This window comes from Talpa europaea, assembly GCF_964194135.1.
Source record: "Talpa europaea genome assembly, chromosome: 1".
In the NCBI taxonomy this organism is placed as follows: Eukaryota; Metazoa; Chordata; class Mammalia; order Eulipotyphla; family Talpidae; genus Talpa; species Talpa europaea.
This window is the reverse complement of record NC_140073.1, coordinates 22,873,284-23,017,462: the sequence shown is the minus strand read 5'-3', so window position 1 is coordinate 23,017,462 and position 144,179 is coordinate 22,873,284. Positions and strand designations below refer to the sequence as shown.

The following is a 144,179-nucleotide window of genomic DNA, read 5'->3' as shown; positions in this document are numbered from 1 at the left end:
CTGTGATGGAAATGTTCTTTGTCTGCATGCTCCGATGTGGCAGCTGATGGAGGAAAAGAATAGAAAGACTGGAAAGAAGGTGACCCAAGACCAAAACCTGACACACATAAGGAGGTGGGGGTTGAGGGGAATAACATGACCATTAACCCACCTACAGAGTTCGTGACCCTCAAGCACCAGCGCCTTATCACAAGGCATGAGACCCAAGCAGGCTCAGACTGCTCTGGGGAGTGGAGTAGAGGCCTGAGGGTAAAGATAATGGAGATTGGGCCCATCCTGGAATCTCTGGTGCCTTCCAGGTTTTGCCTAGTTAAACCAAATCAGCAACAAACAGGCCACTCCAGGGAGGAGTGACCCCTCCCAAAGAGAAGAGGACTATATATCAGTGCAGTCTCACAAACAACAGGTGGTTGCTTTGACTGAGGACGTAAATTTTTGTTGTGATATTGTGATTGATAAGAAATTGATATTTCTTATTGTGCAGGTGACCAAAATATATACCTCATGTGGTCTTCATCCACAGCTTCTGGCATCCAGCTGCCAAAAGGCATGGAATTTCCTCAGTGTTAAGAATGATAAAGGTGGAAATGCAAATGGCCAAAAGACATATGAAAAAATGTTCAACATCACTTGTAATCAGGGAAATGCAAATCAAAACTACCATGAGATACCATCTTACACCAGCGAGAATGGCACATATTAAAAAAACTAGCAACAACAAATGTTGGCGAGGTTGTGGAGAAAAAGGAACTCTCCTGAACTGCTGGTGGGAGTGCAAACTGGTCCAACCACTATGGAGAGCTGTGTGGAGATTTCTGGACCTACTAAACATAGAGCTTCCATATGATCCAGCAATTCCACTCCTAGGTATTTACCCAAAGGACACAGAAACATCAATTCCAAAGAACACCTGCACCCCTATGTTTATAGCAGCACTATTTACAATAGCTAAGCTTTGGAAACAACACAAATGCCCAAAAATAGATGACTGGATCAAGAAGATGTGGTACATATATACCATGGAATATTACTCAGCATTCAAAAAAGATAAACACATGCAATTTACAGCAACATGGATGGAGCTGGAAGGGATCATGCTCAGCAAAATAAGCCAGAAAGAAAAAGAAAAATACCGGATGGTCTCACTCATAGCAGGAATCTAGAAAACTTAAATAAGGGACCAGGAAAATGAGTAACTATAAGAAAGTGAAAATCAAAATCAACAAAAAACTATGAACCAGAGACACTTTTGGGGGGGTGGGGGGCGGGAGGGGAGGGATTGGGGTCAGAATGGGGGGTTGCAATTGTATGGGGGAATATAAAAATAACATTTATTATTTAAAAAAATAAATAAATAAAATAAAATGTAAAAATTCAAAAAAAGAAGAATGATAAAGGTGTCCTTTGGTATGTGAATAAGGTGAATTTTGGAAGCACTTAAGGGTGGGGCCTGGTTCCCATGACAACCAACTAATTAGAATTCTAGTTGGAACTTCTAGTCCTAGAGGGCCTAGAGGTTAAATCAATCACCCATGATTTCATCAATCATGCCTATTAATGAAGCTTCCATAAATACCCAAAGGGAGGGACTTTAGGGAACTTCCAGGTTGGTGAACATGTGTAGGTTTGGGGAGATTGGGAGAGGGTGTGGAAGCCTTTGCCCCTATCACTTGCCCTAAGCCTCTCTTCCAACTGGCTTTTGTAATGATATCATTTGTAATGAATCAGAGATTAGGAAATAAATGGATTCCTGAGTTCCATCAGCTGCTCTAGCAAATTAACCAAAATGGAGGTGGAGGTAGTGGGAGCTTCTAATTCATAGTCAGTTGGTCAGAAGCACAGGGCTTGTGACTCAGAGTTGAAGAGAGAGGTTTTGGGACATGAGCCCTTAGAGCTGCAGAATCTGATGCTACTATAACAGGATGGTCCCCAGGAAAGGGGGAGGTTCCAGGTTCCTTGCCCCACCCAAGGGAGGGTGGAGCTGAGCAAAGAGAGAAAAAGGTGCAGAGGAGACTGAGGAAGGAAGGAAGCAGGATGGAGAGCCTGAAGGAGATCTGCAGGTGGTACATGGAGCCGAGAGACACATGAAGAAACTACACTTGCCTTTTGGTTGTGGACTGGTTGAAACAGCAGATGTGGGTGAGAGACCCTTGGAGAGGTAACAATGGCGGGTTTTGTCTTGATTTTGATTTTGCTCTTTTCCTTCCAGATTTGTCTGGTTGTTTCTGATCCTTTTCTGTGGGTCCCCATTGAAAAGTGCTTTAGACTTGTGACAGGCTTTGGGGACTTGCTCTGAGCCAATCCTGCTTGGATGGAGTTTTACCCACGAGGGGACGGGTAACTTTGGTTGCTTGATTTAGAAACTAGATTCTTTGCCTTTCCTGTATTGTTTCCTAATTGTTTCCATTAAAGTCTCATATGTTTTGTGTTGATGCGGTAGATGGCAGAACCTATGTAGAGCAGGCAGGTTTGCGGGGTCTGGGCTGCCCCTCTCCTTGCCCTGTAACACTACCAGTGTCAAAATAGAGCTGAATTGAGGTGAATTCTCAGACTCCTGTTAATATCCAAAAATTTCTTGTTGGTGTAGGGACCCTACACACACCCTCAGGTTGCCATTGGGCCTAGGAACCCCATTCATTCTTTTCTTTTAATATTAACTAACTGTAATTTTAATAACTGCTTGTGGCAGTTTATATATTAAATATAAACACATACCCACCTGATGGTTTTTCACTCCCTGGCTCGTCTTTTCCTTACCCATTTTGTCATTTGCTTATCCTAACCCCTAAAACTGAGACCCCAGACTTAGGAGAGATATCTAGACTTTTCAGGCCTGTTTTATTTACTTTCCTCTCACCTGACTCAAGCCTCCTCTCAAAGGCCTGAAATTGCTGTGTTAAATGATACTGTTCAGCCAGGTCCTTAAAGAAAGCACTTGGAAGACAATAGTACCCACCTGGCACAAGCCATTTGGGGGCAATTCTGCCTTCACTGGCTCAATCAGCTCAATGACTAGTGGAGTCCCCATGAGGATTCTGATGTTCTGGGAATCCAGTCACTGAAACGATTGGAAAATAATCTTACTGGAAAATGAGATCCAACTAGTTCAAACAGTGCATGGCTCATGCAGGATAAATCCACTCCAAACTCCTGTTCTTAAGTCTTTAATTCCTTCACTGGGGTGAGGAAATGATGGTCTACCTTGGTAGATAAAGCCACCCTCTGTTTTTATCAATAAAGTTTTATTGGAACACAGTCACCCAGTTCATTTACATATCTTCCGTGACTCCTCTGGCATTGCAACAGTAAAACTAATTAATTGCAACAGAGACAGTATGAACCACAAAGCTTAAAATTGTATTACACTGTCCCTTTACTGAAAAAGTTTGCCAATTCCTGCTCTATATAATCTCAACCTCATTTAATAAAACCACCATTGATTTCTGCTTTTAGTCAACCAACAAAACCAAGGAAAGCACTCCTGTCTGTCCTTGGGTGCACTTACTCTGGTAGCTCAGGGACAGCACCCAGAGCAACTATTTCATTCTGATCTATAATTGTGTCCTCCCCCTCCCGGATTAGCACACTCAGGCTCCATAAACCATGTTCAGGGTTATTCTTTGAAAACAGCTATAATATACCTGGTGCTTAGAGAGCCAGAAGGTGAAACACTGACTCTGTCATTGTCATTCTGTAAACTCTCCTGTTCTGTTCAATGAAGCCAACCTGGCCACAGTGTAGTTGGCAATAGGCATTACTTCTCTGTTGTGGGGAGAATATTTGCAATGTGGAGAAGCTGAAAGTCTTCTTTGTTTTGTTGTACTGTTTTAATGGGCAGCCACTGCACCCTGAGGTATGGCCTAATAGCTGGTGATGCGGGCAAGTTCTTTTGCTCATCTCAAGTTTGTTGTCTTCAACTGTCCAGTAGAATGGCAAGAAGGAAAGAGAGGGACTAAGTCTCATGAGGGTTTTGTGAAGCTCACATGTGATAATTCATGTCAGGTTCTTAGAGCGGAGCCAGGCTGGCACAGAGTAAATGATCAGGACTTGTTAGCTTTTTGCTCTTTACTAGACATGGAGGGGGCTTTAGTTTGGAATCCCTTTTTTCTTGCTCATCTTGAAAAGATTGCTGGATGCCTTGTCTTCTAAGCCAGGCACAGCAGAACCCACCTGGAAGAGAGATCCAGGGCTTAGCAGAAAGTCTTTTGAGTTCCTTGTATCCAAGTGGTGAGGAAGGCAAGAGGCACTTCATTGAGGTGCCCCCAACAACCTCTGCTGTGGACTTTTCCTTTTGGAGTAAAAATGAAGAAATAAAGATGTAAAACAGAAAGGAAGGAGAGAGAACAAAATAATGGGAGGGAAAAGGTAGAGGGAAAATGAGATTTTAATAAAAACTCAAAGCATAGGAAACATGATTTGTTAGCGCATGTTAGAAGAGGTCCTGGAACTATGTATAGGGATAGAAAAAACTGCTAAGCCAAAGTCATGTTGCAGATAACATCTCATAATATGCAAAGATATTTAAGACCTTTTTAAGTCTGAAAACCAAGATAAAAATAACAGGTATTGAATGAGACCTATAGTGGATATGAATTTATATAACAGCCCACTAGAAAAAAGACTGAAAGGAAAGTAATAACATATAAACAATGGTAACCTCTGGGTGACCATGTTGCGAGTGATGTTTGTGTTTTTTTCCACGTATATGAACTTTCTAGTTGTCTTCAAAAAAAGCTGAGTAACTGGCATAAGACAAAAGGAGGACTAAAAATAATTAGGACTCTACAGCCACTGGTGACAGTCAAACCATGAGTTTAGATGCTTTTCCTAAACCTCCAGCAGGTGGCGCAGTGGTGATGTCCGCTCTTGTGCAAGTTTCAAGCCAACTTGAAAAGACTCACAGATAATCTGGCTGTTTGCTGCTAGGTCCCAGGCCAGGCTGTCCCTGAGGCAGAGTGTTCCCTGGTCTGGAGGAAGAAAACCCCCAGACGTGGAGTTGCCTCCTCTCAGAACACTGGCACCAGGGTTTCCTTCTCCCCATACCAGGAGGAACTGTTTGAGAAATGTTTCTCTCCCTCCACTTACCTCAGCCATAAATTTGGCCTGGGGCAAAATGCAAATTAGCCTTTTGACGGGCACTTCTGGATGGGCTGAATTAGCAGCTCTTCCAGGCCTAATGATAAGGGAGGTTTTGAATTTAAAAGTGAAAAAATAAGCAGGAACTTTTCTTATCCACAGGTTTTCCTGTTGGGATTTTTCATCAACAGCAAATTGTGCACAGACAAGGCCATTTTGCTCTAAGGGGTAGAAGAGGGGAGGTCCCCCATCAGCCACAGCGGTGGGAGGGCAGGGACTCCAGCAGACTGGCTGACCAGCCTTCAGGGCGTGAATGGAACAGAGTCCCTCTGGATTTAGCAGATTCCAATAGAATGGACGACCACAGCCAAGGCATGGCCTTAGCCCATAGTGGAATCAGCTCCGCTTCCTCTTCTTGGCATTTTTTTAAGTCTTAAATTGTCTGCCTCCAAGAAAATAACTAACCCTGGGGTGCCAGTGCCTTTTTCCCTGATTGAGGGGAAATCTAGTGGACCCAAGAAGGGATGCAGAGGAGCCCTTGGCGTGGTTATTGACCAGCTGATGTAGAAGTATTTCAGTATTTTAATAATCTGCTTGGACATACTTACATACTGGCAGATTATCAACTCTAGGTCAAGCTATGGGGTTCAATTCCAATCCCACTTGAACATCCCTTTGTTCATTGGCCAAACTGGACAGACTGTGTATAAATATGTCTTCTTGGGCAAAAGGGATCAGTGAAGAATGTGTAAAGGGATTTAGGAGAATCTCTCTCCAGTTCTGAAAGTGCAACAGGGTGGTCCCCAGGAAAGGGGGAGGTTCCCTGCCCCACCCAAGGGAGGGTGGAGCTGAGCAGGAAGAGGAGAAGCTGCAGAAGAGACTGAGGAAGGAAGCAGGATGGAGCAAGGAGACCTGGAGGAGGTGCATGGAGCCTAGAGACACGTGAAGAAACTGCGCTTGTCTTTTGGTCGTGGACTAGGTGACACAGATGTGGGTGAGACCCGTGGGGAGGTGACCATGGCAGCTTTTATCTTGATGTTGATTTTGCTCTTTTCCTTCCGGGCTTGTCCAGTTGTTTGTGACCCTTTTCTGTGGGTCCCCACTGGAAGATGCTTTAGACTTGTAGCAGGCTTTGGGGCCTTGTTCTGGGCCAATCCCATTTGGATGGACTTTTACCCACGAGGGGACGGGTAACTCTGGATGCTTCATTTAGAAACTAGACTCTGCCTTACCTGTATTGTTTCCTAGTTTTATTAAAGTTCCTTCCCATTAAAGTCTCCTATGTTTTGTGTTGATGCGGCGGATGGCAGAACCCATGTAGAATAGACAGGTTTGCGGGGTTTGGGCTGCCCCTCTCCCTGTCCTATAACAGATTTGGCGTCCAACGTGATTTAGGACAGAGCCATCCGTGGTTAGTCAGCCCCATGGGGAAAATGGGCTTCCCTATGGCACTGGCTACCATGAGCACAAATGTGATTTTTGGTTTCTCTAGTGTGTTTGTTTCATATGTTGATTTGCTGTTGAAAAACTGTGTGTGAAGCTTTGTGACAATGGCAGCTTTTATCTTGATGTTGATTTTGCTCTTTTCCTTCTGGGCTTGTCTGATTGTTTCTGACCCTTTGCTGTGGGTCCCCACTGGAAGGTGCTTTAGACTTGTGGCAGGCTTTGGGGCCTTGTTCTGGGCCAATCCCATTTGGATGGACTTTTACCCACGAGGGGACGGGTAACTTTGGGTGCTTCATTTAGAAACTAGACTCTTTGCCTTACCTGTATTGTTTCCTAGTTTTATTAAAGTTCCTTCCCATTAAAGTCTCCTATGTTTTGTGTTGATGCGGCGGATGGCAGAACCCATTTAGAATAGGCAGGTTTGCGGGGTTTGGGCTGCCCCTCTCCCTGTCCTATAACAAAAGGACAACTTGATATCCACATGTCACAAAGTTGGTTCCTATTTTTCTGCAGCTGATGGAGGCAAAAATATGCAGGCACCCCACCTTCTAGATGCTTCCAGTGAAGGAGAGAGCACATTCTCCATGAGAACGAAAGGAGAGCTCGCTAATAGAAAGAGGACCTTTTGAGTAGGCTTGGTGAGACAGACGTGGCATGAGGAAATCCCCCGTGTGTTCTGAGCTCTTGGGGTGAGGATCATGCCCGCTTCTGTATACCCCCCAAAACAGGGTGCCGGTCAATACTTATGATGGCCAAGCATTAGTGTGGTATTCAAGCTTTGGGTGCATCTGTGGGCAGGGTTCTCAGAGGTGAGGGAGATGAGAGAAAGGAACAAAGTCATGGACTCAGCCTCCACGCGGTCCTATGTATGGGCTCCACAGAGAGAGGTTACAAAGAGAAACTGGAGGGGTGGTTTGCCCACATATGCTTTGAAAGTGGAACTGACAAGCATGGGACAGGGTGATGGATGAGATCACTCCATCACTACTGAGTGATGTGGGTATGGCTGGGTCCATTTGGCCTCAAAGCCAGCAGATTGGTGCTCCACCCTCTGGAAGGAGCAGTCACAGCAGTGGGAGACACCTATCCTGAGTTTTAGAAGAGAGAAGGGGTCTGAGGATACTTGGTCAACAGCACTTCCAAGACTTTGCCCTGAGTTTTCTCCAAAATGGTTGCAGAGGCTTTGAGGAGGGAACCAGAAGACCGAAGCAGTGGGGAGGCAAGCCAGAGAAACAGTCACTCAGTGCCCAGGACCCCAGCATCTGGAGAACATTCTGCAACTTACGGAGCACCCTCTTGACCCTCTATCTTCCCAACAGAGTTTATTAATCTTATGCTGCAGATAGGAAAGCAAAAAGGTAAGAGACTGATCCAAGATCAATCAGTGGTGTAGGACATATTGGGTTGTCCTACATTGTTTTTGATGCTTAATCACTACTCTTACTCAGAATGGGATGCAGGTGAAGTGTCCAGGGCACAAAATTTAGGGAGTTTGAGGCAGCTCCAGAGGTCACACCAGTGCACGGCTGGCTTAAATTTTGCCATGGCCACCTTTTTCGCCCCTTCCAGGAGAGGCCCCCCATTGCAGCAGTGGAGTTTTGGCAGGAAGCCCTGGGATTGCACACACATCTCTCTGGTCCCTGCTTGCCTGAGGAGCCAGACTTGGGGCTTCACCACGGGTTCCAGCCTCACTGAGAAGTCGCCTAGCATCTCAATCTGCTCTCGCAGCTTGGAGAGGGAGTGAGGAGTGTCGCCACCAGATATGCTGGGCACCACAAACAAACAACAAAAAAAGATTCATGTGTTCAATGGAGCTGAATTTTAATTGATACTTTCTCAAACAGTGGTTCTGAACCAAAATCCCTCAGCCCCCGAAGATGATGAAGGGGGTGCGGCTTAACGCCACAATTAGCAGACAACCCCACAACAAATACAGTAAACATTAATCATATTAAATATTGAACACAGACTTTGGTACGCTTGAAGAGCAATGGGTTTTTAAAATTTTATTTTACAGAAGACAAAGCAATGATTGTGGAGGAATTATTCCAATGTCAGCGCTGAAGGGAAATAATGTAACATTCTGGAATTTATATAAAAATTACAGCTTTGTTGTGTTTCACACTATATATAGTAATTTAATCATTTGCAGCTGATTAATTTCAGTGAAGGAAAATGTAGCATTATGCATCCCTAATGGAGTTCCAAGGTTTGAATTCTAATCGTGAGTTGGGCACAGTTTAAGTCTAAATTAGCAATTAGCTTGGGCAAGGGACATTTAGGTTAAAATGGAGTCATCTGTTGACATGCACTGAGTCAACAAGAGAGCAGCAATGAAGATCATCAGAAAATGCTCGCACAGAACACCCGTTGCTGGGTTAATAATTATAATTCCTCACATTAGCAGAGTGTGGTTGTACTTTAGAGACCATTTTCTTGTACATTTATCTCATTTGATTTCATCTTCCTCTCAGTCTGCAGAGTAGGTATTGGCACCTTTTACAGTAGGGAAACTGAGGCTCAGAGAAATGAAGGTCACACTGAGTAAGAACATAGGATGCTGGGACTTGAGCCCAATCGTTCCAACTTCAAAGCCAATCTTCTCTCTCTCTTAAGATATTTTCTCAGGAAATTTGCTCCAATCTGAGATTCTTCAGAGCGATGTGCAAATGCAGTAACAACACTAATAGTGAGCCTTGCGGAAACTTAGTCGTTCAGCATTGCTCTAAGGAATCTACAGGTATTAGTTCTGTTCATCCTCAAACACATAGAGGAAGTAGGTACCACTAATGTTCCTTTAACAGATGAGGCTTTGGGAGTTAGGTCACTTGTCCTGGAATGCAGCTGGGAGATCTCTCTCTTTACCATAAAACTTAGTTCCTCTCAAAGATCGTTGTTAAATGCCAAGCTAAGGTGTCTGGATTTTGTGCTCCATTTGGGATTTGGTTTGGTTGGTGGGGGCAGCACATGTAGGTAAACAGAAAAGAGAGTACAACGTGAATGAACCTCACATAGTATTACTGAACAAAAGGATGGTTGTATATAAAGGATGGTTGTATTCACATGACATTAGAAAGCAGACAAAACCAATTTTGGTATTAGAAGTCAGAATGGTGACTTCCCTTAGGGGGTGATGTCAGGAAGGTAATTGAGGAGAATTCTGGGGTGCTGGTGATCTGTTTCTTGATCTTAATGTTTGTCACAAAGGTGTATTTATTTGTGTGTGTGTGTGTGTGTGTAAGAGAGAGAGAGACATAGATGTTACTGTAATCCAGAAACACCTTCACAGATACACCCAGAATGATGTTTCACCAAATATCTGGCCACCCAATATTAACGTGGCAAAATATTACCAATTGATGAATCTAAGTGAAGAATGTATGAGCTCATTATAGTATTATTTTAATTCTTTTTTAGGTGGAAACTTTTCAAAAATAAAAGGTTAGAGGGAGAACATAAAATGGTTTTAAATTATTTTTTAAATGTTCCATGGCATGAGAAATGGCTGGCACATTATTTATTAGCAATGGTATCTACATTGAATACACACCATTCATATACATTTAAAAATATGTACACTGTTTGTTCATAGTTAGCTAACACAAAACAAAAACACGACTATTTTGCATTCATCGTGTTTCCAAACACAAGAAATGTTTGGTGCTCAAACATAGAAATAGCGATCTGTTCCTGTGTTGAGAGGAAAAACTGTTGTATTGGATAAAGTAAACTGTAACTTGGGATCCATAATATCATACCCATGGGACCTTAAATTCCCAAGGGTTATTGCAGTGGTAGGGGATCTGCACTAAGCTCACTGAATTTAAAACTTACCTATGGCATCACTGGCAACATTGACCAACACTAGAACCTTGTTTTTCTTTTGAAGCATCAACTCTTGTTGGCGTAGACAGTTCAGCTCCTTGTCAGATGTTTTCAGACCCAGGAATGGGCAGAAAATCCCAGAAGAGGGCAGACAAAAGAGAGAAGAGGAAGACGCTCTAATTGTTTGTGTCTAGCTCTGTCCCAAAATGGCACATTGGCCAGAAGTTGCTGCAAAAGATCCAATATAGAAATGGGTACAATAAGAAGAATAGTTTTTACTCTCAAAAGCCACCACTGCACCTTCCTCTTGAGCCTTTCACACCCAAGGCTTCAGGACACCCACCTTGCAGTCTCTTGGACCCTGGGTCTGGGGAATAGGCAGAAGCTGCCCGACTCTCAAATCTTTTTTTTTTTTTTAAGATTTATTTATTTATTTATACAAGCACCAGGTATAGTCAGAAGTGCAGGAGGGTGAGAGAATTCACCAGAACCAGAGCGGGGAGCGGAACAAGCAGAAGGACAGAAGTACACTGCTGAGGGGCGTGGCAGGAGAGGTCTGCGTGCCATGTGGGACCCTCGCCAGTGGCCGGGGATCGAACCAGTGCTGCAGAGGCTGCGGGCAGCTTCGCAGCCCAGCGCTCAACCGCTGTGCCACCGGGGAGGCCCCTACTCTCAAATCTTCAGTGTTCAGTGCAATAGCCAACCATCTGTGAGCTACTCTTTAGCATGCTGCTGACATGTAGTTGATAATAAATATTTTTTTAAAGATTTATTTATTTATGCATGTAGGAACTGGGTGGGGTACATGCCAGAAGTGCAAGGGGTGAGAAGATTACTAGAGACAGAGTGGGGAACAGAACACACAGATTGACAAATACACTACTGAAGGGAGCAGCAGGGGAGACAGGAGAGGTCTGCTGCACCATGTGCATTGCTCCCTGGCGGGCCCGGGATTGAACTCGTGCTGCAGAGGCTGCGGATATCTTCATAGTGCTGTGCTTAACCCCTTGCACCATCAGGAGGCCCCTCAATAAATATTAAGTGAAAAAGCAATGGAGAGCTTTCAGAAGAAGCTGAAGGAGTGATTTTCATGGAAGATTCTGTGCTTCTTGGAGGATTTTCCATTGACTTCTCAGAACCAGTCTGGAATCAGGAGGCCGCCATCTTAGATGAGTAGAGATGCGCCTCTGGCAAGCCTGTCAACACCCTCACCTCAAAGGGCTACAGACAACTGCCATCTGCAAGAGGTCAGGGGAAAGGGGACATACCAGGCTGTGCAGCAAATTGCAGGAGACAGACCAGTGTCTGTGTCGCGTCTGTGTGTAACAGCCCTTGAGGGTCCTTGGCTGACTCAGCATTTATAGGGCACTGAGACCCTGGCAGCAAAAGAGCAGCTAAGAGGAAGAGTCGATAAGAACAGGTAGTTACTATTGCCCTGAATCCAATTTTGTGCTTTAAAAAAATCTGCATTGAGAGCAAATTACCAGCTAGCTGCTGCACTAAGTACTTTAAATATGTACTTTAAATATGTCATTTTATTTAATTCTCACAAAACTAGATATCTCATTTTACAAATGAAGTGACTAAAGCTTAAAGAGATGACTTGATTAAACACAATGGTTAGATTCATGTGCCCACTTGACTGGGCTGCAGGGTGCCCAGGTATTTGGTTAAACATCATTCTGGGTGTGTCTGTGAAGGTATTTCTGGGTGAGGTTGACCTCAACCTCACTTGAGGTTGAACCGTAGCTTGAGTAAAGCAGACTGTTCTCCCCATGCAAGTGGCCTCCATTCTGTACACTGTAGGCCTGAACAGAAAGTGCTGAAAGGAACAGAATTTTCTTTCTCTATCTTTCATCTGGAACATTGTTCCTCTGTGCCTTTGGACTGACTCTGGAACTATGCTATCAGCTTTCTGGGTCTCCAACTTGTCAACTGCAGATCTTGAGATTGCAGCCTGTATGATTACATGAGCCAATTCCTTATTTTATGTGTGTGTGTGTGTGTGTGTATATACATATGCATATTTAACTTAGTATTCTCTCTCTCCCCCCCACTTTCTCCTCTCTCAGATAAGTAGGTAGGTAAATGGATGGAGAGAGAGAGAGAGAGAGAGATTCACACACATATGTACATGCATATATAGAGATACAACTATAGATATACAGGTAGATATAGATATATTTATTTCTGTATGCATGTGTATATATCTATCATCTATCTGAGTTCTTTGGTCACAAAGGTTTGAGGAGCTGGATGGATATATATTATAATCCCTTCTGGAGAATATTAGCAAGCAAGCATTAATGTGTTAGAGTCTCTGAGAAGTTCCACAGTAAAGAAACTACTTAACTCTATTACCTCAATTATTCTTTAATCACAGAATCCTTTTTTTTTTTAAGATTTATTTATGCATATAAGAACTGGGGTGCAGGCCAGAGGTGCAGGGGGTAAGAGGATTCACCAGAGACAGAGCAGGGAACAGAACAGGCAGACTGACGAAATACACTGCTGAGGGGAGCAGCGGGCAAGACAGGAGAGGTCTGCTGCACCATATGGGTTTCTCTCTGGCAGGCCGGGGATCGAACTCGAGCTGCAGAGGCTGCAGGTTGCTTCATAGTGCGGTGCTTAACCCCTTGCGCCACCAGGGAGGCCCAGAATCCTTTTTTAAGCACATATTTTAACAGTAAGCCAGTTTGGAAAATGTGGCTGAGTAACTATTTCTCTCCTAAGAGCCCCACACACATTTTAAGAGGACAGTTGTTCTCTCTGAAGCGCTGAAGTAAACTCCCATCATGATAGACCAGTTGGAATTTGCTTAGCAGATGTCTGCAGAAAGCTAGATATTAATTTCTACACAAAGGATATATTTCTGGCCTTGTTTTATTGTTTAGGATTCACAACTACCTTCTGGGAACTCGAGTCAGGCCCGTCATGCTGTTTGAGCTAACCATATTTGACGCAAACAGTTCCCATTCATGGTGACCCCACCCCATTTACCCCATCCACAGCCTCAGAGGCAATCTCATGCGTGTGTTTTAACATAAACTTCAAATCACATGCATACTAACACTACTTCATGAGCAAGAAATTACCACATCTGGTTCATTGACATTTACTTCTGGGAACCATTTCAATCAGATTAATCCGTTTATCTCAGTAATCTTCCACTCACTTCACAACATCACAACTCACCAATACATTTTCTATTGATGCTTCCAACTTTCCTTTTTGTAGACCAAGAGGCAAATTAATGATTACCTGGAGGGCCTCCCTGGTGGCACAAGGGATTAAGATGCAACCTGTGAAGCTATCCACAGCCACTGCAGCACGAGTTCCATCCCCAGCCAGGAAGCTACCCACATGGCGAGGCAGACCCTCCTGACTCACCTGCTGCTCCACTCAGCAGTGTATTCAGTCAATCAGCCTGTTCTGTCCCCCACTCTGTCTCTGGTGACTCCTCTCACCTCTACCCCTCTGGCCTGTACCCCAGTGCTTATATGTATAAATAAATAAATCTTTAAAAAATCATTACCTGGAGCTCTGAGAATGCAACCCTTATGTGAACCCTGGTGTGAGGGAGCTCAAATAACAGCCTCTACCCATCAGAGTTGGGAGGATTTGGAGATATTAATGCCAGTCTGTTATTGATAGGGGTGGCAGAGAAAGTGACTCCAGCATGCAAAGACAATAAGCTTTGTGTTAGTCAGAACAGGTAGGTTATATGCAGGAACACACAACCCAGGAAGCTTAGTGGCTGATAGAAACACACCTTTCGCTCCCACTGCAAGTCCACTGTGGCATGGAGGCTCCATTCCATGCCACCTGCACTTTGAGACCCCGCAGTTGGAATAAACTCAGTCTAGAAAATTGCCATTGTCGGGCCTCCCTGGTGGCACAAGGGGTTAAATCTCAGCACTCTGAAGCTACCAGCAGCTGCTGCAGCACAAGTTCAATCCCCTGCCAGGGAGCTAACTCATATGGCGCAGCAGACCTCTCCTGCCTCAGCTGCTGCTCCCCACACCAGTGTATTTCAGTAGATCTGCCTGTTCTGCTTCCCACTCTGTCTCTGGTGAATCGTTGACTACACATGAGCTCCATACCACAGCCCCCTTAGCACAGAACTCCAGAGCTAGACAGATGTATTCCCCTCAAACAGGCATCCGTGGAAAAGCCACAGGTTCCATCCTGCTTGGCAGAGCCTTTACTGCCATGGTTACCCTTCAGCAAAGAGCACATGCTCCTGCAGACAGCACAGCCTCCAGAGGACGGGCAGTTGGGCCCAACCCCCTTAACACTCATGAGCTGAGAGGACACTTGGCTCTCTTGCCTAAGTTACTTGATGTCCCAATAAGAACAATTCACTTATTAAAAATTGGTTACTGTTCCAAGCACATTATGTATGCAACCTATTTGGTTTTACAAGAACTATGTGAGGTGGGTACTATGAATGCCAGTGTCTTGGAGCTCAGAAAGCAGAGTCACAGAGAGGTTGAGTTACTTGGGTAAAGACACAGAGCTGGAGGTGGTAGAAGAGTTTGCGCCCCTGTCCTCTACCTCGAGTCCAGGCCCTTCACCGCTCACTAAAGAGCAGGCAGAAGACTGGGAGAAGCTGAGCTTTCTGAAATCAACCAGACCTGGATTCAGGTTCTCACATTATGTCTACCAGAGGCTTTATTTCAGACTAGTTACCTCACATTCTTAGGATTTAGTTCCTTCATCTGCAAAGTGGAGTTAAGGGAGATTGATATATAATGTGTCTGGCCCATGGTAAACATGTGGTAAATGTTAGGTATGAGTTCTCACTCCCAAAATCAGAATCCTTAAATCATTCTTTTTTTTTTTTTTTAAAGATTTATTTATTTTTATACAAGAGCTGGGGTATAGGCCAGAGGCATGGGAGGATGAGAGGATTCACCAGAGACAGAGCGGGGAGCAGAACAGACAGAGTGACTGAAATACACTGCTCAGGGAAGCAGCAGTCGAGTCAAGAGAGGTCTGCTGCACCATGTGGGACTCTCCCTGGCCGGCCAGGAATCGAACCTGCGCTGCGGAGGCTGCGGACAGCTTCACAGCGCTGCGCTCAACCTGCTGTGCCACCGGGGAGGCCCCCTTAAATCATTCTGACTGCACTCCATCTGTTCACTCTAGCTTCACTCATTGTGTGATTTACTAACACAGGCAAGGCAAGAAAAGAAAAAGTTCTGATAAAGGAAAGTTTCCAGGCTGGGCAGGCAGTGACAAGGCGCCAGACACCCCTGCTAGCACCCCTGTGCACTCATGGCTGGGAAGAAAGCATTTCCTTCGGTATTTATCATAGTCATGACATCCACATGGATCAGACATAGAATGGGGCGGGGCAGTGACAGAACTGCTAAAAAGGGAGAGAAGGTCAGCTGACCACAAACTCCAAGCCTGGGCAATTTCATGGGGCTCCAGGGCAAACGATCACGTGTACATTCCTGAGTGCAGGGCCCCAGTATAACTACTCCAATCCAAGCAGTATGGACTCCACAGTTAAAACCTCACTTTGCCACTGGGTGACCTGGAACAGGTTATTTAACCCTTCAAAGACTCAGTTACCTGAGCTGTAAACCACACTAAATGGTGTAGCCATACAAAGGGTCACTGCCCTCCCTCCAAAGCAGGATTCTTTATGGTCCTCTCAAGGAACAAAGGAGCAGGAGGGGTTTCTTGATCTCCCTCTCCACCCCTTTCGACAGAAAAGGACCTGAAATAGGAATCCTGTAGCTGAGCTCGAGTCAACCTGCAAAGAGGCTGGCCGTCCATGGAGTTCCCGTCAGTTCTTTAACATTTGTTGAACACATATTTATTGAACACCTACTATGTGCCAGGCACTGGTCAAAGCACAACGCCCAGTGAATTTTTTTTTATATGTCATACAGTACCACTGGCAGCTCCAAAAATGTTTTGCACAGATGAGAAAAAGTTGCCCTTTCTGGGCAGACACAACCCTGTTGGCACACAGCTTGGCAAGCAGGAAGCCCCTTTGTGCAAAGAAAAAGGTATCCCTTCATCCGAGTGGACACAGCTGGTGCTGGACCCAGGGCCTGGCAAGAAGAGTGAGGCTGGATTTCGGGCCTCGCGCCCCATCCAGGTGGCCCACCAGACACAGCCTCCCCAACACCAGGCATTTTTCTGAAAGATAACTGCGCTCTGTTCAAAGGGTTCTCATTTTTTCTCTCCTTTCAGACATAGGACAATGTCCTTTCTTTATGGAATGATGGTAATAGTAGATGGTAGTTGTTTGCTTTCTCTCTCTTGTGACATGTTCTTAGCAAAATTAAGTTGGCAGTTTTGTGTTACTTCTGTTTTGGACTTTTTCCTGGCCTGTAAAACTCAAAACTTTGGGACTCGCTGATGGTAGGGGTGGCATAGCAAGAGGCCAGGTGGTTGCAAGGAAACCCAAGGTGTGGCAAAGCTCAAGCAAAGGGAAAGCACCCAGACAGCACAGAGCTGGTGGGCACTATGTCAACACCGGCGTCCCCGAGCCGGAGCACTCTGCGATGACATTACATCTCAGAACTCCCGGGTTGCCATGGTTATCACCACATCTATGTAATTACCTAGGAAGACACTGTCTTTGTGACTTATGAGGTTCATGTCATGCAGATATTCAAAAAAGAAAGATTTTTATGTCTTAGAAATGTACACACTAGCCATAAATGCCATGGCTTACAGCAGCTGCACACACACCTGCACACACACCTGAAAACATTCGTGCTCACAGGGGAATCACTGTCTTCCACTTGCTGTGGCGACTCGGGGTGCCTCATGTGACGTCCATGCAGTGTAAAGAGGCCTGTCATGGCTCCAGAGAGAAATCAGGACTTTCTCACTCAGCCAAGATTTTTCTGTTGCTACAAACAGAAGTGTCTCAGTGCAAGGGGAGTTGTTGATTCATCTACTTGAGAAATGATTTTTGTGTCAGATATAGCTTGATCCAGGGGCTCAGTGACAGTATTGGGACCTGGCTTTCTTCCCACCCACAGGGCATTCTCCTCTCCCCTATGATTTTTGGGCACAGTGTCCCCCTGTGAAGGCCTTTCCACCTGATAAGTTGACTGTCAAAGTTGAACCCACCAGAAAAAAGGGAGCTCATCTTTCCAAAGTTCTGCACCTGGACCTCCTTCACCTGAATGAGTCCAGGAGCTCTCCTTGAACCTATCACATGCCTGAGCCTGGGGCAGGCTTCTGGGGCATCTCAGTTCTCTAGAATAAAGTCAGAGCCCAGGGAAGCACCCAAACAAGCTTGCATTCACTCCCCGAAGGAGTGGGTTCAAAGAAGATTATCCCCCAATAGACATCGCTTGCGCTACGGATTCTCCCTTTGCTTTAGCCCATCTCCTCCCTGATTTGTTCTCTCTCCCTCCTTCACCCACCACTCCTGCCCCTTCTACCTGCTGTATGGTCTCTGAGCTGATGGCCCCTGGGGACTTACTCCCCAGACCCCTTGCTGGCTGGCCCCAGATTGGAATAGACAGTGGGAGGTACAGGAAGGAGATATGCAGGAGGGAGGAAAAAGCGGAAGTATTTCTTCCCAGCTTCCTCCCTGCTCTGGTGCTCCTAGGACCGCACTCTCACTGGGCCACAGTGACACCATTTCCCCCTGGCCCCCTCAGCCTTTGAGGAAGTATTAGCTTCCTGCTGCACTGTTCTCCAGGTACCTCCATGCTCCTTGTTCATTCTCTTGATCCTGTCCATATAGGCATACAATGTCTCTTAAAGTCTTTACATTTAAACCAAGAATCAGCAAATTTGACCCATCATCCTACAACTCGCCCCGTCCAGTCTTTTTGTAAAGACAGTTTTGCTAGAACAGCCATTCCCATTACCTATCTTTTAAGTGTTATGACAAATTTGTGCAACAAAGGCCATATATAACCCCAAAGCCAAAAATATCTGCTCTTTCTCATAAAAGATTTACCAACTCCTAGGGAAACCATCTGTGATGGCTTTTGTTTACTGCATATCCCCTCATAAATTTTTTTTAAGGTTTATTTATTTATTTATACAAGCACTGGGTACACTCAGAAGCGCGGGAGGGTGAGAGAATTCACCAGAGCCAGAGTGGGGAGCAGAGCAGGCAGAAGGACCGAGGTACAATGCTGAGGGGAGCAGCGGGGGGCAGGAGAGGTCTGCGCCCCATGTGGGACCCTCGCCCAGTGGCTGGGGATCAAACCGGCGCTGCAGAGGCTGCGGGCAGTTTCGCAACCCAGTGCTCAACTGCTGCGCCACCGGGGAGGCCCTCCCCTCATAAATTTTAGGAAGAGAATGCTACTTTTACTATAGCGTTGGCATGTAAATGTTGGGAAGAAACTAATATCAAAGGCCAACTCTTTTGGCCCAAGGACCACACAAAAGAAAGTGATATAGAGGGATTTTTTCTATACAGAGATCCCCTCTGCCTCCCACTCGGTGGGTTGAGGGGTCTCCAAGCAGGAAATGCCCCCTGGCTGCCCCTCGTGCAGACAGCACACCTGAGTGCTCTGACTTCATCGAGGCATGCCAGTGAACAGGAAAATCAATATGTAAAGAACCAAGCACAAGTGCAGGATGAAAAAGATGAGCATTGCTAGGTTTAGAAAATAAAAATGTTCTAAACATATAAACAGTAAGCAAAGCGCTTTGATTTGTACTGTTTTCCAGTCCATAAAACCCTAATATCTGCCAACGTTTCATTAAGAGCTTCCATGCCACTGTGCATGCCTGCTGCGGCTGGAACAGATTGCTGCGAAAACGCTCCCCGAGCTGCAGACCCAATCTTTTGCAATGTTTTACATGGGTGCTAAATGGGGGAGAAGTCTGATCAATCATGAACAGAGCACTAGTTTAGGGGAAAAGTAAATGCTGGCGTTAAATGAACAATATCTATCATGCTGCAATGAGGCTCTTCCAGTCAATCAAAGAATTAAAAAAAAAAAAAGTAGCAAGGAACATTGATTGGAATGAAGGGGGGAAAAAAAAAGCAGCAGTGAACACATGCAACCAGATCCTTGGGTTTTCAAAAACAGGGAGGATTTGTGTTTTGAATAATGACTTCAGTGAAATAAATGTTCACGTTATGTTGGAAAATGGCTCATTTGGATTCCTCACATTTTACCATCTCCAAGCCAAATAATACTCATTTGTGAAATTTTTCACTAATATATCAAAGCCTCTTCATCTATTGTTCTCGTGCCTTCAGAGGTCCCATTGGAAGCTTTCCGAATGATCAGCCAGAAGCGAAGGCGGCTGAGCACTCTTGTCTCGGTGCTCTCCACTGTGAGGCAAGGAAGAGGAGAAAGCCCTGCGCAGGAAGGCGGCAGCGCTCAGTGGATCCTGGGAGTGAAATGAGAAACTTTGGACAAATTATGAAATCATTCTCTGAGCCTCAGTTTCTTTATCTGTAAAACAGAACCAATACTCCTCCCCGTCTCTTGTCACCCAGGTTCTTGTACATTCATCCACTCGTATTTGATGAATATTTCCCAAGCACCTTTTATGTGTCAGGAGAGCATGGGGTGAGGAGAAAGAGGCATCCCCTGCCGTCCTGAAGCTCACTTGTAGGAGAAAACAGCCAGAGATGACGTGCCGTGCTAAACTCCGGGGCAGGCAAAGAGACCATTTTTTTGAAAGCAGCCAGGGTCACCTGTGGGCCAGACTTTCCAGAAGGAAGGGAACTCTACATGGATCTGAAGAATAAGTCAAAGGGGAGAGGCAGAATGGAGGATTGGGTCACCCCAAAAAAGAAGAGAGGCAATGGGACGCTTTAGACCCTTTAGAGGTACAGAAAGTAATTTCGTATGACCACATCCAAAGCTTCAAGGTAGAGGAAGCAGGAGCCCTGGCAAGGTGGGGAGAGAGGGACCCCAAATGGGACTCAGGTACCAAGGACTTACTGGTTCTGCTGGGGAACTTAGGTTTTACCTTAAAGACACTGGGGAAGCCACTGCAGGAGAAGGTGGCCCTTTGGGGGAGAGGTGGCCTGATTCGGTGGCATAGTTTAGAAGGTCACCTTGCCTCCCCGAGAGCTGCCCAGTGGGAAAGAGGTGGGAGGAAGAGTGGAAGCAGGCAGACCTAATGCAGGGAGGGATGGCATCAGCTGAGGTGGCTGAAGGAAGTGGGGGGTGAGGGAGAATAAGCAGGTGCAAAAGGCACGGGATTAATAGGAAGACTTGATAGATTGGGGAGAAAAGGAGAAAAAGGTTCAAGAAAGAACTCCAGGTTTGGACGGACAAAAGGGCAGATGCTGGTTATGTTCACTGAGAGGGAGATGTCTTTTTTTTTTTTTTTTTTTTTAAGATTTATTTATTTGTGCATACAAGAACTGGGGTCCAGGCCAGAGGTATGGGGTTGGGGGCGGGGGGTGAGAGGATTCACCAGAGATAGAGCGGGGAACAGAACAGGCAGACTGAAATACACGGCTGAGGGGAGCAGCAGGTGAGAGAGGAGAGGTCTGCTGCGCCATGTGGGTTGCTCCCTGGCAGGCCCGGGATCGAACTCATGTAGCAGTGGCTGCAGACAGCGTCACAGTGCTGTGCTTAACCCTTTGTGCCACCAGGGAGGCCCTGAAAGGGAGATTTCTTGAAGATGGTACCTGACTCAACAAAGTACACAGTAGGTGCTCAGTAAGTGTTTGTTGGCTCAAAACAGAACCTTTATTCTAGCTTCATTCCCTCCCGCCCCCAACCTCCATTACGGAGCCCCCAACCACACTGCTCCCACCCACTCTCTCCACCTCATCCTGCACATGACTGCCTGGTAAATCTTCTTAAAACACCAATTTGTCTGTCAGATTTAAATGGCTCATTTAAATGGCTCAGGATTTCCCCAGGCACCACTCAAAGCCCCTCTGCTCAGCCTCCCTAATCCAGCTGCCCACACCAAGCCAGCTTTGCTTCTGCTCTGCTTCCAGAGTCTGTGCAGACAATGACCCCAGGTGCTCCCCTCCCAGTCACCCGCCCTTCCTTCATCCTGCCACTGTGAATTCAAATCAGGGAATCACAGTGGAGACGGAGAAAAAAAAGTGATTCTCTCTGACTCCTGTTACCTCTACTAATTCAGGGCAGGCCTAACTCTTTGACCTCCGGGCAACTCAAAGTGGCCAAGGAAGTCCTAAGAGAGGGAAAAACAAGAGGCAAGTTTATCTAGATTGTACATAATAGATTATAGGCAAATTGGCTGACAAGATATGCCTTAATATAAGCACATTCCAGAGTCTCAAAGTCCATTTGATTTTGAAACGTGTTTTTAGAAGCATGGGTGGATTATGATTGTCAGGGGGAAAAAGCAGTTTTCTTCCAGGCCTTAAACTATAAAAGCTGCTATTCCTGTTCTCTCTACAAATGAGTCCACTTTCATATGTCCTGCTGGGAAGTGAAGGCAATAGCTTTATGCCTGGGAATTACTAAAGATTAACTTGAAAGTGCTACCTCATACTCAGTGGGACCTAAGTTTAAATGAAAAGGAAAACAATTAGCCCAAATGTACCACCCTCCACAGGGTGGGTTGGTTGGTTGGCTGGTTGATTTTGAAAGCCCATTTTTATTTCCAGAATCAAGTTGCACAAACAACAAAACCTCCAGTTGAAAGAGCCTTAGGATGAGAAGCCCCCAAGGCAAGCACAGACTGGGCTCCTTTGAAGGTTATACATCTTTGTGTCCAATTCTCTTTCAGGACTCTGGAAAGGTGCCCATGAACAAACTGGGCCGTCAAATTGCAATCCCTCAAACCAAGACAATTACAGCGTCTCCTGACGCAATCCACCATAATTTCCCATTAGAAGGAGAAATGTCTCTCGCCCCGAGGAGACTTCATTTCCTTTCTAGCCACTCGATCAGTGTTCTCACACTGAGGTTCAGCACCACTTGTGCCTGTGTTAGAATCAAAGCTTCTCTGGTGGCTCAAGGGGTTAAGACACAGATAGCACTATGAAGCTATCTGTAGTACTGCAGCAGGAATTTGATCGCTGGCCAGGGAGGTGACCCACACGGCACAGCAGACCTTGCCTGTCGCTCCTCTTAGCAGTGCATTTCATGCAATCCGCCTGTTCTGCCCCCATTTTATCTCTGGTAAATCCTCTCAATCCCCCACCCCCCACCTCTGACTTGTACCTCAGTTCTTGTATGCATAAATAAATAAATCTTAAAAAAAACATTAATTGTATAAATGAAGTAGTTTCAGCTCAAAGGGAAGCTGAGGTATTCTTGACTTGGGGGGGTCACATAATCCATAATCCAAAATGGAAAACTTTTGAGAATGAAAGAGGACACTTAAAAATTAATCCAGGACATGTAAGCCAAGATATTTCCACACAAACCAAAATATATAGTCACCTTCTCTGTCTCTCAAAATTGCCCCAGAGTTTTTCCAATACACCTTAGGGCAATGAAAAGTGTTACAGGGCAGGGAGAGGGGCAGCCCAGACCCTGCAAACCTGCCTACTCTAAATGGGTTCTGCCATCCGCCACATCAACACAAAATGTATGAGACTTTAATGGGAAGGAACTTTAATACAACTAGGAAACAATACAGGAAAGGCAAAGAATCTAGTCTCTAAATCAAGCACCCAAAATTACCTGTCCCCTTGTGGGTAAAAGTCCACCCAAGCAGGATTGGCCCAGAGCAAGTCCCCAAAGGCTGCCACAAGTCAAAAGCATCTTCCAGTGGGGACCCACAGAAAAGGATAAGAAACAACCAGACAAGTCTGGAAGGAAAAGAGCAAAATCAAAATCAAGACAAAAACCACCATTGTCACCTCCCCACGGGTCTCTCACCCACATCTGTGTCACCCAGTCCACGACCAAAAGGCAAGCTCAGTTTCTTCATGTGTCTCTCGCCTCCATGTGCCTCCTCCAGGTCTCCTTCTGGCTCTCTACCCTGCTTCCCTCCCTCCTCGGTCTCCTCTGCAGCTTCTTCTCTCCCTGCTCAGCTCCACCCTCCTTTGGGTGGGGCAGGAAACCTGGAACATCAGAGTAAGCCAAGATATTTCCACACAAACCAAAATATATAGTCACCTTCTCTGTCACTAAAAATTGTCCCAGAGTTTTTCCAATATGCCTTAGGGCAATGAAAATGACACATTTCCAAAAGCCACATTGGAGTACCTCTCCTGAGACTTCCAGGTTAACTTTATTTTCTCTTGCTTATGTCTATTTTCTCTTGTTATGTCTAACCTTATTTTCTCTTCTTATGTCTATTTTCTCTTGTGTATGAAACTTTGGGGTGCATCATGTCACTTAAACATGTCCTCCTAGAGTATCCCCAGTTTGCATATTATTTCTAGAATCATGTTCATAAAGAAATATGCTCTTTCATTTACTGCTAATGGGAATGTACAACAGTTCATCTTTCCAGGGGAAAATGTGGTGGTTTCCTTCAGTCTTCAGAAAAGTATGTAACTTTCACCTAACAATGCTAACTCTTGGGATTTGTTCCACACAACACTCACAGATATTGGTGCCAGAATTTACTGTAGAAAAAAAAATGTCCCACATTCTCCACCTCTCCCTGTATCCACATTTGCCCCCAAAATTGTGCTCAGTCTCCATTCTGTGCACTTGGCCTCATGGCTTATGTTGGCCTACAACAGGATGTGAGCAAATATCACACCAGTAGAGACTTGCAAAAGTGCTTGCACATTTCTGCTTAGTCCGTGCTCCTCTGAATAGTTGTAAGAACATGCCCACACTAGCCTCTGGGAGCATAACTCACCTTGAATGAATGGACTTGCCCCCACTGGCCAACTGGAGTCTTCCTAGAAGAACCAGTAGTTAGCCAGTGCTAGACAAATGAGCACATTCAAATGCGGAGGACTGTTCAGCCAAGTGGCAGCTGGCAGCTGATTGCATAGGCATATGAGGGAGCTCAAGAGCAGCGAAGCTGAGCCCATAGCAGCTGAACAGCAAACCCAGAGCCCCGATCAGCTGCACCTTTGTAAACTTGTAAACTAAACAAATGTTTATTCTTCCACTTCTGAGAGTTTGGGGTTGCCAGCCATTGACAATGTTGTGTAGAATACTGGCCTGAAATGTTCACAATAGCCTGACAAATGGTAGAAGGGGAACAGGTTGCAAAGCGATGGATGGATATGACACTATTTTCATATAACATACATGTCTGCATTTGCATGATATACAAATCTTGTATGATATACAAGATACTGATATGGTTATCCCTGGGTGGTAAGTTTTGGGTGATTCTCATTTTGTGTTTACTCTATGGTTATTCTATAAGAATGTGTCATTGATGTAATATTTCAAAAGGAAGTTAAAAAGTCCTTACCATGGAGTACAACATTCTGTTAAACTGTCTTTTGGCTTATCAGTAACAACCCTGAATGATTTTCAAGAAGGTGGTCATCAGTAGTGTTCTGTCCATTCCCACCAGCAAACCCGAAAAGAGAAACCCCGTAGGGGGAGGTGGCTTCACAAGTCCCAGAGTTGAAAAGAACCCCATCTTTCCAGCCGACCATTAGAACCAAAGAATCCCCAGCCCAGAGAAAGCTTGAGGAAACTGGGAACAGAGTGGAGCACCCCCAATAACTTCTGGCTACAGGGTTTAGTTATAGCCCTTAGGCAAACAAATGAGAACTTTTTCTAACTTCCTGCAAGGGGGTATAAAATTTCATTCATTCAGACTAAGAAATGCAATACCCCAGGGCAGACCAAGGATACCTAATACTCATCCTTCCAAAGGCCTAAAGGACTTTTTTTTGTTTCCTTCTCTCTCCCTCCTTCTTTTCCTTCCTTTCCCTTTTCTCACTCCCCCATCCTTACTTGCTCTTTCCTTCCTTCCCTAACATTTGGCAGTTGGGCCTTTACTCAAAATAAATCCTGGTTTGGGCCTCCCTGGTGGCGCAGCGGTTGAGCGCTGAGTTGAGAAGATGCCCGCAGCCTCCGCGGCGGCGCTGGTTCGATCCCCTGCTGCATCCCAGCCACCAGAGGGTCCTGCATGGCGCGCAGACCTCTCCTGCCGCCCGCTGCTCCCCTCAGCAGTGTACTTCGTCAGTCTGCCTGTTCTGCTCCCCGCTCTGGCTCTGGTGAATTCTCTCACCCTCCTGCGCTTCTGACTGTGCCCAGTGCTTGTATAAATAAATAAAAATAAATCTTTAAAAAAAAATCCTGGTTCATAGCAACTGTGCTTATGCCACTGTACTCTTCTTGCCTCAATTCAGTAAATCCTATGTCCATTTTCCCCCCATCACTGTCGCTGCTGTTTCTAAAACCCTTCTGAAAGAGCTGGTGAAAATTACATATCAGGGTGATAGGTTCTACAGCAGTCAGATAGGACTACCCCACCTTGCTGTCCCTGAAACACTGGATTTCTCTTTTTCATTCCTCTTTATCTTCTTTTATTAGCACATGATTGAGGAGTACCCAGGAGCCCCAAAATGCTCAGGGGTATACCCTCTAAAAGAGATCCAGCCATCTGCTGCACAAAGGCAAAGGAAGCAGGGCCTCCCTGGTGGTGAAAGGGGTTAAGACACAGCTAATGAAGCTGTCTGCAGCCACTGCAGCACGAGTTCAATCCCCAGCCAGGGAGCTGCCCACACAGCACAGCAAACCTCTCCTGTCTCACCCACTTCTCCCCTCAGCAGTGTATTTAAGTCAGTCTGCCTGTTCTGTTCCCCACTCTGTCTCTGGTGAATCCTCTCATCCCTCACACCTCTGGCCTGTGCCCCAGATCTTGTATGCATAAATAAATAAATATTTTAAAAAATTTAAAAAATAAAAAAAGGCAAAGGAAGCAGACTCTTATCCTGAAAGGTCTTTAATAGAATTAGTGTGAATAGAGGGAGGAAGCAAACAAAGGATATTAGTTTCCCAATAAAATCCCCAAAATTACCCATCCCTAGTGGCAAATACTCAAAATGCTCAGCCAAACAGGTTTGTACTGCAGTGGTGCCACTGAGGCCCAAATGTTTGCCACAAACCTAAGGTACTGTAAGGCAAGGGACATAAGAAAGGAACTAGGCAGGTCCCAGAGAGCTGGGGCAGAAGGCAAAGTGAAAAAGCATAGTACAAATCAAGATAGTGGCTGCCATTGTCTCTGCCAAGGACAGCCCCCTCTGTGTCTCTCCTCCATGTGTCTCTTCCAAGTCTCTGGTGCAAGCTGAAATCAGAAAAGCAAGAGTACAGGCTCCCCTGCCTTCTATCTTATATAGACCAACCTGGTCACTCAGCTCCACCCAGTAGTTCCCTGGCTCGGGATTCTAGTTCACATACTGAGACTTGCTTTTTTTTTTTTTTTTTTAAGATTTATTTATTTATGCATACAAGAACTGGGGTGTAGGCTGGGGGTAGGGTGAGAAGATTCACCAGAGACAGAGTGGGGAGCAGCACAGGTGGATCCACTGAAATACACTGCTGAGGGGAGCAGCGGGCAAGACAGGAAAAGTCTGCTGCACCATGTGAGTTAGCTCCCTGGTGGGGGATTGAACTTATGTCACAGTGGCTGGAAATAGCCTGATAGTGCTCAGACTTTCCCCCAGCATCACCAGGGAAGCCCCACTCATTGAGACTTGTAACCCAAGGTGGCTGCATATAAGCGGGGGCAGAGAAATGGTGCCTCCCCTTCAGGGAGCTCTATATGTAACACTTTTCTTTTAACCTTTCAATCTTTTTCATGCCTGCAAACCTCTGCCCCCCCACACCCGCATACTCCACAGACACACTGACTCTTAACATGTGAGGTCCATCAGCTGTCCTTTCTTCTCCCCCTGCAGAGGTCTCCACACTCCCCTTGTTGCCTCTGTTACCACCAAGTCCATTCTCCCTTCAAAGTTCTCAATCTCAACGCATTTGGTTTCCCCAAGGTCATCAGTCATCAAGTCTTACTACAAGAAATCGTGTGGAGTCTATGAGACACTCCAGGTAATCCATGTATCTTCTGAAAGATGAATTTAATCCTTAAGTCAATTTTTCAAAGAGAGTTCCTTTCTTTCATCTAATTTTCTAAGGTTTCTATTGACCTAGAATTTTGCTTATCAGTTACCAGCACTTTCTTGGATTTCTAGGTCTTTCCCTTTCTGACTGGTATCCTTTTATTCATCTTCACAGAACCATGCACAATCATGAAACTTCATTAGCAGGTATATTGGTCTACTTGGGCTGCCATAACAAAATACCAGGATACATGGCTCAAACAACAGAACTTTGTTTTCTCAAAATCTGGAGGCTTGAAGTTCAAGATCAGAGTGCCCACTAGGTTGGTTTTTAGAGAGGGCTTTCTTCTTAGCTAACATATAGTCACCTTCTTCTTATATCCTTACATGATCTTTCCCTGATGCAAGCATGCATGTGTAGGGAGATCTTTTTATACATCCCATGGGATTAGACCCCTACCCTATGTTCTCATTTAACTTTAATTACCTCTTAAAAACCCTATCTCCAAATATAGTCAGTCTGGGGGGATATACCATCATGGACTCAGAGTTCTGGGGGACATGGTTCAGTCCATAGTATCAGGGATAAGAATAAACTGACTGTAGGTGTCTGTGTTGTAATCTGTTCCATTGGCAGTAGTCTCCTAACTCATCTTCCTACTTTTCCGTGCACCCTTCAGGCTGTAGTCAGCAAGTGCTTTCAAACACAATGTTGGGGGAAACTTCTTCACTTCTAATCTGTTTTTCTGCTATTTGGAGGAGCAGCTATTATGTAACACCCGTGGTATCTCCCTGTCTGCGACCCCCCCAACCCCCCAGAATACTGCTGCAGTAGCCCAGACCCTTCCTTTTGGGAATAAACTGCCCACTCAAAGCACACTTTCTCCTCTGATCCTGTGTGCCAAGTCTTATAGGAATTGCCCAGTGCTTTATTGTTTTAATAAGTCTCACATTTCCTTTTTATTATTCTGTAAGTTTCCCATCTCTCTGCCTACATTACCCAAAGTTCTTACGTCTACTTTTTCAACTAGAGCCTTTAACATATTAATCATAGTTATTTTAAACATACTATCTAATCATTTGTAACCTGTAGTAATCTCAATCTGGGTCTGATGTTTGCTTTGCCTCTTCTGGCTGTGTTTATTCTTGCCTCTTAGTGTATCTTGTTTTTTTTTTGTTGAAAGGCAGACATGATAAATTGGGTAACAGGAACTAAAGTAAAGAGACATTCAATAGGAACTAAAGTAAATAGAAGATAAAGTAAGTAAGTGAGGTTTTTACCTTAATCTGGCTAACAACTGGACTGTGTTTAATGTTTGCTATAACTGTAGGTGCCAATGGCTGCAAATTCCTCCAGTCTCTTTGTTTTTGTTTCCTCTGTTGGCTTTGGGCTTCCCTACAAACTCCTTCTTAAATAGAGACAGTATTTTTAAAACTTTTCATCTGGAATATACTGTTATTATACTGGAGGCCTGTTGATGGGGTGGTAAACAATGGAGCAAAGAAGAATTCTCTAGTATTATTGTCTTTTCATGGGTTCGCATTTCTCATTGCTACCTTTGCAAGTGTTTCTTTGCTCCTCTTTCTTAGCAGAGACAAGAAGGTTAGAGGGGAGTGGAGACAGAAAAATGCCTTCCCCAGGTGAGATAAGATTATGGAAAATCTTTTACATTCGAGACTAGTCCTTTGTTATAAAGAATCCTCTATGTATATTTCAAGATGGTTACTCTCCCCCTCCACAGGAAAGACACAAGGTGATTGTTTTCTCGGCACTTTACCATGAGTACCTGAAGCAGGTCCTGGAGGTAAAACCCACAACAGTCTAGACCATTGTCCCTAAGATTACAGCACCCAGGAGTCTCACTGTTGTAGTCTACATACCCCCTCCAGAAATTCATCAAAATTACTATCTTAATGCTCCTACCATGTGTTTGGTTCAACAGTGTAGGGTAAGGAAAAAATGTCAGGCTTTTCTGCCCTCCCGCCATTAGGACAGATGACGGAACCCTGCGGTCCTGAATGCATGCCTGTTGGCGGGCACCTGGAGTAGGGTGTGGGCATAGGTAGATGGGATTCACCTGGGCTCAGACTGGGTTTTTAAGGGCAGCGTCACGGGCATGCCAGCAGGAGCAGAGAGAGAAGCAGAGGATGTCGGAGAGCCAAGATAGAGTGAAGACTTGCTAGGGGCTGGGAGGCCTGCCAGCCTCCCGGCCCCCCCAGCACCCCTGCCTGCTGTGTCCCAGGTAAATCCCAATAAAAGCCTGAAAAGCCACTGAGGACTCTGACTCCTCCTTTACCCAGTCTGCTGGATCAGAAAACCTGCACCGTGTCCAGTCCTGCCCTTACAAACAGTGTCTGCTCTAATTGAGTTGATCTCAGCTGGGATTCTCTGCATTTACCTGTCTCTCCAGATTTCAGGTGGCAGTTTGCCCTGCAACCTCAGTTTTCTTGTGGGGTTAAAAAAAGTCACGATTTTCAGTTTGTTCAGCCTTTTCCTCATAAGGTCAGTAGGGACGACCTTCAAGCTCTCTACTTGATGGTGCTGAAAATGGAAGCCCAAAGACAGGTTAGTTTTTTGTTTATTGATGTACCATTATTTTACATCCTTGTTTGTTTTCTCACAATATAAGGTTTCTCCCCTCTGGTGTGATCACCGTAGTTTTCCCACCACCAAAGCACCCTTAGTCCTCCAACATAATCCTTTACCATAATCCATTTTGCACCCCTTCCTTCCCCTTCTCTTCCTGGATGCCTCAGCTCTGTGATAAGCCTTCAAGGGCTGGTTTTAAACTTAAGACAGGTTAGTATTTGATTGACCAAGGCTAGCCTTTTGAGTGGCTAATTTGGCTTTGACTATGAAATCTGGCAGGTGATAGCAATAAGCTCATTTGCTCCAATAACATAATTTATATTACTTAAATCCATTTAAATGCAGTGAGAATTATTTTGTGGCCCAGAGTATGGTCTATCTTGGGTTATTTTCTGGATTTGAATAATATATATTCTGCTGTTGTTGAGTGGAATTTTCCAAAATGTCAATCAAATCAAGCATGTTAGTCTGCTATATCTCGCTGATTTTCTGCCTATTTGTTTCATCAGTTATTGAGGGAGATTTTTTTTTAAATTTCTTTTTGCTTAATATGTTTCAGAACTCTGCTACTAGTGCTACTAGGCACATAAACATTTAGTATTGTTCTCTTGATTAATTTATCCCTGTGTGATTGTAATTTTGTAATCTTTATCCTTGGTGATAATCTTTGCTCTGAAATGTACATTGGTATATTTACCGTAACTTTTTTTTTTTTTTAAATTTTTTTTTTTTTTTATTTATAGAGGCATGTTTTATTTATTTATTTGTTTGTTTGTTTTTATATATGCACTGGGTACAGTCAGAAGCACGGGAGGGTGAGAGAATTCACCAGAGCCAGAGCGGGGAGCAGAGCAGGCAGAAGGACCGAAGTACACTGCTGAGGGGAGCAGCGGGTGGCAGGAGAGGTCTGCGCGCCATGTGGACCCTCCTACGGTGGCAGGGGAGCAGCCGGGGATCGAACCGGCGCCGCAGAGGCCGCGGGCAGCTTCGCAACCCAGCGCTCAACCGCTGCGCCACCGAGGAGGCCCCCGTAACTTTTTTTTTTTAAAGATTTATTTTTATTTATTTATACAAGCACTGGGTATAGTCAGAAGTGTGGGAGGGTGAGAGAATTCACCAGAGCCAGAGCGGGGAGCAGAGCAGGCAGAAGGACCGAAGTACACTGCTGAGGGGAGCAGCGGGCACAGCAGGAGAGGTCAGTGCGCCATGTGGGACCTTCCTCTGGTGGCCAGGGAGCAGCAGGGGATCGAACTGGTGCTGCAGGGGCTGCGGGCAGCTTCGCAACCCAGCGCTCAACCGCTGCGCCACCGGGGAGGCCCCTATTTACCGTAACTTTTTTGATTAGTTGTCAGCACGGAACATTTTTTCCATCCTCATACTTTTAGCCTATCAGTATCTTTATATATAAGGTACACTACCTGTAGGAAGCATATAGCTGACTATTGCTTTTTTCTTAACCCAATTTGACAATCTCTGCCTTTTAAAATGGGATGTTTGTAATAATTACTTTGAATATAATCATCAATATGATTAGGTTTGAATCTAATCTTGCTATTTGTTTCATATTTGTCCTGGACTCTCTCTTTGTTGTCTTTTATTGAATTGGATAGTTTATGTGATTTCATTCTATGACATTTGAAGCTCATTAGCTATAACTCTGCTTTAATATTTTTGTGTTGCTTTAAGGTTTATAGTGTACTTCTTTACAGTAACAATGGAAGTTAAACAGTCGTTAAAGATGACTGACAGGACCCAAAATGACAATGCTCATAAACATACAACAGGGGAAATGCAATCTACAACACATCAAAAACATGCAACATAAGCAAGGTTATTTCACAGCAATGAGTCTGGAAAGGTCGGAAGGATGTCCTATTGTCTCTCATTCTGTAAGGGCATTGCCAAATTCAGTGTATCTCTTGGATCATAAATACTATCATGTATAAAGTATACCCCAGAACCCAAGAACCCCAAAATAGTGACTTCCCTTGGTCCTATGGGCATATTCTTGCTTTATAACAGCACAGTCCTCCAGGAGTTCAATGAACAGTATGGATAAGTTGGTAAAAATTGTCCCCAGACTCCCTGGAGTTATGGTTTCAAGACAACACAATGAATGACTATGTTTCATGCCTGGACTCAGGGGTCAGGACTATGTAGAAACTTTAACAAAAGAACTCACACTAATTCCTTTCCTGTTGTAATTGGCCGTTAGTGCTTAATCTTTACTATATCACAATCTACCATAAAGCAACATAGCACCACTTCTTGTATAAGAACCTTAAAATGATGTATTTCCATTTCTTGCCTTGTCTTGATACAATTGTTCATATGCAGGCTATAAACTCTACAATACACTGTTACTAATTTATTTGGGCAATTATTTTTTTAAATAATTTTTAAATTTTAATTTTTTAAATAATTTAAAAAAATCTTACTTATTTATCCTTTCAGTTATCATTTCTTCTGCTTTTGAGTCAGACTTATGTGTGGTAACATTTCCTTCTCTCTTTTTTCTTTTTTTGGGGTTCTTTAGTTCTCCTTTACTGCTTTCTTTTGTATGAAGTGATTTTTTTTTTTTAAGATTTATTTATTCATGCATACAAGAACCCGGGTACAGGCCAGATGCGCAGGAGGGTGAGAAGATTCACCAGAGACGGGGGGGGGGGGGGACACAGAACGACAGACTGACTGAAACACATTGCTGAGGGGAGCAGCGGGTGAGACGGGAGAGGTCTGCTTCACCACGTGGGATTCTCACCCACCGGCTGGGATCGAACAGGCGCTGCAGAGGCTGTGGGCAGCCTAGCGCAGTCTAGCGCTCAACCGCCTGCACCACAGGGGAGGCCCAGTGATTGTTTTTTAGTACAATATTTTCATATTTTTAATGATTCTTTTCCCAGCATTTTTTAAAATTTATTTATTTATACAAGCACCGGGTACAGTCAGAAGTGTGGGAGGGTAAGAGAATTCACCAGAGCCAGAGCGGGGAGCAGAGCAGGCAGAAGGACAAAGTACGCTGCTGAGGGGAGCAGAGGGCAGCAGGAGAGGTCTGTGCACCACGTGGGACCCTCGCCTGGCAGCAGGGGATTGAACCGGCGCTGCAGAGGCTGAGGGCAGCTTCACAACCCAGCGCTCAACCGTTGCACCTCTGGGGAGGCCCCTCCCAGCATATTTTTTTAGCTATTTCCTTACTCTTTGCACCAGGACTTATGTTATACATCTCAACCCATCAGTATCTACTTTAAATATAAGAATTGTTTGTCTAGGAGTGGAAGTTTATTTAACTTCCACTTTTGAAAGATAGCGTTGTTGGATATTTATTCAATAAGTAAATTATTCCTTTTGGTTATTACACTTTCAACCTGCCACTTTCCATTTGGTTGTTTTCTATAATTTCTATCTCTTTACTGATAGTCTCTATTTTCTGGCTGACAACAAGCCGAGGCAATCACGGGACTCACAGTGTTTCTTTCCAATGTCCTTCACTGCCTGGTGTCCAGTGCCTTGAAAACTGTTGTTTCATATATTTTTGTCTGCTGTTTGTTTGTTTGTTTGATTCAAATGGGAGGGTAAATCTAGCCCCTCCCCTATCTTGTCCAAAAGCAGAAATCAGTAGCTATCATTATTCCATTAGTTTATTCAAAATACTTGCTGGGCATGTACTGTGATCCAGGCACTAGTTAGGTACTGGGTTTATAGTGATAAACCAAAAATATGGAGTTCCCAGTCTCATGGCAAATCTGTCCTATGGGAATCAACTTCTCCAAGAAGGCAAATGTGCTAGTTTCTGGACTTATGAACTTAGCATGGATCATATCATAAATTCAGAATGAGGAGAACCTGAGATATTAATACAAACACTATGAAAAGTATCATGCTTCAGTATAAAGATCTGGGCATGTTCAGGAAAAAGTAATGATTTCTCATTGTAAATATAAGGGAAAACTTCATGGGAAAGGTACTTCATGGGCCATAAATCTCAATTTTGGATGTTGGAGAAGTAGAAAGAGGTAAAATGAGGCACTTTTAAACACTTCACTTTAAAACACTGCTTTGAAAGCAGTTAAACATGACTTTTCCTGGAAGACACACTATTTGGCTTGTCCTTTTGCTAACAGAACAATATACTGGTGCTGCAGAGGATGTGAGCCTTTCAGCTCCAGGAAATGAATCTGCATTCATCTAAATCAATCCGTGGAAATTCCATTCCTGTTGCCTGTCATTGGCTCAAGCATAGGCATGTGACACGATTTGAACCAATGAGATATGAAGGGAAATACACTAAAAGCATTGCTCCTAATTTCTAATAAAGGGAGGAAGGTCAGGAAAAAAACAAAACACAAAACAATGGGAGTGCAAACTGGTCCAGCCACTATGGAGAGCTGTGTGGAGATTTCTGGACCTACTAAACATGGAGCTTCCATATGATCCAGCAATTCCACTCCTAGGTATTTACCCAAAGGACACAGAAACATCCATTCCAAAGAACACCTGCACCCCTATGTTTATAGCAGCACTGTTTACAATAGCTAAGCTTTGGAAACAACCCAAATGCCCAAAAATAGATGACTGGATCAAGAAGATGTGGTACATATACACCATGGAATATTACTCAGCATTCAAAAAAGATAAACACATGCAATTTGCAGCAACATGGATGGCGCTGGAAGGGATCATGCTCAGCGAAATAAGCCAGAAAGAAAAAGAAAAATACTGATGGTCTCACTCATAGCAGGAATCTAGAAAACTTAAATAAGGGACCAGGAAAATGAATAACTATAAGAAAGTGAAAATCAGAATCAACAAAAAACTATGAACCAGGGACACTTTTGGGGGGGTGGGGGGCGGGAGGGGAGGGATTGGGATCAGAATGGGGGGGTTGCAATTGTATGGGGAATATAAAAATAAAATTTATTATTTAAAAAAAACACAAAACAACAACAAAATAACAGAAAATCTTCTTCCTTGATGATGACATCAAGCCACTTGAGCTAACCAATCTGAAATGGATCTAATCTAAAATTTTGTAAGTTTTCTTACTGTTTTAGTAACTTCTGCTTGGATGTTTGTGGTAGTTATGTCACATCTAGCACATCAGTATACCCAACTGACCCACTCACCGACTTGAAACTTGCTTTCCTCTCCACTGGTTCCACCCTCTGTTATAAAAGTCACTCCTTTGCCTTATCAAGAATGGGGATTTTAAAAAGAGACAAAGCATGGAGATTAACCTGTGAGATGACAACATTCTTAGGCACAGAGGCCCAGGGGAGAAATAAAAAGCCATTTTAAAAGCAAAAGAAAACAACTGCACAATGAAATACCCTGACTAATATTACTACTGTTCCTAATCCTTTGGTTTAGAGGATTTGTTTCTCTCTCTCATAGGATGGTGGAGAAATGAAAAGATAAAGGAAGCGAGTATATGCCAGCCCAGCAGAAAAGATAGTTCTTCTGGATTCACACAAGAAAGCTAGAATTCTCTGATAATTCCCAATGGAGCCAACGTACCTCTGGAACAATCTAACTGTTAAAAACTGCCAGTGTGTGGCAGGAAGCCAATGACAATGCGCTGTCCCAAGAGCTGTGATCAATCCCAGGGGCTGAGGCCTGCCCAAATTGTGAACCAGCCAACTGTCTCCAATCTCCACCCCTTTCCCATTGCCTTCCTATTCCTCCTCCTCTTTTTCTAGTCTTAGAATATTCTGTCTCCCATTCCTTCTTCTCTCCCCTCGTTCAACAATTTATATCCTGCTTGCCTGATGAGCACAGAAGGTACTAAGCAACTTCCCTCAAGGCCTTTGCTTTTTAACAGGGAGCGATTACACGCCCTAAGTAATACTTCCCTGCCACTAGGAATTCAAGTTTAGACTGGCAGTGGGGACATGACTGGCATCAAGTGCAACACTTCCTGTGCCATGAAAAGTCAGCTTAGGTGATGAGGACTACAGACTGCACCCCTAGTCTCTGCCAACTGGTGGGGATATACAGGTCACAAGGATGTTACCTTAAATTCTCTCTGCCAGCTGACACAGGACTTGATCCTCTTCTCACATACCAACACCCACACTGTCTGGCTTGTGCTACTCACATTCAGTCTCAATTTAGATGTCCTTTTCTGAAGGAGGACTTCCCTGGTTGGCCCCTAAGTAGGGGCCCCTGGCCCATGATACTGAAGCTCCCTCCTAAGCACTGATCACACTGATAAGCAATCTGTGAATGCTCAGTAAGCCAGTATCTACCATAGCCCTGACAGATGGGCAGACGGATGGATGGTATGAATGAATGAATGAATATTTGTTCACATATACTGTAGCTCTGCAGAGATCATGACCATCTCATTCCCCACTGTACCTCAGCACCCAGTCCAACGTATGGCCAGGGTGATTTTACTAGACTGAACCCAGTCTTCATAAGATTTGCATACTTGCTTTTATAGTGCTGTCGAACACTCCTGATGTCCTTACTGCAAGGGCCAGAAGCACAGCCCTGTGACCTTATCTAGACTATCTAGGGTGGGGGAAACAGGGATAGCTAAAACAACAACAACAACAAAAAACCAAATAACCTTTGGGAGTACAATTGTGGGGGTTGGGCTCCTCTCAACCCCAGTCCAAGTTTTCTAGGAATTCTTGACCTGGGGCTCACAAATGGGGCTTCAGAAGATCCATTATACTTCTGGTACTTGAACCAAACATGCCAGTAACCGCACTTTTCTGGCAGAGGGTCTATGGGCTTCAATGAGCCTTAAAAGGTTGTGACATAAAAAAGAATCAGTTGCTCTGGCTCTGCACTGCCCAATTTGATAGCCAGTAGCCACACGTGGCGATTTAAATTTAAATGTTCGGAGCCTCAGTCACCTTATCTATGTCTTGTGCTCAGTAACCACTGCCTTTTGGGTAGCCCGGATAAAGGACATTTCCATTGTTGTAGAACATTGTAGAGCGTCTCTGTATTGGTAGCACTACTCTGGATCCAGTGCACAAAGATTTAATTGAATCCTGTAGCGCTTTTGAGTTGCCATCACTTGGAAGTGAAAACATATAGCTAAAACCCTGATTTCTTCTGGAAAAGAGGACCGTCAGCTTGGGGCCCTGGGTCCAAGTGCAGTTGCCTCCATGCCCCTCTGCTACATTTGAGTTTGCACCCTCGTTTCAGGGACTTCTACCTTGGCCTCCTTCTGTTAGGGAGAAATGATGTCCTGAGCTAATCCCATGCAGGCTTTGTGGACCCCACCCCCAGTCCAGACTAAAGCCATCGAGACATTGGGAAAGACAAATCCCATCACCACCAAAGGGAGGGTGGCTGGGACCTGAGGGTGGAGTTAAGCAGCCAGGTTGGATATAAAAACCAAACCGTGGGCCTTGGGGCCCTCGCTAGCGCTCGCCTCCCTGCTTCACGGCTCCTGGCTTGCAGCCAGCTCTCAGGGTGCCATTTTGGAATTCCTGATCGGGGGATCGGGTAGGACTCATTTAAAACTTTGTCTCCCACTTTTTACCCTGAGCTGTACATTTCCTCCTTTCCCCTTCCCTTGTAAATAAATCTTTTATTAACCTTTCGCGTGTGCCTGCAGTAGAGCACTGATAAGTCCTTTCAAGCGCGCGGGTGAGGACCCACAGTCAGGCACCCCGTTTTGTATCGGGGTTGCTCTACAACACTTCCAGTCTCTCCTGTTTGCAACCGTCCTCCAAGTTTGGGTGGGTGGGGTTGATCGCCTAGTGGAAGCCCCCACGTCTTGGGGCGCGGTCCGGTGGAGAGTCCAGCCCTCCTCGCAGCTCTCCGGAAGAAAAGAGGGAATTTCATCCTGCACATCTGTTGCTCGACAAAGAACTTCTTCCCGGTCTTCCGCCGCCAAGCCCTCCAGTCCCCAGTCGGGTTCGCCTGGGCCCGCCCCTCGCGACGAGATCGCGGGGAGGGGCCGAGGGAAACCCGAGGCCCGCGCCCACCACCCGGGCGGACGACGTGGCTCCGCGGCCCTGGCCTCCCCCCGCGGCCCGGCGGCCAATGGGCTCGTGAGACGGGCGGCCCCACTTCCCCGCCGGCGCCCGGGGCGCGCTGCTCGGCTCTGGCACAGGGAGGGCGCTGGCCAAGGGGCTGGCCCGTCCCCTCCCCCGCGCGCTGCGGGTCCCCACTCCCCAGTCGCCGCCCTCGCCGCGCGCTCGGGGCCTCCCTGCGGGCCGCTCTCTGCTCGCCACGATGGAGCACAGCGGCCGCGGCCGCAGCCTGGGGCTCGCCCTGGGGCTGCTGCTGGCGCTGGCGCTGGCGCCCCGGGCGCTGCGGGCCAAGCCCACCGTGCGCAAGGAGCGCGTGGTGCGGCCCGACTCGGAGCTGGGCGAGCGGCCGCCCGAGGACAACCAGAGCTTCCAGTACGACCACGAGGCCTTCCTGGGCAAGGAGGACTCCAAGACCTTCGACCAGCTCACCTCGGAGGAGAGCAAGGAGAGGCTGGGGTGAGGCCGCGATCGGGGGCGCCGCAGGGTGCCCGGGGGGTGCCCGGGGCGCGCCCGGGGCCGGAGCCACGCGGGACGCGAGCCGCAAAGCGAAAGCGAAATCGGGCGCGCGGGTGGGGCGGGGTGGGGGGTGGAGAGGGGCCGGGGCCGCCGGGCGCAGCGGCCGGGCCGGTGCCAAGTTGCCCGCTGCACCCCGGACCTCCGCGTGGAGCTCGCGGCCGCGCCCCGTGCGGGGTGGATTCCCGCTGGGCGGCGAGAACGTGGCAGCAGCCGCGGGAGCCGGGCCCGCGAGGGCCCGCCCCCTCCCTTGGTTGCATCAGAAGGGAGGGGAGAGAGTAACAAGAAGAGTTTGTCTAGGGTGGCTTTTTAGTGGCCTGAGTGCTTCCCAACCCTCCTAGTTTCTCGCTTCTCCTCCTGGCCCGTAGAGGAGGACTTGAGACGCCCAGAAGGATGGACAGAAGTGGATTGAAGGTGAAGGGGGCAGATGGAGGAGATAGCTGTGCTCCTGGGCCAGTCAGTGCTGGGGTATTCTTGCCTTTAGCCCAATGGCCCAGCTCATCAAGTGGCAGTGTGTAAAAAGACTGTTTTTGAGAGGGGAGGGGATTTGGGGGACAGGAGATGGGAGTTGGACGGGACATGGAAACTGGCCCCCTAGTTTGTTTCCAGCAATGTCTACAGAGGCACCCCGTCCCTTGATAAATGAGGGCAAAAAGCTAGGGGTGGTGTGGTGATGGATTGCGAATTTCCCTGTTGAAGGCAGGTAAATCAGGAACCAGACCTGAGAAACAGAACTTTGTAACATCCCAGTCAACCCTCTTCAGGTCCTCTGGGGACACACACACCGGCATTGTGCAAAGGCATCTAGAAACCTTTTCACGGAGGAATCAGCACCCAGCCTGGTCCCAGATGGAGGCTGGGCTGGGGAGGATACCAGTGGCCCTGCCTCCTGGAGGGGGCCCCTGGAGGTGGAGGCTCTTCATGTCCTGCTGCATAAAAGAGAACACAGCCATCCCTGTGCTGATGGGGGCCACCAAAGGCCAATGTGGCTGGTTAGCGTATGAAGCTAAATTACACCTATTGTGTAGGTGCACCATCTGCCTGCTCTGATAAAAAGATCTTTGAACTTCAAAGTCACCTCCAAACAATCACCTTTTATTTTGCAGAGAAGTACTTTCTCTTCGTGTCTGAGACTTAACAATGGGGGCCATTAATAAGTTCAGTCTATTGTATTGCTCTGAGACACTTGGAAACGGATTTATTCTTGGGCCTTGAATGGCAGCCATTGGCAGCCGTATCACAGGGCGGGGGAGGTTTTGGGATGTAGAGAACTGCTGTAGTTTGCCATCCTACAGGTTCCAATTTAATGCCTTCATAATGACCCATAAGTGCAGCGGTGAGAGAAGGCCTGGTGGAGTTGGTCTGCCTTTGATTGTTGGACACACATCTTAGCTTCATTTATTCATGCAACAAACCTTTGAATGGCTGCCGTGTGCCAGCCAGGGCATTAGGTATCTGGCAGGTACAAAGGGAACTTTATGCTTAGTTTTTATAAGTACTTATAATCAAACCTGGAGGAGAGAAACACAAGCAGACACACACATAATTGCTGGGATGGCAGCCCGTAAACCGGCAGTGACCACATCCAAGAGGAGGCTCTAGGACTTTAGCTTGGAGAGAGGATCTTGGGGGGTTGGGGATGTCAACTGAGCAGAGCTTATGGGGTGATCCAGAGGTTGCCAGGTGTACAAAGTTTATAAAACCTGTTCTGGGAGATGAAGGGCCTTGGGGTAGTGGTGTTGGACAGTGTTAGGAAGAAGTAGGAGGCGGGAGTAGAGAGGGAATCGAGGGCAGAGCAGGAAAGGCCTTTGTGAGTGGGAGATTAGAGGCTATCCTGTGTGTGGCGGAAATGTCATCATCCCAGAAACTTGCTGGGAAGGTCAGACTAGCAGCAGGGCAGAGAACAGAATTGAGGCACAGATAGAACCCACAGGGTGGGGGATGGTGGTGAACACCAGAACCCCTCATGACCAGTCCGGGTGGCAGGAGGGTGAGTCCAGACACATGGGAGGGGGAACTGGCAGTGCCTGCCCCTACCTCAATATGGAGGGGTAATGGGGATGACATCTGGGTCTCTGGATGGGCAGTGGCTGTGCTGCTCACCTGCAAGGGAGATCTGGGTTAGAGGGGTGGAGGGCAGAGAGCTGGAAACCAAGGACCCAGTTTGGGATGGGGCCAAATGTGAGCAGCCTGGACTGCTGGATCTGGGCGACTCTGTCACCCCTTGTCCACAGGTTCTGAAAATGTGACAGCTCTAACACCCCGGGTGGGGGGGGGGGGCTGCAAAGTCACATTGGCAACCCGAAGTCACAAAGGGGCTGTGCAGTCCTAGGAAAAATGTGAACACTTGCCAACATTTAAAATCAGAGTGATCCAGATGCAGGTCCTGATTTCTGGTTTCTCTTGAGGTCTGTGGACCATTATTCCCACGGGGCCACCAGGTCTGCAGCAGAGTTGGACAGTCTTGCTGGCAGCCATCTCCAGGTTGCCCTCAGCTCTGTCTGAAGGCTTCATTCACATCTTGTACCTGATGGGTGTCCTTGAGTTCTCCCTCCACCTGGGAGCTAGGTTACGGTCCTCAGTGAAGACAGGCGCATAGTCTCCCCTTTATTCCTCACAACCTACTTTGTAACATAGGTTTTCCACTTTATAGCCGGGGAAACTGAGATCCAGGGAGGCAAGTCCCTTGCCCAAGGTCACACAGGAGTAGGATCCAGGCATTCTGATTATAGCATTTGCCATTCCCAGTTTCTCCTGAGATTTTTGAAGTGTAAGATTAAGATCTTACTTCTTGTAACAAATATTCATTAAGCTCCTACTATGCGCTGGGCTGAGGGGCATCCTGGTTATATTTTTGGCATAGATCAGAGGCTGTCGTTTCCACAAAAGGTTGTACACGGTTGACGCTAGGTCTCCACAGCGCTGAGACTCTGTTCCCTGGGCTTGGAGCAGCGTCTGGGACACAGTGGGCTGGCTGAACAGTGTTCAGTGTCGAGAGAATTCTGCTGTGTCTGCTGTCATTTCCTAGAAGGAAGCCTGAATACCGAGGTTTAGTCTTTTAGTCTTGAAACCTATTAAAATTGCAAACGAAGGGAGACATTAAGTGTTAGATGCTGACACTTTTCCGAAGAAGAAGATCTCGGGCTGCTCAGGTTCGGGGAGGAGATGAAGACTTGAGTGCTAGTGAATTCATTTCTTACTTCCAATTAATCAGAGATTAGCTGTGTCATAACTTCTGTTCACAGTAAGGAAATTTTACCACTGGGTTGATAGACTTCCACCCCAAAGCTATGAAACCTGTTCCTAATTAGCCAGCATGACTCATCCTGGGTAAATTGACTATTAGGGTAAAATATTTTTAAACGTTGGAAATATCTTTAGGTGTCTTCAAACACCCTACAGTGATGGCGTCCCTGGCTTGAGACCCTCTCTCTGGCCTAGATGTGGGTACGTGGTGAGCTTCCGGCCCAGTGTTTGCTAAGGACTAGGGGTTGGGGCTTCTCGGTCGAGTGCAGTGGGAAACCGCTGGGCCAGCTGTGAGCAGGAGGCAGCAGTGGACTTAGGGGTCTTCACTGTAAGAATAGGGTTTAGGCTTCTGCAGTGCTGGGCAGGCAGGTCACATTTCTTGAATGGTGTCCTTGATGGCAAGGTTTTTATATGCTGTGACCAAAAAGATCTGGTCTCTACCTACTTTAAATTTCAAGTCTTTGAGTCCAAAGTGGTGAAATTTTAAAAAAAAAATTCACTTTTTTTTTATTTATCTAGACTGAACCAAGAGCCAGAAGACATGAGTTCTTCTCCCAGTCATTAAATGCTGGCTGTGTGACCTTGGAAAATGCAAATTCTTGCACCCTCAGTTTCCATTATTACTTTGAAATGAGGGGCTACATCAGGGAAGATTGTTGGGTTTCATCTCTCAGATCAACTTTAACCAATCGGTGGTATCCATCTGCAGAGCACTGTGTTGAGAAGGATTCTGAGGCCACCTGTAGGTTTATCAGGATGAGGGGCATTGGCACTAGGTAGGGATAGAGGAGGCATATAATCCTATGAAATATAAATTAAATATAAAATTAAATATAAATGTTAAGATCCTTTCTAGCACTGTGGGATCATTGTTTTATTTTCATGTTTATGCATTTTTGATTCTGCAGGCATTTGACCTTCCCAGGATCAGGCTCATATAACCTTAATAGCTTCTGGGTCTTTTTTCTTTTGACTACAGGAAGATCGTCGATCGAATCGACGATGATGGGGATGGCTTTGTCACCACTGAGGAGCTGAAAATCTGGATCAAACGGGTGCAGAAAAGATACATCTATGATAATGTCGCTAAAGTCTGGAAGGATTATGATCGGGACAAAGATGATAAAATTTCCTGGGAAGAATACAAACAAGCCACCTATGGTTATTACCTAGGTAAGAAGAGCCACAGGAGCTGTCACACAGCTGGGGTCCACATCACCAGAGACTGCTCACTCTCTCACTATATTCACCCCTTTGGGGAGATGTCACAACCTCTTTAGTAGGGCCTGCTGGTGTAACAGCCTCCTCTCCTTACTAAGACAGGACCAAGTTACTTACTCTGAAGTCATAGGTAGTGAAAAGGCGAGAGGTCAAGAGTTTAATAAAAAAAGACTTCGGTTACTTCTCTCCCTGGCATATGATCTCAGAGGTACACTCAAAGGACAAAGCAGAAAGTAAGCATGTCTGTGTACAGTTTCAAAATGCTGCTCAGTCTCAGATGTCAAGGACTGAGTGGGCTGGAGCAATCAGGCTATCTGGTCGAGGGTGGTTTGGGAGCTGGGCATTGAAGGATGGATTTATATTGAAAGAGATAAAGATGAGTGGGGTAGGTGGGTGGGTCAGCTGCAGGAGCAGAATTGCTGCAATGCAGTCAGCAGTAGTTTGGATACAGGGCTGGGTTTGGATAGAGGCAAGTTTGAGGGAATGGTTTGAGGGAATGAGGGTAGAGGCTGGTTTGAGGGAATGACGGAAGGGTGTGTGCAAAGGACAGGGTGAACACCCACTGGGTGCCTGGTAGAGACAGGAAGGAGAATGGAAGGTACACGTACTCATGGCCACATTAAGGGAGATCTTGTAATCCAGGCCGGGGTGCCCGGTAGAGACAGGAAGGAGACAGGCTTGAGGAGAATGGAAGCTACAGCTACTCACGGCCAGGCAGAAACATTCAGACAAAATATCATGGGTGGTAGGGACCCTTTGTGTGTTGTGTTCAAGAATGGTATGATGAAAGCAGGTACAGCCAAGAGAAATACAGCATGAGTGCATCCAACGCCTGTGTTCTTAACCACCTGCCATCATGCCCCTGATGAGCCATGACAGCCTGGGCTAGGGAGGGTGGGAGGCGACAGCTACCAGAGACATCCTGAAATAAAATGTTTCACAGGACTCGGCAGGTCAGGACCTCTCATCCCAGGTGTCCCATTTGGGCATGAAGGATGCTCGACGGGAGGAAATGCCTTCCTCAGCAGCCCCATTTAAACGTTTCTGCGCCTTCATGCAGGGAACCCTGCTGAGTTTCACGATAGCTCAGATCATCACACCTTTAAGAAGATGTTGCCACGAGATGAGAGACGGTTCAAGGCTGCCGACCTCAACGGGGACCAGACAGCCACTCGGGAGGAATTCACTGCCTTTTTGCACCCCGAGGAGTTTGAGCATATGAAGGAAATTGTGGTTTTGGTAAGATAATAGAGAGCTCGAGTGGGAAAAGACCAGGGTGAAAACTGCAGTAAAGTCTTTTCACCCACTACTTACAGAGAGAGAATGTTCTTTAGCCTGAGGGGCGCTGGAGAAGGACTCTGGAGGGGAACACCTGTCCTGTCTGCTCAGCACATTAGGGCAGCTGGCTGCTGTCATCAGTAGCCTGGTCCTAGCCACTCAGTACAATCGAGGCTTATGTCTCGCTTACAGCAAGTCCGGTGCTGGTGGTCCCAGCCTCACAGATGAGGCTTCTGGGCAGTTCTCTAAGTGCTCTTAGGCACCCAGGCTCATGTCCCTCCATCTTGTGGCTTCAAGATCATCCTGGCAACAGCCAGCTGGGGACAAAGGAAAAGAGGGAATGAGAAAGTAATTGTTTTGGTCTGTTCTGGCCAGGAAATGACGTGTCATTCTTTTATATCCCACGGGTTCCTGCTACATAAGGTGAGGTGAGATGGGTACTCAGAGAGAGCAAATGAGTGCAGTGAACACCTAACTATCTCTGTCCCATTTTTCAGCTTTGAGGAAACTAGAAAGATGGAGATGGAATCCACTGGATTGTTAAGCCACATAGAAACTTACAGTAAAACTGTGGTGGGTAGGGCGCTCCCTTAGGTGTGGGGCTTCGGAGGGTTCTTCCAGAGACAGAATGTTCTTCAGCAAGAGGGCAGTTGGAGGACTCTGGAATAGAACACTTTGGAATAGCTGTCTCCTCAGCAAATTTGTCAGAGCAGCTAGCTGCTGTAATCAGTAGCCCAGGCCTAGCCACTCAACACGATCGAAGCTTAAGTCTTGCTTATAGCAAGTCCAGTGTAGGTAGTCTCAGCCCAGGCTTTAAGGAATAGCTCTACTTGTGAGATCTTTGAGTGTAATTGCTTTCCAAGGTATCTTGTTAGTAGGTCCCAGATGTCCTCATTTGTACAACAGTATATAAGTGCCATCACCTGTTTGCTGGGCCGATCTCCCAAGATACTTCCACTTCAATGCTGGAAAACAAGTGGCTAAAGCTTTTGTTTGTATCCAGCTCTGAGCTGCTTGAGTTTCCCGGTTGGTAGATGGAATCTACTCTTGCCTCATGCTATATCCTCATGCCCTGCAACCCTAAGGACTGGCCAGTGGCTCTTAAGAATCATTTCTTTTTACCACCTAATGTCTATGAGTGATGGCTAATTTTCCAGAGGATGATGAAGATGGAGAATTATCCACAAAGGGCTTATGTGGCTCTGGATTGGCTCTGCCCTCTGGTTGGCTATGTTCTTTCTCCAGGATGCCTCTAACTTGCTATTGCAGTGGATGGTAGACTCAGTTATTCAGCCTACCAAGACACCTAATTAAGAAGTCAGATGCACTTAATGGAGAATGTAATACATTAAAAATTCAGATATACTTTTTATTTTTTAACTGTGCATTATTTTGTGTTTTTTTTCTGACATCAACTTGGTGTTCATGGTGCACTTGACCCTGGGGTCTGTCTCTGTGGTCGTCTGGCCCAGAGATCCTCAAGTTGGGTTCCTCGCAGGTACCCCAGGGGATAATCTGGCTGCTCAGTCGAGATGGTTGTATATGCAGGGCTTACTGATAAAATCCAAATACCCGTGTGTTTACAAATACATGTCTATTTGAAGAGATTTTTCTGCTCTTAAAATTGTGGGCTGGGGGGTTGGGGGGAGAGGGACAGAAATCACTATCTATTTTCCACAGATAAGGAGAAAATGCTGGGGAGATAAGGAGACAGGCCAGATGTCACCAAGCATTCAGTCACAAAAGCTGGACAAAAGAGGACAGTCACTAGAATTCTCAGACTCACTGAGAGCACGCAGCCATAGTCATTCTCTTTTCCCTTTTCCTGCCTAGGAAACTCTGGAGGACATTGACAAGAACGGCGACGGGTTTGTGGATCAGGACGAGTATATCGGTGAGTCCTGCTGGAGTTATGCTCAGCTGGCCCACATGGGCAGCTCCCTCCCCCCTCACGTCTGGCCACTTTCCCCAGATCACTCTTTCAGCAACAGCTGTAGCAAATGGTGGTTAACCAGAGGAGAAGGAGTAGGGAGGAACTTGTCACCCCAGCCCAGTGATGTCACACCAGGGAGTTATTATTAAACCTCGTTCAGTGGAGAAGAGACTGAAAGGCTGGCTCTACCACTAGACTGGCCAGCAGCTGGCCCTGCCACTCGAGAGGTGCCTTTCAGCACGCTCCAGTTTTACCTTTGCAAATGGGTTTGGAAGTTCTACAGATTTATAGTGAGGCTAGTGTGCACAACCTCGGAAAAGACTCAAACCTGATTATGGACCTGGAAGCTCGAGGAGGCACAACCATGATCAGCAGAACTGTTCTTATGCCCAGGATCTCTGCAGCAAGGCATCCAGCTTAGGCAAATCCTTTTACAGCACACACAGCTCCATAGTAGCTTGCGACATTTAGCACCCCTGGTTTCCAGTCTTTCCTTGGGAGTACTGCACATACCCAGCATCTGTTCTGAAGGGCTCCATTTAAACACCCTCCAGAAGAGCATTTTCAGGTAACTGAGCATTGGTTGAATGAGACTCAAATTAATGCATCTGGGTCAGAACCCCCATTGCTGGGGAAAGCCCTTCCCTGCAGCCCGGCAGTCCTGCAGGCGTGAAGGACAGGAGCAGGCCGTTAGGAACTTTCATTAGCTCCTCACCAGCTGCTGCTTTGTGCTTTGGCACCTGGCTCCAGCTGCAGACAGCTCTTCTCTTCCCAAGTCTCAGAAAATGAAAGCTGAACAGTCATTTAGGGGATGGAATATAGATATGTGCATATGTATGAATTAAATTTCTGCGCACTTTCTTGGGTACCAGTTCCTTAGTTGGTGCTTATTGAGCTGACGTTCATTTACAATGCTGTATAGGGTCTGTGATGGCATTTTCCCAGCAAGTCTGCTATCAGCTGCCCATTCACCATCCACCACTGACTTCTTGGCCCTTTCTATGCATTCCCTTCCCTCCCCTTCTCTGGCCAATGACTATTCAGTTGTCAGAGTCTAAAGCGTTGTTTCTGTATACATACTTAATCAAGGCAATCAGTAACTTTTAGTAAAACTAGAGCCCCAGTCTCTGCCATCAGTCTTTGATCTTCAATGCCAAAGAATCAGATGCTGTTCTCTGCCTGTGGTAACAGGTAGCGTCTCACTGGAGTAATTCAAGTGATCTTGGGGGTGCCACCTTTGTAGCATAACCTATGCGATGGCCTCCTGTCCACACAGGACAGCCTCGCTCGTGCCTGTTGCGCATGCAGGGAAGGTTCTGAGTCTCAGACCTCTTGCCTTGACAGTGGTGATGGAATTAGACTGACAGAAAACGCTGGCTGATGAAAACGACATTGCACTTTTGATTGAGAGTATGTGCTCTTTCCTGTCCTTCTGGGCTCTGCATTGAAACAGTGCAGAGTCGGGCAAAACTCTTTGAAGTGCCTTTGCTTTAAAGAAGCATTCCATTCTTTGCACTGGCTAAGGAGGAGGTGGGGTCATTGTTCTTAAATGGAATTTGGAGCAGCTTGCAGTCAGGGTGACCTGCTGTGTGGACTTGTGTAGCAAACGGCTGCTTTTCATTTACAGGGGAGGGAGGAGCAATCTTCAGGCACAATCCTAGTATTAGGAGTCCTGGCTTCCCCACTTAACTAACTCTGTGGACCTAGGACCGTCTCCTACTCCCTATAAGCCTCAGTTTCTTCAACTGTGAAATGGAAGTAAATAGTACCCAGGCTTGCTGGATTGGATGAAGCACAAATGAGCTAATGCAGCTGACAGTCCTTTCTCAAAAATTAAGAAAAACAATGTGCAATTGTCAGGTGTGAATCTATTCTAACTGAACCAAGGGTCCCGCCTCTCTTTTTCCTTTACTCAGTCCCTACTTTCTCTGCCACTTGACATGTCCAAGTTGTGCTTCCATTAAAGACAAACTGCCCACGGGGCACCTGTCTTTTAGTGACTTAGCAAACAATGCATATTATTTACTGCCTTTTTTCCTTCCCCTGCCATTTTGTAAAATGAAGATTAATGCTCTGTCCTGCAGAATTGTTACAAGGATAAAGTAAATCAATAAAATATGAAACCCCCTGGGAAATGATAAAAACAACAGCAGTAATAAACAGTGGTTAAGACCATGAGTTGGAAGCAGAGTACCTGTGCTCCTGTGTAGCCCCAAGTTCATGCTGACTGTGTGTCCTGGGGTCAAGGCTGTGCTCCATGTTTTCATCTATACATCAGAGAGAACAATGGCTAATTCATAGGATCATTAGTAAAAATCAAAGGAGAACAATGTGTATAAAGTATACTTATACAGGAACCGGGCCCCAGAAAGTGCCTGATAGTGGTTAAGTGGTTATGATTCTTCGTTTTCCCCCATCTAGCGCCAATTTGGATTGCAGAAGGCTTCCCCAGAAAGTGTCCTATTTGATCATCATAATAACCCTGTGATGTTTACATTGGCACCGTTTACAGACAAGGCAACTTAAGACTCGGTCACTGAACTAAGTTACTTAATCCCAGTTACTGAACTAAGAGCCAGAATTCATCAAAGGGGCAAGATCAGTTCTTCTGAGTCCACCGAGCGGCTCTCATTGTATCAGCCCCAAGAAACTGCACACCAGGGGTTCGGGTTAAGTCTGAGGATGGGTCATCATCCTTGCAAAAACTCATGAGGTCAGGGCCTCTTTGGTGGCACAAGGGGTTAAGACACAGTCTATGAGGCTGTCCATAGCCGCTGCAGCATGAGTTTGATCCCTGGCCAGGCAGCTACCCACATGGCACGGTAGACCTCTCCTGCTGCTCCCCTCAGCGTGTATTTCAGTCAGTCTGCCTGTTCTGTTCCCTGCTCTGTCTCTGGTGAATTCTCTCACCCCCCACACCTCTGGCCTGTACCCCAGTTCTTGTTTAAAAAAAAAACTCATGAGGTTGGGTTTTCTTTGACTTTTACATTTCACTTATCTTCGTAATCCAAACAACATTCCCTTCTAGCGGATATGTTCTCCCACGAGGAGAGTGGACCCGAGCCAGACTGGGTTTTGTCGGAGAGGGAGCAGTTCAATGAATTCCGAGATCTGAACAAGGATGGGAAGTTGGATCAAGATGAGATTCGCCACTGGATCCTCCCTCAGGACTATGACCATGCGCAGGCTGAGGCCAGGCACCTGGTCTATGAGTCAGATAAAAACAAGGTATTTCACATTCTCCCGGGGTGGTTCATTAAAGGGAGAGACGGTTTACATAAGATTGGTTCTGTTTACCACTTTGCTGATAGCATTGACCTGTGTGGCTCTGTCCTTACTGACTTCCTCATTCTTGCCAGACAGTAAAGAACTTTAAACTTGAGTTGAGACCATGATAAGCCAGGGTGAGCTCAAGAGGCCCAGACATTTCTGGATCATCTGTAGGCCACACGCTTACCTTCGCTCCCACCTCCTAGACTGTAGAACTGGTGACTTTGTTTGCTAAGAACAGGGCAGGGGTTTAAGAAGTACACCCTTCATTGCCCTGGGACTGACTTGTGCCTCCTTCTTTCAGCCAGGAATGTCGGCAGAGGATTGTCAGGAGTTTGTGATGTGTCAGGTAGAAGGAAGCTCATCCCATTAAAACCCATTATATTCACCACTGTTGAGTAATTGGTGAGGGAAAATTCTGATGAAACTCCAGTGGTGTCATTCTATATAGGCTTATTTCAGAGCAAGTCTGACACTTCAAAAGCAAGATCACATTGCTGGCTCTGAGGCCCAGAAGTTCAGCATCTGTTGATAAATAGCCAAACGATTTAATAAGATTTAGGAAGTAGTCCCCCACTTCCTAAAAGACAGTTTTGCAGTCAGGTCATAGAAGAGAAATAGAATTCTTCCAGGCCTGTTTTGGGGAAGCTTGCACTGTTTGAAGACATACATAGATTCCAGGACCTACCAGATAGATTTAGCATAGATTTTATAGCAGGAAGCTGTTTGAATTTGGGGTCTTACAGTTCAGTAAGGGTAGAAAAAGGAGTTACCTGGCAGTTTTTAAATTATTAAATGTGGAGTTTTACATATTTACATAAGCTTCATGCTAAATTATTATTCGGACTTGGGCCTTCCTGGTGGCGCAAGAGGTTAAGCACCGCACTATGAAGCAATCTGCAGCCTCTGCAGCACGAGTTTGATCCCTGGCCAGCCAGGGAGCAACCCACATGGCGAGGCAGACCTCTCCTGTCTCGCCCGCTGCTCCCCTCAGCAGTGTGTTTCAGTCAGTCTGCCTGTTCTGTTCCCCACTCTGTCTCTGGTGGATCCTCTCACACTCTACGTCTCTGGCTTGTACTCCAGCTCTTGTATGCATGAATAGATAAATCTTTAAAAAAAAAAAATCATTATTCGGGCTTATCAGAGCTTCTATGACATTGCTTCTTCCTCTCTCCTACAGGATGAAAAGCTAACTAAAGAGGAGATACTGGAGAACTGGAACATGTTTGTTGGAAGCCAAGCCACCAATTACGGGGAAGACCTCACAAAAAATCACGATGAACTCTGATGTACACTCACCCTCGTGGGGCAGACTGTCATAGGGCTTTCTTTCATTGTCTTAGATGGTTGTATACTTGTCTTATTTACAGTGGTTTGTCCCCCCAAAAGCAAGCTTATAACCTTAGGTTGGGGTTAAATTGTTTTTCACTCAGTGTTTACTGAGAAATAGTCATCATTACTGTTTCAGTAAGAATTCTTTCAAAGCCCATTAAAATCTGGGTAAAAGAGGGGACCCCTACATTGCTCTAAGGGGATATACTGCTAGCTTTTTCCATTAAATTTAAAGGGTGAGAATATTTGGAAAAGCTTTGTTATTCAGAAGTTGGGTGGGTTGAGGGGAAGGATATGGAGTGACTGCTATGGATTTTAACTGCAAATTTTTACATTCACCACTGTTGAGTAATTGGTGAGGGAAAATTCTGATGAAGCTCCAGTGGTATCATTCCATGTAGGCTTACTTTAGAGCAAGTCTGATACTTCAGATTCTTCCTTTTTGACATTGTGCTCTGAGCTGTTACTGTAAATGGTTCTAAAACCTCTGTGCATTTTTCTGTACGGATCTGCTAATGTGCACAACAAATTCACATCTTTGGGTTGTTTTTTTTTTTTTTTTTTGCTTTGTTTTTATAATAAGAAGCAATCAAGAAAGATAATGTGAAAAAGAAAGGAATTTTAGAGGTAGGGAAAAGATGAATGTCAGGCATGAAGAACTATGAGGAAATGGTAAACACTTAATTATACTTGAGAAATTTTTCGACTTGAAGGAAGTCTGATCTTTGAAAAAGTAACTAGAGATATAATCCATTTCCTAGTGATCACCAGTGGGAATGCAGGAGTGGCTGGCTAGGGGAGCACTGGAACCCAGCACGTCCAGGCCTGGGGAAGCCACGTGCCTGCACCTGCCCCAGGGACGTCTTACACCATGGAACTAGGATCATGTGATGTTCCATGGCATTGACTGACTGGTAGAAACAACCTCTACAGGTTGAAATTCCACCTTTTAAATAGGAAGTGAATGAAATAAAGAATCCCCCTGAGGATTTTCTATTGTGTCCTGTCTTGTTTAACTTCATATGTACTGTGACATCATTATTCCTTACAGAATTTAACAGTGGGATGGGATTATAGGAGTAAGATTAGAAAGATTCTGGATTTTTTTAATCTGCATGTCCAGAATATATCTATTTACTTACTCTATAAAATGTATGCTTCTTTCTCTATGCTATTAGGGAATCTGCAGGCCATTGTAACTAAGATCTTTCTGTATGTTTCAATTGGGGGAAAAAAACCCAGTTAGCACGTCATCAGCATCATTTCCCACCACTCTCCCTTTCACCTCCCATCCCTCATCCCTCATCCCTCGACTTTCTGGTTCACAAATACACCAATTTCACTCTCAGGTTGCGCATTTGCACTTGCTCTCTTCGATTCAAAACCCACATTTTGGGCAGCTCAAATACTACCTCCTCAATGGGGCTTTCTAGACTTTACCATTGTAGCAGTTCCTACTCGAGTCCCTATCATGCCTGTTTTATTTTCTTGGTGTGTGTGTTGCCATTTATATGTTACCAAAGGCTGCCATATAAATTATCACAAAGTAGATGGTGTACTACAGACATTTACCTTTCTGGGGTCCGGAGATTGAAATGGAGGTGTGGGCGAGGCTGTGATCCCTCTGGAAGCTCTAAGAACGCTTCCTTTGGCTGTGGCTGCATCACTCCAATCTCCGCCACCATCTCTCTCCCAGCATTCTCCTCTTCATTGCTCCTCTATCTTTTATAAGGACACCTGTCATTGGGTTTGGGGTCCACCTGGGTAATTCAGGATGACCTCCTCTTGAGATCCTTAATTACTTTTGCAAGGATTTTATCCAAGAGAGGTTATCCAAGTTAGAGGTGGAGCCACCATTTAACGTCCCATACCATTTGACATCTTGTTCTTACCCCATCCGTCTTCCCCAGGCTGGAATATGACCTTGACGAGATCAGTGGTCTGGACTTATTTATTGCTTTCCAGGACCTAGAACAGTAGCGGCTATCTACAGTAAGTACTCAATAATTATTTGCTTAATGAGTGAGAGGTTATTAGCTTTAATCACAGAGAATATTCCAGAAGGGGGAAAAAACAATCTGTAAAAAATTAAATAGCCAACATTTCCTGAATGAGAAGTAATTTGCTCAAGATTCCACAGTGATTCAGTGGCAGGGTCAGAATTCAAATCTAGGTGTCCTAGCTCCAAAAATTCTACTCTTCCAAATTTTGATATATGTTCTCTTTATTTATTTGCTTGACCACATTAAATGATTATGTGGTCAGGAAACAAGAATCTTTCCTCTTACCTTAAAATAGGCTGACTTTTTTTTTAAGCAATGAAACATTGAAAGAAAATGAGACAACAACATCTCATAACCTAATTATAAGCATAACACTCTTAAAAGGTGCTAACATTGGGCCTCTGCTGGTGGCGCAGTGGTTGAGCGCTGGGTTGCGAGGCTGCCCGCAGCCTCTGTAGCGTCAGTTCGATCCCTGGCCACTGGCGAGGGTCCCACGGGGGGGGGGGGAATGTGCTAACATTTTTCCCCAAAAGGTTCAAATAAATGGAGTTCCTCCTGTTGACCTTGAGCAGGTCAAATGCCAGGGGTCAGGTAGATGAACATCTGCAAACACCAAGGCTCTGGTCAATAGAGCTGTAGGGTAAGGTAAAAAATATCAGGCTTTTCTGCCCTCCTGCCATTAGGATAGATGAGGGAACCCTGTGGTCCTGAATGCATGCCTGCTGGCAGGCACCTGAAGTGGGCACACCTGGGCTGAGAGACTGCGTTTATAAGGGCGGCATCATGGGGACGCCAGCAGAAGCCAAGAACGAACGGAAGCCGAGAGAAGAAAAGCAGAGAGAATGCCAGAGAGCCCAAATAGAGTGAGGATTTGCTGGGGGCTGGGAGTACTGCCAGCCTCCCAGCCCCCCAGCACCCCTGCCTGCCATGTTTCTGGTAAATCTAAATAAAAGATCTGCAAAAGCCACTGAGGACTCTGACTCCTCCTTTACCCGGTCTGCTGGGATCATAAAGATCCTGCACTGTGCTCACTCCTGCCCCTACAATTGGCATAAGTCGGCAAGATGATCCATGCAGACAGGTATGGAGCCCTCCGAAGACCTGAAGGGACTAAGGAGTAACAGACTGTTTGCCTGTGACGACACTGGAGGCCTCATGCCAGCACAGGAGATGGACAAGGTCCGGGAGCTGCAAGGACCAGCCCAAGACCACCGAGGCAGCAGAATCGTTGGGGAAAGAAAGAGGACCACGAGTCAGAGCTCGCCAGTGCTGACACAAGGAAGTAAGCCTATGGACTTGGGACTCATGGACTTGGACTGACAATTCTGACAGAAGGCGGAGGACCTTGGCAGGTTATGGTTTTTGGGAATCTGGGGGTGGCCAGTGGGCCTCAGTGGCCAAAAGCAGCCTGTGTATGCCCAGCAGCCAGGCGGAGGAAAAAAGCCAATTTTGAGAAGGCAAAAGCTGGTGCTAAGTTGAGCAGCCCCGAGCGGCTGTTAAGCAGCCTGAGTGTGCTGGAGACCAGTGAGTCTCTTAAAATCACCTTTGGGTGATGCCCTGCTTGTTGTCGAGTGAGGGTGAGGAGCTGAGGAACCCATCCTTGGGGGACGGGTGGGGAACGTGGCTTGGGGTGGAGCCCAAGCCGAATAGGGGCCCAAGAGAGGCCACATGTGGAGTTTGGATCCCCGACCCATGAGCTTGTGCAGGGGTCGGCGTGTGGCATTGGTGGCTATGAAGGCCGAGTATTGGAACGACCGCAGACAGAAACCCTGAGGGTTGGCGATTACCCCCAGCAGTTGAATAGAATCGCCAATCCCAGAGTGAGTGCATCCTAGGGGTGGATGCGGGGTGTGGCTTGTAGCTGAGACTACAGCCAGAGAAGGCCAGGAAGCCTGACGGCTCCTGGTGTGTGACAGCAGATGCCGTGAGTGGTTCCCCTCCCTCGTATGAGCAGTGCCTTCAGCAGCAGATTTGGTGGTTCCTCTGCTGGTGCCAATAATTGTCTTTTGCCACTTGGTTGGTGCCCTGCCTGGAATTATTTGTGTTCTGTTGTATTTTGTGTATTTTGTTGTTCTATTGTGATGTATATTACTTGTTTTTGTGGGCCATGGCTGCAGTGTTGTATTGCCAAGAGAAACATAGACTGTCTGGCAGAAAACCGTGAGAGGGTGGATTGTAGGGTAAGGTAAAAAGTATCAGGCTTTTCTGCCCTTCCGCCATTAGGATAGATGAGGGAACCCTGTGGTCCTGAATGCATGCCTGATGGCGGGCACCTGAAGTGGGTACACCTGGGCTCAACTGAGTTTATAAGGGAGGCATCACAGGGACACCAGCAGAAGCCAAGAATGAACGGAAGAAGGGAAAACGCCAGAGAGCCCAGATAGAGTGAGGATTTGCTGGGGGCTGGGAGGACTTCCAGCCTCCCGGCCCCCCAGCACCCCTGCCTGCCATATGCCTGGTAAATCTAAATAAAAGACCTGCAAAAGCCACTGAGGACTCTGACTCCTCCTTCACCCCGTCTGCATGGGATCATAGAGATCCTGCACTGTGCCCATTCCTGCCCCTACAAGAGCTTTGGCCAATGGTTGCTTTATATAAGTTACACATAGTAAGATGCTAAATAGATTTTGAGCTCTAAGTTGTTCTTTTTTTTAAATATTTTTTTTTTAAAAATTTAATTTATACAAGAAACAGGGCACAGGCCAGATGTGCGGGAGGGTGAGAGGATTCACCAGAGACAGAGTGGGGAACAGAACAGGCAGACTAATGAAATACACTGCTGAGGGGAGCAGCGGGCGAGACAGGAGAGGTCTGCTGTGCCATGTGGGTTTCTCGCTGGCCAGCGGGGATCCAACCCTTGCTGCAGAGGCTGTGGACAGCCTCACAGTACGGCGCTCAACCGCCTGCACCACCTCGGAGGCCCAAGTTTTTCTTTTTAAATCAGTGCCAGATGAAGAGAATCCACAAAGAGACTAGTGCTTCTAGGGCTGAATTTGACACTATTAAAGGAAAGAAAACCTCAGCTAGGGGACATAGCTGTTAACGTGGCAATTTGTAAAACCTTAGATTTCTAATGGGGTCTGACTGTTTCAAGGAAAACATATTTTGTTTCTAGGTAACATTTCATGTCTGATTATGAACACATGCTACAAAATTGACCTGTAATGGGAAATATTGTAATGTCACAAAGCATTATCTATATGCTTAATGTGACTTAAAGCATTAATTGCTAGGAGCCAAAATCTGTCCAAGCAAAACATGAACACACATTTTGTTCCTCTTGTCTCTTATTGTGTGTTTTTGAATGAATTCGAGTGTAACAAAAATGTAGTTAGGAAATCAGCACTACCTGAAGGTTTTCTTCACATGCCTGGATTATTTTTGCAGTTCCTTGTTAGCACAGGCACGAACCACCTGCTCAGAAGTGCTCAGCAAATAGCAGCTACATGGCCACTAGTTGGATCTCGGCTAAAACATCTTATGAGGTGAGTGATGAATAGCTGACTGTTTTTTTTTCAAGTCTTTCTAGATTTATTTTGCCATGTTTATAATAAAATTCAGCTCCCTTCAAGTACATGCAACTAAGAGTTGGCTCTCTCTGGAGTCTTAAAGCAAGTTTACAGTGCTAGAATCTCCCACTAAAGCCAACGAGTGAAGTAATGTTCACTGCTTTGGCTCATATTTAAGTATTAAAAATTTGAGCAGTGGAAACATTGTCATCAGCACTTAAACTCAGGAGGTGTACAGGAATTTGGAACTATTTCCAAAGAATCCTTCTTTGGAAGGATTGTGGTGCTGTGGCTAAGTCTGAGCTCCCTTCAGTTCCCTTCAGTTCCCTTCAGTTCCAGGGTCTGAGATTGTCACTGAGGTGTCACTAAGTAGCATATATTCCAGCATCTCTGGAATATGCAGGCTGGGGTGTCCACACACACATCCAAGGAACTTAATAGGAAGAAATAGGAATGACCTGGGGAACCAGTTCCTGTATTTACTGCCACCCCCAAAGCCCACAAGTATTAACAGCCAGCCTGTCATGAAGCTGAGAAAAACGGGTCTGTCCTGGGCAAAATGAAATATGTGGTTCCCCTATTTTGAAATGGCAGACCCAGTATACAAATCCAATCCTCTAATGGAAGACTCACCCTCTCAACCATTTCACTGTTGCCTCCAATTTAAGAGCCTCTTGGTGAAACCACTGTTAGTATTACTACCATCTTAAAAAACTGATAGCAATGAATTGGAAATTCAGGACCCACAGGGTAAAAGGCAGAGGTGATGGCATGGAAAGACAGGTCCAGAGGCCGGCCTGGATTTCAGCCCTGCCAGTATGGAGTTCCAGGATTTCAGTAGGTCACCTTCCTTCTGAACAGCCTGTTCTGACTACAGTGGAGATAGTGATGACAATGATGATACCCAACTCTCAGAGGAATGACAAACACAAGGTAAAGTAATACATGTGAACGAACTGTGAGGATAAAAAAATGAGGCCCAAATAAAAAGAGTCCTCCCTGTTGACCTTTTTTTTAATGCATACAACAACTGGGGTACAGGCCAGAGGTATGGGGGATGAGAGGGTTCACCATAGACAGAGGTGGGGAGCAGATCCACTGAAATACACTACTGAGGGGAGCAGCAGGTGAGACAGGAAAGGTTTACTATGCCATGTGGGTCAGCTCCCTGGCCAGGGATCAAACTTGTGCAGCAGTGGCTGCAGGTAGCACTTAGTGCAGACACTTAACCCCTTGTGCCACTAGGGAGGCCCCCTGTTGACCTTCTTGAGTGGATCAAATGCCAGGGGTCAGGTAGATGAATGCCTGCAAACATCAAGGGCCTAGTCAATAGTCTTTAGAATTATAGTGTGAAGTGATTTTAAAAACTCAAAATTGACCTGTTACTAGGTAAAACTAAATGGATTAAGTGACAAAGGCACAGTAGTCAGCATTGTTTAAATCTTGGTGAGGGAATTCCAAAGCTATTTGTAATGAGCAGGCATTTGGAACTCAATTCAAAAGTAAAGTGAAGACCACATTCAAAAAACATTCACGGATCCAACTTGGGATCATGTTTTCCAAGGAGGAAACCGAGGCTCAGGTGCAGTCTTCTCCATCACAGACTTGAGACAGAGGTTAGATCCAAAACATTCACAGATCCAACTTGGGATCATGTTTTCCAAGGAGGAAACCGAGGCTCAGGTGCAGTCTTCTCCATCACAGACTTGAGACAGAGGTTAGATCAGACCATCTTCCCCAATTCCAATCCTCTTTAAAGCCTCAGCGTTCTCAGAAAAATGGCAACAATATCACCTACAGTAGAAAAGAGCCCCGAAGACTAAGGTAACCACTGTGCAGTGCTCAGTGAGTAAATGGTGACCACTTCTGTTACCACACCAGAGGAAGGTCCTTAGGTATTTCAGAATTAAAGTTTTTATTTATCGTGAATGCCTTTAGACTTCAATTCATGGCAGTAGTGACTAATAGAAGTTACAAATTTAGGGGAAAATCACCAAAGGTTGGTTTATTTTAAATGCACGAAAAAAAGGTGCTTTACAGCACAAAAGCTCACCCTTTTAACCAAAAAGAGTTCACATGCTTATTAATGGTAGGTAGCTGAGGCCATTTAATGAGTCATAGCTGATGAGTGATCCCAAACCACAGGAAGCATGTGGTGCTGTGGCTAAGACATTGGAGATAAAGATGTCCGTGGAGAACATGCCCAAGTCTGGTTTGGAGTCACATGTTCTCTAGCTGAGGACTTTAGGCTGAACACTTCCCCTTTGCAGCAGATTTCCTTTTCCTCTTCCGCTGAGCTAAGAGTACTACCTGCTTCCCTGGTGTCTGTGAGATCCAGTGACATATGGGGTATAAAGCCCTGATGTGGGCCTGATGCTGGGATGCTTGATCAAGGGCACTAGATGACTGTCACAAAAACTTTTAAGAAATTAAAAAAAAAAACTTTTAAGAAATTGGCAACCATTTTAAGAGTAAAAATAGATGCTAAGAAATCAGAAGGAAATTATTGAACGAATCATCTGGATTTCATTTTCTGACAGGCACAATTCCATGCTCATTCACACAGAGACTGGGCTCATCAGCCTCAGGAGGCCCCTCCGGAAGTCTTCGGGAAGGCCCACCGGCTTGCTCGTGGCTGGATTCACGAAGACGTGGACTGAAGACCCCGTGGTACAGGCCAACGCGTCAAACTGTGTGAGCTTGGGGTGACCAGAGAAAAAGCCGGCACTGAGGTCCCCGTGGTCTACTGAAGGCGGATCCGAGGTGGGCTTAGGTGGGAACAGAGCAAGGCGGTAATGCACACTGGAGTGACCCACTTTCTCAACAGCCATAGCGGCCAGTGGGACCTGAGGAAAGCCAACAGGTGTGTGGAAGGTGCATTGATTGGTCACCATGAATCCCACCAGGGAGGATGTCCTCAAGCCGGTTTTCAGGCCACAGTACCTAGAAGGGGAAGTCACAAAGCTTATTCCAGTGACCATGTTCTTTCCTAGCCAATGTCTGTGTTGGAGCAGCATAGAGTGGTAGCTTCAAAGAGCCTCCCACTGAATCCTCACTCAGCCATTTACTAGCTGAGTGGCCTTGGGCAAGTCACTTAAGCCCCCTGACCTCAACTTCCACAACAATGAAATATTCTTTACCCTGGTACCTCCTTCCCAGGCTTTGAGAATGAAGGGAAGGATGTCATTTAATATAGCATACCACTTCATATATCAACAGTTCCTAGACATGTTAAGTGCTCATTAAACATTGGCTATGACAGCCAGCTTGTCCTTGCCTGGCATGGTGAAAAGCCAGAAACTTGTGCTTTAAATGAGAGAGAAAACGAATTCATTAGATAGCTATTGTGTCTCTTTTCTGTGCTACTAGGCAGTCATCTCATTACGGACAGGGACTGTGTCTTGTTTATTTTTAGGTTTGTTGACTAGAAATGAAGAAGCACTTAAGATACATTGTGAGGTTGAACAGAATCAGAAATAAAAAGCATAAAGCTGAGTGACGGCCTCTCCCCACCAAAGAGGATTGAAATGGCTTAAACATTTTAATCACATTGTCCTATTGGGTTTTTGGTTCATTTGTTTGTTTAGAAAATTAAGGTTGAAAGTGAGAATTCACTGTATGGGAACAATGGTGGGTCCTATAAAGGTTTAGACTACAACGTTGTTCACAGAATTGATGAGCACAGAGGAGAAACAGGAAGCAGCTCTGAGGCTCTGCCCGGGAGGGCAGGGCGAGTATCTGTGGCCAGTCACCCTGGCATCCACTGGTGTCACCGTCTCGACACTAGATACATTCATTTACTGTCAAGAAGGCTGTTCAGAGAGAAAGATCATGTTCTAGAACAGAATCTGCTATTCCATCTCCCTGCTATACAAAAGCATATTAGTTTAGGTACTTATTCCTAGAAAAGACTTTCAAAGAACGACCCTGAAGTGTTCCAGTCGTTATCTAGCAGTGCAATGTGGGATCACTGTTTTCTTCCTTTTGCAAGTATGAACTTTACAAAATGAACACGGCTTGCCTTTGAAGTAAGAAAAAAAATATGTTAAAAATATCTGAATGTGAATTTCATTTTCCAGAAATGTACAGGAGAGATGAGCAGGCTGTGTAAGCAAGGCTCCTTCCTCAGGAAAACCAGGACAGGAAAGGGACACGAACAGAAAGCTTTGTCCCTCAGCATTACTCAAGATCCAATGAGAATGAAATCCTCCTGTTTTCATTTCCCATGCTTCTTCCTCACTATTGCTTTCCTTTTTCTCAGCCCATTTTCCTCACTGTTGTAGGGCACTGACAGTCAAGAAACAGCGCTTCTTCCCACCCGCCCCCCCAGCAGTATTTCACAAGCTCCTTGGATTCTGAGCTCAGCCACGGACCTCTTAAATAATTGAAAAGCAGGAATGCTTTTGAACAATGTGGCTGGTCAGGCCAGGCCAGTGCCAGGTGCTTTACATGTTGTAGTCAATCTTCAAAACAACCCTGCAAGACAGGTCTCGTTGTGCCTCCCTTATAGGAAAGAAATGAAAGAGGAGAGGCTGAATGCATTTCCCAGAAGCCAGCATTCAGGCAGTGGTGAGCTCACTCACACTTCAGGGTCTTCCATGCTGCTGCTAGACGGTGAAGCCGAAACCCACATTTCAGTCCCGTGATGAATTATGTTTTCTTTCATTGTTTCTGTGACCTTAAGGCCTACATTTTCCTTAAGTGTTGTGTCACAGTTTCCTCACATCTCAACAACAGACCTCCAGCTTGCAAATTCATAACCCAATCTGATTTGGTCGGTGGTTATAATAGGGGCCCTCAGTGAGAATTTTTTCATTGTTCATTTTTTGGTAGGTTTTAATTTTTATTGGTATTTTCAGATCTATTTATGAAAGTATGTATTTGTGTGTGTGTGTGTGTGTGTATACTCTAAAAGTTAGGTTGTTGTTCAAGGTTTATTATAAAACCAATAGTTATCCAGTTGGTTACACTATCAGTTGGCTAGTTGGTATACTTGGTTTCAATCTGGGTCAAGAAATTCTTAGAATAAATTCATTCATTCAGCAACTCCCACTGCACACCTGCTCTTTGTCATGCACTGAGGACACAACACGAAACAAGACAGAGTCCTGCTCCAGGAATCAGGGCTGGGGGTTGGTAGGGTATGTCAGCTCTTCTCCCGTTAGCAAGAAGAAGGTGCAAGTCATGTTCCTTTCTTGCTCCGCTTCCTCTTTCCTTCTCTCCTTTTCTTTCTTTCCTCAATGAACATGCATTGCGTTTGTTGTTCAAGGCAGGTGCTAGGGGCGGAAGAAAGGAGTGAACAAGCTGGCTGGTGGTAGTGCCTGCCCTCATGTAGCTGTGGCCTACACAGGAGGCCATCACCACACAGTGTGAGCAGTGCTGTGTGTGGGAAACCACAGGGTTTCTGCAAGTTTGTAGTGGGGGGGGGGGTGACTTGACCCAGACTATCAGGGAAGTCCATCTGAGTGAGTGACAGCTAAAGTGAGACCAGAGTGAAGGTAGGAAGTACCCAAGAGAACAGCAGGGGACAGGGTTTTCCAGGAGGGGGAATGGCATCTGTGACACCAAGCTTGTTTAGTAAAATGAGCATGTGACTTCAAATTGCAACAACAAGTTAGGTGGAAATAGTCTAGGGGGGGGGGAACAGGTAGGTAACTACCACAGTCCTAGAGAGATGATGGTTTGGACTATGGCAGTGGCAGCAGAGATGATGATATTTTAGAAGCCAGCACATAGTGTATCAGTGGGGAGAGGGGAGTGGATGGAGGGGGCAGGAAGGCCCAGCCTGGTTATATACATGCTGGGTGTTATCTGAACAGAATGACAAGCTACCCCATAGGCTTAAAGGGGAGGCAGCCTCAGGATCGTGCTTGCATTTCAAGACTAGCATTCAAAAGAGGATGGATGAAGGCAGAGCGGATAGACATGGCATGGTAACATGTGTCTGAGGAAGTGTGCACCCATTTCTCGAAATCAGTGTCGCAAACCAATGTTTCCTCATTAAAAAGAAAAAAGTGGGGCCTCCCCGGTGGCGCAGCCGGTTGAACACAGCACTGTGAAGCTGTCCACAGCCTCTGTAGCATGGGTTTAATTCCCGGCCTGCCAGGGAGATTCCCACATGGCATGGCAGACCTCTCCTGCTTCTCCCCTCAGCAGTGTACTTCGGTCCTTCTGCCTGTTCTGCTCCCTGCTCTGTCTCTGGTGATACCTCTCACCTTCCTGCGCCTCTGGCCTGTACCCCAGCTCTTATATAAAAATAAATAAATCTGAAAAAAAAGTGGATGACAGACACCAGTTGGGAGATGATTGTGATGATGAGAACTTGGCTGGGTGGCAGCAGCAGAATGAAAAGTTGTGACCTCCAGACACAGACATGGAGGACTGACATCTGGCCGTCCTGGCTGACTGGCGTCCACTATCACAAAGGCCAGTGTTCGACAGTGACAGTGATGGTGCCAGCACCTTTCGGCAAAGGCAGGAGCTTGCACCACCTCCTAGTCTTTTTCCTGCTATTGATGAAATGGCTTTCATCTATTAATTTCTGCCATCACAGGTCAATTTCTGCGTATTACCCATCACGTAGGCATGGTGACACCTGTGATCTTGTCCTGTTTTCCAAATATAATTTCACATCTAGTTTTTTTAAGTACTAAAAAATACATTATTGTGGGGAGCACCGCCGCCGGGAGCGGGGCCTGTGCAGGGGCGTCCTGGCCGCCCCTCGGGTTCACCTTTGCCGTGGTCCCCGGGGGCCTTCATGCGGGCCCTGCGCCCCGGAGCCCCAAGGCGCCGTCCGCGCGAGGCCGCCGGGCGGGCGCCCAGACCAAGCCAACCAAAAAGTGTTTTTGGGGAAAAAAGAAATATATTGTATCTTTAAATCGTGTCCCCGCTCGTCTCCAGGCCCTGCTGCGCCAGGAGGACTGCACGGGCGCTCCTGGCTGTGCGCGTGAGGCTGCACCCCCAGACCCGAGCCGCGCACCCCCAGACGGGAGCAGCGGTGCGTCCTGGCACCTGCTGGCAGCGGCTACGGGCCACGCTGACTGTAAACTCGAGGCCCCCTTGAGTGCAGGCTCCCAGGGAGCAGGCACCAGACCGCGTCGTTCACCCCTCACGGCCCCCTCAGGACACGCGCTGCACCTGCGGACGCCGAGTTGATGAGGCGCTTACATCACCGCACCGTTGCTGAAGCAGCCGCGCTCCCTGCAGAGAAGTACTAGTAGCCTCAAAGCCAGGGCCTGAGCAGGGCCTCCCCAGCGCCCTAGCGGGTTAAGGCTCAGTGTTTCAGCGCTGCTGAGGCCTGAGTTCGATACCCGGCCCGGGGAGCCAACCCACTTAATTCAGTAATGTTGTCTCCTCTCCCCACCCCATTCCCTGTGCCTCCCCACCCCATTCCCTCTGTGTCCCCCATTCTCCCCTCCCCCCATTCCCTGTGTCTTCCCCCCTCCCCCAAAACAGGAATCCAACTATATGATATGAGACCTAGACCAGGTCTAAGAATATGTATTGAAAACAAGTGGAGCTCGTCAACGTGGAAGCAAGAACCTCAAGTGATTTATTAAACCTATGTTTTCAGATGATTAAAAATACACACAAACTTATGCATTAGAATCTTTCATTTTTTTTACTTCTTGATACACTTTGAGTGCCCTCTTTAGCCAAAATCTCATGTACTATCTTCATTTTTTGAGGTAACATGTAACATTTAATCCAGATGTACCCCATATATTGGTGCTGATAAAACGGAATATAGCAGCTTCTATAATATGGTGGAAACTACCAAGGACGTTCCCTTCTTATCCTCTAGTGTAGGGGATGGCATTAGATAGTTCCAGGCAGAACTTTGGAGCTAACCCCCCTGTCTGTTTGCACTAGTGTGTGCAGTCTCTTTATCCGCCTGGCAGTGAGAGTCGAGCCCTTATTGAAAAGGAAAAAAACCCACTGCTCTGATATTCCATATATTGCATTTCTGTACTTTTTGGCTTACATAATAAATGTTGGGATATGTGCACACACCTAGTTTTAGAAATTTCACTAGTATCTTTATTTACTGATCCCTTATAAAATGGGAAGATGGAAGATTTTTGAGGCCTCCCTGGTGGCGCGAGGGGTTAGGCACCGCACTGTGAAGCCTCTGCAGCATGACTTCAAACCTAGGCAGGCCAGGGAGCAACCCACATGGCGAAGCAGACCTCTCCTGTCTCCAAGCTGCTCCCCAGCAGTGTATTTCTTCGGTCTGCCTGTTCTGTTCCCCACTCTGCCTCTGATGAATCCTCTCACCTCTGCCCCCACATCTCTGGCCTGTACCCCAGCTCTTGTATGTATGCATAAATAAATAATGGGAAGATTTGTCTTCCTTGCAATAAAAATGAAAAAAAAATACATTATTTCCAACCCTAGGAAAAATGACCACACACATTTATTTGCTTCCATAATTAGGAAAGGAGGCAGTTAAGATAAACATGGGAAGAAATATTTTCTGATAACTCCCTATTTTGAACAACTATGATCAAAACAATACTGGGTTTACCTTTGGTTAATGTTATGTTGCTTTTTAGCACATGTTGGCTTTATTTTAAGAGCAATGATATCATAAGTAAAAAGAAGGATTTCTCAGAACTAAAGTTGAGTAATAAGTGAGACTGAGCAAATATATCATTAAGCCTTTATCCTGTGCTGTTTATCACACCACTTGGAAATATTAAAAGATAAAATTAAAAAGATAAATAATATTTCTAAAACAGGTTGCCCATCTCTAAAAGCAAGTAGCTAATATAACGAGCAGGTGATGGTCCCCATCAGGAAAATGCCCAGACCCAATTGCCAGCAGAGCATTGGCTATTACCATTTTTTTTTTTTTTGAGATTGTCAACCAATTGTATTCTTTACATGTTTCTTTATCAAAGGTGTAATTAATGACAAAGCTACTACCATTTTTAAAATGCATACATTGGGTCCCCAAACTGAGCAAATCTAATGAAAATCATTTGCTGCCAAATCAGAACAATTCTTTCATAAGAATGTCTTCGCACGAAGTTCATTCTGGTAAATCAGTGTCAAAATGACAAGAAAAGTCAGTGTCTCATGAGGCACAATGTATAACAAGCAAAAATCTCCAAATCTGTGTTTAGAAATGGAATGTTAAAGGGTTTGATAAAGAGTTCAAGACCAAATTATGAAGGACATGAAACAAATTCATTGAAACATTTTGAATAAAAATATGAAGACCGTGACTTTATGCTCAATTAACAGGAAAACACAATCTTGAAGGTCAAATGTGGTAGATGATGATCTGATTTTTCCAGACATTCAGAAGCAGAATCAGCCATTACAGATGTCGCTGAAAGACTGGATTAGAGGAAATTTTGAAACTACACATCAACAATATCACAACTGTTGTGCTTTTTGTCTTTGCAAAAGTTACTTTCTGAGAGATTTCGAAGAAAGCATTCTCTGAAGAGTAGCTATTAAATCTTTCAAGCCCTCAAAATCAAGCCAGCCTGAAATACAGTGACCATTTCTGGACCTGCTGAGAAAAAGGGAGAATGGGAGTTAAGGAAGGCATGTGATCCTTCCTGTACAGCTTTCAGTGAGGTCCCAAGCATCTAGCATCTTGCAATTCTATGGAAAATTCCAGGAGGCTGTAAGGAGCAGTGGTGTAAAAATCTATTTTAATTCAACCAGGTGGCAGAAAACACTTCAAATACATGGAAACAATGTAGAATATCAAATATACCAGGAACAACAACAATTTTTATGTTCATCTATTCAATAAAAAGTCCGTCAGTCCTGGGCCCTCGGATACAAAAGAAGTAAATATAGCCCATGCCCTCTTTGTCTAAGGACGAGGAAAACTACCAACAAATGCAACACAACGTGCTCTTGGCTTGGGAGAACGAAAAAGAAGTCAGAGACACCGACCGTGAGGAGGCATCATTTGAGCAGGGTCTTAAAGACTATGTAGGAGTTCTCTCCTTTGGGGGGAGGGAGATATCCTAGACAGAGATGATAGCACAAGCAGAGAAATGAGGCCAGATTATTTGATAAATGACTAGAGCGTCCCAAGAATCCAGAAATAGGATCCACCTGGACAAGACAAATACTGAAGTTCCTTTACCCCCAGATTTTATAGAGACTAAGGTAGAGTATTAGTTACAACTCTTTTTTATTTTTTTTTAACAGAAATGAATTCATTTAAGGGAGAGAGAGCTTCCTCTTCTTTAACAACCTCAGGACTTCCTGTAGTCAGGCCGAGAAAGGGGCTAGAAACTGGAAAGTCAGAGGAACTCTCTTCTACTTTTTGTCTTGGTTTTATTTCTCTCCATGTCTATGTTCTATTAGTCAGAATTCCTTTGGTCATGTGACAGAAATATAACTAAAAATAATTCTAGTCAAAAAGGAAATTTATTAGGGCCTCCCCTGGTGGCGCAGCGGCTGAACACTGGGCTGCAAAGCTGCCCACAGCCTTTGCAGTGCCGGTTCGATCCCCAGCCACCGGTGAGGGTCCCACATGGTGCGCAGACCTCTCCTGCCGCCCGCTTCTCCCCTTAGCAGTGTTTTTCGTCAGTCTGCCTGTTCTGTTCCCCGCTCTGACTCTGGTGAAGCCTCTCACCCTCTCGCCCTTCTGACTGTATCCAGTGCTTGTACAAATAAATAAATAAATCTTAAAAAAAAAAAAAAAGGAAATTTATTAGCTCAGAAGTGGGAAGTGCAGGCATAAACTATTACATGGATGAATCTTGAAGAGATTTTGCTGTGGGAAGTAATATACTCATAAAAGGGCAGCTGTCGAACTCATAGAAACAGAAAGTAGACTGGTGGTTGCAGGGCCTGGGGAAAGGAATGTGGAGATGTTGTTTAAGGGCTTCATTTAGGGAAGATGAAAAAGTCCTAGAGATGTTTTGGTGGTGATAATTGTACAACAATGTGATGTCACTGAACTTACACACTTAAAATGGTTAAAATGGTCAATTTTGTTATGTATATATTGACAATAAAAAGGGGGATTCTAGGAGTGAGTACAATTCATGCACAGCTAGATGCAGGGATATCATTGGGGTCCTGTCACCTATTTCACTCTACTTTCATTTTCCAAAGACTGTTAAGGGGAGGCAAAGATAGGTATTCTCATCTTAAATCATCTATAGAACTAAAAATTGCAGCCAAGAGAGAACCTCTTGCCTGAAAGTTCTAGTTGAAATTCAGAAGATGACCCTGCCATGGGGACTGAGACCCATTTCTGAACCAATCACTGTAGCCAAGGAGTTAAGTGCTTTGGTCAGCCAAGTCTGAGTCATGTGTCCAAGCCTGAGCTGGTCACTGTAGCCAGGACAGCAGAGTTCTCCGGTAGGGGCCAGCCCTACTTGAACCACAAGAACAGAGAATGAGAACAGGGTGATTCCCCAAACAGATCCTGGGCAGTCAAAACATATCCATCATCCATCACAGCTTCTTTTTCTACAGACCAGTTTTCTGTCTTTTCCACCAAAAAGGCAAAAGGATATTATCACCCCCCAGCTTGTTATGCTTTATTCATGGACTTTTAGCTCTAATTCACCATCCCTGGGAGATTCTGACCAATGCAGCCTGTCTGATTCACTGTGGGGGTGGGCGTGGCAGAGTGCTAGGGATAATATGGCCGCTATAAGCCCATTTTTGTGAATGTAGGGGTAAGTTACAAGTGTTCATAGGAGCAAGGCAGATAGCTCAAAAGGAGTTTATTACAATAGATAACAGATAATTTCTACAGGAAAATGATGTAAAAAAAATGCATGAAAATAATTTTGGCTGCTAAATATAGGATGGGTTGGAGCAGGAGAATTTGATGGCCAGAAAACTAATTATAGCTACTGCAAAAAAAGATGACTCTGAAATGGCTAGCTTATGAGAATAAAAATATGGAAACATTACCCATCAAGAGTGAGATGATAAAAGAAATGCCTGGGTTGGGTGGGGTAGGATGAAGAGGATGATGAATTCAGCTTCAGATGTGTTTCCTCCAAAAGGCTTGTGGAACACCCAGGTGGAGAAGTTCAGTAGGCCAGGAGTAGTAGCTTGAAATCCAAGAAGGAGGGTGTAGTTGGAGACATATTTGGGAATCGTTGGTGCACAGAGAGGGGTGTTGAAGGCACAGAGCATGTGAGATTTCACAGGCAGGGCACAGCACAATTGGAAAAGAGCAGAGGGCAAAACCTGCATTTAAGAGGTTGTGGCAGATAACCCAGTGTCATGCCCACATGTGCTCAGCATTCACGGTTTCTAGGCTGGCCATGCCATCTTACTGAATCTCGTCCCCTGGCCTTTCTTTCAAGTTGCATTCAGTGGGGGCCAAAAATGCCAGGATTAACAGCTCTCCACTAATGACTGGTGAGTTAAAGGAGAATTATCCTAGCTTTCATGTGCTTGGTGGGAAAATGCAAGGGTAGTATGTACCACCTCACAGAGATCCTGGAGGATGAAGCACCAGTGGCCCACAGCAGTTGTCTCCACATTAACGGGGACTCTTCTTTCTTTTTCCAGTTTTACTTCTCTACTGGCACCATCTACGATCACCTCAAAAAGACACTAACACTCAAGCCCTTGTTTCAAGGTTTGCTCTGGGGGACCCCAATTTAAGACAGGGGCACAGAAGGAAGGAAGAATAAGACCATGGGGTCTAAGTGATGTGAGGAAACCAGGAGGTAATGGTTTCCTAGGAACAAGGAAAGAGAGAATTAGAGAAAAGGTAGGACTCCAGTGGAAATATTTGAGTAGTCACAGATCCAGGAGGCAGAAGCTGCAGCCTGAAATCAGATGTATCTGAGTTTCCTCTCAGCCTGCCCAAGAATCCTGTACCTGTCCACTTTAGAGATGACAAAACTGAGGCTTATCCGGAGTCATATAACTAATGACTGATTTTCAAAGCGCTGAAATTCAAACATGAGCCTATTTGATTCCAAAGCCCATCCCTCAAAATTGCCTCATTAGAAACCATGTATTTGGTTCAGAAGCGTATAGGGAAGTTGTAAATGAGGTTCAGTTTGGAAATAGGCTCAAAGAAGCTTTGACAAATTCCAGATGAGTTGATAGCATGGTGAAGGCCAGGCAGGCCTACAGGAAGGGAAGAAGAGGCTGTGATGGGGGCACCCACAGGCACAGGTTTCAGGTGTGGTTGAGATTAAATAGCCACACACAGAGATGAGGCCAAGGTCTTCCGGGGTCAGGGCTGCAAAGGTAAGCACATTTCATCTTATCAATGATGGTTTGTACTGGCAAAGAAATGACAGAGAAAGAGCACGGACATTAGGAAGTCTGCACTTGGTTTCTTCTTCATCAGATTCAGGGACAGTCCCCACTTCAGCTGTGCCTGCCCAGGGAAGTTTCCACTCCCTACGTCCAAACACTACAAAACAAAGCATTGAGAGAAGCGAAAGGACTATTGGGCGAATTCTGGTTCTGGCACATAGTAAGCACCCTGCCCCTAAAAAAATTTCGTACCTTTTTTTTTTTTCTGGACTTAACAAGCTAGTCCCCTGTGACTGCAGCCAGGTTTGTGTTTGGGTCATCTTCCTTTCTATTCCAGAACCTGAGGCCAAACTCACTCTGCAAGATATACTGCTCAATTAGCGTGCACCTCTTAGCCTTGGCTAATTACCTCTTTTATCAATTAAAAATATTTTTCCCATTAAGCCAAGGAGTTGAGAGGGAGAAAGGAGTCTCTTCTCTATTTCTAAAGGCTCTGAAAAATCCAGCAAGATAATGTCACTGATTTGGTTAATTTCAGGTGCACATCGGCCATTCAACCTAGGTGAATTTAATGACTCAGGACAGGTTGGGCGATGAATGTCCCTGTAAATCATTTATAATTGCAAGCATAAAAATTAAAAATCAGTCTGAAGAGCAAGATAACGTAATGCTAATGACGGAGAGCAGTAATCTGAAGATAGAGGTTCCTCGCTTTAATCAAACCCATTCGGATGACAGAGCGCTAAGCCTCCAGGGGATTGTTCTGGAAACAAAAGGCTGGGAACCTACTTCGGTCTTTAATGACTCACTATGATAAAAGAAATTAACTGAATTTTCATATTATAATTATAAAACTTAATAGGGAATTTTTCCCCTTCATACTTTTTATTTTTCTCCTAGTTGAGATAAACCAACATACAGTCCTCCTTACAAGGATGACTTTAAAAGGCCAGTGATGTTCAGCCACTTATTTTTAATTTATTAAAAACTTGGTTAATAAATTATGTCCAGAAAGAGGAATCACAAGTGATATAACGGAAATAGTGGTTAGGAGCTTTAAGATATTTTTAAAAATCTTTACCTTATTTTCAATGTTTGTAAGATATGGTAGTCCCCAACTCAGTCAGAGCCCAAAGATGATGACCAATGAAATGTCAGATTCTTTCCTGGGGTAGTTTTCAAACCACAAATGAACACTCTCCTTCTCTTGTCTTTTCTGCTTAGTGGACACCTAATCATCTTTCCAAGTCTAATTGAGGTGAAACTTCTTCCAGGAAGCCTTCCCTGACCACTACCCTTTCTTCTGCTTTACCTAGAACTTCCCCATCCTGAAGGGCATCATTCTTCTTACAGCTTTCCTCTGAACCTTGTACAGGAACCTAATCCTGGACTTATCACACTCATAAGCATAGGCTTACTGTGATGTCTAACAGTAAGGTCACTGTATTCTCTCCTACCAGTCAAAAAATACATGTTGGCTGACTATGATTTATCTAAACTCTAGGCTAAATTAGGATAAACAAGTGAGAGAGAAGTCACGAAAACACCAAGTATTTAGCACTGAAGAATAAAAACTACCAAGGGGAGTGGATTATTACTTTTTTAAATAAACTTCTTTAAATAAATACACAATTCTTGCTCTTGATAATAAGAAAGAAACATGGGGTATTTTCTCTAGATCTTTTAAATATTTCCAGGAGTCTTTGATAAAATTAGTCTTTACCTGAGCATCTGGGGTGGGATATTGGTCCATATAATTTCCTCTCCACAGGAATTGTATTAGTCATATTGTGAGGTAAATGAGTGAGGATTTTTTAGTTGCAAGCAACAGAAATGACTTCGATCAACCTAAGAGGGAAAAAAGTCAGAGGCAGATTTTGTTACTGAGAGAGTGAAGTACCTCACCAAAGCCCAGGGCAGGAGCGAGGTTGGGCTTCCAGAAGGCTGGAACTGAGAAGTGGGAAGTAACTCACCCACAGGCATGCACTCTGTCTCTCTGGTGAACCCTAAACCCTCACATCTCTCTCACCCTCCATCCAACTGGAGGACTTGTTACTGGCTTCCTCCTCAGAATTTTCAAATCTGTAAGACTGAGGAGGGGCCAAGTATTTGCATTTTCCACCCAAGCTGAGGCTGGGGTTGCCAGCCTGGGCGCCAAGTCTGAGAACCCTGGCAATTTCTGGAGACAGTTTTGGTTTTCAAAACTTTCAGGGGTCTTTAATAAATGATACTGGGAAAATTGAATATTCGTTTGCAAAAGAATAAATAAAATTGAACCCTTTTCTACAAGCCACAAAAATTAACACAAAATGGATTAAAATCTTAAATCTAGACCTGAATCCATGAAACTCTTAGAAGAAAATACAGAGGAAAGTTCCTTTGGTCTTGACAGTGATTTCAGAGATAAGACAACAAACACCAAGCAAGGGAGGGACAGAGGGTCAGAGGGAAGGGAGGTGGAGAGTTGCCCAGCTAGACTTCCTGCTTTAGGCTTGTGGGAGATGCCCACATGTCCTGCTAATAGATTCCCTTAATTAGCTTTAACAAATGGATTTGTTTTTTGCAAATAAAATATCCTGCTGTGATTAAGCTTTGGGAGGGCAGGACTGTGTCCTAGTCACGAGTGAATTGCTCAGAGCCTAGCACAGTATCAGACATAATAGTTGCTTAATGAAGATTTGCCAAATGAATACTTGGATGAGAAAGTTGTCACATGAGGGGTTTAAGAAAGTGGCAGCATTTGAGAATCCTCACCAAGTCCACTTGGAACAACAGAAAGATGAGGGTTTCTGTGGTGAAGTTAAATCTGTCATATTTTTGCTTTTTTATTAGCCAGACGCCATTGCCAAAATTTCCACAGTCCAAAGAAAACACAATGTGAGCCCAGATATTCAGATGGCTATGGTGCTCCCTTGAGAAAAAGAAATTTTGCCTCTGTGGAGAAATAAAATCCAAATTTAAAAAGAATGACCCTGAAAATGTTTCACAAAGTAAAAATAAAATCAAATGAAAATTTTGGAATATAAATATTACAACTGAAAGGACTGCAAAAGTCCATCCAGCAATACCATTCCTTGAAGCAGTGGTTAGAAAGCTTCAATAAGGCAGTGGAAGGGAGCCTAGATGTCAGGTCTTTGGCCTCTGAAAGTAGTGTCTCCACTTTAACCATCTGCCCTTGGCAGAGTAAGTTCTTACCCTTACTCATTTCTCCACTAGTACAATTTTTAAAACACCTTTTATGATACCCATTGAAACAGTTCCCTTTATTACTTTTGCTCTCCAACCCCAGTCAAAGGTTACCCTCAGGACTGCATTTATGCATTTATAAATTGAGCACATAGTTAAGAAACAACAACCCATCAAACATGTCAGCTTCACTGCAGCTCCATTAAAAAAAAAAAAAGTTTTAAATGACCAGGTTACCTAGAAAAAAAAAATGCCATTTTCTACTATATTATTGCCTGTGAAACATTACAAGTGCAAAATGTAATTACCTTAATGCTATTTTTGATATCATATCAGCAAATTATACCGAGTCCCCACTGTGACACTTCTATCAGGGTAAGCATTATCCTGTTGTGAGTGTCGATCCCCAGGGAAAATGAAGTCGCTGGAACGTTTTTGATGCTCCAGCAATTAGCCACCTCAAGACTGCCAGGAAGGGCTGATTTCCAAGCCACTTATGGAATGTTTAACGTGTAAACATCTAGGACTTTTACCTCTTGTTTGTTTTTTTTCCAATTAAGCCCCAGAGAATCTTCTCTATGCAAGCAAAGAATCATTTTATATAATAAGAATTTTCTCTATTTTTCTTCTTAATCATCAGCAAATCCCCTTCGGCTATTAAAACACACACCACGAAAACTGGGAAAAGAGATAATAAGTATATATTGTGCTGAAGACTAATACCCAAAAGCCAGGAGGAGAAAAACCACACACAATGTGATATGTTAGAGGATTAGCTTTCTTCATGTTGAGCAAACAAAAATAATAACATCCAGTGATTTTGCTTTCTGAAGTTCAGAAGCTTTATTAAGAGATTTAAAAGAATGCGAAACACACACATGCACATATAGACATTTAAGCATTGCAAAACAGCTCCATTTACTTTGGGTGTGAATATACAGTGTGCTGAAGTCAGATCCAACTTAAAGTTAAAAGAAAATGGCTAAAAATACTTCTCTGTGCATTTAAAGTACCAATATCATGCCAAGTACCAATATCATGCCAATATCATGCTCTCTAAACAATTTCTCTACCAAAATGAAGGACTCCATCCTCATTTCCTTCTTACTGAGGTTTGTTGGCAATTAACTGGAAATAGCTGTAAAATAGATACATAAAATATATATAAAATTCAGCTTGTGATCAAATTCTGTAAACATGAAATTTTGGAGGTTGGAGAGTATCCATAAAGAACTATTTTCCCCACAATATAAAACCAACCTCTTAGAAAAGGAACAATTGCCCCCAACTTGACAGCCCTTTCAAGCTTAACAGCAAAGATGAAAACATTAAGGGCATTTACTCAATCTTGAGCATTTCTGCATTTTCAGTGTCTATTTTAGGTAGAAAATCTTACCTTAGGTGGCCATTTCATCTGGAAAACGTAATTAATAAATCATTAGCTCTCAGCTTTGCACACTGCCTTATAAAGTGTACTAAAAAAAAGAGGAAGAAAATTGAAGATTTATTCTGTACTGGTCCCTAATGCTGCCCCACATGCTTTCTTAAGTATCCCTGGATCACTAGGAAGCCCAGGTACTTGGATTTACCTGAAGAAACTTGGCCTTCTCCTCTGAATGTAGAGAATGGTCCCTGCTCTTTCTAAACATCTATTCTTCAATCCTGGGCTCATCATATGTGGCAACCTCATAGGTTGAAAGCAGGGAGGGAGAGGCAGAGAACAGACTACCACCTCAAGGAGACTCAGGTTCTGATCAAGGCACCTTTCTTCTCCAGAGAGGAGGAGGAACTCGGTGGGGGAACTCAGAACAGAGCATTCTTAAATCAGAAGCAGATCAAACAGGTTCAAACCCAAGTTCTGAGTGGCTGTCTGAACTGGAGAAAGTGACTTACTTAACCTTTCCAAACCTCAGTTCTGCTTCAGAGCAGGCACTCAATTATTGGCCTGGACTATGATTAAAATGAATTGTTAAAACAGAAGAAACAACATCTCACTCCTAGGGAACATCTCCTAGTAGATTCTGATTCATCAGGCACGATCATCCCAGGGTGCTTGGTAAAAGTCGATCAGCAGGGCTAGCATATATTTTTATTTTTTTTTAAATGAGGAAACTGATGCGAAGACATATAAATGACCAGACTGAGGTCAACCTGGTAACTCAACTCCCTTTAAAGTCCTGGCCAAGACTTCAAGCTCATGAAAGGCTTCACTCTTCCCAGCTAATCTCAATGTCTCTCTTACTATCCTGAAATGAGAAGAATGGTTTTAATGCTATGTTGTATCTAAATGATTTGTCTTTTTATCTCAGCCCCTTTTAGCCTCTAATTTGCAGTATTTACTAACTTTGCATGTGGTCCTGATTAATGTCTGAGTTCGACCATTGCGGCCGTGTGTACACCACGTTGACATGCAATTCCAATACTCCACAGCTAACTGCAGTGCTCTCTTACTTGGCTTCTGGGTTTCTGTACCTCCCTGCCTCTGACAGCCAGGTATTTGGGATTAAATCCAGTCTCAAATGTTATTTGCTCTGTTTAGTGCTTTTATGATGATTCTCTTATTATCTGCATGTGCTTCAGTGCTAATTATACATCACAAAGGTTGTAAGCAGGCAGCTTGTGAACAAAATAGGAGAGTGGTGGATCTGGAACAAACCACGGCTCCACAGACTCCAGGCAAGCGAAGGGACACTGGGAGAGATGCCAAAGAAAAAAGGGGAAATCTTATTTTGTAGTTTTCTGAAAACAGGGCCTTTGCTGCCTTGAGGGCGAAATGAACAGTGTCTGGGAATTCAGCAATGTGTTCTACTAAGAAAACATATGAGAGAAAAATGAATGTTGTTCCTAAAATCCTCAGAGGGTACCCAAATCTGAATTTTCAGTCTCTAGAATCTATGTATGATTACATTCTATTAAGGTTTGAAGAAGGAACTATACCATTTATTTATTTATTTATTTTTGGGAACTATGCCATTTAACTGATGAAAATAGTCCAGTGACTTTGATGAGAGCTGACAAACCATTTTAAGCATAAAGATGAAAATGACCAAATAACAAATTCCTAATCCTGAGTTTGAACAGAAATGTACAAAATCATCCTTTTGATATTTATGTAAATCTAAGACTTCACAGGAACAATTTTGTGCCACCCCCCCAAAGCATTTCTGATGGTTTAGAAATTACAAGCCCCAAAATCATGATCTCTAGTGAAATTCTCTATTACGTTCCACATAGTTTGCAAGTTATTTCAAAAGACCACATATGGCACTAAAATGCATCTATAGAAGTGTGATAAATTGCACACAGAAAACAAATTATGTAGTAGTTCTGGGCATTTTTATTAGCTTAAAAATGATTTTAGCATTGACATTTTGCACAGTATAATGAAACACAAATTATAATTAGAAAACATTTGGTGTTCATTCTTAAATTCATCTTTTGCAATTCCCACTTTTCTGACAACTGCTCAGCTGCTGGAGATGAGGGACAGTCAACCATTACCACATTTAAACTTAACTTCCCCATCAGTCTTGAGGAGCCCAGCTGCTTCCACATTTCAGGACAATTCTGCCGGGAGAAGGGGCAGATTTATATGCAGCTACTGAAGCCTAAGCTTCAGGCCCCTTCTCTCAATGGGACCCCTTTGAGACTGTGGAACTAATTTTGTGTTCTCTGTAGTACATAAATTTTACTAAATGCATAATTTACTAAATACATATATTTCTGACCCTACAAAATTGCTGCAGAGTAGAATGGATGAATAAGCATCTGAGCCAAGTCACGGTTAGCCAAGATGCCAGGCCTTCCTCAACCCATCACAGCCAGGTCATAGCTGCCTGACCTTATCATGCCATAGGCGGAGACCACTTGGGGAGCAGCTGACACCAGGAGTGACAGGTCGGTGGTGAGTCTCCCCTCCCATGTTGTAAGCAAATACTAGAATAAAGGTGGTTTGATAGGATTTCTCATTTGTAAAGAACACTTTGCTAGCCCTTCGCTTTTTATGTAATAAAAAATTTGCAGATCTTTCTGAAGTGAACCTTAACATGCCAAAGGAATGATTCTGGCCAATTTTGAGCAAGTTTAGGTCTTTTTAAAAATCCAGACTTGCAAATTAGCATGCAGTTTGGCTTTCTGAATAAACAACTGAAATTTTCATAGAGAAATCATATACTGTCCAAAAATGAACAATGAAAAAAAAAAGCACTTAAAAAATCTTAAAATATACTATCTCTAATTGTACTTAATTTAAAATTTAATTTATGTAGCACAGTTAACTCCAAAATGTTATGCAAGCTCCATACAAGTATCTAAAATATTTGGTCTCTTTCCCATTTTATTTCTACTCAGTGATCAAAAGTTTGCAGATATCACATAGTAATTATTTCTCTCAAGGCTGTCTAGAGTCTCTTTTTATCACTGCCTAACTACATTTCATCTTAGAGTATCATATGAATACTGCATTAGGAATATATGTGAAGAGATCTAATTTTCTTGGCCACCCTGTTTTCTCTAGGCATTTGTTAGTATTTGAAGCGACTCTCACAATAATTCTGTGAGGTAGATATACCATTACCTTCATTTGACAGTTGTAGAAACAGCTCAGAGAGGCAAAGTAACTAAATCAAGTCAATTAATCACTGAAGAAATGAATTATAATTATTAAAAAGAATTATAAATAAATGAATAAATTCTATTCATTCCATTAACTAGACAGCTAAATCTCACAGACCATATCCATGAAGATAGTCATGAAGAAAAATGTGGAATTTGTTCCCAAAGATGAACACCTATAGCTTTATAACTCCAAAACAAAGGAAACGATGGTTTGGGGGAGATGAAGACAAGATCAAGTATAAAGATGAGTGAAAAATAAAGACTACACAGAGTAAACATTTTCTAATTCTGACCATGCACTAGCAGTAGTGTGACAAAGTGGGTTTTGCAGACAGAAGACAATGCTTTTTTTTTTTTTTTTAAACGAGCATGCTGAATTTCTTGTAGCTAAAAACCAGTGAGGTTGCTAATTCCTGCATCCTGGAAAATGTTTGTGATGCTTGAGGGCTAAGAAAGAAACAAGCGCTAAATAACAACCCAAAGTAGGGGATATTCTTTGGAGAGACATTGGGCTCAACATCAGACCACATACTCCAAGGAGAAGGTGTCAGCATAAGGTCACAACAGTGTCAATCTAGAAGTAAGTTAAGATTCTTAGCTGTAAGTCAGAGATCAGGAAACAAGGTCATTTATTCCAGAAAACGATGTCACTGAGATTTCACCACAGAATTCAGTGAAGATGGAAGAGTGCCCGCCCAGTTACAAAGCTAGAAACTGACAGATTGAATGAGAAATGGACAGAGGCTAAAAACACCAAATCAAGGAAGACAGACAGTCTTTGGCAAGAGAAGAGTGGACCTTTAAAATGAATTTGGGGCATAGGGTTGATCTTAGGTCTTTTGGCATGGATAAAAAATGACAGCAGCATTGGATTTGATCTTGAGAAACAATGCCAATTCCTTATTAAACTGTCAGTCTTTCTTAGTGTCATCCTTAAAGATCTTGATTCGGTGACTGTACCAATGAACCTGAAAGCTGCAAGTTTCAACAGCCTTCCTTGAAAAGTAAACACTGGGCTCTCACCCAGAATTTCTAGAGTTTCTGGTGCCTTCCGTGCTGCATCACGCTGATTTCCCTACAAGTCACATTGAGTTGCTTACTTCGGAAATAATTTGCAGAAAACATCTAACTTTAAAACTATTTCTAACCTGCAGTGTTTTATTATTTGCATAAGTTCCTGAAAGCTGCATTAAACCTCATTTTTGAAGAATCTAGGAGAATAAATGAGTAAATGTGTAAATTAAATAAAACAAGGCATCTCTAGAATTTGATGAAGAACTTACTAAAAAACAACAATAAAAATAAGTAGCTGGTACTGATTTCCCTAGGAGCTGTGGAACAACAGAAACCGTATGACTTCCAGCACTACTTTGGGGAACACTGTGGAATGGCCAAGCTGGCAAGTGGAAAAGTTATAAAACTGAAAAAAGTCTACAGCTTTGTCCCATCTATTCTCCCTCAGAGATCATTCCTGTCTCCTGTCCACATGGGCTCCTTCGGGACTATGGAACAGTCAAGAAAAGGATTAAAACCACATCTCTCTGTCAGGAGGAGAGAATTCCTTGACTTCATAGCCCCTGGGAAGATGCACTGACTTGTAACACTCATTTGTCTACACCAAGCTCTACACCAAAAAGGCAGACTGCAGGGCACATGTGCGTGCTCAGCTGCAACGTGAGCCTGGACCAGCAGTTGAGTCACAGAATCCTGCAGTCGGTCCCTCCACGTCCTTATTTCAGTTCTGGGCAAGGAAAATATATTTACATGCAGGCCCCTCACTTCTAACCCAGGGAGGCAGTAAAACAGCAGTATCTCTCCAACAAGAACTATAAACAGATGAAGAGCATTAAGGACACTGGTCAGTGCTGCCTATGTGTATATGAGAATGCATGGATGATGTGTGTGTGCATTTGCTAGGTGTTCGAGAAAGGTATGTTGGGTGAATAAATGAAATGAGGCTGGGGGTTTTTATCATGTCCATCTTGCAGAGTGGCTAAGAGAGGTTAACGGAGGTGTCCCAGGTGGCAGCAGTGAAGCCAGACTTCAAGCCCAGGAATCTCTGTGTCCCTAGGTCTGCCCATACAATTCCATGCCCTGAATCCCCCACCGCCTTCTTTATAAAAGCTTTGCTTGAATGCCTATAGCATGTCAAACACTGGGCCAGGGCAAAGAGGTAAAATGATGAAGGCAGCCTTTGAGAAGGACACAGTCTGGTGAAGGAGACACACATCTGGTAACACACAGATATATCAGCACAGATATATCAGCACAGATATATTAGCATATGTTAAATGCTAATATAATTAATGCTAATATAATTAAATGCTAATATAATTAAACACAGATATATTAGCATATGTTAAATGTAATAATTGTGTCAGACAAAAGGTATAGAAGAACACCCCTCCGTTCAAAGGGATGGGGTCAGGTGTAGAGTTAGAAGTGACTCTTGGCACTGGTGCCCATAGAAGTCTGAGTTTAGGAAAATCCTAGAAGTCATTTGGCATAGCAGCCTGGGTAAGCCCATGCTGGAGAAACTTTCCTCACCATGGGATCACTCTGGTTTCACCAATTTGGGGTGGTCCTGACAGACATACCTCAGAGAAGTATTACTTGAGAGATGTTTCCCATATCAGACTCTGACCTTTTGGGGCTGTTGGGGAGCAAGCAATTCCACCCAGAGAGGAGCAGCGAGTTTCAGGCTTCTCCTGAGTATGTCTCGCCTGTGGCGCTACTCTTGGGCCAGACTATGCCTTGCTCACAGACATGAGCACAGAGTGACACACACCTCAGTTGTGTAGATTCAAGGTGCAGCTTTCTCTCAACACCTGCTGAGTCCCCTAAGACCTTTTCCCCACCTGCTTCCAGCCAACTCTATTTCCTATTCCCATCCCAGAACTGTCAGAGTGAAGTAGAGGGACAGACAGGCCTCCGCTCTTCAGAGTCTGAGGTGAGCTTCTTAGCCGAGGTGCAATTTTCCTGACTTTGGCTCAAGAGTGGTCATCTTCTCCAGGGGAGACATTCTTCTCCTCTCAGAAGTGAGGTATCTTTCAGAACCTCACCACATCAGGAGATCTCCACAGAAAAGTCACTAACATGTAGTTGATGTACAGGTCGCAGTGTTTCCTAGCGGGGCCCTCAATGGCAGATCTCAACCATGACTCATTCACTCACCATGGAGAACTCTCTCTAGGCCAGGCTCTGGTGTACAAAGCAAATGAGACATTGTCTCTGTCCTTCAGAGCAGCACCATCCAATAGAAATACTAGGTGAGCCACATAGGGAAGCTAAATTGGCCATGTTAGCCACATTTAAAAAAAAAAAAAGTACAAAGATTCATGGGAAATAATGTGACTAATATTTTTATTTTACCCAATATATCAAAATAGTATAGTTTCAATATGTAATTAATAACAACAGTCATGAGTGAGATTTTTTTTTGGTACTACATCTTTCAAATCCCATATTATTTCATACCTCCAGCACATCTCAATTCTGACTAGCCACATTTCTCAGCAGTCACTGGCTTTCCTGGCCACTGTTCTGGACAGTGCAGCCTTAGGGATGACAGCCTCGTGGAGCGCGAAGGTGGTTCCACAATCATTAATTTCCTTTCTATGCAAAGTGATGTTCAGAAGTTGTTCTCTCCTTACCCTGATCATGGTCCAGACTTCTCAGAGTGACTGTCCTTAGGCAACCTTCTAGCTGCACTATACCAGGCAATGGAACAGACCCAAAAGAGTAGGGCGTGGCCTGTGGTAGACATCGTTAGCCTCCTGGTAGGCCCGGAACCTGATAGCATGGCCCGCCTTGGGATTCCTGCTATAGCTAATTTTTATAAGGGGTAAAAAGAGCCTGTTGACATTCCCACATCTGAGCTACCAGCCCCAAAGACTTACACAATTGATCTTTGGCCAAATCCCATTCCATTATTGCACTCTCACAAATTGATTCTAATGTATAAGATGCTATGGATATTAGTAAAGTTATCAACTAGGACTGATCAGTTGCAAGTGTCAGAAACACCAACTCAAGGGCCTCCCTGATGGCGCAGGGGTTAAGTCACAGCACTATCAAGCTATCACCAGCCACTGCAGCATGAGTTCAATCTCTGGCCAGGGAGGAGACCCACATGGTGCAGCAGACCTCTCCTGTCTTCCCCACTGCTCCCCTCAGCAGTGTATTTCTGTAGATCAGCCTGTTCTGCTCCCCACTCTGTCTCTGGTGAATCCTCTCACCCCCACCCCCCACATCTCTGGCTTACACCCCAGTTCTTCTATGCATAAATAAATAAATCTTTAAAAAACAAGAAACACAACACAAATTAACTCAAGCAACATTAGTGGCCTTATCAGTCCACCCAACCAGAAGGCCCAACGAGGGTAAGTTTCAGGTAAGGTTTCATCAGTTTTACTTAGGACCTGACTTTGTACCCTTTGCACTCCACACTCTTCCATGTCGATATTCTCTTCAAGTTTCACTTAGTGGTCTCTGGCACCTGGTACAAGTCACCCTGAGATCTCAGAGTGGCTTCAATGGCAGCAGACTGGTCATGAAGACGAGCCTCTTTGCCAATGCCCTACAAATCCTAGAATTCATCCTCTGCCATTGGCCAGAACTGGGTCACATATTCATTTCTGAACCAATCATCACAAGTGACTACTGACTTCTCTAACAGACTTAGACCAATTAGAGCACAAGACTGTGGCTAATCCCACCCCAACTGTCAGTTAAGAATCGTGGGGAGCGGGGAATGAATGCACCAAGGAAAAAATCAAATCCTCAGTGTTAGAAGCTGGGAGGAGATATCAGAGAGACCCCAACAAATGTCCACACAACAAATGTCCATGGTTGTTACTTTATCTTGCCTGATGTGTGGAGGGTTCAATGAGGGAATTGCTGAATTTCTCTCGTAGCTTCAACTGTGTCATATAATATTAATTTCAATCCCTGCAGAGAACTGGCATAATCAACTGGACTCCTTTGGATGGAGAAAATCTCCCTAGCACAATACGCATAAGAAAACAAATCCCTCATCCTGGGTGGGACCTCCTTGGACTGCTCTATTGAAAGCCTGAATGTAACCCCAGGATATTAAGACATAGAAACCTCCCAAGAGTTAAAAATTACAGCCAGATTTTAGGAGCAAAGCTCAAGACTTTACAGCTAGTCCTCTAAGATTACACAAGCAAAACCGGGGCCCACATGGGGCTGGCACATCTTTCAATGTCCTGTAAAGTGATTAAAGGAAGCTCGTAGCATCAAATTTTCATAAAGGGTTCTTGAGATAAATTTTTCTTCAGCTCATGGTTTGCTGTGCCAGCCCCTGATGGTGACGAGAGGACACCATGTGCAAGGGGGTTGGTTATCCTAGGGGTAACGAAGCAAGGAATGCACTTTGAAAAAGAATAATTCTTGACACTGGAGTGTCTCTTAGTATATTTCTGCTCCACGGGGCATTACAATATCACATTCATTTGAAAGATGGAATGCTCCTCCTAAGTTTATAATCTATAGCAATTACTGTAATTAATAACCAGTGACATCCATATGGGCAGGCACTGGGTCTGCTCTGTTCACCACCACGTCCCCAAATCCTGGAACACAGTAGGTACTCAGTAAATATTTGATAGAGTGAAATTAGACTGAATTTCTTTTGTAGAAGCCAACCCATTTTAACATCCAGGCTCAGCCTGTAGACTCGGTCCCATGTCCTGATGTTCCTCTAGGGCGTGGGATGGAGGTAAGACAGCGTGGGGGCGGGCGTGGTGAGGCCCTGGTTGAGACAGAATGCCGGCGGAAACCTAACGCAGTCATTCTGACAATGCTAACCCAGGCTGTCCGGAGCTGGGGAAACAGAGATGGAAAAAAACACAAGCTCACAGGTACTCAGGGCAAGAGGCAACCGGAGGAGCCATAGTACCATCTGACGCTGTATCACAAAAGCAGTTGCAAAATGTTCTAGGCACAAAGATGAAGAGGTAATTAAGGATCAGGGATGAGGGAGGATTACAGGAAAGAAGTGCAGATTGTAACTCTTCTGTCCAGAAACTTCTACAAAGGCAACGTCTAGGGTCTCCGAAGACGCACGAGAGAAGGAAGCGGGAAGCCTGTCTTCCTAGCATGGCCAATATGTTTCCACAGATGGCTGAGTCCTCCCTTCGCGGCCCCAAGGACCTTGGGGCCCAAGCTCTCCTGATCTTAGGGAACAAAGCCCCAGCTAGGAGGCCACACGGGGCGCCAGGCACTGCCAAGATCATTAGCAGGAATGGCCTGGAAAGGCTGGCTCTGAAGGAGGCAGTGGGTCTTTTCTGCCATGAGATTTTGCTTCTGGTGAAATTAAATAAACAGTGAAGTGGTTCAGAAGAAGGGACCACATCCTCTGGGCTAGATAGATCTGTTGTGGCCACGTGGTCCCCAGTGTTCCTAATGAACTGTTAATAAGCTGTCAATTAAGTGCACAAATTAGGAGAGATGACACAGAGAGGCTGCAGCAAGGGAACCCATTCCGAGGCTGCAGACTACAGCCAGGGAGCCCGGGGCCTCGAATTTGAACTTTTCCAGTCAATACCTTTGGGGTCAACAATCCGGTCCCATTTTGGAAAGTTAAGATCTGAACTAAAAGTAAACCACTTTTTTTTTTTTTCTAGTTTAAGTGTCAAAACCCCTCTTGGCTTATAGCAAATCAAAGAGTTAATTCTCTGCTGCAACTTGTAAACCTGCTTTCCTTAAATGGCTGCTGACAGAAAACTATTCTGTGTGACTTTTATTGTCATTTCTTTTCCAGCCAATTGGTTCCGTAGGCTTTCTGCTGCTCATCGGCCCCTCTTCAGGGGAAGAACTCCACACAATGAAAAAGTGAACCAATGAATAAGAAACTTTAGATGTAATTACCCCTGCGCTCTGCCTGCCGCCTCTGCTGCTTCTTCCCAAGGGACTGCCCTAAAAGCGCGTGGTATTGGGGGAGCCCTAAATCACCCTGGCCTGTTTTATTGCCAGAGGTGAGATGTGAAGGGAACAGTCCGGGGCTCCATCAGGAGTGCTAAGAAAGGCAAAAGCCACTTAGCACATGGGGGGCGGGGGGTGCGTGTGACTCTCTCTCAACACAAAGGGACATGAAAGGCTTTCTGTGGACCCCAAAGAGAAAGGAAACAAAACTCGCAAGCACTTCTCCGTGAGAATTGTTGGAAGGGTTCCTCACCCAGAATGGGATAACAAAAAGACCAGTTACTGGTTAACTTTAAGAAAGAGCTGGGAGGGAAAGGACAGCATCTTAATACAAGAATTGAACCCGCCCTGTCAAAACAAGTTTGTCAAAGACATAGGTGGAGTGATCTTGGGAAACAGGCTGTCAGGAGGGGCTGCCAGAAACACGTGGAGCTGATAAGACCCAAGTATTCCCCTTTCACAGCCCCAAAACCAATCGCTGCTCCCCACCCCAAATGACTAGGAAACCTCAATTGACTGGGCCCTAAATTTTGCAGAATTGATTTCTGATTAGCTTAGCCCTCTGTGACTCAATTTCCCCACCTGCTAAAGAACTAGAATAACAATAACCATCCCAGCAGGAAAGGAACAGGGCCTTCTGTCCCTCTCCAAGACAAGAGGTGGCCTGGGAAGAGGGTTCAGGCCAAGAGTCAGCTGCCCACCCCCACCCAGGCTCCAGGTAATTCTTCCCCTTCTGAGGGGCCACTACTTCCTGCTGCCCTGCCTGTTAATCTCAGGATTCTTCCTCTATCTGGTTCACTACCATCCTGCAGTGATGTGCGGGAGGAGTCCAGCAAATGGGAACCCCAAGACTCGGGCTCCAGAATGAGCTCTGTTAGCCACTGTATGACCATGCAGATACTTCTTAACCTCTCTGAATTTAAAATTTCTTCTCTTTCTTTTTTAGCAGCAGCAGCTTCTTATGCAAAGCAGTGTCTTAAGTAGGGTCTCAAAATGTGAAACAGAGAAGGACAGCATTCAGGCTGAAGAAGGGGTGCAGCCAGCAGCACCCCTTTGACCACACCCTCCAGGTTCAGCTCCCCACCTCATTGTTTGAAAACCACTGCCCTCTGAGTAATAGCCAATAATAATTACTAATCAAAACTATTTAGAAAATAAAATCCCAAGCTATTAGACAGCCTAATGTAAGACAGCCAACCATGCCCTTTAAATGCCTATTGCCTCTGACAGCTGTCTGTCTAGGCTGGGGCTGGCTCCACTGCTTCAAGTGCAAACGCATTACAACAACCTGGCATCCTGTAAGCCTCCTTACATGACTCTCTATTTTATTCACTGAATCGCTCTGTTCTCCCTTTGTCTTATCCTCATGGTATTTATCCTTTAAAAGAGGCATCTTCTATCCATTTTGTAACTCACTCCTCCATTCACACACACACTTAACAGCTAGATGAAAGTACACGTATCTTAAAACTAGCTTAATGAATTACAGATTCATTAATAAAATTATTTTAGAATTCCCCCCTCCCATGATCCCTACCACCAGCCACATTGGTCCCCAGCTACCTAACGCCCTCTGTGGTTGATGGAGATTTAGAGTAGAAAATTTGGGATGGAGGTTTCCCAGGGACAGAAACTTGAAGTGGGAGTAAAAATGATTATCAAGTCATTAAACCAGACAGGAAATCCTTAGGGATATTGAGGTTGTTGGTCATTACAAAGAAAGACCAGTCCTTACAGATTAGCCCTATGAGACCCTAGAAGTGATAGATCTCACAATAGATAAAATTCCACAAAGGAAGGAACCCCCCCCCCCCAATCTATATAAGAACAACTCCTGCCCTGGCAAAATGCAGCTCTGTACCCACCTGTGTGTACACAGGTGCCTCTTTTCCCACCTGTCCTTTAAAAAACGCAGGCTTTGCCTGATCACATCTATGCAAAGGTCATTTTCCTCAGCAAACACGCCACATGCCGCTGAATTGGAAACTGCTGAAACATTTCTCAGAGGGAACCCGAAACCCCACTCACTGAACCCCAACAATTCATCAGACCCCATCATGGTCAAGAATGGAATTTGCCGGACAGAGGAGGGGCTGGCAGTTTGGGGTCCAATACAATTTAACAGATCTCCTCTCATCAGCATCCCCTAAGCCCAATTTTCAGTCAAAGTAAATATTCCTTCAGGATTCGCCATCACCTCCCCCTTTCTGCACTCCGCCGATTGCAAGCAGCAATTCTTCTCCAGGATCTAAATGCTAACTGTCGTGGCAGGCAGCAAAGCCGTGTTCCCTACCCCCAGCCCCTGAGAGGCCCAGAGGGAAAGTCAGCAGGCACAATTATAGCTTTCATGTGTCTTTCTAGAGAGACGACTTAAGTGTTATTTTATATATTTTCTCTGCACCATGTCAGTGATTTTCTTGGGAAGCACAAGCCTCAGGCTTTTACTCCAGCACAATGAAAATTTCATAGAAAAGTTATCCAGACTCAGGAAAGCAACATTTTTTTTTTTCTTCCAGCCATGAGGGCTGTTTTCTGCTAGATGTGACTGTTATAAACAGTCACAAATAAATCCAAGAGGACACAGAAGGATGTAAAACATGAACAGGGAAGGAAAGAAAAAGAAGGGGATTCGAGATGAACAGAGCTCTGCGTTTGTAGGGAAAAAAAGAATAGTAAATTGCTTTCTTTACAAATGAGAAAACAGGCTGAGAAGGGGTCGGGTCCTACTCATTCCCAAAAGCGCGAGGCCAAGTCACAAGCTTTCATGGCTTGCGTGTGCCCTCTAGTGGGCAAAAGTGGTCAGTGTTTTTCCTTGAGTGACAGCCAGAGTCTCTTATGCACTTGTCGGCCTTCTTATTACATCATGAATTTTGATAAGCCCATTAGCCAGCTAGGCAGCCAGGAGGAGGATGTCTTTCTCACTTGATGACTACACAATGAGGAGTAATATATTTTAATTTAAACACCATAAACCTATTGAGTGCTTAATTAACTTTAACCGTCTTTAGGGGAATGAAGCCAATTTGAGGGGGTCAAAAGGAGTTGTTTCAATATCAAACAGTTTTACATAGTCAATCCATTCATTCGGCCTACAGCTACTGATTAACACACAAAATTAACATGTTAGTAAAAATTCATATTCAGGCCTCTGGGGAAATTAAGATGCGCATGCACAGGGCATGATTAGCACAGCTATTGTTTTCTCCCAACAATATAATTTAATGGGTTTTTAGAATTACAGAAAGAGAGACTCGGTGCTGGTTTGAATTGATTATTTACCACAAAGCTTTGAAATATAGAAAAGATAGAAAACATCTCAAGCCAAAAGGGCCAGCGAGCAGAGGCAGACCGGCTCAGAGTGAGTGTATCTTACTAAGGAGCTTGGCCAGGATGAACTGATGGAGAGGCAGGCTGGGCACCACAACCAGACAAGCGCTGGGCCAAAGGGAGGAGTAGGGAGAAGCTTTTTGGAAAAGCACAGTACAAGCTTCTCCCAGGGAGAAGGAAATTATTTCATTTAAGAGTTAATCACATTATACCCCCAGCTTATCTCCCTGAAGTATCTGAGGCATTTACCTGACTCATACTGAAATAAATAAATAAATAAAAAGAAATATAATTTTAAAAAAAGAGTCAGTGAGGAAAAGAATAGAGTGTAATAGGATAGTATAAGGTTACCATGTTCACAAACCAAATTTAGTTCTGAGCTTCCTGGCAGCCAAGGAAAAAGTGCTAAGCACACTGGATCAGCACACTGATCCCTTTATCTGATGTCCCTGGGGTAACTAAGTTTGTCTGGATAGACCTGTTTTGTTCCTCAGGCTGAATGTGAGTGACAATGGCTATGTGTTTCCTTACGATAAGGTCACTACCTGAGAGGATCAGCAAGGTGTTTCAGTACAGTCAGCAGAAGGCACAAAAATGTTCTCCAGAGGGCTTCCCCGGTGGCACAGCGGTTGAGCGCTGGGTTGCGAAGCTGCCCGCGGCCTCTGTGGCGCCAGTTCGATCCCCTGCTGCTCCCGGGCCACCGAAGGAGGAGGGTCCCACATGGCGCGCAGACCTCTCCTGCCGCTCCCGCTGCTCCCCTCAGCAGTGTACTTCGGTCCTTCTGCCTACTCTGCTCCCCGCTCTGGCTCTGGTGAATTCTCTCACCCTCCCGCGCTTCTGACTGTACCCAGTGCATGTATAAAAAAAAACAAACAAAATAAATAAATAAATAAATAAATAAATAAAGCATGACTCTATTAAAAAAAAAAAAAAAAAAAGTTCTCCAGAAAGGGCTGCTGATGTTAATGTCCTATAAAAGTAAGTGCAAAGGTTTAAGATGAAACTGGCAAGCCATTTCTGCAGGGAACTAAAACAATACAATTTAGGAAAAATTTCTGATGTTCTTTTTTTAGTCCCTGTGGTAACAGTAGCTTCAGAACCAGACAAGCAGGATGCAAAAAGAACTTTTTTCCCCACGTAGAATTTACAGGATTTCTATAAGAAACTCCATAACCAACCTAACCGCCTTCAGCCTTTCCCCTTCTCCAGACCACCTATAACAGCTATGAAACGATTCTTCCTCAAACATTTCATTTAATGAACCCATCTTTGCTCATAAGCTTCTTTCTTGCTTCCCACATAAATCTATTTTCAGCCTCATCTCTCAACCCACCTCACACAAATTCTCCTGCTGACCAGACTGGTCTCCTACTCCCACCGCCATCTCAAGCCCTGCTCAGTCATACCCCCATCCCACCCTGGGTCTCCTCTGCATTTATACTTCTTCCAACCTTTCTTCCTCCATCAAACCTCTCCCCACTCTCAAAGACTAATTCTCCACACAATAAATAATCATGGTCCTTTACTATCTGACCCAACCCCACTCCTGCTGTTACATCCAGTGCAGCCCAAGCTTCAAGTTCTAAAGCTTCTTTTCCTCAAACTGACCACCATTGTTCAAATGTCCACACTTTTGCCCACACCACCCCTCTGCTTTGCTGTCCATCCTCTGCTTTCAATCTGGCAAACCCTCACTTTCTCAAGACCCAACACATCTGAAAGGTCTTCTGGAAAGTCATGTGAACACTCTGGGCAGGGGGAGTCTGCTTCTGTCCTCTGTTCCCAAAGCATGGAACCCCACCTCTTCCTTTTTTTTTTTTAAGATTTATTTATTCATGCATGTAAGAACCGGGGTACAAGCCAGATGTGCGGGAGGGTGAGAGGATTCACCAGAGACAGAGTGGGGAACAGAACAGGCAGACTGAGGAAATACACTGCTGAGGGGAGCAGCGGGCAAGACAGGAGAGGTCTGCCGCACCATGTGGGTATCTCCGTGGCTGGCCGGGATCAAACCCACGCTGCAGAGGCTGCGGGAAGCTTCACAGCACTGCACTCAAACACCTGCACCACCAGTACCCCACCTATTCTAAAAAGGGCACAGTTTACTGTGGATATTGAGGTGGTCCCACCTCCCCAGTCTTCCTGGGAACTCCTTGAAAACAGGTTGAGTGTTTTAATGACTTTCTCATCTTTTTAATCTCCTGTGGCATTTAACAGGCCTCATAACACGGATGGCCCTCTGTGGTCCTCAATCACATGTGTACCCCCTGCCCAGAGAGTGCGGGTTGAGGACCCAGGGTTTTAGGGTTCTGGGCCTCTGTGCCTCTCTACAGCTCCTCACATGGGGGGAAAGTTCTCTCTGCTTGTTGTGTGTAGAACTTCTTCACTCTCCGTATTCTCTGCTTTCCTTTTTCTCTCAGGGGCTTTTGTTCACCAAAGAATACTAGCAAAGAGGACAGGTAAAGGAATAGAAGAGAAAAGGACTATGGTGAAGAGGACCCAGAGGACACAGTCAGGGGACAGTAAGACACTCTCAGCCGCTGGCCTTGTTTGCTGGAGAGGCCCGAGGTCTATGGAGCTAAGCAGGTCCCTGGAACAGCCTGAAGTCAGAGTGACGGGGACAGAGTGACAGGGTTGGCTCCAGCCCAGAAGGACAGAACAGGGGCTCTTGAACAGGAGCGCTCGGGTCTAGGAACTAAGCCTGGGTGAGATTGCCAGGGCAGGTGAGCAGAGATGGCAAAACCTATGGTGAGCTCACAGGTGGCACCAGACTGGACCAGGTAGCTGCCTGGTACCATTCAAAGAGGAGACGTTACCTTACATTTTGGCCTGCTTCCCTGCCTCCTAATCCGCGTTATACATTAACCACTTCAGGTTCACTGTGTTTTTCTACAGGATTCAGAAGATGCAAATATTTCAAGCCAAATATTTCATAAGAACGTTTTCTCATTACTGCCTGTGGGGGTGTGAGCAAAAGCTGCTCAAATTCTCTGGCTTCAGTCTCTCTGTTGGGCACATGTCTATACCTTTGCCTGACAGAGGTCAATTCTATCTTGTCATGTGCTTTGGGGGTTCACACTCTGATCTCTGGCTCACTTCCTGCCCATCTTTACTGCACAATTGTACCACAAAATAAATGCATGCTCACTTCACTTCCACTGGGGTAATGAGTGGTTTGGGCTTAAAACAGCTACAAAGCTACCAGAGGTGCAAGCCCTTCACCTGACAGGCAAAGCCAAGTGGCTAGCCTGGTGCAGTAAATGACCACCCCAAAGGGCATTCTTGACATGCTGGGGAGAAAATTTCTGGGGGGCAGTTTGGTATACTCACCAAAGTATTCAAAATATGAAATATAAAATATGAAAATTCTTAGGACCCTCAGTTCTTATGGGAATTTATGCCAAATAATCAAAATATCTGGAGATTTAGCTATACATGTCAAGAGACATTCACTGCAATATTATTTGATGAAAAGCTGGAAATATGCTCAATAATAGATCATTAGTTATGAAATTATGGTATCCATTCAGTGGGATATCAGAAGTCTGAATATTAGGTTGATATTATTGACAGAGAAAATATATTTACCATATCTTATTATATCAAAATAGCATAGAATAATAGTTCATACAGTATAATCCCATTTTATTTAAAAATATACATATATATGTGAATGTAGAAAGTTCTGGAAAGTTATCAAGATGTTCATGGCAGTTGGTGCTATGCAATGCAGTCATGGTGTTCTTTCATCATAATCTTCCAGATAATCTGTCATTTTAAAATTTGTAATAATAAAGTTATGTTCCTTTTGCAAAAGGACAAGAACAATATGAGTTATTTTAAATTATACTTTTTAACCTGACTATTCAGCTGTGAGCTCTTCCCATTTTTATTACAAACACTATCCCCAGGAAACTGTTATCTTACTTGGTCAAGACTCTGCCTGCCATCCAGCATCCATTCTTCTCTTTTGGGGTAAACAGAACCCCAGTGTTATCCTGGTGACAATCACTCAATGGGGTAACTGTCTTCCCAATTGCCCTTATGGATGGTGGGGCTCTGAGGCAAGGGCTGCCCACTGAGATGTATACTGTGTGGGGTTCCGAGGAAAGTTCTCCAAGGAAGTTGACACCACTGGAAATTTGGCCGATTTGTCCTGGCCCACTTCCTCCTTCTTGCTGCCACATATTTGCCTAAATCTTGGGTGACTTCAAAATGGAGACCAGGAGATAGAAAGCTGGGTCCTGTCCTACCCATGTCTGACAATAGAAGCACTTCTTTTATTGAAAAAAATTACATTATTATTTAAATCTCTGTTACATTGGATTTTCTACTTTCTTCCTTGGGTCAACAGTTACTTAAGAAAGAGAAATAAAGAGGAAAAGACTTGAAATTCTAAATTGGTGCAGCAGAGAAAATCAGCAAATACTTCAGAGCTGGGCTTTTATGTGCTATTATTTAAAATCATAAATGCTGACATTTATGCAACCGAGGGAGGAAATGCCATTATTTCAAGCATTAACAGCACAGAGCTATGGCAAGTTATTCTACTTAGAAGATGTTTAACACAGGTACCGTAATTGTCACATAATGGGTCAGGGAACCAAGAGAGACCTGCCTTTGTGTGTTAGGGCCTCTCTCTGCAGATCACAAATATTTCCTTTTATGTTTAGGAAATGTAATTACATCTAATGCAAATTACAAGCCAGAATACCACCACAAAGCTTACTGCTATTGTGGTGGTATAGTTCTTTCATTACTTTACAAACGTTGCAGCCCCCAAAAGGCAGCCCTTAACTCCCAAGACCCCGTGGAGAACGTTCAATCTCTTGCCTATCATAGGACTGACATCTAATAAGTCTTTCAAGAGGATTCTCAACAACACCCTCCCAAACTGAAGTTCTCAGGGGCCTCCCTCTTGCTTGACTTGTTCCTACTTATCTTTTACGATTCAGGACTGGGGTCCTCTCCTCTGGGCAAAGCTCAATGAGGTGACTGTCCTCAGTGCCCCCATAGTACTTGGTGCCAACCTCTCATGAAAGCTATGCCCTAGGAGTCCGCATTAGGCACCAAGTGCTATGCTAATGTGTGTCTTCTGTGCACCATCTCACTGAACCCCCATAACAGTCCTATGAGGTAAGTACGTGTACCCTTAACAAGTGAGATCACCAGCTGTAGGAGAGGCTGACAACTTTTCCTAGTCTTTACTCTTGTGACTCAAAGATGATGAAGCTATGACTCAGCCAGGCCATCTGGTCCTAGACGCCAAATCACAACATCTTGTAAACCAGGGATGGCTTCTTACCTATATACTATCCCGCCCCCTGCAGTGCCCAGTATGCAGCAGGCACTCAATAAATGTTAGCTGAACAACAGACTGTTCCAACATCAGTTCATTGCCACCCAACTACACAGACTTTGTTAAAAATCTCAAGATGAAAGTAAGAATTACTCTCCATGCTTGGAAGGAGCAGCCCCCCGTGATATACACTGAAGTTTGTCTGCAGGGACTCTGGAGCCTCCGGAGACAGGCAGGAAACATTTGGCTTGGGTTGGGGCCAGAGAGGATCCAGCCCATGAGGATTTTCCTCAGCTCACCTGAGGCCTGCCTCTGGGGTGCCCATCTCACCCACTGTTCAACTCCTGTTTGGTGCTAAAGCTGTCACCTCTGGGTCCTTGCCACACACCGGCATGGGTGCCTGCTCTGGAAAGGATGCAGAATCGGGCAGGAGAAGGTTTTACTTCTCCTCAGAAACCAGAACGTGAAGTATCAGGAAGAGAGGCGTGGGGCATGAGCCCACCGCTTCCCTGAAGCCCTCGGAGAGAGCTTCTCCACAGGGTCTTCTCACAACCCTCTGTCTCTCTGGCTGTCACTGTCTCTTTCCCCACCACCACCGCTTTGGCAAGCCCCTCTGTGCTTGTGGCTGTAGTGCCCATCGCTGGGGACACTGGTCCCTCCCGGGCCCAGCACAGGAAATGGCCACCATGACGGAGGGCGATGCCAAGTGGGAAGCGAGGCTTCCAGCAGCAGCACCTGGCCTCCTGGCAACTCCTCAGTCAGGCTTGGAGTTGTGCCTGAGTTTTTTTGTTTCTGATTTTTGACATCTCCCCCACCTCTTGCTTGAGTTTTTCCCAAATAGCATCTTCCTGAAAGCTTCCTCCCGTGGCCTGATAAGGGCCCGGATAGGGCCCTCCTAAACATGTGCTCTCATTTTGCTATGGAAGCTGTCTCTGACTCCTTAGTCGACCACACACTAAAACCTAGCCTTGGAACTACAAGTTTGATTTGAGAAATGAAAATGAAATCCCTTCCCCTCTGACAGCGTAACAAGGCTGCTTTTGTTAAAGGTGTAACTTTATAAATGGGAGTGAGTAACTTCTGACCACCTTCACCCATTTCACCCACCTCTCACCACCCCGTCTCACCTGGCAGCCGCCATCTGTTCTCAGTCCTGCTCACCACCTGTAACCTATCTGGCCTTCTGTTTTCTTCTATGGCCTGGAACGCAAGTCCTATCTCCCACCACCACCCCAGTCCTGTTCTGGGTCTAGACTGCATTTCTCTGAGTGCTGCTCATGATTTTAGACCATGGTCCCAAGGCCCATGACAATGCTTATATCCAATTATCCAATGGACAATTGGCAGTAAACTCAGCCCAGCCTTTCTGTTCACCTCTCATAAGCAATAATGTGACCCCACGTTTTATGGGGTGGAGTTTTTGGCTCCACTGACAGCACTGCGTTGGGGCTAGACTGCAGTCCATAGTGCAGGCAGAGATCATAAGCAAGATAATGCCATTCTGGCTGGTCTGAGGATTTGTTACCCAATCTATGGGCTTCCTTGGACGTGGCCCCATTTGCCTTCTTTTTAACCTGTGGGGCATTTCTGCTTTTGTGCTAGTTAAGGGCATAAGCTCTGGAGAGGGCAGAGCCAGATTCCACTCTCAGTTCTGCCAGGGGTTTCTGCCTATGCTGTCTATGTCCCACTGACCACCGGCCATTTGGTGCCCACAGAGTGAGGCTCTCATCAAACATCTGTGGAATGAATGAAATATTTTCTGCAATCAGATATCTCTGTTTCATCTTGTTTCTCAACTCGATTTCTTAATCTATAAGATCGAGAAAACAGCACCATGGACAGCAGTGGTGACAAGCGTTTAATGAAATGAGACCATGTATATAGAGCTTCCGGTAGAAAGTCGGACACACAGTCAATAAATGGTTGCTATTCCGCCTTCTTCAAGCCACACAAAGTCTGCTGGTCCATTCTGCATCCTGAAAGGTACCATGGTTTCTTCTCGCAATCTTCCGTTCTTTAATGAAGTGCTAACTAAAGAAGCCTTAAAGCACTGAGAATGGGGTGGATTCATTTTTCTGAAACTAATTAAAAATCAAAAGTTCTGCCATGATTTCCAAGCCAAATTTATTCTCACATGTGGGCTTCCCAATTTAAATTTTATTATGCACATCTCAGACTAGCAACAGGAATGGATGAGGGCCAGGGTCCTGTCTTTTTATATCTTCTCCGCATTACCTACCTATGGCAGGTGCCTAATAAATAGTAAATGAACAAAGGAAAGAACTGTAACCTCAGGTTTTAGCTTCCAGATTTCCTAAGGGGGAAGACTAGTTCTACAGACATGAAAGCTTATAGACTTGTACTCTGGCTCACAGCTGGACATAAAGCTATCAGGATGAAAGAATTTAATTGTAGCATCGGCTCTTCAGATAAAACCTTGCAGACCCCGTGGCAGCTGAGAATTTCCATAAGGCAGTGTCCATCAGCACACCAACACCAAAAGGCAGCACAGCAGAGTAGAGCCGACAAAGGGCTGGCTCCAGCCCAAACTGGTTCAATTCCTTGCTCCACCACTTTCTAATTGTGCAACCTCAGGTCTCCATGTTCTCATCTGTAGAAGGGCACTGGTATATCCCCCATTATGGGCTGAATTGTGCCCCTCTCCTAATTCACGTGCCAACAGCCTAACCCCCAGGACCATGATGCAATGTGGTTGGAGACAGGGTCTTTGAGGAGGGCATCAAGTTTAAATGAAGTGATGGGATCCTACTCCTACGTGACTGGTGTTCTTATAAAAAGGGGAAATTTGGAGATGGACAGGCGCAGGCACCCAGAGAATGGCACAGGAAGATGAAGACAGGGTCTGGGGAGATGGAAGGAACACTGAAGAAGGTCAGCAAAGCAGCAGGAGTGAAGGGAGAGGCAGGAGCAGATTCTCCCTCACAGCCCTCAGGAGCCAGCCCTGCCAGCACCTTGATTTCAGAATCGGCCTCCATAACTGGACAAGGTACAATTGGACATGGGGTGAGGGGAGGGGGACATTTCAGAGAAGAGGACCCCAGACCAGCAGTGGGAACTCTAAGTAGCTTTTGTTCTCTTTACTAGACCCTTTAGGGAAGCTAGAGATCTGAGAAGGGAAACCTGAGAATGATGAATAGAAGTTCCAGCAAGTTCCTCACTAGGCCTGACATCCCTTCTCATGATCCAGGTGTGAACGCCACCTTCTCTAGAGAAGATGAGGCAGAAGAGCCTAAAAAATAAATAGGGGAGGAATTTTTTAATATAAAATTTTAAATGTGCAATCCTTTTAAACTGGAAAGTCCTCCTGAGGAAGAGATATCTGATTGCAGAAAATATTATACCAACAGAGATGTTCAATAAGTACCTGGTAAAGAGATTAAGGTAAATTCTTACACTATACAGATACTAAAAATTAATATTGGCAAGGAATACTTACTTACATTGCAAGATGTTAGGTGAAATAACATTTAAGAAACAGTGTTATACAAACAACTATGAACCAGAGACACTCTATGGGGGTGGGGAGGGGAGGGATTGGGGTCAAAATAAGGGGGTCGCAATTGTATGGGGAATATAAAAATAAAATTTACAATACAATAAATAAAAATGTTATTCTAAAAAAAACAGTGTTATAGTATTATTCTAAGAAATTAGTGTCAGGAGGAAAATATCAAAGCATTCATAGAGGGTATATAATTATTGATGAGTGTGGAATTACTGGTGATTTTGGCTTAGCTATATTTTCTTAAGTTTCTACAACAAGCATTCCTTACTTCTGAAATAAGAAAAAAATGAAGACACTCAATCGTTCCTCCTACTCAGTGTCAAAACCGAGAACAAGTGAACAGTTGGAGGTGATCCCGGACTCTTGTTTCCATGACCAGCTTGTTTCTGGGCACAGACTTCAGGGCTGGGGATCGGGAAGTAGAGACTGACCCCTCACAGGAGCCTGTCCACCGGAGCACACGCTTCTCATTCATTCTATCATCATCATCATTCCATTTAATAGAGAAAAAATGTATTTGAATTCACTTCATACCTAGTATGTGCAGGCTATTCTTTCACAGTAAGAGCTGCAATTTATTACGCATTGACTCTGTGCAGGGATTTGGGCTGAGTGTATATTGTGAGCAATACATTTTTAAGTCAGGAAAATTTTAAATAGTTTTTTTTTTTCCTGGAGAATCACTTATTAAACAGTTAAGGTACACCACTGGATAGAACCCAGGGCAACCTACACAACTCCTTCAGCAATAAATTCTCATAACTGTACAGACAAGGTCCTTACTCATCCCAAGAAACCTCTAGCAGAGTAACATTTCAGGCCTGGTCCCCTTCCCAAGGATGCATGCCCCAGTTCGCAGCTTCTTAAGGTCTTTTGAACTCTCGGTCCATCTTCCAGAGAGCTAACCACAGATTACTCAACAGAATTAAAAATTTCCCCTGGAACATGACCCAGAAACAAAACAAGCCCAGCTGGAATAAAAAGCCCCCCTGAATACCTTGGGAAAAGTTAATCACAGCTTCTTCTTAGTTACATGTGAACATTTATTTGTTGCATTTGTCAAGCAACATTATTAGTTACTGATTCACTGTCAGTTAATCTCCCTTGCTAGATCTGGAGTTCTTATTCATCCCTTGCCCAGCTGGAATTCAGTCAATGTTCTTGAGTTCATGTAGAAATGCCTAAAAGAGGGAGACTGAGAGGAAGGATCTCCTTTATAAATGTGGCATTGGCAGAATTAACTGTCTCATCATACTATGTAGGCATTTCCTATGTGGTTCAAGAGCAATGTTTTGATCGTGATGCTATATGCAAATAGATGCAAGATCAAGTCAATTTAAAAAGCCAGGCTTCTTTTTCAAAATATACAACGTACAACTGGTTATGCTCTACAATGCACATGGCCACCACAATTAAAGAACAAGATCCATCAAGTTCATACAAACAAATAAGCTGCCTTTGCAAATACAACCCAAAATCCCCAAATATGTGGACTAAAGGCACTTTATGAGGACAGTAAACTCGGCTGTCTTCAAGTTCTGTATGTGTAGGGTACAGGGGTGGGGGTTGTGTGGCTCAGTGTGAAGGGGGCAGGTCCCATGCGTGTGATCATCTTCAGAGGTTCACATCTGCCTTGTTCCAGAGTATTTAGGAACCCATGCCCAGGGCACTTTGGGCACAGGGAATTGCGATGCAGAGGGGTGACAGCTATTCCCCAGAACACAACTGCTCCTGAGCACATTAACAGGCCACATGCACCGGCACTGCCACAGCCCTCCACGGATTAGACAGTTTCCTAAGTTGTGGGTAGAATTAAAGAAAAAGAAGATACCAAGCGATATACTCACAATAATTACCATTTAACTCAATCAGTTAAACAACAGACCTCAAAATAGGACCAGAACTCTCCTGTGGGATCCATATAGATAACCGTGTTGGCCCACCTTCCTGATCCCCAGGCTTTTTGAGGCTTTTAATTTCTCCTTGCAGTGATTGGAAACCAAATCCACGTTTTTATCCTCCTTAATTCTCTCTCTCCCAGAGTTGGGAATTTTCTGACATAACAAGCTAATTAAAAACAAATTACTACAGCAAGGGTTGCCTTGCAACTCACCTGGCACCTAAGGGTTCATCTCACTCATTCAATATCCCATCCTTGAACAGGAATAAAAGGAGCCAGGAACCAGCTTTTATGACAACCTTCCGAAGATGGTGCTACTTCTTCAGAGCACAACAGTTAAAAAAAAAAAAAAAAAAAGCCTTGCAAATGGAGATGAATGGTATGCAGGCCACCGAGGTAATTAAAAATGTATTTTCCATCTCCTAGTAATTGAATTGTGTACAAGCTGCAAGTTAATGAGGTCATCTACCCTCGAGCACTGACAGGAAAGCAGGAATAATTATCTTTCAATTTTTTCTTATGTAGCAATTAATTTTAACCATTCGCCTACACCCCACTTCCACACCCCTCAATCCAGTCAGTCAAAGTCATGGCTAAACCGAATTGACAAGCAATTGATACGGTGGCGGCACCGAGCTGCCGAGGCGGGCAAGGTAATCAAGGGGCTGCAGCTGTTGAGGGCTAAGCGCTTCCAGGTGAATGTCGCCTGAGATTTCGCATTCTGCCACTCGGAGGACACGGGACACACCGTGGTGGCTGACAGAACATCTGGTGCCAGGTGGGCTGGGAAGAGGCTGCTGACTTGGGAAGGCAACAGAAGGATGGACAAGGATTGATGGATGGACAAGAGTTTGAAACAAAATGTCACTTATAAAAGCCATTACCCAAAAAATGGGGGAGAGACGCTCAGTCACTCGTTAAACTTGTCTTGAGCTTATGGCGTCCATGACTTTCTCAGAAGGGTTTTGGCTGGTGGACTCTGGGGGTGGGGGGTGGGGGCGGATCGTCATGGCCGATGCTTCCACAACTGACAGGCACAAAGTTTCTTCGCCCATTTTACTCAAAAAGGCTCACAGCTCTTTTCAGTCACCTTCCTCCTGTTCTAGGCCAGGGCAGGGCTGGGGAGCGGGTATTCCCCATTCCGCAGCTGTTTTCGGCTGGCTCGGTCCAGAACACTCACGTTATGACAGGTATCGCCCGGAATCTGTCCATCTGTGATGTTCATCTAGTCACCTCACTCCACCCCTACTTCTCTACCTCGTTAGTGAACTTAGAGCAAACTCCCAGGTTTGATAGGTTTCAACCAACGTGAGTAAATATTTTCAAGAGAGAGAAAGTGATCAGGCTTCATTCATTTGTCCTATTCGGACTCTTAAGCACCTAGAGAGCTCTTAACACTAAGCAGGGTGGCTGGATGGCTCAGTTCACATCTGTTGCCCTGACAACAATTATTCACAGCGGGCACTTTCACTCCTGAAAATATCCCATTGCAGAAGATAGCTTATATGGTCACCTGGTCATGGGGTGCCATGGGGTGAAAGGTGGGATATACTGAGCGTACAAGCTCCCCTGAGTTGTAAGCCTCCCCTCTCCTTAAGAGCAGGTTGGCACGTTTCACTCTTCTCTTCTTCCATCTGTTCCCAGGCTGCCCGATGCCATCAGAGAACATAGCAGCCTCTCGCTAAATGTGCAGCAAAGACTGAGAATCCCACAGGCGATCGGAAGTCAGTGCAGGGAAGCTACCTCACCAGGCGACGTGGATTTTTCCATTGACCTTTGTACTGACAAGACAGACCTGAGATAGGGCTAGTTTCTCACGCCCAGATCAAATAGGCTTTTTGAGAAATGTGGTGCCAGGCAGAATACATGCCTGGAAATCTTTACACTTTCCCAGATAATTTGCAAGAAGGGGATTCCCTTTTGGAAGCATGGCCCAAGGGTTTTGCATTAGGGAAAAGGATTAGTCCAGAGCAAAATGAATTTCTCGCAAGCTATCCATTAGGACAACAGACGTAAACTGAGGGTTTTCAAGTCTAGCAGAAGGGCAATAGCAACATCTGTTTTCTTTGCTCCTGAGGCCTTTGCTGCATCTTCATTCCGATTATGGCACCCTCTACCCCCAGACCACAGAAGGAAGACACCTTGGATCCAATCTTACTCTGATCATTGCAGGGGTGGTCTGGGTAGGCTCAGGAAGCCATGGCAGAGCACTAGAGGAAGGAGTCGCCCTCTAAGTCACAAGGCTTGACCATCCTGCTGCTATCCGAGCCCTGGCAACCTCAGGAGGAGAGTGAGGGGGCGGCTCTCCCAGGCCACTTTTGCCAAGGTGAGCAATTCTAGATATGGCTTTGCTGCCCCTGCAATTAACTGTGCATCTGCAAACCCAGAGCATAGGATATCATCATAGAAAGAGGCACTTTGTGCATGGTTGATAGATTTAACTCTCACTGCCCCACCTACCCACAAATAAATCCTTCTCAAGGTGATCAAGAAGCTAGCAGTGTTTTGTTCTGGTGCTGGGCAATTTACAGGCATTTATTCATGTGATTTTCATGGCAATCCTAAACCATATTTATAAATAAAAATCAGTGAAGGCTCAGAGAAGTCAAGGAATTTGCCCACAGGTGCACAAGTAAGAGGTGGACCCAGGATTGAAGGCTGAACTCTTTGCTTTTCCTTATCGTCACTCAGCCGACTGGACTAGGCAGGTGATGTTTTCATCTTTTTTTTTTGCCACTTCTCTAGTCCTATGCCTAGATTTCTGGAACAGTGAGGTGCCTGAGTGTCCATACCTGGTGATACCTGCATTAAGCACTGCTCTGCTCCTCTTACACATGCAATCTCCACGTGGGAGGACACACACAATGATCTCTAACGTCTTGCTATGATTAAGTTTACCAGGTTGTTTCCCAAATTGGATGGAAGTAAGTTCTATGAGAAATATCCAGGAAAATGCTTGGCCAACTATCTGGCGCCAGGGTCCAGACACATAGACACATAACATTAATCATCACAAGCCGCAAGGAGTGGCAAAGCTGGTGTCATCTCAGAGCATCTCCTAGACCAAGACCTGGAGGACATAAGACTGCGGTGCAGTTTCTAGCTTTTACAGCAGTTTATTGGTTTCCCCAGAACCAGGCCCTGATGAAACTCAGAAAATGTGTAGATAAAACATGCATGTTTACTGGGAAGACACGAAGGGCAGTGGAAAAATGATTTAAACATGGGAGACAGTGGAGCCTGTGTCCACACTGTCAGAAATGACCCACTGGAGAGGGAACTTGGGGTAATTCAGGAATGACAGACGACGGCCAAAGGAACCAGGACCTCTAGACTAGGAGCCACTGGTAGAAATCACAGGACTTCAGAGCTGGAAGGGACTGCTGAGTTTCTCATATTCTACCCATCAGAACACCAAGGTAAAATGACATAGGCAAGGCTACTCCTGAGCTAAAGGTACAGCCATGACCAGAACTCAGGTCTTATCAATGACTTGCTATTTATTGAGCATTTACTACGTGCCAGAATTTTATTTCACAGGAAAGGAACCTGATACTGAGAGAGGTAAGTAGTCCAAGGTTATGCAGATACCAAGGGTTCAAGTGAGGATGCAATACTGATAATGTCTGATTCCAAAACTCAAACTCTTATTTCCCAGGCCAGAGCTTGCCAGGCCCTGCAAGGTGAGTCCCTGAGACTCTGGAACTCCTCACCGGCAGCCACTCACCAACCTCCTGGAGAAGCAGAATGTCCTAACTCTTGAAGGCCAGGAGGGAGGTAATTCTGTCTGTCTGCAACACACAGCCACAGGCATCTCAAAGTAGGAGACAAGATTAAGATCAGGTCCGTGAGAGAGTCTATCGAGAACAACATAGGCACACACAAGCACACGCCACACTCATGCCTGCACACACAGAGGCACTCACAACAGACGGCATGGCTCTGCAAGAGGGGGTAGCCAGCAGGACACCCCTTTATCACCTGCTAGAGACAAGCTGTTCCACCCCCGTGCGAGCCCTGGAACCAGTGTTTGCCCAGACACAAAGAAACCTGGCTTCATTTTACCAGCCAATTGCCATCCAAAGGAAAGACTTCCCAGGACAACAGATTTCTCTGAGGAGAATACAAAAGAACAGACAGGTGGTTTCCCATCAAAAAGCGTCACCCATAACTTTCTCTCCAGACTCCAGGCTGCCCAGTTAGGCCTGGAGAGGAAGAGACAGGTTGGCTCAAAACAGAGATGTGTTTTGAAATGCAAATGTACCTTTTGAATTGTTCGGACATTTTGTTTTAATAGATAAAGGAAATTTTGTAGGAAAAGGTAAACGGTGATGACAGCTACTACTTATTAAGCTCAATAGTGACAGTAACTGCAGTTACTAAGCCCTTATGACCAGCCAGACATGACGTTTGACATGTTCTCTCTGATTTGATCTTACAACAACTCTAGGAAGAGTATTCTACTCATAGTTAAGCTGCCACTTAGGACAGGAGGAAATGGAGGCTCCAGAGGTCCATTCACTCCCCCAAAGGATGCCTAAAGAGTCAGAGCAGTTGTTGGGGTTTAAACCCATGTACCTTATGCCAAAGCCAGTGCCCCAGCCATGTGCGTGCATGTACGTGCCAATGACCTATCATAAAAAATCAAGCTCTCTGTGCAGTGAACTACCCACAGAGCACAGACTCCAGCACACAGAGTGAAGTCAAACTCTTTCTCCCCTCACAGAACCTCCTGATTTGGGGTGCCTGCAGCATCACTGTGTTCAGGGACAAAGGTGGAGGAACCACTGCCCCTTTCCATTCCAGCAGGCTTTCTCAGCTTTCTGGGCAGAGTAAGGTGCGGGTTCCCCGGTACCCGGTTTCCTGGTACCCTCCCCTACTCCCTTCAGGATACCCACCCACTGCCTTCCGCATCCCCTCTATCATCTTCCGTTATATGCAGAATAAAATCCACAGTCCTTTCCTTGCCCAACAAAGCCCTGCATGACCTGTCTCTGGCTCTCCCCTCAGCACCGCCGAGCTCCCCTGGAAGCCTCAGACCTCCCTATGTGGGAGGGAAAAAAAGCTCACTCTTGTTTAAGCCAAGACATCCGGGAGTTCTGTGTTACAGCAGCCTAGCCAATGTCTAACTCATTCTCTTGGTCTCTGCTCTTGATTTTGAAACTTTCTCTGCTCACCTCGAATCTCAGACCTGACCAGGCCACTCAGCACTACACTCAGCATGACTTACTCTTTTATTTCAGAGGAAAAGGAAGCCAGCATGCAGGAACGCTCTCAGGTCTCAAGGCCTAACTGATTTAGATGACATCTGCCCCCAACCCGATCCACCTTCCTGTCCCTCCTCCTGTTCTGGCCAAGATTTCCATCAGGGCCCTGGGTCCCGTCCCCTCTTGCCCTTCAGGGGCCTCTCATCATGTCATCCTTTCCTTGCATAACTGCATCTCTCCTACCCAACGATGTCCACAGCGTGTATTTCAATATGCTTATCAGCCCCATCTCAATAACCTAAAAATACTAAGACACCCCTTGATCACATACCACCCCTCACTCTCAAACTATCTCTTAACCACTTCACAATGACAGAGTTCTCTGCGCTTTCTGCCTCCAATTCTTTTTTTTTTCTTTTTTTTAATAAGATTTATTTATTTATTTATACAAGCACTGGGTATAGTCAGAAGCGCAGGAGGGTGAGAAGATTCACCAGAGTCAGAGCGGGGAACAGAGCAGGCAGACTGACGAAATACACTGCTGAGGGGAGCAGGGGGCAGCAGGAGAGGTCTGCGTGCCATGTGGGACCCTCACCCAGTGGCCGGGGATGGAACTGGCACTGCAGAGGCTGCAGGCAGCTTCGCAACCCAGTGCTCAACCGCTGTGCCACCGGGGAGGCCCTGCCTCCAATTCTTTAGTGGAACATTTACTCTTCAAACTCCTGCCCTCACCCTGTACACACCATAAGGTTCTGCCCAAACATGGCACTAATGTTAGTGTCTTAATGTCTTCAATGACATCATGTCAAGAAATCTAATCATCACCCCTTTGATCTCAAAGTTGACTCTGTCGAAACCCCACCAACTGGGAGAACATTTTTGCACCCAACACTAATGATAAAGGACTGATCACAAAAATCTGCAAAGAGCTGATGAGACTCAACAACAACAAAGAAAATAATCCAGTCAAAAAATGGGCAGAAGAGCTTAAAAGAAACTTCTCTGAAGAGGAAATGCAAATGGCCAACAGGCATATGAAAAAGTGTTCAACATCACTTGTAATCAGGGAAATGCAAATCAAAACTACAATGAGATACCATCTTACACCTGTGAGAATGGCACATATTAAATAAACTAGCAACAACAAGGTGTGGAGAAAAAGGAACTCTCCTGCACTGTTGGTGGGAGTGCAAACTGGTCCAACCACTATGGAGAGCTGTGTGGAGATTTCTGGACCTACTAAACATAGAGCTTCCAAATGATCCAGCAATTCCACTCCTAGGTATTTACCCAAAGGACACAGAAACATCAATTCCAAAGAGCACCTGCACCCCTATGTTTATAGCAGCACTGTTTACAATAGCTAAGCTTTGGAAACAACCCAAATGCCCAAAAATAGATGACTGGATCAAGAAGATGTGGTACATATATACCATGGAATATTACTCAGCATTCAAAAAAGATAAACACATGCAATTTGCAGCAACATGGATGGCGCTGGAAGGGATCATGCTCAGCAAAATAAGCCAGAAAGAAAAAGAAAAATACCGGATGGTCTCACTCATAGCAGGAATCTAGAAAACTTAAATAAGGGACCAGGAAAATGAATAACTATAAGAAAGTGAAAATCAAAATCAACAAAAATCTATGAACCAGAGACACTTTTGGGGGGGGGGTGGCGGTAGGGGAGGGATTGGGGTCAAAATGGGGGGGTTGCAATTGTATGGGGAATATAACAATAAAATTTATTATTAAAAAACAATATAAAATACTCAGTAATATATATAATGGGTGATATGTTATATTCTATTCTGAAAAATACAAAGCATTGCCATGATAGATTTTAAAAAGACCTAAATAATTATAGCAATGTTCCATGTTTATGCTTTGGAAGACATATTTGTCATATCTATTTTAACCCAAATGAATGTATTTATTCATTGTATTCCAATTAAAATAAAGCTGATGACTTAGTTTTCAAGAAAAAAAAAAGTTGACTCTGTCCCACTCCCTCCTCCAAACTGTCTCTATGACACCATTCTCCTGATTTTGTCCCCCATTCTTCTCTCATTTACTTTTTCGTATGTTTTCTTTTTTTAATTATTTATTTTTTATATCATTGTTCATTTTTAAGCAACATTTGATTGTCAGAGCAATTCTACAGGTAGGACCATTAGTATCAGCATGCTAGAGGTAAAGAAGTGGAAACCTCGAGGTGCTACCTGGCAGATCCAAGATCGGAACTTAGACCCCTGACACCAAAACAGGATTCTGAACCCCCAGACGTCATTACTGTTTAGATGCCAAGAGCTTGAAGTTTGCTGATTATGAAAATATTAGTCATTTCCTTCCATGCAAGATAGCGTGTTAAGTAAGCAGTGAATTCCTTAGCATGGGCATTTAAAGGTTAGTACCATTATTGTGAATTCCAGAGTTTGGGGTGGGACTGAAGGTGAGGGTGAGGAAGGAGCACCTATAGCATGAACTATAACCCCCTCAAAAATCTTCGAAAGAAATATTATTTCTGTGAGCCAAGCAGAGAGGCAGTTCTTCAAGTCTTCAAGAGTAACGTGAACCCACCTGGGCCTTAAATCTAACTAGGCTTCTCCCAATGGGCCAACTAGCCACAGAGTGGGTACCTCTCACCTCTGCTGGGACTGAAAACAAAAGAGGATGAAATTTGCATGGCAGTAAGAGGGGCTGAAATGAGTTTTCTTGCAAAATATGGCTAGGGAGGACTCAGACAATACTGGCTATAATCAAAAAAAGATAAATTCATGCCATTTCTGGCAACATAGATGGAGCTGGAAGGAATTATGCTAAGCAAAGTAAGTCAGAAGGAAAAAGAAATATCTGGTGGCCTCACTGATAGGTGGAATGTAGCGAAACCGAACAAAGGGTCAGGAAAATGACAAAACTTGCAAACTAAGCATAGATCTGAGGCATACAGTGTGGGAGGGGAAGGAAGTGCACCAGGGACTGAGGTGATGGGTCACAGTTGCAATGGTGGTGAGAGAACCACGGGGACGACACCTGAGGGGGGAAATCATATATTGCACAAAAATGAACAATGCCAGAAATTACTTGCTGCTTCACAGTACTGTGGGACATGCCGTGGGCTAACTAGCCTTTACCACTAGACACCAGGGCCACAGCACCTGCCCTTGTACCACATAACTCTAGTGCACAAAGAACTTGGCATTTATTAGCAGGGTTGGCACAAGGGCTTGTCACGGAGTGCCCCCTTTCTCCTGTAGTTTATTTACACCGGAGCCCCCTCAGTACCTTTAAGCTCACCTGGCCCCAGGGAACAAGCCCAGACACTCGGGTCCTAAGGTCTGACTTTGAAATATCTACTCAGCTACTCAGCTTGTGTGCCTCCCAACCCCTGTACTTCAGTTTCATTATCATATTATCATAAAATACCATCAATACAGACATTGCTTCAAAGGGGTTATTGTAAGGGTTAAAACACACATATGTATATTTAATCAGGGTTTTTTGGCTGCAATCCACACACATGGAATCTGGCTAGTTTAGGAATAAGATTTACTGAAAGGATTCTACAGAGTCCAGAGATCTCCAATAAGCAGCTTTATAGACTGTGTTGCCATAAAGGACATCACAGAGAGGGAGACACCTAAAAAAACCTCTGCCATGGGGCACTGGTCCCCAGACACACTCCGGATGTTGACACCAGGGTCACTGCTGTGGAATCTTTCTTTTTTCACAGGTGATTTCCAGGAGCCACAAAGTTTTGAGCCAGAGAGATTTCAACAGATTTCAAGCCACTGTCAAATTTATTCTGGGGACTTTGGGGTCAGCACAAGGATCTTTTGACTGAGGCAACTGCTGTTTGATAAGTAACCTTGGACAAACCGAAGTCACCAAAAAAACTGACACCTCTTCCTTTGCGTAGACCTCACGTGCTTTCTGTGTGTTTTATTTCATCCCACATTCCTACCAAACACCATGTGGCCCTCAAGGAAAGGGGTATTGTCTTCCTTTGGTGAATGAGATCCTCTAAAATCAATGCATTTCCTAAAGGATCACGTGTGTTAAATAGGAGGCCTGACACCAGACCCAGGTCCCTGACTCCTAAGCAAGTGCTTTTTACTGTCTATGATTCTTGGCTGGCTTCTCCAGGCTAAGAAAAACCTCAGTGGTGGGCCTCCCTGGTGGCACAAAGGGTTAAGGCACAGCACTATGAAGCTGTTGGCGGCCACTGTGGCATGAGTTTGATTCCCGGTCAGAGAGGTTACCCATATGGTGCAGCAGACCCCTCCTGATTCATCCACTGCTCCCCTCAGCAGCGTATTTCAGTCAATCTGCCTGTTCTTTTCCCCACTCTGTCTCTGGTGAAACCTCTCACCCGCCCCACCCCACACCTCTGGCCTGTACCCCAGTTCTTGTGTGCATACATAAATAAATCTTTTAAAAACAAAGAAAGAATAACCACAGTGGTGTCAGTGACTAAAGGAACAAAGGAACCCAAGAGGTAGTCCCTGGGAGGCAGGAGAGTCTGGCAGGAGAGAAAAAAATCCACGATGATCCCCTTCCTCAAGCGCATTCCATTTGCTTTGATTTAACTCTGAGTGTTTTCAAATGGGTTCTGATTCCAAAACATTTACATTCACCGGGAGGAATGAATATAATTACTTCCTTTTTGTCTCAAAAATTGCAAAAATTAGAGGATGTACACAATCCCTGAAGGAATCCAGTAGCTGAGGAGGGGTGGGGAGTGGAGTCCAATCTGCAAAACCAGTGTGAGCCTTTCTAGCTGCAGCGATGGAGAAAGTGTCGTCTCGGAGCGCCATGATTAAAGCAACTGCAAATTAGTTTCTGCAAAGGTCTTTCCCCTTCAATTGAAAAGCACCGTGTAATGGAATTTCATAGATGCTGCTTTGGAAATGACTTCATACCTCACTCTGTTCAGACCTGAGAGGTGGCTGCATGCTGTGAATCCTAAGAAGCTGAGGCTCTCGTGGGGCAACCGAACTTTCCTCTGACTTCCGTGTCTAGACACTCAGGGATGACACAGCCCCTCCCTTAACCTGAGAAAGAAACTAGTCAATCAGAACACTGGAGTCATTGCTACATGATTAGTAGTCTTCTCCTCCCCCACTCTCCTCGCCAAAGGCTGTGTACCACAAACCAGGCTTTACTATATCTGGGCTCCTAGGGGTCCCCAGCTGCTTATTGATCGCCCAGATGTATGAGTTGTAAAGAAAAGGCTTTGGAAGGCTATGGGGCTTCTGGGCTCTAATAAGATTTCCAGGAGAAATGATGAAGTCAAGCTGACAAAGATAATTGAATACTACACCATTTTCACTTGGGGGCCCCCTCTCAAGAATATAGGGATCCTGTTTCCAAATTGTCTGTAGCTTTACAGAGAATCAAATAGATGGCATTTTAGTGACAAGTCGTATTGACTAATATCTCCAAACAACCCAAATTGTTCATTCATTCATGCAAGAAACATGTATCAGCACCTACTATGTGCTAGACACTATGCATGATGTGGCATTAAGCAAGGGACCAAGCCACCAGTCAGTTTTTAATTTGCTGCAATCAAATAAATGACAGAGGCAGGGTGGTATTCAAGTCATTATGCCAATGAACACAATATTGCAACTCTGACAATGCTCTACTGTGGGCAGAGTACAGGAAAGAAGAACTAGATCTGGTCAGGGCACCTGGAAAACATCCCTAAGGAAGTGACCCTTCAGCTGATAACTAAAAGGTATGAATGAGTTAACCAAGAGAAGAAGGAGAAACCCAGGAGGCAGAGGGCATGGAATGGGCAAGCCCACAAAGAAAGGTGCGTGGTGAGGACAGGCCAGGAGGCCAGCATAGGTTCATTAAGCTTGGTGAGGAAGGGAGTGTGGCACCTGAGGACCCTGAAAAGGGGCTAGTCCCTGAGCACTTTGCAGACATAAACAAAAAAATTGTGCCTTCATATTAAAATAACTAGCTACAACAAATGTTGGTGAGGATGTGGAGAAAAAGGATCTCTCCTACACTGCTGGTGGGAGTGCAAACTGGTCCAACAACAATGGAAAGCTGTGTGGAGATTCCTCAACCTGCTAATGATGGAGCTTCCATATGATCCAGCAATTCCACTCCTAGGTATTTACCCAAAGGTAAATACCTGCACCCCTATGTTTACAGCAGCACTATTTACAATAGCTAAGCTTTGGAAACAACCCAAATGCCCAAAAATAGATGACTGGATCAAGAAGATGTGGTATAGGGCCTCCCCGGTGGTGCAGCGGTTGAGCGCTGGGTTGTGAAGCTGCCTGCGGTCTCTGAGGCGCCGGTTCGATCCCCGGCTGCTCCCCGGCTACCGGAGGAGGGTCCTACATGGTGCGCAGACCTCTCCTGCCGCCCGCTTCACCCCTCAGCAGTGTACTTTGGTTCTTCTGCCTGCTCTGCTCCCCGCTCTGGCTCTGGTGAATTCTCTCACCCTCCCGCGCTTCTAACTGTACCCAGTGCATGTATAAACATACAAACAAACAAACAAATAAATAAACATGCCTCTATTAAAAAAAAAAAAAAGATGTGGTATATATACACCATGGAATATTACTCAGCAATCAAAACAGATAAACTCATGCAATTTGCAACATGGGTAGAACTGGAAAGGATCATGCTCAGAGAAATAAGCCAGAAAGAAAAAAAAATACCAGATGGTCTCACTCACAGCAGGAATTTAGAAAACCTAAATAAGGGACCAGGAAAAAGACTAATTATAATAAAGTAAAAATCAAAATCAACAAGCAACTATAAACCAGAGACATACCACGGGGGCAGGGGTGTGGAGGAGGGAGTAGGGTCAAAATAAGGGTGGGGTGGGAATTGTATGGGGACTATAACCAAGATGAAAATGCATATATTGTGCAAAAATGAAAATGATATAAAAATATATAAAATTAAATAAAATTAAATAAAATTTAAAAAAAGAATTGTGCCTTTATTAGAAATGCAGATTGGTTATCATAGAAGGGCTGTAAGCAGGGATGAGGGTGAAAAGAGAGTATCACAAGATTAGAAAAATATCTCTCTGGCTGTCGCATGGAGGTCATATGAGAAAGGGTGGGGGCCAGGAGCTATTTGTCAAAAAAACATTAAGAAGTAGCTGCTCAGGGTCTCACCTGCCGTGGCAGAGACCCGACTTACCCAAGGTCAACGGCACAACCACCTCAGGAATTCAGGACAACAGTCTCTTGTCCCAGATCTCTTTCCACCCTAGCATTACCCAGTAGTGTCATTTTTAAGGTGTGATGCTGTCACTGGGGCAGTAAGTTGTTAACCAGGCAGCACATCCCTTCACCTCTCTAGGAAATACCTGGTGGCACAGGAAGCAGCACTGACAATAACCAGCATGAGGTACTGATTCAGTGACAGGGTCACCAGCAGGGTTTGTCCTGTCCTCCCCAAAACATACACTGGCTTGCATTCGATAGCAATTTAAATAAAAAATATACTTTTATTGTGTGAAGCCACTGAGATTTGGGGGTAATTAACTGGGGCAGTCAGAATTATTTACTCTAACAAATTCAACTAATAGAGGTTAGTCTTTCTGAGGTGGGCAAATGTACCCTAGCAACAGAACTCTATAGCAGGTACTGGGAATGTTTCTGGAATAAAGAAGTGAAGGGCAGTGAATACCTGGTTTTATTCTTAAGTTATGAGGCCCCACAAAGCCATTGGGGGGTGAGTCAGGTCGAGAACACAGTGGATCCTTTGCTGCTCTTTCACTCCAAGCGACCAGAGGCAGAGCCTTTGGGGAAAACACTTAGCAACCCAGCCCAGGAGCACAGTGGGAACCCACACCTGTCCAGAACAAACACTAGAGCAGCCACAGGGCCCTGAGGCTAACTGCTCTCATTTTCCTCTTTCCTTCGACCTTTTTGTGTGACAGGGACTCGTGACGATAATCAGCAAGGTCCGCTTAGTGTATGGTCTGGTCTTACTGTGACTAATAAGATGATTGGTTGCATATATCCCTTTTATGGTTGTTCATTATATCACCCTAACATAAAGTAATTTAATTTCAGTGGGATAATTAGGGTATTTCTAATCTAACTGATAGTCTGAATGAAATGAGATTCTCAGAGGGAGATTTGTGTATCAGGAGACTGGTGACCTCCGGCCCCAATTTTCACACAATGTACTCATCTGACAGTCGACTTCCCAGACCCACTATAGCTGTGCATTTCCGAGCCTGTGGGTTATAGAACACACCCACAAATGAGATTACTTTATTTATAATGAGATTTCCTTGGGTTCAGGGAGACAGATCATAATATTTTAACTGAGACCTTCAGACTGACAGAGTATCCACGTGTTAATTGCAGCTTTGGCCCCATCTGGTGTCTTGATGTGTGGCCGAGGAGACAGTTCAAGGCCACCCCAGCAAGGAAATCTCAAGATGGCTGAGAGCCACAGGGTAAGTCCCACCTCACCAGAAAAGAAAGAACCTGATCATTAAGTCCCCTTAGATGGGGGAGCAAGGAAAGAGACCACCAGAAAGAAGCAGTGAGGCTGGTGCAGTGAGGGCTGCATTCTGAGCAAGCAGGGCTGCTGAAAGACCTCAGCCTGCCCTCCTGCCCTCCAATCACACCCACAGCGGCTGACCTTCACCTCTGTCCTCCGCAGTGGCCCCTAACGCTTCTGATCACTCTGCTATCAACCATCAAAAGCAGGATCCCGGCTCTTAGGAAAATCTACTGCTGAAAACATTCAAATTATTCTTTCTTCCATTGAGCGCCTACATAAGCCAAGCCCTGTCTGGCCCAAAACAGAGTCCCTCTTTCCAGGCATTTACAGTCTTCTCATTGTGCTGCTCAAGCCTCCTTGGTAAATTCCTTTTAGAATTTAACGTGAGAGAAACAATTCTGCTTTCCTGGAAGAAATAATATGTTTTCATCTATCAGGTCGTGATAATTATGCAGCTCATCTTACTCCCGTTTTCTCAGGTGCCAGGAAGCTCGGAGGTTAATGTCACATGTAACTACGGTCGCAGTATTAGATTGGTGCTTGTGTCTTCTTCCTTCTTATTTTCTATTTTTAGTAAAAAAGACATTTAAATGCACCTTTTTAGTCAGGTACAAGCTCCATTTGGCAAGAGTGTACTTTAAAAAAATAAGCAAAGGTGGAAGCATTGACTTATAAAAGGCCACGGTTAAAATCTTGTAGTATTTACTGAGCACCTATGAATAACCGACATCTGCTGAGCATAAAACAGGGGCCTTTTCTAAACACTCTGCACCTTACAACAGCCTCCAAGGTAAGTACCAAAATGATCCTCACTTGAGAGAGGAGGGAATGAGGAACAGTTACACATCAGTAAAATGTAGAACCGGGATCAAAACCTGGGCCTTGTGGCACCGGTGGGTGGCCCCTTAGCCACTGCTTCTCAGCATCTGCCGCTGACTAAGCTGCCCAGAAAAGGTGCCTTATACATACCGGACGCTGCCCCACTTCTGCTGAAGCCCCACTTGCACTCCAGCCACAGCTGCAGCGGCTGGCGGTGCTGTCCTGGCTTACTCCCCTGGGGTGTCTGCCCCAACCTTTGGGAGGTCGCAGGAATCGCTCAGGAAAGACACACGCACACAATTGGAGGTGGGGAGGGACTAACACCTCATGGGCAAGCCTTGACCTATGAGGGATGGAAATGGAGAAAACCAACAGGGATCTATCTTTTAAAGAAGAAAAGTTAACATTTACAAAGTCAACTAAGTGCAACTTACTAAAGTAATTAAGCACACTTTGTCCAGCTCTGGGTTGAGGGCTTCCTATGCATTATCTCATTTAATCTTTGCAACAATCCTCTAAGGTAGATTGAGTATTGCTCAGATTTAATATCCATATTGCAGATGAGGCAACTGAGTCTTAAGGGATTAAGGAAATTGTCCCCAGCCATCACGGAGGCTGTGACACCTGACACTTCACCCACAGGTGCTGCACCCTCAGCCACCAGCACCCAAGCATCCCCATCTCTGGCCAGTCCCCGGTTCCCTCCTGGGACATCTATCCTGAGCAGTTTGGCCCTGAATAGGCTTCAGGATAAGTTCCTTCGCTGTGATAAGCAGGGCCCACGATCTCTGACAGCTGTTCCCCGCTCTTCATCATCATCTGAAACAATCAGTAAGCATTAGAGAGTACTTTTCCCTTTACAAAGGTGATAATTAGATAACAAGCTGAGATTAAAGTAATTACAGTTAGACAGCTGGCGAGGCAGCACAGTCATGTTGAAATATTGTTGGTACTTCAGCATCTGGTTCTAATAACAGCATAGGCTAAAGGATTTTACATTAATTACAGAACATAATTTAATATAAACATATTTAATTACAATTGATGAGCGATAAACTGTTCAAGAATGACTTAACCCCTTCCACGTGCCAACGTGATAGGCACTGTGGGCAGCCTGCGGCCTCTTCAGCTGTCTTCTCACCCTTCCCACCAAACCCTCCACCACTCCCTGGCCCCCTTTTTTTGAGGAATACCCTGCCCAGAGAAGAAATGTTCTAGATGAAGATGTTGCTCATTGATAATCCCGTGGGTGTCCGGCACATGTAGAGTTCGGCCCATCCTTAGAAGGCCAGGTGGGAGCAGCTGTCCTTCCTCACACTGCTTTACCCTGGGAAACAAGGCTGCCTCTCCTCATCTGGACTCCCTGCATCCTCACACCTGCATGTAGTACTGGCTTGACTTCTGATAGTCAAAGAGCAACCTACTAAACAATCTTCAGATCCCTTAGAGAAAGTAGAAAAGAAAGCCCATTTTTTTTCTGGTCATAACTAGGAAGCCCCTGGCCACAACAGCGAGGATGTTTTCTCAATTTCAGAGTCAATGTATCATACCTGAGACTTCCACATGATGCAGGACATTCTATGCCAGCAAGAAATCTTCCTTACATATCGCTAACCATGGTCCTGATGCCCCAAACTGGCAGAAGCAGACATGGGTGAAGTAGCTTACAACAAACTGGGATGACACTGCCACAACTTGCCCAGTCTCAGCGGTTACTATCTGCATATCATCTTTCCCTTCCCGTGAAGGGAAGACATTCAAAAGGCACTAAGGTCATGTTATGGACTGCAGATTTATTGTCCCCCAAATTCATTATGTAGAAATTCAAACTGCCATGGGATGACTCTAGGAAGGAGATATTTAGGTTTCCATGATGTCATGAGGTTCGAACCCTCATGATGGGATTAATGTCCCATAGAAAGAGACTTTGGCCATAAGACGGTAACATGGTGGCTGTCTCCAAAGCAGGAAGAGGGCCCTCTCCAGAGCTCCAACTTGTAGGTACCCTAACCTGGTCTTCCCACTCTCCAGAACTATGAGAAATAAATTTCTATTGTTTATGTTACCCACTCAGCGGCATTCTGTTACAGCAGCCAGAATCCAGTACATACATCACTAAGTCTCACCTGATTGCGATGATTCTTAAGAGTCAACCCAAGGAAGCGAAAAGGATGACCCTTCCTAAAAGAGACTGACACGTCCTGGAATGGGTTGGAAAATTCATGTCAAGTTTCTCTATGTGACAAATGATATGAAGTTACAAATAGCCTCAAATACTGTTTTTACCTCCTGCTGTGGATTTCAAAGTATAAAGCACACTTCCATAACCTAAAAGCTAAAATGAGTGCAGAGAGAAACAGTTTATTATTCATAAGTAAGCAAGTAGGAGCTACTTCTAGAGGAATTACTGGCAGATGCACACAAAGTGGGATTAGTGTGAAGATGTAGGACCACAAAGCACTCAAGGAGAACCAGGCACTTTCAACACAAAGATAGATCCTTTTGAAAAAAAGAAGAAATTTAAATCCCCTACCAGCAAATCTGCAATGTGAGTGAGAATTATACAGTGTGTTTTGTAGACTAAGCACTCCTAATGGAAGTGAGAAAAAGGCAGGAAGGAAAAGTAGCCAATAAAAAAGTATTTGTTATTCTAAAATTTACTGCTCTGGGGGCCTCCCTGGTGGTGCAGGGGGTTGAGCGCCACACTGTGAAGCTGTCTGCAGCCTCTGCAGCGTGGGTTCGATCCCAGCTGGCTAGTGAGAATCCCACATGGTGCGGCAGACCTCTCTTGTCTCGCCTGCTGCTCCCCTCAGCAGTGTATTTCATCAGTCTGCCTGTTCTGTTCCCTGCTCTGTCTCTGGTGAATCCTCTCACCCTCCTGCACATCTGGCCTGTACCCCGGTTCTTGTATAAATTTTTTTTTAAAAAATCTTTAAAATTTACTGCTCTGTTACCAAAAATAATTACATTTGTGTGTCAAAGCAGGGAAGTCAAAAAACCCACTACAAAAGTCTTTGTAGATTATAGATAGATATATAGATAGATATTATCCAGAACATACTAAAAACATACTAACCGAAAAAAAAAAAAAACACCTCTTACAACACAACTGTAAAAATATAGATAACCCAACTGAAAAACAGAAAAAGGATCCAGACAGATATTCTGCCAAGGAAGCTATGCCAAAGGGCAAGAAGCACAAGAAAAGATGCCTGAAGATATGTCATTAGTCATCAGGAAAATGCAAATCAAAATCAAATACCACTTCACACACAACTGAAAGGTTAAAATAAAAGGATAAATAATAACAAGGGTTGTTGAGGAATTAGAGAAACTGAAACCCTCATATATTGCTGGTGTATTTACTGTGGAAAGTAGTTTTAGGGTTCCTTAAAAAGTTAACCACAGAGGGCCTTCCTGGTGGCACAGGGGTTAAAGACACAGTGCTATCAATCTATCAAACTATCAACAGCTACTATGACATGAGTTTGATATCCAGCCAGGGAGGTAAACCACATGGAGAGGCAGACCTCTCCTGTCGTGCCCACCACTCCCCTCAGCAGTGTATTTCAGTACATCTGCCTGTTATGCCCCCCACTCTGTCTCTGGTGAATCCTCTCACCCCCACAACTCTGGCCTACACCCCAATTCTTGTATGCATAAATAAATAAATCTTTTTTTAAAAAAAGTTAACCATAGAGTTACCAGCATTCTATGTTTATACCCAACAGACCTGAAAACATGTCTATACAGAAACTTGCAAGTAAATATTCAAAGCAGCATTATTCATAATAGCTAAAAAGTGGAAACAACCCAAGGGTCCATCAACTAATACATGAATAAACAAAATGTTGAGTATCCACACAACAGATTATTATTCAGACATAAAAGGAAAAAGATACTGGTACATGCAGCAACGTGGAACAAGGATGAAACCTACAAAGAAATTAGTCACAGAAGACCATGTATTGTCTGATTCCATTTATATGAAATGTCCAGAATAGACAAATCGATAGAGACAGAAAGTAGATCAGTGGTTGCCAGTGTATGGGAGGAAAGTGAGGGGTAAAGGTTTTGTTTTGTTTTGTTTTGTTTTGGAGTGGGAAGAAGGGGTGATGGAAATGTTAAATGTTAAATTTTTTAAACCACCACTCTGGAATCTGAAGTTTAATCCCACGAGGGAAGCCTGGGCAATGGTGTAACGTGTGCAGTTCATTGTTACCTCATCCAAGAGGTGTGGTAGCTGGGACACACACACCAACTCCCACCAGCCAGGGCCTGAAGGCTGCTTCTGAAGGCATTAATTTCCTGCACTTCTGACCTGCCTGAAAAGGAGCTCTGAAGACCAGAGAAAATTCTTAGGCAAGGTGATGTTGGTGGTGACAGTTGACAGGTCAGTGTACTCCAAGGGGTACAGTCCAGGACGTTCATTTCTGCTACTCTCCCATTGAGTTGTCTTGGGATTAAAGAAGAAAATCTGTGTTAAGTGCTTCAGAGAGCTCAACACTGAGGAAGTTCTAAACAGATGGGAGTTTTGGGGCATTTGGGTTATTTCCATAGCTTAGCTATTATAAATAGAGCTACTATAAACATAGGGGTGCAGGTGTCCTTTTGAATTAATGATTCTGTGTCCTCTGGGTAAATACCTAGGAGTGGAATTGCTGGATCATATGGAAGCTCCATTTTTAGCAGGTTGAGGAATCTCCACACAGCTTTCCACAGTGGTTGGACCAGTTTGCACTCTGAAGATGTGATACATACATACAATGGAATATTACTCAGCAATCAAAACAGATAAACTCATGCAATTTGCAGCAACATGGGTGGAGCTGGAAGGGATCATGCTCAGAGAAATAAGCCAGAAAGAAAAAGAAAAATACCAGATGGTCTCACTCATAGCAGGAATTTAGAAAACCTATATAAGGGCCCAGGAGAAAGACTAATTATAATAATGTAAAAATCAAAATCAACACGCAACTATAAACCAGAGACACACTATGGGGGGTGGTGGGAGGAGAGGAGGGGTAAGGGTCAAAATAAGGGGGGGTGGGAATTGTATGGGAAATATAACCAAGATGAAAATGCATACATTGTGCAAAAATGAAAAATGATGTAAAAATATATAAAATAAAATAAAATTTAAAAAACATACATGGGAGTTATTTTTATAGAAGATTCAATAAGGTTAAAAAAAGAAGGATAAAAACTGCACAGCTGATGCAAGGTACAGCTAGAATTTGCACAGCTATCTCAATACGACACAATCGTTCACATAGAGAACTAAATTAACCAAGTATATACCAATCGATCTTCCAAACACACCTCTCGGTGACAGGGTGACATTCAAAAGTGAGAAGAAACATCTTGACTCTTCCTCCTCCCTTTATGTGCCCTCTGTAGGGAAAGCATCTGCTTTACTCACAAATGAAAAAGGCCATAAGGGCTAATGTCCATGTCTACTCACAGATGTGTATGTCTGGCCCAGAGTCTGAAGATTATAGGTGTTGTTGTTTAGATCCTTATTGGAGACTCAAAGCTTCCACGTTTGCTGGCAATTTATTGCAAAGGGCCAAGACACAGCAACACCTGAGACTGCAGGAGCAGCAGGTTGACACCTGCCACATTCACAGCTCAGTCTTCCTGTTCTCTGGAACCACCTGACTTTCAGTTGTTGCAACAAAATAGAAGCAAAGCAGATAAAAATAGCAATTATCTCTTCCCAGCATGCCCTTTGTGAATTGTCAACTAAGGGCAGGTCAGAGGGTTGATGTGAGGATGTGAGGCTGCAAGAACCCCCAGAAACCTACCTGATAAGGTAATGGTTGATAATAGTGTCGAAGTAGCTGTAGTACACGACATTGTTCACGTGGCCATATTGGTCATTGTCCTGCCACCTCGTCTGGATGGGCAAGAAGTACCCATAGGCCTCACGGTGGCGACGGTCCTCGACTCTTTGATTCTCTGAGGATGTCGCCAAGGAACAGACATTCCAACGATGCAGCTTCGAGACCTGAGAGTTCATAGTTGGTAATGGCTACCCTGGAAGGGTCCTTTAAGAAAAACACAAAAAGAAAAAAAGAACAAAGATAAGAGGTCCTCAGATATTTTTTTTTAGCTTGACATAAGCATTTACATTAAATGTTGACCATTGGTTTTCAAAGGAAATCACATTTTTTTTTTTCTAGGCAAGAAAACTTCCTTTATAATCCAGGTCTCTGCTACGAACCTATTTACTTGTTCAAGAACTCCTTATTAACATAGCTTTGGCATACACTGACAGAATCAAATGAAGCCTTTGTTTCCATTTGACTAGTGGGAATTTAAAGTACATTTGCATGGAGTTCTTCTGTTTCACGAGCATCTTCAAGGTGGGTACTGTGTCTGACGAAACTGTAAAGCTACTGAGGCTGTGAATATAGATAGAACTCATCTGTGCAGTGTAAAGTACGTTTGCCAGAAAATATTCCTAGCTGGACTTAATCGACAATAAGTTTATTTTTAAACATGTACTAATTTTCTCTGAGGGCAAACGTAAATTTTTTAACACGCATAAATGAAAGGGGAAAACTAAAAACCCACCAAGACCACCTATGTACATTCATCCAGTCTTATGTTTATTTATACGTATTTATTAATCTGTATATACATCCTTAAACTGGACCCTACTGAACATGCTTAACAGATCATTATTATGTTTAGACACCCTTCTACATCATTTGTGATGTTGAATTTCATTATATTGCATTGTACTGAAGCATCACAATTTCCCAAATCCTCTATTGTTGCATATTGAGGATTTTGATTCCAATTTTGTTGACTGGGATTAGAATCTCTGTAAATGAATCTTCACAATCATCCTTGATTATTTTCTTAGGATAAATACCTAGGAGCAGAATTGTGGGGTCAAAGGGCAAATGAATGTTAAGGATTTTGTTAAGGATTTTGATACAAATTTATGCCCTCCAGAGAGGTGGCACCAATTCATACCCTCCCCCGCAGTGGATGAGCAGGGCCAATTTCCCTGTCAATTTTAAAATGCTTTGTCAATGTGACTGTGTTCTCTCATTTCCATACAAATTTAATGAAATGTGCTAAGTGGAAAGATGACTGCTGCTACTTGCTATGATGGAATAACTAGTTGGGAAGAAGTCCTCTGTTTGAGAACAACTATGAAAGTCAGACAAAATGTAAAAGAACTGTTTGAAGGTCTGAGGAAATAATCAAGGCAGCGGGACTTAACACTCTGCAACCCTGGGGACAGGGTAACACACTGAAGTGAGCCTTGCATTTGCCACTGCTGGTTCTCCTCAGGGTATTTGCCAACTAATCATGCAGGGAATAAAGGCTGAAGGGATGGCAGCAACCTAGGGCTGGCAGTGGTCTTGCTGTGCTGGAAATATGGACCTAAATTGAAAGACAGAGATCCTGGAGAAGAGAGACCTACAGAGAGGGGAACTCACAGTGCAAATCCCCCTCGAGGTGTTTGCTGATTCTGAAGTTAAATGTGCTCTTCTTGTAAGAGAGAAACCAGCAGAAAGGAACCGCTACAAGGCTAGAAATCTAAGGAGAGAAATATGAGCTTCATGGTGCTGAAGATGCAAAAAATAGCTTTTAGGGCAGCGACGCAGGAGGGCAAAAACCCCAGACCTTCAGTTTGGACTGGAGAAGGGCTATCCCCTTCGAGTGTGGGCAGAACTTGTAGCTGACCAGCCTTGGTAAAGGTTTTGTACCCATACTTCACCTGTCAGCCAGCAGAAAATGAAGTCATCTCCAGAGGAAAACACCATTCAGAGGCTCTACAGCTTTTTATACTCAGTCTAGCATTCCATGAAAACTATCAGGGAAGATGAACAAATAACCAAAACCCAACAGGATTTAAGGTAAAACAATAGAGATAGTTCCACAGACACACAAAGATTTTCACATCACTACAAGTAACAGTCATCACAGATAAGAGGCTCAGATGCATTCCCAATACATCAAGAACTCTAAAGTTGAAGGGGAAAGATCAAAAGCCCAATTAAAAATAAGTGAAAGTCACAGACCACTCACAATAAATATTTTTACATGATCTTTAAGAATTTGAAAGGAGGGCCTCCCTGGTGGCGCAGCGGTTGAACGCTGGGTTGCGAGGCTGCCCGCAGACTCTGCAGCGCCGGTTCGATCCCCGGCTGCTCCCCGGCCACTGGAGGAGGGTCCCGCATGGCACACAGACCTCTCCTGCCGCCCGCTGCTCCCCTCAGCAGTGTCCTTCGGTCCTTCTGCCTGCTCTGCTCCCCGCTCTGGCTCTGGTGAATTTTCTCACCCTCCCGCGCTTCTGACTATACCAAGTGCTTGTATAAATAAATTAAAAAAAAAAAAAGAATTTGAAAGGAGGACTAAGTGCAGTCATAACAAGAGAATTGCAAATTATAATTATGCTGAGATACCCTTTCTAAATTATTAGATTTGGTAAAAATTCACAGCTTGACAGCACATTCTTTTGACAGGACCATAGGAAAGAGACACTCTCATACACTGCTGGTGGGAATGTCCCCACCTTTATAGGAAGAGAATTTGACAACATCTAACAAAACCACATGTGAGTTTATCTTTGACTCAAATTTAAGAATCTGCTTTGAAGCTACACTTGCACAAATACAAAAATACATGTGAACAAGATGCATCACTATTAATAACTGAAAAGTATTGGGCAAGAAACATGCATAAAAGATTAGTTAACTAAACTATGATACAGTCACACAAGGGTATATTATACAACTATAAATAAAAACTAAAGGAGGTTGTGATATGGAATGATTTCCAGTATATATTTGCTAGTAATTTAAAAAGTAAAATACAAAAGGACACTTAGCAAGCCACTTCTGTGTAAGAAAGAAAATAAAATAGTTCACATGTATTTATTTATATTCACAAACAGAAATTCAGAAAAGTTGAACCAGAAACTAATCAGGGTGCATGAACAAGGCAGATGGAGTGGGGAGAAGCAACATGCTTTTGAATATAGCTTTTTGTATAATTTTGAGTGCCGGAAAGCATCTTATTGCTTTATAACCTCATACATAATGATATGATGATGATGAAATTAAATTAACAAAGATGAATGGGAAAGAAATGAAATATAAAGAGAAACAATGAGCTTAACTATATTTTGAATGAATAACATAATCACATGGAAGGGAAAAATAACTACTTTTAAATACAGAGTTTTGAATACATACCCTCAGTCTAAGGTCAAAAATGTTTTAACGAATACGGAACACTGATCATTGGGCCTGCTTTTTAACAGTGGGAGGGTTAGTGATTCTGAAGCTGCTCTCTATGAATCTAAGCCTGGGCAAATGAGTAAATAACTAAGGAGCATGTGAACCAGGCTTCTCACTTGGAGAAAACACAAATAAGAACAGGAAATAGACTAAAATGAACCTTCCAGTGTTATATGAGATTGGGAGTATGAATATGAAATAGAGATATGGATTTTTGAGCGCTGTTGAGCCTAGATACAAAGGTATTCTAATAGCAAAAAGAGCATACTTAGTGTGCATATCTTCATTTCTAAATACCATTCTCCATAAAACAAAGAAGAGCACCTTAAATAAATGATTGAATAGAATGATTGAATGGGAGCAGATAAAGTAAAAGAACATCTCAATGTACCAGAAAGTAATGTTCACAACATGATAGGCATGTCAAAAGTTAATAGGAGCCTGCCTGGATGGGTTCCCAAAGGCAAATGAAGAATAAAGAGCACCAACTTAAAAAATGAGATCAGTGGCTTAAATGAGAATTAATAAAGCCACTAAATTAATAAAAAGGGATGAAGAAAAAGATATTTTTTATGTCATGCCAAGTAATGAACACAGAAAGGATAATGTATTTAGAAAATCATCTTTTTTTCAATATCATAGTATTAATTGATTCAATGAAGAATCATCTGTGGATGTCAAAATATACTGGGCTGGGTACAAGTTTGGTGAGGAACAGAATATTTGTATTGTCCCAAAGTATTCCCTACTTATTATTTGTTCACTAAATATTAGTAATAGTAATAACGATGTGATGGATCATATTGGTAAGACATAATATCACCAATAATGGATCAAGCAAACATAACGTGCTTCCTGATAGAATAGTCTGAGAAGGATAATTTTACTTTTGTGTTAGTTTTGTCCACAATGGACTGTCTGAATCTAATCATGACAAGAGGAATCAAAATTGAGGAACATTCTACAAAGTAATTGTTCTGTACTCTTCAAAAACATCAATATCACAAAAGCAAGCAAGGTAGAAGAATCGTTGCCATTAAAGGATACTAAACAACTATGACAACTAAATGCAATGTATGATCCCAGATTACATATTAGACTGGAAAAAAGATGTATCTATAGGGGACATTATTAGAATAGTTGATCCAATTTGAATTATGTTTACAGAGCACATAACAGTAATGAATCAATATTCAACTTCTTAATTTTGGTAGCTGTAGTGTGGTCATGTAAGAGAAATTCATATTTTTAAAATAATTTAGGTATACAGACGCATGACATCTGCAACATCTGATCAAATTATTTGGAAAGAAAAACAGAGAGGAGGGTAATACATGTACATAGAAGGAAGAATAAAGTAACTAAGGAAAAATACTAAAAATTTAGTTAATCCAGAAGGAAGAAATATAATACTTTCTACTAGTCCTACAGTTTTTTGTAAATTTGAAATTAAAAAAAGTTACCGTATTACCAAATTAATTTATTAATTAATAAAGTTAAAAACTAATTAGAAATTTGATGATTTTATCAAAGCACTGGAATGTATAAAATACAATCATATTATGAATTCAACAGATGGGTTAAACAATAGACTAATCAGAGAGTATATTAAATAGCAAAAAGATAGGTCCGCCTAAATATTTAGATTGAAGCACAAACCAATAAAAAGATTTAAAAGGCAAATATTAATTAAAAAAAAGATTTAAAATGCAAAGCAAACATAAACAACAGATAGGACACCACTTTTTTGGAAAGTAACATAATTGTTGCAATTAAAATTCTAGATAGACAGGAGAGAGGGAACATGAAGCCACATTTTCAAGAATAATTATGAACACAAGTTGGATAAATTTTAGAACATGAAACATAACTAAAAACCAAAGAAAATCTTCACTGAAGCAAAGAAAAGAAATTTTACCTTTCCAGAAACAGCAAAAGCTGACTTATTCAATGGAAAAAATGTATTTAGAAGGCAAAATAATGACTCCTTTAAAATTCTTAAAGTAAAGGGCCTCCCCTGGTGGCGCAGCGGTTGAGCCCTGGGTTGCGAGGCTGCCCTCAGCCTCTGCATTACCAGTTCGATCCCCGGCCACCAGCGAGGGTCCCACAAAAAAAAAAAAATAAAATAAAATAAAATAAAATTCTTAAAGTAAAATATTTCAGAAATATAATTCTACATCCATAGAAAATTATCTTCCAAAATTGAAAACAAAATAACCAGTCATTTTCACAAAAGTGATCCATCCCAATCAGACCTACACTAAGGGAAATGCTGAAGGGCACTCTCCAGGCAGGTGAAAATAATCTTCAATTAAAGCATAATAATGAAGAAAAAAATGGAAAGAGGAAATAAGTGAGTAAATTTAAATTAATATTGATGGCTTTACACAATGATATTAATAACATCTTGTAAATTTTACAACATTGAGAGAATTTAAATATCCCACAACAAAGGCAGAAGAGATTACAACTAATTTGTACTTACAGAAAACATAATAATTAAATGAAAGTCTAAGGATGGAAATCAATGAATTAAGAATCCATCTCAAGAAGCTTTAAAAAGAACAGCAGTTAAACCAAAAAAAGGTAGGAGGCCAGTAATCAAAATAAGGACAAAAATCAATGAAATAGGATTAAAATATGTAATAGAACACATTTCAACAATTTTTTTCTGTAAAAAAGACAAATGGTAAATATTTTTAAATTTTGTGGGTCATGAGATATATGACAACTATTCAACTCTGCTAAAGCAGGCACAGGCACAAAGAAATGGATATGGTTATCTTCCAATAAAACTATATTCACAAAAACAAATGCTAGGCTAGATTTGATCCATGAGCCATATTTTGTTAATCCCTGTAAAGGAATGATACAATAAAGATGTAAGTTGTTTCTCAGAGAAAAAAGTAAAATAGATTAAATTCCAGTAAGAACAGAAAAAGGAAAGAGAGGGTACAAAGTATCAATATAAAAAATGAAACAGAGGTGATCACTACAGATCTTAGACATTAAAGATATTAAAAATAACTTTAGATCAAGAAATTTTATAATTTAGATGAATTTATAGTTTAAATATAAAATTTAAATATATTTTGTTGAAATTTTTAAAAATACTAACTTAACAAAACTGACATGAGAAATAAAAAATCTAAATAGTCCTATGTTCATTAAAAAATATGAATTTATAATTACAAGCTTATCTACCAAAAAAAACTTCGGTCAAAATGATTTCCTCAATAAGTTTTTCAAACATTTCAAGAAAAACTAACAACAATCTATACAAATTATTCCAAGGAATGGATAAAATGAAATCACTTCTGAACTCATTATTTGAGGACCATACAACCTGTATACCAAAACTGAGCAATAAAGAAAAATTATTATGACAGGAAAGGTATAATTCTATCATGAACATAGATGTAAAGTCAAATAAAAATACTAGCAGGTCAAATCTTATGATATATGAAAAGAACAGATCTCAAACAAGGGAATTTATAACAGTGACAAAGGCTATTAACATTTGAAAATCAATTGATAAAATGTACCCCATTTATTAACAAATAGGAAAAGCTATATAGTCACTAAATTGATGCAAAAAAAATCACTCGGTAAAAATCAATGCTCATTCACCATACTGCAAAATCTTAAACTAGAAATGGAAAGAACTGCCTTGCCTTAACTAATAAAAAAATCTTTTTTCTATCTACAGTCAAAATAGTTTTTCCTTTGAAATTGGGTATAAAATCAGATGATATGAATGTATACATAAAATATCCAAACAATCACAACTATTAAAATTTTAAATGTGAATTTAGTAAATTCACTGGCTATAGACGTCACACTTAAAATTCAATAGTATTTGTATACACTAGCACTAAAAATTGGGAAATGAAAATTTAAAACAATACCATTTACATTAATATAACTATCCAAGCATATGTAACAAAAAATACTGGATACCTAGGAACAAAGTTAACAAAAAATATGTAAGACATTTTGAAAAATACAAAAAAATTAAGGATGCCATAAATGGATAACATATCATGCCAATGGATTGAAAGACTAAGTATTGGAGGACTCTCCTCAATTGGTCTGTAAGTTCAATGTAGTCCTAATCAATAACCCAGCTGGCTTTTCGTAAAAACTAATAAAAGGATAACAATTTTACGTGGAGATGCAAGAGACTTAAAATAGACAAAACAAACATGAAAAAGGATAAAGTTTAGTAACTGTGTTAGCAAAGATCAAGATTTATTTTAAAGTGTAGGTTAATTTAAATAGCATACTAGCAGAAGATAGACATATAGAATAGAATATAGAAAAGAGGGTCTAAGAAACATCACTCAAATAAGACCACCTAACTTATGAAAAAGCTGCCACTGGAATTCAGTGAAGGAAAGGGTGATATTTTTAATAATTAATATTTTCACGAAACTTATCCCACTTCAAAGTGCACACAAATCAAATTCATAAGAATTATAGACCTAAATGTGAAATGAAATACAGTAAAGTTTCTAGAAAGTAACACCAGCTATATTCTTAATGTTCAAGTAAGTAAAACAATCTCTTAACACAGGACACAAAAATTACTATAAAAGAAAATATAAATAAATTTATATTATTTAAAAGGTTAGAACTCAGGGCCTCCTTGGTGATACAAGCGGTTAAGTCTAGCACTATGAAGCTATCAGCAGTCACTGCAGCACGAGTTCCAACCCTGTCAGGGAGCTAACGCACATGACACAGCAGACCTCTACTGTCTCTCCTGTTGCTCTCCTTAGAAGTGTATTTCAAAAAAAAAAAAAAAAAAAAAGAAGTGTATTTCAGTCAATCCATCTGTTGTGTTTCCCACTCTGTCTCTGGTGAGTCTTCTCACCCGCCGCACCTGTGGCCTGTACCCCAGCTCTTGTATGCATAAATAAAAAAAATAAATCTTTTAAAAAGAAGGTTAAGAACTTAGCTATCAAAAGATACCAGAAAGGTATATACTACATATAACCAACAAAGAATTCCTATCTAAAATACATAGAGAAATCCTACAAATCAATGAGAAAAAAAAAGACAACCCAATTATAAAATATAGTCAAAAGACTTGATTAGGAATATAATTAGAAGGATGTCCAAAGGATCAATAAGCATAATGAAAGTTGCTAAACATCATTAACCACCAAGGAAATGCAAATAAAAATCACAATAATTTAACTTTTAAACTCCCCTCAAAAGCTAAAACCTTATTGTTGATGAGGATGTGAAATAACTAGAACTTTCATACTCTGCTGGTGGGAGTATAAGTTGGTATAATTTAGTAATTTATTTCATGGTATGTACTAAAATTGTACAAATGTATATATATCCTTTGAGCCAGCAATTCCACTCTTTGGTATGTAGCCAACAGAAATACACACATACGTCACCAAAACACACATACAGGAAGATCCCCAGCAGCACTGTTCAAACTGCTAACAACCCAAATTGGAAATGACACAAATATTCATCAATAGTTTAATGAATAAGTAAATAGCAGTATATTCATATAATAGAACACTATATGACAATGAAAAATAATGGCTTTCTGCTATACATGAGCATATAAATGATGCTCACAGACATAATTTTGAAGGCCAGAAGCCAAACACAAAAAAGTATCATTTATAAGTAATTATGATAGAATTCAGAATGTCGATTATTTTGGTATGGGGAATAATGACTTGGAAGAGGCAGAAAAATATTATAAGAAATGTTCTACGGATTGGTCTGGATGATATTTACATGGGTGTATTAATTTTCAGAAATTCATCGAGTTTTTCCAAAAAGTGTATGCTATGTGACAGAAGTTATGTGATTACACACTAAGTCTCTACTCTCCAGAGTAGCTTATTTTTATTTTATTTTAAAATTTAATTATTTTTTAAACATCCTTGTTAATTTCTGTTTCCACAATATAGGATTTCTCCCCTCAGGTGTGGTAGTTTTCCGACCACCAGAGTCCTCCACCACAGTACATTGTGCTCTCCTTACCCCCCCCTTTTTTTTTTAATACAGGGAATTTATCTCCTATGCAACTGCCTGACTCTGGATCCAGTTTGCCCTAATGCAAACTAAAAAGACCTGAGGAAGTCATGATTCATCTTTTTCCAAAGAAGACCTTATTTTTTGGTCGTTTTGTAGATATGCACATATTTGTAAAACCTCAAGTAAACATGGATAAAGATGGACTTGAACTTTTACATCGAAGATGGAGAAATGACTCGCAATCTTGGATGATCTGAAAATAACCTGCCATCTAAGTGACATTTAAAAGGGGAGGACTCTTAAACTTGTACATTTTTCTATTAAATTTTCCTACAGAATCAACTTTCATCATCTGTACCTTTGATAACACACAGGCTAATATTCATCCACTTGAACACAAACAAAAGTGTTCTGGTCAACAATGAATACCAGAGTATTCGGACTGACCACTGAGAGAAAGTGGAGGAAAGACATTTTCAAAACCAATTTTAAAGAATCGTATTATTAAGTGGCAAAGCCCACTGGCATAATTCAAAGGAAGTCAATTCTGACACCTGCTTCATAGATATTCAGATTTTACAAATAATATTAAGGGCATTCCAAATCCTTTGGAAATGTGCCACGACTCCACAAAGGAAGTCGCCACAAATGGGCACTTTGCTGAAGCTAAGTGTGTGGGGGAGGAGAATCCTGCCATGCAGAGAAATTCTCAGGAAGCTGTGAAGATATTAGCTATTTTACTCAATTTATTCCAAGCTGAAACATAATAGTACATTATAAATCTGTTTTGATTTTACTTAATCTAATGAAAAAATGTTCATCTTTTTGATAAGTGCTCATTAGCCATTTTTTTCTGACATAAACAGACAAGAAAGATGTTCTTGTGCAGCATTTAAAACACAACTCAGTTAATTACAGTGCAATGACTCAAAGAACAAAATCAATGCACTGGTTTCTCACTTGAATTGTCTTTAGAGTTGAATTAAAAATCTAACAAAAAAAATTTTAAAGGGCCCCGGCAGTGTGTTTTACACAGTTAAGCTGAATAATGTTTAAGTAAACAAAGGGCAAATTCTAGCACATGATATAATTTTTTTAATTTTCTGATGTCAATTGCTCTTGAGGAACAGTTGCTGAATTTACCAACAAAGGGGTATGTGCTTGGGGGTGGGGTGCATGTTCTCTTTTGGGGAAGTCGTGAGAAAATTGCATAAACACTTCACCCTATTTCACCCAGACATCAGTAACGTGTACATAATATCTGGTCGGGGTTGGAGCCAGGGTAGGCAGGGTCGAAATTACCATGAAGCTAAGTGACCATGTAAGAATCATTTTTTTTGGTAGCCCAGGTTTATGCCCAGGACTTTTAAATATATCAGACAAGGCCTCCCCTAGTGGCACAGTGGTTGAGCGCTGGGCTATGAAGCTGCCCACAGCCTCTGCAGCGCTGGTTCAATCCCCGGCTGCCAGCGAGGGTCCCACATGTCACGACAGACCTTTCCTACCACGCCCGCTGCTCCCCTCAACAGTGTATTTCAGTCAGTCTGCCTGTTCTGTTCCCGGCTCTGGCTCTGGTGAATTCTCTCACCTTCCCATACTTCTGACTGTACCCAGTGCTTTTATAAATAAATAAAAATAAAAAAATAAAATATATCAGATAATTTGGTTTTTTTTTGAGTAGTAGAGTATTAATTCGTTGAAACATTGTCCTGGATGAGTCTGACATAATTAATGCTATTTCCCAAAATACCTGATGCACGTTCCAGGAAAAATTTTAACTAGCTTAATCTGACTCTTTGGCTACCTGAAATATGACTATGTAATGATCAATTTGCTGGTTTTTAAAATTCATTATTATTTAAAATATAATTGCTTGCAGCTAGAAACTTAAAATTATTTTAGATCTATGACACATAAATTATGCATGTTGTACCAAACTCTGAGTCAAAACATCACAAAGAGGATTAAGTGAAATTAATTACCTATATGTCACTAATCCTATCCTCTCTATGAAGTCGGTATTTAAATGGATGCATGTAGCTTATTGAAGACTTGTTTAAATGAACAAACAAAATAGCAAGAGAAATAGTCTTCCATGAGGTCATTTGATTGGATGGTTGTTGAAGTCACCTTCACAAATGATCTTGCTAGCATTTAATAGGTATGACATGCCTATGCCCCTTAAAATTTCAGCGCACTCAGTTCAAACATCACTGTCTTTATTCTATCCTTCCTGATCATTCCCCAATGTTATCTACAACCTTTAATAATCATACATATATTAATTATTGCCTCCTTCATTTATCCTTTCAATAATTTATCCCTGGAGTTAGGGCTGTTTAGTGAGAAAACAGACTAGTATTCTAATATTCCTGTCCTTGAGAAGTCAACCTCCCGGGGGGGCGGGGGGTGACGACAAGGAGGGGTTGGAAGATAGACAGTGAAAATAAATATAACAAATAAGCAAATTGTATAGAATATTGTAAGATGATAAGTTTTATGGGGAAAAGATAGAGTAGGATAAGGAGAATGAGGGGGGAAGCAGGTGAGAGGGCTGCATCAGGAGGAGTTGCAATTAAAAGCAGTGGTCAGAGAAGATCCAATTAAGAAAGTGACAAAGACATGCAGAAGGTGAGGCCTCTGCACACTTTATACTACCTCTCCCCATATACCATTTTGCAGTTCCTCATTTGCATTTCAGTCTTCCTCATTAAGCTGGGAGCTCCCCAGGGTCAGGGAATAAGTGAATTATCATTCTTTCTCCCCCATGCACAGTACAGCAACTGGCAAGAATTACTCATTTCATTGTTTGTTCAAAGCACCAACCAACCGAACTTTTTACAGACTTTACAAAGAATCAGTCCCTTCTCCTACTCCTACATTTTTTAAATAGTACTTTATTCAGTTAGCCATCAGCACTGCCAAATAATTTTCCCGTTCTCTAAAAAACCAGTGATCTCCGAAGTGTGGGATGAGCATCAAGCAGCTGTCCCAAATGACCCAATGATGAGAACATGAGGAGGCAGGCAGGAGAACTTCTCATATTTTGAGAACGTCTCATACTTCTCATATGCAAGAACTTCTCATATTTTGATTTTTTATAGCAAAACTAAGAGATAAATTAAACATGACTAGACTATAGAATATGGGTTGATGCTGACTCCCTCACTCACAGTGGACTTGCCATGTCCTAAGGAAATGTGGGACAGGTGGGGTCCACTCAAGCGCAGCATCACCACTTAGGGTCCTGGAGAAGTAAGTAGATTTCCACATTATATGAGCTATAAACTGAATGTCTGTACCCCTCCAAAAGTCTTATGTTCAGACTTAATACCCAAGGTAAAGGTCATGGAGGTAGACCCTTGGGAGGTGCTGAGGTCATGAGGGCAAAGCACTCGTGAATGGGATTAGTGTCCTTATAAGAGAGACCCCAGAAACACTCCCTCACCCCCTCCACCATTTGAGGACACAGTGAGAATAGTCTGGAGTGCTCACCAGACATGGAATCTGGTAGCAAGTTGATCCTGGACTTTCCAACTTCCAGAACCAAGAGAAAGAAATGTGTATTTGGTATAAGCATCCAGCCCACTGTATAGAGCCCTTATGAATTGACATGTATTATCTACTCCTAAAAATATAGACAAGAGAATTGAAAATAATGGCTTTAAAGAAAGCCACAGACTGAAGAAAATACCAAAATGCAAACAGAAGCAAAAAGCAAGAGATAAAACAGGGTTGATTTCTCTCCAATTCCTAAGAGTTTGTCAGCTACCCTACGAGCTAATCAGACCTATCAAGAAATTGGTCAAAAGAATTAAAACTTATCTAGAAGATCTGCAATGAGGAACACTTTATAACATGTATAATGTGTCTTGTTCAATTTACAGAATATCACAACACTTGACATAATTTTAGGTTTCTCATGGCAGTTTACTTGTTGACTGGCCAATATCCATTCTCACCTTCTCTCTTACTAAAAGAATCCTAATTTTGGGAGAGGATGACTCCCTTGCAGGCATAGGTAGCATGGGACAATAAGAAGCAAGCAGGGCTTCCCTGGTAGCACAAGTGGTTAAGCAAGTACTGTGAAGCTATCCGCAGTCTCTGCAGTGCAATTTCGATCCCTGGCCTGGGAGCTACCCACATGGCACAGCAGACCTCCCCTGTCTCACCCGCCGCTCCCCTCAGCAGTGTATTTCAGTCAGTCTGCCTGTTCTGGTCCCCACTCTGTCTCTGGGGAATCCTCTCACCCATTCACCCCCACCTCTAGCCTGTGCCCCAGTTCTTGTATGTATAAATAAATAAATCTTAAAAAAAAAAAAAACCCTCAATGTTTAAAAAAAAAAAAAAGAAGAAGAAGCAGGCCAAAGTCTGCTGGGAATTCCAGGGGACACTTCCCTTCACTAATATAGGCCCTTCCCTTCCTCTCTGGCTGGTCTAAAACTCTGACTTTAGAGGCACCACCCTCCCCTCCTTCTTTCTGCCTAGAATTATGATGTGAGTCTAACAGCAGCCATCTTGTAACCATGAGGCAATGAACATGAAGACAATGACCGTATGATGAGGACATCAGAGAGGGAAAATAGAGCGGCCTGGAACCATCCGGTGCCAGTTCTGGGTTGTTAGGAAAAATGGGCTGTCTTCAATAAAGCACTGAAGGCAGGTGTCTATTATATGCCATCAAACACAATCCCCTTTTGGTATTTATGATTTAACAGTAAAAGACAAAAGACCAGAATCCACCGGAAAAGTGTTCTTCCTGCTGTTTTGTTTTTTTTTTAAAGATTTATTTATTTATTCACACAAGCACTGTGTACAGTCAGAAGCACAGGAGGGTGAGAGAATTCACCAGAGCCAGAGCGGGGAGCAGAGCAGGCAGAAGGACCGAAGTACACTGCTGAGGGGAGCAGCAGGTGGCAGGAGAGGTCTGCGTGCCATGTGGGACCCTCCTCCGGTGGCCCGGGAGCCACCGGGGATTGAACCAGCGCTGCAGAGACTGCGGGCAGCTTTGCAACCCAGCGCTCAACTGCTGGGCCACCGGGGAGGCCCCATGTTTTTTGACAGATTATACCCAGAAAACAACACAACAAAAATTAAAATGCAATTCCTAGTTTGCAGCGCTGTTAGGAGATGTATTGGCTGTATTCCACAGCCAACTCATTTGAATATTTTTTAGCACAAACTTTTTTTTAATGGAAAGACAGTATAAATAAATACTTTATTAGTCCCTTAAACTTTATAGCACCATACACAGAATGATGGGCACCTCAAAAAAATTTTTTTTCAAGTGATAAATTTTCTGAAAGAGGTGAAACAGTGCAAGCCTTTGTCTTCTTAAGCTTTTCTTTTAAAAATATTTTTTATTATAAAAGTGACTCATGTAGTTGATAAGACATTCAAGCACTACAAAAGAGTACTGACTGAACAATTCAGCTCATTATCTTTACAAATAGTTATTATCGCATTATTCAATGTCTGCTTCTCTATATCCACCCACCTGGTCCCTCCCTCCAGGCCCCACCCCCACACCACATCTGGATGTCCACATCTGTAGATGGAACTACTTGGCTTATCATATAACCACCAGGTGAACAGGTTTCTCTGTCCATCCTCCCAGATCATCTACCACTTTTCTGGTTATATATTTGGTAGTGCGATGGCTTAACTAGTACCTTTGCCCTGTACAAAGAGGCTCTTGGGGGGTAAGGGACCCACTGCTATAGGTTTGTTTTTATTATTTTTTTTACACAATACCCTGACCCTGGCAAAGACAAACCTTGTAAAATGTCACCTGCATAAATACAGAGGCAGGGCGGAGTTTTAGTTGACTTCCAAGCCAAGAGGGTACACAGCACAACTATTAAAAAACAAATTCTGTCTCCAGTTGTATGAATAGAAGTAAAACTAGCAACAACAAATGTTGGCGAGGGTGTGGAGAAAAAGGAACTCTCCTGCACTGCTGGTGGGAGTGCAAACTGGTCCAACCAATATGGAGAGCTGTGTGGAGATTTCTGGACCTACTAAACATAGAGCTTCCATATGATCCAGCAATTCCACTCCTAGGTATTTACCCAAAGGACACAGAAACATCAATTCCAAAGAACATCTGCTCCCCTATGTTTATAGCAGCACTATTTACAATAGCTAAGCTTTGGAAACAGCCCAAATGCCCAAAAATAGATGACTGGATCAAGAAGATGTGGTACATACACACCATGGAATATTACTCAGCATTCAAAAAAAATAAACACATGCAATTTGCAGCAACATGGATGGCGCTGGAAGGGATCATGCTCAGCAAAATAAGCCAGAAAGAAAAAGAAAAATACCAGATGGTCTCACTCATAGCAGGAATCTAGAAAACTTAAATAAGGGACCAGGAAAAAGAATAACTATAAGAAAGTGAAAATCAAAATCAACAAAAAACTATGAACCAGAGACACTTTTTGGGGGGTGGGGGGTGGGAGAGGAGGGATTGGGGTCAAAATGGGGGGGTTGAAATTGTATGGGGAATATAAAAATAAAATTTATTATTTAAAAAAAATAGATTGCAATGATTCCTTAATGAAAAAAAGCACAATACGGCTGAATGTATACTGTGATCTCATTGTTAAGAATATTTTTATTGATCTGTATGTCTGGATAGTCATAAAAAATTTAACAGTAACTATCTCTATATCATGAATGATGAGGGTAGGTTTTTTTCCCTGCAGTAAACTAATAACTATTAAGCATTAAAATAGAATTTTCAAAAACAGGTACAATCAGAACTCTCATACAGATATAAAAATGAATACACGTAAAGAGTGAATTTTTCTCATAATGAGGGAGTCAGGAAAATATAGGTAACAGGTCACCGGAAAGTCAGAGAAGCTCAAAATATATGGAGTAAAGAAATGTTGAAAGAAAGGAGCGTGAAGGTAAAACTGAGTTTTCTGCAAAAGAGGAGAAATCCTTTAACCCTACTGGATGGATCAGCATTTGCATACCTGTCACTACCTACACGTTAACAGGATTTTAAAATAGCTCAACGACAATGAGGGGTTAAAATATAATGGCAAATAATTTATGTGTATAATAAATTGTTTTTTTTGGTTTTTTGCTTTTTTTGGTTTTTTTGTGGGACCCTCGCCGGCGGCTGGGGAATGAACCGGCGCTGCAGAGGCTGCGGGCAGCCTCCCAGCCCAGCACTCCACCGCTGCGCCACCAGGGGAGGCCCCTATAATAAATTGTTTTAAAGGAAAGAAAAAAAAAAAAAAGAAGTAAAACCGTTAGCAATAAATGAAGCAGGGGCACTTCTATTCTCTCTGCGTGACTCTGAGGTACAGTAGTCAGTCAAAAGGGGACCTCTCTTAAGTTCCAGAGGAAACACTAGCAGACAAAGGCCCCAGGGGTCCCTGGGGTGATGGTGGGGAGAGCAACAGGGATGGTCCCAACAAGGGAAGAAAGCTCAACCCCTCTGGCCCTCGCGTGGTATCTCACTACCTCTCGACAAGTCTGGCAATCATTACTCTACCTGATTACAAAACTACCCTTTCTCTCTATCTCAGCAGACAACAAAGGATTTCACTAGTATCTCCAGCCAATCTAATAGTCTGGTGTACATATGCATCTGTATAAATACATGAGCATTTGTTTATCATCTTGTCTCATTCTAAAGAAATTCAAGGTAGTTTACAAGTTACATATACAAAAAATTGCAATCGTGCCTACAGTGGAGGACAGATCAGAGTCTCTTATTCTAGTGTTTCTCCTCTCCCAGCCCCATTTTTGCCTTAAGTCATAAATGCTGTCCAATTTAACCCAACCTCTGCTCTTAATGAGCTGCTTCAGCAACAGCAAAGCAACCCAAATCAAATCCATATTCTCAGCGTCACCACCTCCAGCCCAGTCCTCATCAACTCTAGTCCACTCTCAAGCTTCACTTAACACCATTAGCTATGCACTGGAAAGACAACGGGATAAAACAAGGCTTCTTTGCTCAGAGTTCACAGCCTAACAGCCCACCTTCTCCCAAAGATATAGAGAGCTTGGGCCTCTCTGGTGGCGCAGGGGTTAAAGTCTCAGCACAATCAAGCTATGGCTAGTCACTGGGGCATGAATTCGATCCCTGGCCAGGGAGTTGACCCACATGGCACAGCAGACCTCTCCTGTCTCACCCACTGCTCCCCTCAGCAGTGTATTCCAGTAGATCTGCCTGTTCTGCTCCCCATTCTGTCCCTGATGAATCCTCTTACTCCCCCTCCCCTCTGGCCAACACCCCAGTTCTTCTATGCATAAACAAAAATAAATTTAAAAAAAGGAAATAGCTTAAGAAACTGCCAATGTTAGCTAGAGAGCACAAATTTAGGGGAGACAAGAATGCTTTCCCAAAATTAAATTGTGAAGGTCTCCTATTATCTTTGTCTTTTGGTTTCTTAACTATGCTGTCTCATGTGCACTTTTATTTAAAGAGACTTCAACTTCCTCTTGACTCTAGGTAAGTTATAAATTAGAAGTGAGTAAATTTAGGGCAGCGGCATAGCAGAGCTGTTAAATACAAGAGTTTTTTTTTTTTTTAAAGGTCAGCTAAATTTCAAATCCAGGCCTGGCTATTAGCTATGACTTCAGATGAGATTAGATTTGTTTAGATAACATAGATCCGTCTTTGGGCTAGTTACTTAGAATCCATTTCCTCGTCTTTAAAATGAGACTAGCAATATGTTGTAAAGACTACGAGCCATGATGTATAGGAAACATTCAGCACAGGACCTGGCTCCTTGTAAATGCCCAGCCAGGTACCAGGTTATTATTAAATATATTTGAAGATGAATTGTGTGAAAAGGAAATAGTGACACCATTTGTTGAATTGTGACTTTATTATCATCACCTCTAGAAACAAACCCTGCATTTCCTCAGATTGAGACCTTTACTCATAAGTAGGAGGAATACATTTCTGAAATATAAAACTTTTAAAAACTCACAAAATGGGCCTCCCCAGTGGCTCAGCAGTTGAGCGCTGGGTTGCGAAGCTGCCCGCAGCCTCTGCAGCACTGGTTCGATCCCCGGCTGCTCCCCGGCCACCACCGGAGGAGGGTCCCACATGGTGCGCAGACCTCTCCTGCCGCCCGCAGCTCCCCTCAGCAGTGTACTTTGGTCCTTCTGCCTGCTCTGCTCCCTGCTCTGGCTCTGGTGAATTCTCTCACCCTCCCGCGCTTCTGACTGTACCGAGTGCATGTATAAACAAACAAACAAACAAATAAATAAACTAAATAAAAAATGCATGCCTCTTTAAAAAAAAATAAAAAAAATAAAAAATAAAAACTCAGAAAATTAAAAGCTTCAACAATGTGCAGGTAAATTTTCTGCTGTTACAAGTGGACAAGCATGGTGACTCCCTCCCTCCATCATGACTGTCATGGGGGATTGGGGGCATCTTTATCAATTCGCTACCTACTGTAAGATTTTGAATTTGAATTAAAATGTATAATATAGTGAGAACTAAAGAATCAGGCTAGTCCCAAGAAGGTTGTCAGCCTGACCTTGGAAGACTAGATGAGAATTGAAGGCAGTTTTCTGAAACTCTGCAAAGATAAGGCATTCCTGAACCTGGGAAGACCCAGATGCTAGAGATCAAAACACTGGGGGAGGGGGAGAAAGGAGAGGCAAGTACAAAGTGGGCAGGGAGCACGAGGGACTATGGAGGTGGACTATGGGTGCTTTGTTGGTAGGGGCGCTATGGTAACAACACCTCAAAATACAAACAGCCATGTAAACTAACAGTACCACAATTTTAAAAAAAATGAGTGTTGTATTATTTTTGTTTAGTTCCTGAAAGACAAATGCAAATCTAAGCAACAATCAATCAATACTTATCATATCCAGGATTATGAAAAGCTCCAGACATGGGCGCAGAAATAAGACTGAGACAAGAGCAACAGGCTATGAGATCATTAAAGATGACAGTGACCATAAGAGCCCCATTTATCTCCGGATTGGGGTTAAGTCCTTGAGACACAGGCCAGACTTCAGTGCTGTCAGTTAGAAGTTGTCAGGCCTGGTCTCACTCAGAAGGCCCATTCTTCAGGCCCTCTCCTACACACTGAGGAGCAGGCTTTGAAAAAAACCACAGCATTTAACTCTGGAGAAAGCTGTTCCATAAGGGTGGGAATGATATTCCCAAACATGGTTCCTTGTAAAATATTCATCTGAAGAACAAGAGTAAAGTGTTATAGGAGGGCGCTTGGACCGAGTATTCTAAAACTATGCACTTAAGCGCATGGAAATATACATCAAAGCCAAATAAATACAACATCTGAAAAATACCCGTGCTTATCAGATAAGTTTAAAATATGTTCTTTAAATTTAAAGCTGCTCTCTGATTCCTTATAGAGGAGTCTTAACTTTGGTTCCCAAGCAAAGGTTTTTTTAGACATTTCATCCCAAGTTGTCACGCTGCCCACAGAATCTGCGGTAAAGCAATTAGAGGCTGGAGGGTAAACAAAATGTGTTCCATAGAATGGCAGGCTCAGGAAGCAGATCATGATTATTCACACGTTGTCAGGGTGTTTTCTGACTTTTTCTCTGTTTTATTCATTTATACTAATGTGTGGACAAGAGGGTTGAAAACACTTTGCTAAGAATGAAACCCTGAGATTTATATGTAATTTCTAAGCTTATCCTTGGGAGAAAAGCCACAATCTGTTTTCAGACAAGAGTAAAACACTTGCAATTCCCTGTGAAAAACAACATCCAATCTTCCCTTAAATTGAGATGCCAGAGCAAGTAGATTGCGATTTAAATCAGAGAATAAAATTAGCCCAGGTACACCAGGGTGGAAGGAGAGGCGGAACAGACACTGGTAAATAGCCCATGAATTCGAAATGTAGACTTGTCCCCCTGCCTCCAGCCGGTTTTGACTTCCAACAAATTAGAGAAATAAATTGGCAGTTCACCTACGATTCCCTGGTAAACAAACATTTTTCACCAGCCACCTCATAACCATTTTTGAACTGAGCCTTTTAAAACTTCATAAAGGACCGGGGTGTAGCAGAGTTCACAATCATCATTGGCAGGGCTCTAAGGAAAAGCAAAAATCTTCAATTTCAACAATTTGCCGTAGTAACAAAAGCCTGTATATTATTAATATCACTGAGGCTTGAGGGGGAGCTTAGAACCTCAGTGAGGGACAGGGATTGACCACAGCAGCTAAAACATCGCATCTCCAAGTTAAACCCAATGACTTTGGAGTTGGGCTCAGAAAACAGAAACTCGGACCAATATCAAGGATCAAAGTAGGCAAACACCTTCCCGTGCAGGAGAAGTGAACGGATTGTCCTGGTTGGGTTTAGCTCATTGGGCTAAAATTCTTTATGCTGTGGGGTAAGTGGATTCATTTATGGGTTCTTAGAAACTGGATTAAGGCTTTGCCATCTATCTTCCCATAAAATTCAATACCACTGGGGATAGTCAGAATCCCAGATTCACCCACTTTTCCTTTCAGGTTTTGTAACCAGCTGAGCCATCTGCGGGCAGAGAATTGGGGTCTGGGCAGGGGAGGGAGGGAATACAATATGACTGGGGGAGTTTCTATTCCACAGAGGTGCTTTATCTCTGCAAATGTGTCCCTCTGGCAGGTTGGCTGGAACCAGACCTATCTCTCCAAGGCAAGGGCATTTTAGGACTCAGCCCAAGGTGGCATCTATTTAGTCCACAACTTCGCAATCAATAGAGAACATAACACCTGCCTAGCAGGGCAGAGTGGTGAGTGGTCCCCCCATCACCATAAGCCACCCCCCGCCTCCCAGGAAAGGCACTGGTCCCAGGTAAGGGGACATGGCCAGAGACAAGAGAACCTTCTACAAAACAATTTTTGCAAAGGTTTGGTTAGGGATAAGGGGTGGGACGTGATGTGCTTTAATCTAACATCCCCCTAGGTTTAAGTTCTATTCACATGGATCTTGGGGAAAAAATTATACCAAATACTGAGATGTAATAATCAACTGAAAGTACAAGTGCTTCTTCTTTACAGAAAGGTTTCAAATTTACCATCTTTTTAGAGGGAAGTGAACTGGGAGGTGGGAAAGTAGGTTTTTAAAAGACAAATATGCTGATCTAAGGTTTTTCAATGGCATCTCATCCCAGATGGCAAGTGCAGGAGACACTGGGATTTAAGGCACCTACACACTTGCCAACAGAACACGAAGACATTAGGAAAGAAAGAAAAAAATCACCTAGCAAGAATCCTTAAATTACTATTTAAATGGCACGTAAGTCTAAAAGCAATCTGAGTCATGATTTTAAGAATAATGAGCCTCTAAACCTCAGAATATTATGAATTTCCAAATGCAGAAAAGGAGGGAGCTGACTAAATTCAAATCTGTATAGAGATGATTCTAGGTCATGAGGCTGAACCGCTGCAATGTACACAAGTGGGGTGCAAAGTCAATGGGATTACATTTTCCTAATTATTTTCTGCTTGAGCTTTACAGCACATACACAAAATGAGATCAGCCGGGACTTGCCTCTCTAACAAATCACTCAGATTTAAACATTGCTCACATAAACAAAGGGGGGTGGGGTGGGGGAGCGAGACACAAGGCTGGGAAAAGACAGAGAAGGGCTTCTTCAATCACAGTTGCAAGAAACAAAAACCTGGAGGGGGAAAAGAGTTGTTGGACCGCCACCAAATCTCCCCCACTGGAGACAAGAGCCCATCTGCTGAGCTCGGCAACTTCGCTTTAACTACCATTCAGCTCGCGTCTCAGCAGAGATCTGTCTGCAGAACTGGCAGATGGACCCCTGCTTCCCCGAGTCGCTGTGTTATTTGTTTAATAAATTTAATTAATATCCATACTGCATTGGATTGCTCCCAGAAAAGGGGCCGAAGTGTTCCCTTTCCCCAATAGCTACAAGATGAGTGATTTCCCAGAAAGAGTAGATAATGGTGCCCCAGGGCCACTAAAAAATTAAAAGTACCATGTGCTTACATTACTTTGCATGTATTAATTTTTTGCAATGCAGTATATACTTTTGATGGACATTTTAACTTTATGAAAGTATACAGTTCTTTAAAAAAAGTGTATGACCTCTTCTTTCAGATCAGTTTTATTTGTTGAACTGTGTTGAAAAGAATCCAATTCAATGACTTAGGCAACACTTTTTATCTATTTCCCCAAACTGGAAGGTCATGAATGTTAAATAGGTTTCCTTTGGCAAACAGCTAATTCCACCACTGTTGTTAACAAATTGAAAATCTCCCTGGTCATATTGAACTTGTATTATTTACTAAGTTGAAAAATGTGACTGCTGCAAGCACAGAGAATAGAAAAGATCCTGGATAAAATCGAGGCAGTAACACATTCTCTTCATTAAATGGAGTGCCAAGCTGCTTGGTGGCAGAGACACTGCAATCAACAAGTAAAAATAAAGCAGTGTTTACTTGCCTCATAAACCAACATCACTGGGTTCTTCTGGGCAGCATATTGTATCTTAACTTAGATTCCCATAGTGTGTTTCAAGAAAGGATAATCCCTTGAGTATGTAAAAGTCTAGGAAACATCATGTCAAAGGAGGCTAAACAGATTTCTTCACTACAGGATTTGTCAGAGCCTTCAATGTGCTAACAGGCATTATGAATATTCCTGTAGAGGGAGAAAAGTATACATTATGAAAGGTTGGATTTCCCAAATTCTGTTTGGAAAAGGGGTATCTAGTTCACCACTATATTCCAGGCTTTAATACAGAATATAGCAGATGGTAGGTACTCATGAATAAATGAATCAATGAACAAATGAATGAACAAAGAAATGGTTGGATGAACCTGACCACTGATGAGATTTTATTAAAAATAAATGAACAAAATTACTTCCATACTAAGGAAGAACTGAGGGCATTGAATAAAATATTGAATTTGGATGACTTCCCTTTCAAAGTGCTATTTCCCTAATTTAAGTTTATTCTGCATTTAAACTCTCCTCCACCACTAAGCTATCCTAAACAATCCCTCCCATTCCTTTACATGTTATGTAAACCTGATCATGTGAATTTTGTACACTTCTCAGCTCCTTGGCAATGCCCTAATTTATGTGACTTTGATATGCTTAATCCTTTCATGGAAACAGAGTAATGAATTCAGTTCAATCATAGGCACTGAGCTGGTGAGATAAAAAATTACTCCTTTCAAGTGAAATATTTTAAATGCAAAGGCTTGCAAAAGCAGTTATTTTAAAGAGTTTATCAATAATCACAATGTTAACATGTTAAACTGAAATTAAAGTTTTATTCAATAGGAAAATTTTTAATTATTTCAATGTAGGTTAACCCTTGTGCTAATTGCACGATTACAGATTTTGTTGTCTTTTCCTTTACCAGATTTCCTGCCTCACATTTCAATGTGATGTTCTCTTGCAGTTATCATTTTCAGTATTTTGCCTAAGGTAGTGTATTGTAATTGTTTTGTGTTTTATATTTGTGTGTAATTGTATAAAACAAATCCCCATTGTTCATTTACCTTATGTAATTCCCTACAATAACCTGTTGATAGAGTACTGAATACACTGTCTTTCTCCCACAATTTAAACTAGTTACAGAACTGCCTTACTAACTTGATACTCACAGACAATACACAAAATAGCAGTCAATCTTACTTATCCAGAATAACCAGATGATAAAAATCTCTCCTCTGGAACTCTCTTGCACTGCTGATGGTAGTGCAAAATGGTCCAATCACTATGGAAAGCTGTGTGGAGATTTCTTGTCCTACTAAAGACAGAGCTTCCATATGATCCAGCAACTCCGCTCCTAGGTATTTACCCAAAGGACACAGAAACATTAATTCAAAAGGGCACCTGCTCCCCTATGTTGATAGCAGCACTATTTACAATAGCTAAGCTAAGGAAACAACCCAAATGCCCAAAAATAGATGACTGGATCAAGAAGATGTGGCGTATATATATATACAATGGAATATTACTCAACAATCAAAAAAGATAAACTCATGCAATTTGCAGCAACATGGATGGAGCTGGAAGGGATCATGCTCAGCGAAATAAGCCAGAAAGAAAAAGAAAAATATCGGATGGTCTCACTCATAGCAGGAATTTAGAAAACCTAAATAAGGGACCAGGAAAAAGACTAATTACAATAAAGTAAAAATCAAAATCAACAATGGGGGATGGGAGGAGGAGAAAAGGCATTAGGGTCAGAAAAAGGGGGTGGGAATTGTATGGGGAATATAACCAAAATGAAAATGCATGCATTATGCAAAAATGAAAAATGATGTAAGAATTATATAAAATAATAAAAAAAACCTCTCCTCTAGCTCCATTTGCTATGAATTGCTAAAGTCAAAGAAAACATTTTCTTTTTGTTCCTCTAAAAGGGATACACAAACACACACGTGTGCACACACACATACATACACCCTACAAAATCACTCTTATTTCCCAATAACTTCTGTTTTAAATAGACACATTTAGGAAAATGCTCATGTACAGCAAATGTTTTCATTCATTCAACACCTATTTGTGTGGAGCTTAATAGAACTAGACACTTTTCTGGACCACTTTTTTAAAAAAGAAATAACCAAAATTGTGTTGTAAAACCAAAACCATACCCACACTTCTTGGTCCCAAGCAGATACACAGGAGAATTAAAGATGAAGACAACCTTGTTCTTTGCTATTAAAACCACCTCCGAATTTAGTGTTAGAGACTATTTTAAGAATTTTTCTCAGGCTAAAGCAGTGACGAGCAAATTTACTTGCCTATAGATATAAAACACATTCTCTAACATCAGCTTTAATGATGATAGTTGTGCTATTTTGGTCTCCAGATGTCTTCTTTTGTCTTAGAGCTCAACTGATCCAAATTCGGTAAAGGAAACGGTATTATTTATTGACTGATTTCAAAACTCGATAGACATCAAGGCAGGACCATCAAAGACACATGGCACAAACTAGACATCTCTTCCCTGAGCCTCAGAAAATACATAAATGTCCCCAGAATCTTAATTGTTTTAAGCGAGAAGAAAAGCAGAAGGGTATAATGAAAGCACTCTTAATAGAACACTTATCAAAAAAGAAAACTGAAAAAATCCAGAATTACCTGAATTTACATTGAATTGGCAAGATTTTCTTTGCCCCCACTGCCATCAAAGTGGAGACTCATGAAGACTTAGGTTCAGCTATGAAGAAATAACATTCCATTTTGCACACCTACATTTTGCAAAAGTAGATTCATTA

The 144,179-nt window shown here is 43.5% G+C and overlaps 2 protein-coding genes across 2 annotated transcripts; one reads left to right on the top strand and one right to left on the bottom strand.

Moving 5' to 3' along the window:
* Positions 1-37,872: 37,872 nt before the first annotated feature.
* RCN1 (reticulocalbin 1) lies at positions 37,873-50,571 on the top strand (the record flags this gene model as incomplete). Its single annotated transcript, XM_084228995.1, has 6 exons — positions 37,873-38,278; positions 42,561-42,754; positions 43,863-44,041; positions 45,914-45,974; positions 49,042-49,241; positions 50,464-50,571. Exons 1-6 carry the CDS (start codon positions 38,025-38,027, stop codon positions 50,569-50,571), a joined length of 996 nt encoding a protein of 331 aa, XP_084085121.1. The 5' UTR covers positions 37,873-38,024.
* An 8,114-nt stretch (positions 50,572-58,685) lies between these two features.
* Positions 58,686-118,701, bottom strand: LOC311173075 (uncharacterized protein; the record flags this gene model as incomplete). Its single annotated transcript, XM_084236804.1, has 2 exons — positions 58,686-59,070; positions 118,487-118,701. 2 exons carry the CDS (start codon positions 118,699-118,701, stop codon positions 58,686-58,688), a joined length of 600 nt encoding a protein of 199 aa, XP_084092930.1.
* Positions 118,702-144,179: the final 25,478 nt, after the last annotated feature.